This window comes from Myotis nattereri, assembly GCF_964212035.1.
Source record: "Myotis nattereri genome assembly, chromosome: 9".
In the NCBI taxonomy this organism is placed as follows: domain Eukaryota; kingdom Metazoa; phylum Chordata; class Mammalia; order Chiroptera; family Vespertilionidae; genus Myotis; species Myotis nattereri.
The window spans coordinates 76,861,536-76,985,126 of NC_138084.1; the positions used below are offsets into that span (position 1 = coordinate 76,861,536).

The window sequence follows — 123,591 nt, forward strand, 5'->3', positions numbered from 1 at the left end:
CTTTGGACTCTAGTTCTGCAGATTGCAAGATAATAAATTTATAATGTTTAAACCACTAACTTTGTAGTAATTTGTTGCAGCAGCAATATCAAACCAATGAATAGCTCTCTTCGCTTTATAGTACTTTTTTAAGTTTCCAAAATATTAAATATAAAAATTAAAACAGAAGTCCTGAGACAGGCCAGGTGTAATGCTCTTCAACAATAAGACACTTTTCATATGAAACGAATCTCATATATACGAGATTTAATTCTGACAGTGGGGAATGATAGGGGAAGGATGTACAGTAAGAATAGAATCACAGTTGATTAATAACTATTCCCTATATTAAATATAGATAAGAGATTTTCTTACCCTGGGAAACTATGGGGATGTGTTGTAAGAAGAAAAACAGAATCATAAAGACAAATCGACCTTGAAGTCCAGGTGGCTTCATCACTCAGAAAGAAGGTAAATTTTGAAAGCAAATCAAGGACAGGGCACACCTGAAGGGAGACAAGTGTCTGGGGCTACCCTGTATGAGGACAACGATGGAAAACAGACCACTGAAACTCAAGTAGTTTTGGAGTCTTCCCACCCTCTAACCCTATCCAATGGCTGGCTTGAGATGAGATGTTAGGGTGGTGTTTCGGGGTTCTCTCGGATTGCTGGCATCTGGATAAAAGCAGCTCAAAGATTCAACTTTGTTTCTACTTATCGACTCTGGCCCGTCACACTGTTTTCAAATTTTGGTGACTCTGTGTGGAGAACAGCAGGACTGTGGGGTAAGTGATTGGTAACAGTGGGAGTTCCGGTGGCTGCCTGGACTGGGGAAGGGGCGGAGGGGCGGGGCAGAATTGGAGTTCTTTCTTGCAGGCTGCCAGGAATTTCTCCTGCAGAACTCCCCTCTTGGCTGTGATGCTCCCTCCCCTCCCCCCTGGCCTTGCTAAGAGTTGAATTGGTGCATTAAGGGGTTTTATTTGTTTGTTTGTTTTTCTCTCTGAAATCTGAAAGTCCTGGGCTGAGGCTAATTGGCCCAGGTCAAAAACGCTTTTCTGGTTGCAGGGGCCTGTTCAGTTTAGAGAGGGCACACGAGCCGAGAACTCCATCTCTGGTTGCACACAGCATATTGCTCTAGGCTTCTATATTTCCGCTACACTGTAACATTGCTTATAGATATACTAGAGGCCCAGTGCACAAAATTCATGCACAGGTAGGGTCCCTAGGCCTGGCCGGTGATTAGGGCTGATTGGGGCCTTCCTTCATTTTGCGCCGCCCCTGGTGGTCAGCACATGTCATAGTGAGCAATTGAGCTCCCGGTTTCCTGGTCAAACTCCTGAGGGGACCCTTTGCATATTAGCTTTTTGTATATAGAGATATGTATAATGTTTCTGTCTGTTTTGCTAGTTACTAAGGGAAATTAATAAGATAGGGGCAAACACCTCAGTTCCTGAGAATAGTCCCTTGGGATGGATTTTATCTGAATGGACTCAATATGCTTGTCCTCCCATGACTAAGAGGATGATGGTATTTTATTGTAAGAGCCTGGGCTGGGGGGCCCAGCTGCTCCTGGAAGGCTGAATCCATCACAGGGATTTCAGGGATTTCCCAGCAGCTGCCCAGAGGTCTTTATCTCAGGGACTCTCCCTGCTCTCCCTCTCAATACATCAGCCATCTAAAATGTTTAGCTGATTAAAGGAAAACTGTGAAGCGCTTTTAAATCCAAGCACAGAGCCTGATATTTCCCCTGCCTGCTCTCCAGCCTCCTAAAAATGGCGAAGCACCCTAGATGATTAAACAGCTCACTTTTAAGTACATTGAAGGGATGCAATAATCACCAGGAATCCAAGTGGGCCATTTAAGTTTAATTGATGTCCTTTAAGTTATTGACATAAAATATAAATTTGTTTGCCTGGATTTGCAAGAATAAATTAATGTTATTTATCTCTGTTAAAAAATGTGTCAGGGTAATAATTGGCTTTAAAATTTCATAAAGTTAAGAACTAATAAGTGGATGTAACTAAAATGAAGGGGTTTAATAAAGCTTTTCAGTAATAATTATCTATACCTAAACATAGTTTCCCAAAGTCTTTGATAACTTGGAACTTTGGTGTTTTACTGGGTTAAGTGATGAAGATCGTTGAATATCTAGATATCTTAAAATAACAGATAACCGAAATATTAATCCAAGTTTGCCTACTTTTGGCTTATTGCAGAGAACCTGGAGGATGGATTTAGATCTGTTAATGAATGTATCTTGTATTTTATTTTAAATATGTTTCTTGAAAACGTGAGTGTATTTGCCAATGAAAGAACCTGTTTCTGGAAGTTCTATAATGTATTTGCCAATCTGAGGAATGTTAATTACTTACTTATCACTAAAAAGATAAACATTTCTAAGAATTAAGAATTCTAATTAAGCTGGGAATTGCTTCAATGTTCGGTGAGGAATGCAGATGACTCTAGGATGGCTCAATGGTTATGACTGGGATTAGAGTGTACGATTACAACACAAATCACAGCAACTTTGTAATAGTGTGTCTTCATCCTGCTTCACCCATGTGTTTAAAGGGGTGGATAAACTTTTTTCATTTTATATTGACAATTTTTTTCACTCAAAAATACTTTTTGTCTAATTACTAAGTGCTAGCGCTTTCCAGGTGTTTGAGTGCCACAGCAGTGAAACAATATTGTCTAGTCAGTGGTCGGCAAACTGCGGCTCGCGAGCCACATGCGGCTCTTTGGCCCCTTGAGTGTGGCTCTTCCTAAGCCTTAGGAATGCCCTAATTAAGTTAATAACAATGTACCTACCTATATAGTTTAAGTTTAAAAAATTTGGCTCTCAAAAGAAATTTCAATCGTTGTACTGTTGATATTTGGCTCTGTTGACTAATGAGTTTGCCGACCACTGGTCTAGGTCATGGGCATCTTTGGGTTTTAATCTGAATCAGTGTTAGAGAAATTGAGATGATGTTGTCTGTAAATCATTCAGTCAAACTCATGAAGTACAGGCATTAGTACAGAACTCTGAAATTAAAAACAAGAACTTTGCTAGAAATATACATATATAATTCATTACAGTTTCTGAATGCTATTGTAATGACATTTGTGGATTAGTTCTCCAAGAGAAATAATGATAAAGCAGGTAGAATAATAGTAGCACATAGTAAACACCACAGAAGGATCTGCAAAGTAGTTAAAATAATTACTGGACTGTGAGTTGTTGGCTTAGGCAAGAGATCTGGGATACTGTGTCCTCTCCCCATCCCCTTCCTTGCAAGTTCAACGCCCCTGCACTCTCCAGACTCCACCCCATCCTAAAGCACAGCCCATACCTTGTGTGGAGACCCATTCACCCTGGTGTCCAGTTTTAGAGCTGTGGCTTCCTGGATGTATCCTGGGAGGGCTGGTGCCCGCGATCATCTTCCTCGGGGTGGAAGAGCAGCAAGAGAATAATACAAGTCTCTTGTGGAAGACTTCCCTGTGCATTTTTTTAAATGTTGAAAAATCATTATTGTTGCAGAAACCGGTTTGGCTCAGTGGATAGAGCGTTGGCCTGTGGACTGAAGGGTCCCAGGTTCGATTCCGGTCAAGGGCATGTACCTGGGTTGCGGGCACATCCCCAGTGGGAAGTGTGCAGGAGGCAGCTGGTCGATGTTTCTCTCATCAATGTTTCTAACTATCTCTCTCCTTTCCTCTCTGTAAAAACTCAATAAAATGTATTTTTTTTAAAAAATCATTATTGTTGAGAGTATTACAGATGTCCTCCACATTCCCCCCCCACCACCACCACCGTTTGCCCCTTCCACCAGGATCCTGCCCCACCCCAGACCTTCACCTTCCTATTATTGTCTGTGTCTATGGCTAATGCATGTATGCATGTAATAAGTTCTTTGGTTAATCTCTCCCCCCAACCCCCCACCCCCGCCCCGCGCCTTCCCTCTGATATTCGTCAGTCTGTTCCACACTTCCATGCCTCTGTCTCCATTTTATTCACCAGTTTATTTTGTTCATTAGACTCCTTGTTCATTTATTTTGATTTTTAGATTCAATTGTTGATGATATGCATTTACTGCCATTTTCTTGTTCATATTTTTTATCTTTTATTTTTTCTTCTTCTTCTTAAAGAAAACCCATCTAATACTTCTTAAAGAAAACTCATCTAATACTGGTTTGATGGTGATGAACTCCTTCGGCTTTTTCTAGCGTGAAGCTCACTCAGTTCTATAATAGCTTTGCTGGGTAAAGTGATCTTGGTTGTAGGTCCTTGATTTTCATCATTTGAATTTTTTTTTTAAATATATTTTATTGATTTTTTACAGAGAGGAAGGGAGAGAGATAGAGAGTTAGAAACATGGATGAGAGAGAAACATCGACCAGCTGCCTCCTGCACATCCCCCACTGGGGATGTGCCCGCAACCCAGGTACATGCCCCCGACCGGAATCGAACCCGGGACCTTCCAGTCCGCAGGCCGACGCCCTATCCACTGAGCCAAACCGGTCTCGGCCATTTGAATATTTCTTGCCATGCCCTTCTGGCCTGCAAAATTTCTGTCAGGATATGGGCTCTCCCTTGCAGGTAACTGCTTTTCTCTTGCTGTTTTTAAGATTCTCTCTTTGCCTTTAACCTTTTGCATTTTAACTATGATGTGTCTTGGTGTGGGCCTTTTTGGGTTCCTCTTGTTTGGAACTCTGTCCTTCTTGGACTTATATGTCTATCTCTTTTACCAGGTAAGGAAAGTTTTCTGTCATTATTCCAAATATGTTTTCAATTTCTTGCTCCCTCTCTTCTTCTTCTGGCACCCCCATGATATGAAAGCCAATATGCTTGAAGTTGTCCCAGAGGCTCCTTACACTATCTTCATATTTTTGAATTCTTTGTTCATTTTGCTGTTCTGATTGGGTGTGTTTTGTTGTTGTTGTTGTTGCTTTTGCTTCCTCATATTCCAAATCGCTGATTTGATTCTCAGCATTCTCTACTCTACTGTTGATTCTCTGTAAATTATTCTTCATTTGAGTTAGTGAATTCTTCATTTCTGACTGGTCCTTTTTTATGTCATTAAAGTCCTCACTAAGTTCCTTGAAGTTCTCATAAGTTCCTTGAGCATCCTTATAACCATTGTTTTGAACTCTGTATCTGGTAGTATTTTTGCTTTCATTTCACTTAGTGTTTTTGTTTTTGTTTTTCTGGAGATTTCTTCTGTTCTTTTATTGGCAACATGTTTCTTTCTTAGGCTGATTCCCTGTGTTTGTTCTATGTATTAGGTAGAGCTGCTATGTCTCCTGGAATTGGTAGAGTGGCCTTGTGTAGTAGGTGTCCTGTAGGACTCAGTGGCTCAGCCTCCCAAGTCACCTGAGCTGGGCACTCTAGGTACAACCCTGTGTGTGTTGTGTGCATTGTCCTATTGTAGGTGAGCTTTGATTTCTGTGAGGACCAGCTGTGACTACATCAGAAGAGCTGCTGTGCAAGAGACACCACAGTGGAGATGGACTTGCTTCAGTGGGGCTTTGGTGCTCAAGGAGTCCACCCCTTGAATGTGTTAATCATAGATGTGGTAGGTTGTAATCTGGGTTAGTCTGAAGCTGACCACTGGGTGCACTGGCTCTGGGGCCTCCTGGAAGGTGCAAAGTCAGCTACTGCCTGTGTCCTGCCTGGGGAATGAGCTACAGAGCAATCTGCAGATGGCTGCAACTTGTGTTGGGCTTGGAGTTGCCCAGCAGAGGCAAAGCTATGTGCCAAATCAAGCTGCTGCTAGTGCTAGGCCTAGGACCACTTCTAGAGAGGTATGGGGCACGCTGAGGCCAGTTGCTGCTTGTTTGAGAGATTTAGGAAACTCTGAAGCCTGAGCCAGGAGAAAAAGCCACTGCAAAAAGTTGGGTGGAGCTGCAGGTGGGGTGGGGTCTCAGGGAATCACCAGGGCAGGGTGAACAATGTGGGGTAGGTTGATGGAGATTCAGATATGGGAAAGGCCTGTAGGTACTGTGGCAGGGAGGTATCATTAAAGGAACAATGAACTCTGCCAGCACTTTTGTCTGGGAGAAAGCTGCCCCCAGGCCTTGCCCTGATGCCAAGCAATTTAGTTCCTCCCCATATGTCCCTGGATCCTTTCAAGCTGCTGCCCCAGTGCTGGAGCTCAGAGGGAGTGAGTCCAACTAAGTCCATGCATAGGCCGTTTAAGAGGAACTGCCTGGGACTCCAGCAACCTCCATCTCACTCAGCCACAAACCCCACTGATTTTTACAGCCCAAAGTTATGGGGATTTCTCTTCCTGGCTCTGAAACCCTGGCCTGAGGGGTCTGGTATGTGGCTAGGGCCCTTTGATCCTCACTGGGACTTCTGCAGCCAAGATATCCCTCTGATTAAAAACACATATGTGGGTGTTGGACCAGCCCATCCCACGCCTCTACCCCTTCTACCAGTCTCAATGTAGCTTCTTCTTTAATTCTCCTAGTTGTAGGATGTCTAGTCAGCCAGATTTCAGGTGGTTTTGAAGATAGTTGTTCTATAGTTTAGTTGTAATTTTGGTGTGGTTGTGGGAGGAGGTGAGTGCTGCATTTACCTACACCACCATCTTGACACTCCCTACCACTTTCCTGTGAACTTGTATTTATGGATCCTGCCTCTTCAGAGTGAAGATAAGGGCAAGTGAAGAGGGTTATGGAGACTGGCCTCCATGTTGGGAAGTGACATGTGATGAGAAAGAAAAAACCTGGTGCCTTCAGGCCCCAGATAGAGTGTGTGAAGGGTGTGAATGCCCTCTGACCGTCTGCTCACTGGTGCAGATTAGCCACCTATGGCCCCAAACACATAATTATCTAAATGCTGGGAGGAGCACAGGACGACTTTATGATGAGGTCACCTGCAGCACAATAGGGAGCCCTGGGGGATGAGAAGCCCCTTCTGTGTGGGGTGCGCAGTGTGTCAGGCAGGGCTGAGGACCAGAGTCTCACTCTCTTCCTGCTCAGCTGCTACACATCCATTCCATCAAAGTGCATCTGGGGGAGGGGGTGGGGTGACTGGATAAAGGAGGTGAAGAACATATATGCAGACCCCATGGGCACGGACAACAGAGTGGTGAAGGCCAAGGGAGGGGGACAAGGGGGAGGTCTGGAGGGGGTAAAGGCGGGTAAAGTGGAACACCTGCACTAATGTCAACATGAATTTTTTTAATTAAAAAGAAAGAAAGCACAGGTTTTAAAAAACGTGCATCTGGAGATGAGATGAGACAGCAGGGGGCACTGTGGGCCTATCCCTGAGGGCCTGTGAGGGCCTTCAACTGGGAAACCAGGGCAGGATCCCTGCCTTGGGCTCTGCTCTGTGCTCACTGGGGACCGGCTGCTGTGATGTCCCACCGCCCCAGGAGCGGCTCCCCAGCCACACCCACACGCAGCTTCCACCAAATTTAGGCCCAGGGACACCAGGAGGAGGGAACATTTTGCATGAAGGCTTCCTCGGTCCTCCCAGGGGAGGGGAAGAGAGATTACACAGCTCTCCCACTTGTGAGGCTCATCTCCCCCTGGTTACCTCCTCCTCACCCCCTCCCTCGCTGCTCAGGTGCCTGGCAGTGGAAAGCAGGAGAAGTGATTATGGGGGACACTTGGGGAACATGCTGCAATAAACGATTCCAGGCTCACCTCTCTGAGTCTCCACTCCTCTGTGGTAGGGTCCTGGGCACAGTCTGGGCTGTGCAGAAAGCCTGTGTCAGAGAGTCTTGGGGCAGAAATTCACCCTCTTCTGCACTGGAAACAGCAAAAATGTTGGAAGCTATGGTGCCGGCTGGTCCATGTTCCTGGTGCGGCCCCCGAAACTGTGATGCTCGGAAGTTCTCAGTCCTCGGGGATCCCAGGTCAGAGCTCCGTCCCTGAGTCCGGTCACAAAGCCGATTTGAAGATCATCGGCCTCAGTGGAGGACAAGGCTGACTATTACTGCCCTGCTTTTGACAGTAGCTCCTACGGTAACACAATGTTCCAAGTCCATGAGAAACTGAGACCTAAACCTGCCCCCGTTCCCCTGGTAACCCTATGGCTGCCTGTGACAGACAAGGAGGGGGTCTCAGGGGCACCCCAGAGGGTCTGAGGTCCTAACTCTCCTGGCACAGATCAACTTCAAAGTGTCAGTGACCATTGCTGCCTCTCATGCTGTTCCTTTGCGTAGTAGCTTGGGATACAAGCCACATGTCATAAAGGCCGCCCACTTAGAGTGAGCAACTCATTGCTGTGCAGTGTGTTTACAGAGTTGTAAAGCCATCGCTATAACCTGTTGTAAAGCATTCCTAGCCCCTCTCAATGTAGGTGATCCTTTCATGTAAATGTAACCAGAAAATACATGGCCCTTTGTTACTATTCCACTGCATTCTTAGTTGTGTGTGCGGTCCATCCATGCTGTGGCAGGGATCAGCCAGCCAGCCATTTCTTCACTAGCAAGTCACACCCATTGCATCGACATACCAGGTGCCGCTGCTCCATTCATCCCTCAATGGACCTTAGGGTTCGTTTTCACCTTGTGTGTGTTATGCATGACTCTGCGAGGGTCGTTGGTGTAAATGTTTTTGTTTTTGTAGGTGCGTGTTTTCATTTTGGGAGGCAGCGTGGGATGTAATTGCTGAGTCATACGGAAACGTTAGGCAGTGTTATTTGGGGCGTTGTCAGGTGCTTTCCAATATGGCTGCACCGGTTTCATTTCTGCAACGATGTATGAGGCCCCAAGTTCTCCTCATCTCCCCAGACAAGAGTTGTTCTCTCCCGTTTGTGTCACAGCCCTCCCAGTCGGGGTGAAGCTGTGCCCCATTGCAGTTTTGACCTGCAGTTCCCTGTAGATCAATGACGCTGAGCTTCTCTGCGTTGCTGTATCGTTTTTCTCGAGCTGTCAGCAGCCAAGCCGTGAGCACTGTCATCACTGACGTGAACAAACTGCTGAAATGGCACCTTCAAGCCGCACACCTGTGCACAGCACAGTGTCCTTGTTCGGGAACAGAGTTGCTCTCAGAGACAGTGAAATGGACAGCATGAAGCCAGCCTGGCCACGTGAGGACCGTAAGACAGGGACGTCCCATGGAATCGGCCCGCGACAGGGGCTGCAGCCTCAGGCTCACACGTTCATTCCAGGATGGTTGTACAGTCTCCTCTCGAGCATGTCTCTACTTCAGTCACCACTTTTCACCATCCCAGGCCTAGCCTGTGTCTTCTGATGCCTCCGCCCAGGCAGTGCCCCTGGGAACCGGGACTCCGATGGAGCCTGACCGTGGCCCTTCACCTCCCTCCCCACCCCACAGAGGGCACCCTCATGGACCTCACAGCCACGTGGCCTCCAGACAACCACATGGCAAAGCGTGCCAGTGGACATTTTAGGACAGAATAAAATCCCTACAAAGGGAAAAAAAACAGACCCAAATTAATGTAGAAATAGATGTGTTGATGTAAAAGATTAATATCCAAAAAAGCATGAAAATTTTGCTTATCTATATTAAAAATTTGTTTTAACAAACACCAGTCAGAATTTTTGGAAAATGTGACACTTTTTTCTAACATTTAAATGGAAAAATTTAAGTCTACGAATACTGTTTGCAAATACATTTTGCAAATGAACAAAAAGGAGGTGAAAACACATAATATATTGAGATATCTTTTAAAACAAAAACAAATTAAAGATGTTGAAGCTGTTGCAAAAACAAAGCAGAACAAACAACCAAAAATCAACAGACAGTGACTGAGAATCACAGTATCGAGGAGTCAGACCATGGGTGAGGGAGTGGAGACAGCGTCCTGCTGAGCAGCAGAAAGCAGCTGGGCTCCCAGGGCCTAGGGCCGTGGTCGGCAAACTCATCAGTCAACAGAGCCAAATATCAACAGTACAACGATTGAAATTTCTTTTGAGAGACAAATTTTTAAAACTTAAACTATATAGGTAGGTACATTGTAATTAACTTAATTAGGGGACTCCTAAGCTGGCCTTTGCTAAAAACGTCCTCAATCTGATTGAGGTACGTTCACTGAGGTCGACCCCTTCCAACTCTCCCATCCACACTCGTCTTGTATACTTGTTTCATCTATCTCCTTCCGTTCATCCTCTCTATACGTCCAATCCATCTCAACATACCTTTCTCAATCCTTGACCCAACATCTTCTTTCACTTCACAACGTTCCCTAAAATTAACTTAATAAACTTAAAGTTTTAAGTCAACTTCGCACTGTACGTGCGCACCTGCACGTGGTATTTTGTGGGAGAGCCACACTCAAGGGGCCAAAGAGCCGCATGTGGCTTGCAAGCCACGGTGTGCCGACCACTGGCCTAGGGCCATGGGGAAGTCTGTGTCCTGTGACCACCAGGGGGCACTGTGAGATCATCTTTCAGTGAGGATGTTCCTTGGAAGGAGCCTGGGTCTGGGGGCTGAGCCAGGGGCTCACAGGTGAGGACCCAGTTGGAAGTGTTCTTCCTTCCACAACTCTCCCAAGGGGTAAAGCTAGCCATCTCCCTCAGTCTGGGGTGTGAGCTTAGCTCCGGCACTAGGGCTCAGGGAGGGGCCGGGCAGTCGGTGGATGGACTGTCTCTCCTCTGGCAGAGACTGGAGAAAAACAGGAGGCCCAGGCAGCCCAGCCCCAGTGTGCGGCTCGGGGTCTGTGTGCACCAGGTTCTGGTCCCCGCTGCACCTCATGGCCTCCCTCACTGCACAGGTAGGGAAGGCCTCAGGGACAAGGTCTTCATTCTCAGTTTATTCCTTACATGCTTCGTTTCCTAAGAAACTTGACCCTGGTTCCTGCCGCATCGCTGGCAAGTGTCTGTGTTGGCAGGTGTCCCCTTTCGGTCTGTGCTGACTCGGCCATCCTTCCTCTCTGCACCTACAGGAAAAACAGCCAGACTCACATGCACCCTGAGCACTGGCTTTGCTGTCAGGTGATTGAAGCAGGAGCCTGGGAGCCCTTCCCAGGATCTCCTGTTGTTTAAATCAGACTCAGATAAGCACCAGGTTTTCAGGGTCCCTAGCCAATTCTCTGGATCCAAAGATGCCTCAACGAACTCAGACGTTCTGCACATCCCTGGGCTGCAGCCTGAAGATAAGGCTGAGTAGTATTATGATAGATGGATTGGCAACTCTAAGACGTACACAGGAAAAGTGAGACAAAAACCCCCTCTCTGCTCTCCATTTCTTGTGCAGTCATGCACTCATGGCTCTGACCAAGTCAAGCTCAGCAGTGACTTGTGTTGTCAGATCTTCATTCAGCACCTGCTTGTCCTTGGACCAGTAGCTCTGACAATGACATGGTTTTACTTTTTAAAAAATACGTTTTTATTGATTTCAGAAAGAAGAAGGGCGAGGGAGCGAGAAATAGAAACATCGATGAGAGAGAACTATTGATCAACTGCCTCCTGCACAGACGCACTGCTTTAGTTCAACTTTTAGGTTGATTTATTGCTTATATATTCTCACTTTGTTCATGTTTGCACAAGCAACATTTTCTTGCTCAAAGATAAAAAAAAAATTCCAATGTAGATATTTGAGATCAAATCAGCTTGATCCAAGCCATGCCCACTTTTATTGTTCAGATTATTACAGTTGTTCCTCTTTTTCCACCCAGAGCTCCCCTCCACCCAGTTCCCACACCATCCCCTGCCCTTACCCCCCCACACCTTCCTCATCCATAGGTGTACGATTTTTGTCCAGTCTCTTCCCACACCCTCCACACCCCCATCACCCTGAGAATTGTCAGTCCACTCCCTTTCTATGCCCCTGATTCTATTCTATTCACCAGTTTATTCTGTTCATCAGATTTTTTATTCATTTGATTTTTAGATTCACTTGTTGATAGATATGTATTTGTTGTCACTTTGTGGTTCACAATTTTCATCTTAACCTTTTTCTTCTTCTTCCTCTTCTTAAAGAATACCCTTCAGCATTTCATATAATACTGGTCTGGCAGTGATGAACTCCTTTAGCTTTTCCTTATCTGTGAAGCTCTTTATCTGACCTTCAATTCTGAATGATAGCTTTGCTGGGTAGAGTAATCTTGGTTGTAGGTTCTTGCTAGTCGTCACTTTGAATATTTCTTGCCACTCCCTCCTGGACTGCAAAGTTTCTGTTGAGAAATCAGCTGACAGTCCTATGGGTACTCCCTTGTAGGTAACTGTTTTTCCTCTTGCTGCTTTTAATATTCTCTCTTTGTCTTTTGCCCTTGGCATTTTAATTATGATGAGTCTTGGTGTGGTCCTCTTTGGATTCCTTTTGTTTGGGGTTCTCTGTGCTTCCTGGACTTGTAAGTCTATTTCTTTCACCAGGTAGGGGAAGTTTTCTGTCATTGTTTCTTCAAATAAGTTTTCAATATCTTGCTCTCTCTCTTCTTCTGGCATCCCTATAATTCGGATGTTGGTACGCTTGAAGTTGTCCCAGAGGCTCCTTGCACTGTCTTTATATTTTTGTATTCTTTTTTCCCTTTGCTTTTCTGGTTGGGTGTTTTTCTTCTTCATATTTCAAATCTTTGACTTGATTCTTGGGATCCTCTTGTCTGCTATTGGATCTCTGTATATTATTCTTTATTTCAGTCAGTGTATGCTTAATTTCTAGTTGGTCCTTTTTCATATTCTCGAGGGTCTCACTATATTTCTTGGAGGTTTCTAGAAGATTCTTGAGTAACCTTATAACCGTGGTTTTGAACTCTATATTCAGTAGTTTGTTTTCCTCTATTTCTGTCATTTGTGTCCTGTTTCTTTGTCTCTGCATTTTGGCTGCTTCCCTGTGTTGATAGAGTGGCTTTGTGTGCTAGGTGTCCTATAGCGCCCAGTGGCTCAGCCTCCCCAATTACCTGAGGTGGACACTCTTAGTACACCCCTTTGTGGGCTGTGTGCACAGCCTTGTTGTAGTTAAGCCTTGATTGCTGTTGGTATCACTGGGAGGAATTGACCTCCAGGCCAATTGGCTGTGAGGACCAGTTGTGTCCACAATGGGAGAACTTCTGTGCTGGAGACACCCTTATGGGGCAGGGCTTGTTTCAGTAGGGCTTTGGTGCTCACTGAGTCTGCTCCCTGAGTGTGTCTCTTATGGATGTGAAGAGTTTTAATCTGGATGGTCTCACTCTGATCACTGGGTACACTGGCTCTTGGATCTCCAAGGAGGTGCAAAGTCAGCCACTGCTTGAGGCCACCCAGCAGGAGCTACAGAGAGATCTGCAGATTCCTCCTCTTTGTTTGGAGTTTGGAGGTGCCCAGATGAGGCACAGCTGTGAAGCAATGCAGGCTGCTGATGAGCCTTGGGCCTTCTTTCGGAAGCTCTGGGGTTGTCTGACCCAGCGCAGTTTGACAAGTTTTTAGGTGGAGAGAGGCCAGGCCATTCATATGCAAAAGCCTCTGCACACAGCTTGGGTGGGGTTGTAAATTGGGTAGGGCGGGTTCTCAAGGAATCACAGGGCAATGCAAACAGCAATGGTTGCCCAACGGTCCTGCCCTGGATAGGTCCCTGGGTCTCTGTGTCCTGCGGCCCTGTGCAGGAACAATGACTGCTACAAGCACCTCTGAGAGAAAGCCGCCCTCACATTCTGGCCCTATGCCAGACAGTCCAGTTTCTCTCTGTATGAGTCTGGGTCCCCAGATTCTCATCCGGAACTGGAGTTCAGAGGAGTCAGGAGCTTGTATCTCCCTCCTGATTGAAAAAGACAACAGCATACCCAGCTGCCAGTCCCTTTTACGCATGCCTCTGTACCTCCGCACTTCCACACCTCTGCACCTCCTACCGGACTCAATGTGCTTTTCTCTTTCCTTCTAGTTGTAGAATTTCCACTCAGCCAGCCTTCCCGTGGTTCTGGATGATATTTGTTTTGTCTTTTAGTTGTAGTTTTAATGTGGTTGTGTGTGGCAGCAAGTTCAGGTATTTACCAATGCCGCCATCTTGGTTGTCCCTCCCCACTCTAATTTTTATTATTTCCTTCCTCCTACTCACTTTGGGCTTTATTTGTTCTTTTTCTAGATCCATTAGGTATAAGGTTAGATTGTTTGAGATGTGGTTTATTCTGGAAAATGTTCTGTGTGCACTTGCAAAGAATGTATATTCTGCTGATTTGGGTGAAATGCTCTAAAAACATCAATTAAATCCATCTGGTCTAATATTTCATTTAAGGCCATTGTTTCCCTATTGATTTTCTGTCTGGGAGATCTATCCATTGATATTAATGGGGTATTAAAGTCCACTACTATGACTGTAATACTGTTGATCTCTCCCTTTATGTCCATCAACATTTGCTTCATAAATTTAGGAGTATTGGATATTAAATGTTTACCAGGCTTATATCCTCTTGTTGGATTGATCCCTTTATCATTATGTAATGCTCTTCCTTGTCTCTTATTATATAGCCTTTGTTTTAAAGTCTATTTTGTCTGATATAAGTATTGCTACCAGTTTTACATTGACTCACAGTACCGTCCAGGTTTTAAGCGTACAACTCCACAAAACATCATCTGTGACTGCATTGTGTCCATCACACAAAGCAAAGTCTCTTCCCATTCCCTTATTTCCTTTGCCCCACTTCCACCTACTCCCATCCTCCTTTCCCTCTGGCTATCACCATACTGTTGTCTGTGTGTACATGGCATATATATGTGGGTTGTTGTTTTTTTTGTTTGTGGTTTATTTTTGTTATTTTTTTGCTTAAATCCTTCACCTTCATTCATCCAGCCCCCTTCTCCCAACCTGTTCCATGTATCCATGCCTATTTCTATCTTGTTCATCAATTTAGTTTGTTCATTAGATTGCACATATAAGTGAGATCATATATTTGTCTTTCTCTGACTGGCTTCCTTTTGACCCAGTGATCTCACTACTGGGAATATATCCAAAGAAACCCAAACCACGAATTTGAAATAATATATTCATGAACTATCTTTTCCCATCCCTTTACTTTCAGTCTACCAGTATGTGTCTTTTACTCTGAAGTGGGTCTCTTGTAGTTAGCATATGTATGGGTGTTGTTTTCTTATCCATTTAGCTACCCTGTCTTTTGATTGGAGCATTTAATACATTTACATTTAAAGTGATTATTGATAGGTATGTAGTTATTGCCATTTTATTATCCATATTTACATTCTTTGCTTTCTTAAAGAAATCCCTCTAGCATTTGTTATAATACTGCTTTGTTGGTGATAAATTCCTTTAGCTTTTTCTTATATGGGAAGATGTTTATCTTTCTTTCAATTTTAAATGATAGCCTTGCTGGGTAAAGTAGTCTTGGTTGTAGATTCTTGCTTTTCATTACTTTGATAGTTTGTGTCAATCCCTTCAGGCCTGCAAAAGCTTCTGTTGAAAAATCAGCTGACAGTCTTATAGACACTCCCTTAAAGGGAACTACTTTTCTCTTGCTGCTCTTATGAATCTCTTTAACCTTTGCCATTTTAATTATGATGTGTCTTGGTGTGGGCCTCTTTGAGTTAATCTTTTTTGGGACTCTCTGTGCTTATTGGACTTTTATGTCTATTTCCTTTGCCAGGTTATGAGAGTTTTCTTCAAATAGGTTCTCAATCTCTTACTCTTTCTACTCCTTCTGGTACCCCAATGATGTGAATGGTGTTACACTTGATGTTGTCCCAGAGGTTTCTAAACTATCCTCATTAGTGGTGGTGAACACCTTTTCATGTCTATTGGCCATCTGTATATCCTCTTTGGAGAAGTGTCTATTCAAGTACTCTGCCCATTTTTTAATTATATTGTTTGTCCTTTTGGTGTTGAGTTGTTTTTTTTTTTTTTTAATATATTTATTTTTTATTTTTTATTTTTTTTTAAATATATTTTATTGATTTTTTACAGAGAGGAAGGGAGAGAGATAGAGAGTTAGAAACATCGATGGGAGAGAAACATCGATCAGCCACCTCCTGCACATCTCCCACCGGGGATGTGCCCGCAACCCAGGTACATGCCCCTGACCGGAACCGAACCCGGGACCCCTCAGTCCGCAGGCCGACGCTCTATCCACTGAGCCAAACCGGTTTCGGCAATATATTTTTTATTGATTAAGATATTACATCTGTGTCCTTATCCCCACGTTATCCCCTACCTCCACCCCCCGCTTATGCCCTCCCCCCCCCCCACCATTGTCCATGTCCATTGGTTAGGCCTATATGCTTGCATATAAGTCCTTTGGTTTGATCTCTTCCCCTTACCCCCACCCTCTCCTACCTTCCCTCCAGGGTCCGACAGTCCAATCAATGCCTCTCCGTCTCTGGATCAGTCCTTGTTCATCCGTTTATGTTGTTAATTATATTCCACAAATGAGTGAGATCATGTGGTATTTATCCCTTAAAGAATATCCTTCAGCATTTCATATAATCCTGGTTTGGTGGTGATGAACTCCTTTAGCTTTTCCTTATCTGTGAAGCTCTTTATCTGACCTTTAATTCTGAATGATAGCTTTCCTGGATAAAGTAATCTTGGTTGTAGGTTCTTGGCATTCATCACTTTTAATATTTCTTGCCACTCCCTTCTGGTCTGCATGGTTTCTGTTGAGAAATCAGCTGACAGTCGTATGGGTACTCCCTTGTAGGTAACTGACTGTCTTTCTCTTGCTGCTTTTAAGATTTTCTCTTTGTCTTTTGCTCTTGGCATTTTAATTATGATGTGTCTTGGTGTGGTCCTCTTTGGATTCCTTTTGTTTGGGGTTCTCTGAGCTTCCTGGACTTGTAAGTCTATTTCTTTCACCAGGTAGGGGAAGTTTTCTGTCATTATATCTTCAAATAGGTTTTAAATATCTTGCTCTCTCTCTTCTTCTGGCACCCCGATAATTCGGATGTTGGTATGTTTGGAGTTGTCCCAGAGGCTCCTTACACTATCTTCATATTTTTGGATTCTTTTTTCGTTTTGCTTTTCCGGATAGGCGTTTTTGCTTCTTTGTATTTCAGATCTTTGACTTGATTCTTGGGATCCTCTCATCTGCTGTTGGATCTCTGTATATTATTCTTTATTTCAGTCAGTGTATGTTTAATTTCTGACTGGTCCTTTTCCATTTTTTTGGCATTCTCATTAAGATCCTTGAAGGTCTAAGTTCCTTGGAGGTTTGTAGAAGATTCTTGAGTAACCTTATAACTGTGGCTCTGAACTCTATGTCCTCCATTAGTTTGCTTTCCTCCATTTCTTTCATTTGTGACATGTTTCTTTGTCTTCGCATATGGGGCTGACTGCGAGGAGCCACTGTCTGTGCTAGAGACAACCTTATGTGTGTGGGTCCACCCAGCAGGGGCTACAGCAGTATCAACAGATTTCTCCTCTTTGTTTGGAGTTTGGAAGTTTTGGAGCTCTCTGATTCACTGCAGTTAGGCTGCAAAAGCGCAGGTGCCTTCTCTGTGCGCCGAGCACAGCTTGGGAGGGGATGTAGTGGGGCGGGGTCTCAGAGAGTTCCCAGGGCGGGGAAAACAGCAATGGTGTCGTCAGTGACCCGGGACTCCGACTCCGCGCCCAACAGCCCTGCGAGCAGCTCTGTGAGAGAGTCACCCTCGCTTTCCGACCCACCGCAAGACAGTCCCGTTTCTCCCCCGTAGGAGCCCGGGACCCCAGCGTCTCGCCATAAATGAGTTCAGTGCGTTCGAGAGCTTGCCTCCTTCGGATTGAAAAAAACCTTTCACCCAGGTGCATCAGCCTCGCGCGCGCCCCCTACCTCTGTTCTTGGCGCCTGTCCCCTCCTACTCGGTTTCAATGCACTTTTTTCTGTCCTTCTAGATGTAGAACTTCCACTCAGACAGCTTTCCCGTAGTTCTGGATGATAGCTGTTTTGTCTTATAGCTGTGGTTTTAATGTTGTTGTGGGGGGCAGCACGTACAGGTTTGTACCTTATGCCGTCATCTTGGTTCCTGTCTGGTGTTGAGTTTTATGAGTTATAAATTTTGGAAATTAACCCCTTATTGAATGTATCATTGACAAATATCTTCTCCCAATAAGTAGGTTGTCTTTGCATTTTGTTGATAATTCAGGGAAAAGTAATGTTAATGACTGAACAGCTGAGAAGTTGAGCTGTGAGCAAACTTTAGGAAACTGATGTGTTTATGGAAATTAAAGGGTAGTTTAATTATACAAAAAAATTATTTTTCTGTACTTCATTGAAGTTGATTTTATCATGAGGAATGTGCCAAAGATAAAACATTAATTCAGAGAGCATGAAAGTCTGTAAACTATTACTGAAAAGGTTCTACAGTCTTTTAATGAAGCCATAGAATTCAGTGAGTTGATGACAACGTAAAAGCCACTTTCTTAGTAACATAAAACTTCTGTGAAGTTGGTCTCAGCCATGACTGTACCAGAATCACCTGTGATGCTTTTTCTAAGCATGAAGGCATCAGGGGCCCAGTCCAAATCTAACAAGTTAGTATATATATGGTTGAGGCCTTGGCAACTGTTTTTGTTTTAAATTGATTTGAGAGAAAGAGGAATGGGGAAATAGGAGAGAGAAACATTAACTTGTTGTTCCACTTATTTATGCATTCCTTATATGTGCCCTGACCAGGGATCAAACACCTAACCTTGGCATATCGGGACAACGCTCTAACCAACTGAGCTACCTGGTCAGGGCCTTTGGCAGCTGTTTTTAAATGTGATATAGCTGATTCTGAATTGGTGGCCAAGGTTAAGAATTACTGAAGCAACCTTGCGAAAGAGATTAGCAAACATAAGTTCTTTGAAAACACCAAATAAAAGCATTCTTACAGAATACAAACAATTCTAGGCTTAGATGGTTTCAATGATGAATTCTCCTGGATATTAAGGAAGAAATAGTTCTACATTACTCAAACTCTTTCAGAGAATAGAAAATGGGAGAACATTTCCCAAGTCCATATAAGAAAAAAAAATTAAAGGCCAATATTTCATGAATATACATGTAAAAATTATACATATACTAGAGGCCCAGTGCATGAAATTCGTGCATGGGGGTGGGGAGTGTCCCCTCAGCCGGGCCTGCATCCTCTCGCAATCCAGGACCACTGGCTCCTAACCGCTTGCCTGCCTGCCTGCCTGATTGCCCCTAACCACTCGCCTGCCTGCCTGATTGCCCAACTGCTTGCCTGCCTGCCTGCCTGATCGCCCCTACCCACTCGCCTGCCTGCCTGATTGCCCCTAACCACCTCTGCCTCAGCCCCCACCACTGCAGCTTCATCTGGAAGGATGTCCGGAATGACGTCCAGAAGGTTGTTCAGCTGTCTGGTCTAATGAGCATATTACACTTTTATTATTTACTAGAGGCCTGTTGCACGAAGAGATTCATGCAATAGGCCTTCCCTTCCCTTGGCTGCTGGCACCGGTTTGCCTCTGGCCCCCAGGACCCAGGTCTTCGCTCTGGCCGGGCTCTGGCTGGAGCTGGCCCTGGAGCCGTCAGGCTTCACTGCTCAAAACTTTAAAACTCTTTGCAAACTAGGAATTGAAGGAATCAGTCTTTATACAATAAACAGAATTTACAAAAAAGTCTTTATCATACTTAATAGTAAAATATTGAAAACTTTTTACCCTGATATTATTATGGGAGGAGGAAGCCCACTATTGCCACTTCTATTCAGTGTTTTGTCAGAGGTCCTAGTGTGACCAGGTAAGAAAAATGAATGTTATAAGAACTTGAAATAAATAAATAAAAGTCATCATTCACAGATAGCATAATTGTGTACATGGAAAATCTAAAAAGAAACCAAACTACTGATAATCAATTTGGTTTTAGATACCAGCACAATAAAGAAAATTGGAATTTTAAGAATGACATTTACAATAGCTTGAACACACCCAGAAATAAATTTTATGGAAGGTGTGGAAGACTTTTATACAGAAAATAAAAACCTAAATAAATAGCCGAAACCGGTTTGGCTCAGTGGATAGAGCGTCGGCCTGCGGACTGGAAGGTCCCAGGTTCGATTCCGGTCAAGGGCATGTACCTGGGTTGCGGGCACATCCCCAGTGGGAGATGTGCAGGAGGCAGCTGATCGATGTTTCTCTCCCATCGATGTTTCTGACTCTCTGTCTCTCTCCCTTCCTCTCTGTAAAAAATCAATAAAATATATTTAAAAAAAAAACCTAAATAAATAGAACATACCATGTTCATAGATCAGAGGATATTCTCTCCAAATTATCTACAGTCACTATGAATCTAACCAGAACCCCTGGAGATTTGTGTGTGCATGTATGAAATTGACAAACTGATTCTAAAATTTATATGGAAATATAAAAGATCAAGACTAGCCAAGATGCTCTTGAAGAATTCAAAACTGGATTAATTAATTGTACTGAAAATCAAGATTTCTAAGTAGTTCAGACAGTGTGATGGTATAAGTAGACAAAACAGCCCAGAAACAGCCCCCTATGTAGACCCTTGATCAATGACAAAGGTACAGCACTGGGAAATAGAGTTTTCAATAAATGGTTTGAGTCAATAGCTAACTGTGAAATGTAAAATAGTTAAGATAACATGTATCTTTATGACCTTGGTAACAATTTCCTCAAATTGGCCATAGTAGGCATTAACTATGAAGGGAAAGACTGATAAATTGGAGTACATTAACATAAACGTATTTTAATTGAAAGATATCAAGAGTGCAAAACCAGAGTGGGAAAAGATATATGCAATGCATATAACCAAAAGCTTCCATAACTGGAATATTTTTTACTCGTATCTATATATTAGGGGCCCAGTACATGAATTCATGCACCTTGAAAGGAACTGTGAGTGTGAGGCTGCGATGGGCACAGGGTGGGTCTTGGCCCATCCTCTGCTCCCCCACCCAGCCCCTCCTGCTGGTCCCCGCATCCCGTCTGCTGGCAGCCCTGCTCTTGCCACCGCAGCTCTCACAAGCTGACAGCGCTGGCCCCGCTTGCACCCGCTGATGGTGCAGAGCGACTGGGGCCAGCGCTGTCAGCGGGTGCGAGCGCGGTGCATGGGTGCAAAGAATTTTCAGTAACCACCAGAGGCTCACCCTGAAGACAGAGACCAGCACCCTGCCTTGGTCTGGCACCCTGACTCACCTGCTCCACCATCCCGCCGCGGCCGACGCCCACCATGTTCTGTGCTCTGCCGGCTGCTGCCGATGCCCGCCTTGTTCCGCGCACACTCCCTGGTAGTTAGCACATGTCATAGTGACTGTTTGGTTGTTCGGTTTTTCCACTGTTTGGTCTATTTGCATACTAGTCTTTTATTGTATAGGATATAAAAGGCTAATATGCTAAGTGTCTGACAATCCGACCAGTCGCTATGATGCGCACTGATCACCAGGGGCCAGACGCTCAATGCAGGAGCTGCTGTGATGCGCACTGGCCACCTGGTGACGACAAAGCAATTCTCGGCTTCCCCCAAGTGGGACACAGGCTCCGCTACCACTCTGGGGTGACAGCCCACCAAATCACAGCCAATGCTGCCAAGACCCCAGGGCGCAAAATGCGGCCCACAGCCCAGCTCAGCCCGGAAACAGTAGCTGTGGGTGCCGGGTAATAACATCATGTAGCAACACCCAGCTTCCTCTCCTTATCGACAGGTCATTTAACAATAAACGGCACCGCAGACCTGGCGCCCACAAAGCAACACTCGGCTTCCCCCAAGTGGGACACAGGCTCCGCCACCACCCTGAAGTGACACTCAACTAAATTGCAGACGACGCTGTTGAGACCAGACCCCACAGCTCAAAATGAGGCTCACAGCCCAGCCAGCCCAGCAACTGTGGCTGTGGGCAACGAGTAATGACGTCACATAGCAACGCCTGGCTTCCTCTCCCTAGCAACTAGCCTCCTTGGAGTTTCTTCAGCCTGGGAACATGACTTGGATTATAGCCAGGTGGAAACATTTTACACTGTAACCAAATGTCTGTGAAGCATTTCCTGTGCCTCATCTCATTTGATCCTCATAGAAGTACTGGAGTAGGTAGATAGGAGACTCAGTGGGATCCTATTTTCTTTTTATTAACCAGAAAGTGGAGATTTAGAAAGTTTAGAAATGGTGGAACTTGAAAATGACTTCAGGTTTCTCACTGCGCAAAATATAGTCAAACACTGCTGCAGTTAAATATTTTACCCATTTTTCTCCCTGCATGATCTACAATAATCTGCTTCGTGTTGATATTTACTGCTGTGTTGCTGACAATTACCTGACAGAGAAGTTGGGGTGCTTCACCGGGTTGGAAAAAGTTTAGCTAAATCAGAAAACAGGTCTAATTAAGCAAGTTTATCTATACATATAAAGCTCTCACTGGCGCCAATTGCATAGGTGTGTTTCGATCTGTCATTGTTGATTGTGAATTTGGTTGACACTTCTATTATAGAGAAAGGGCGAATAGTGATATTCATATATTTCTTCTAATTAATTTCCTTTCAATGTGCACGAGTTCATACACTGGGCCACTCTAGTAAATCAATAAGTAAATGATAGTAAATTCAATAAAGTGGACCAAAGACTTAAATAGGTATTTCATAAAAGACTATAGACAAAGGCCACTAAGTATATAGAGATGCTCAACATTATTAGCACCTGAGAAATGCAAATTAAAACATCATCACACATCTATCAGAAAGGTGAATTAAAAAATATTGACAAAAGCAAATCTTGACAAGGATATAGGGCAACACTGAACTCTTATAAACTGCTAGTGGGAGTTTAAATTGGTGACAGTGCACTGGAAAACTGCTTGGCAGTACCCAATAAAGATTTATCTATTTCCATGACCCAATGATTTCACTTATAGTTACGTACCAACAGAAATGCACTCCTGTGTGCATCAAAAGACATACATTTAATGTTCCTGGTAGGAGTATGGGTAGTAGCCAGAAACTGGAAACGACTCAAATAAAATTAGGGAATAAATTAAAAGGTATTTAACCACCAAACAGTGAAAATGAATAATTTATAGCTACAATGAATTCCCCCTTCTGTCCTATCCCTGCTACATCCCAGGGCCACATTCAATACCAGACTCTAGTTTATTCATTATGTAAATTGTCCTATGTATCCACTTCACATCTATGAGCTTATATGCCTCATAGTTCTTTAAGGAGCTAACAATTCCAGACAGAGGAGGACTGCAATTCCAGATAGCCAGAAGCCTGAACCCAGTCTCACGGGGATTTATGCTGAGGTCAAGTAAGTACCCTGCCCGACTCCTGAATCATTTTAGCTAAGGGTCCCATAGGTTTCTTCCTCCTCCTCCCACCCTCCTCATTCTTTTTACACAACCCTTTAAACACATAAGTCATCCCTAGCTTGAGGCAGTTTGTGAACTCTAAGGAACCAGGCTGACCGAAGGCAGCCAGCTAATGTGAGGAAAAAGAAATTACTTCTCAGCACGCCCCCCCTGGTGGTGTGGGTCCCAAGCTTGCAAACTACTCAACACTGCACACTAAAGACAGCCATCTATTCCTTCCTTGGACAACTGTAGATTCCCAGGACCTGACCAGGAAATGACTAATGTGGAAAGGTTCAAAGCAAAAGATTTTACAAGACTACCCGGTACAGCTGAGCAGCTGTTAAAAGCACAGGCTGTGACGTGAGACCATTAAAGGTTAGTGTCCTGGCTCCACAGCTTATGACATCTGACCCATCATCAGCCCAGGTTATATGAAGTGAAATAATACAACTGTGCACAGTATTCAATAATGACAGGGATTTAAAAGTGAAAGGCAAATGGTTTATAATTTTAAACAGTAAAAGGTAATCAATAGGTAAGATAATTGATTGATTTCCCATGAAACAAATCTTTGCAGTAACCTTAAAGCACAGATACCTCTGAATATCTATAAAATATGACCAAACCATTAATTTAATAAAAACATTAAAAAATCAGCTAAAAACGTTTTTTTCCTTCTAAGTTTGACAAATACAAAGTGGATCACGTACGTGCAATACCAGTAAACGAGATGAAAAGTTACCAGTCACCACTAGGTGCTGCTCAAGAAGGCCTGTCGCGTGCTCTTATTTTATCCCCGTGAAGCTTCTTATCCCTTTAATCTACTTTTTTCTTTTAAAAAAGAAAAACTGACCCATGACAAATGCTTACCGAGTCCATCCATTTCCAAAATAGAAGACATATATTTAAATAAAGGCCTTACTGCACACCAAAGGTAAAACAAATGCTTTTATTGCACATTTATAAAATCTGCATAGTGGTATCAAGTGTTCTTCCCTCCCACAATTCCTTTAATTTGAAAATTCCGTTAAAACACAATATCCAAACTGGAGCCTTTTAAAAATGGTCAATAGGAGGAGATATTTCTCTAAATATACACATAGATTTTTTTTTTCTTTTTACAAACTCACATCCTTTATTTTTCCAAAACAAAAAGGGAGAGGGCATCAAAATGTTCTTTTGGGTCAGCAGCAGCCTTAGACATGTTTCTGACAATTTTCAGGCCCTCGAAAATTAAATGGTTAACAATCATAAAAATGCCATCTTTAATCATCAGTTTGATTTCTGTTTCTATGGGCCTGTTTTTGTTTTGTTTTGTTGGGGATGGTGGTACTGGGAGGGATGAGTGAAACAGGTAAAGGGAAATACAGCCAGTAATATTGTGTAAGTTTGCATGGTGACAGATGGTTACTAGACTTAGTACGATGATCACATCGTGGGCATATAAATGTCGAATCCCTATACTGTACACCTGAAACTAATATAATATTGTATACCAACTATACTTAAATTAAAAAAATAAAATAAAGGCTCCCTCACCAAAAAGAACAGGATCAACAGTAGGAAACACCCGAGAGTTTACATACATTCACTTTCCCATTTAAAAAAGAAAACCACACAAACCCACTACCGTTAGTCAAGTTTCACAATGTTATTCCATCTAAAGTCCTTAATGCTTTCCTTTCTGTCACTCAGGAGGTTTTCTGGTTTAATTAAAAATATAAATAAAAGAGAGAAGAAAGGAGAGGCAGCTTTCTTCTGACTTTTCCGCATCTTCTGGCCACATGACCTTGTATTCTACCCACACGTAAAAGGGCAGTGGTTTATCAGTAACCTGACTTGCCATCCTGCCAAGAGCCAGGCGAGGTTTCTATTTCTTATCTCTGGCAGTTAAGAATTTTCAAATGTCATTGTAATAAGGAGGAGCTGTTCATCTGGTTCAGGTTCCGATGACTCACCCTTCTATTCTACTGTCAAAAATATTGATGGCTGAAGGGCAATTTAAAAAGTGGCAGAGGCTTAGAAAAGCACACGCATTCCTGTGGGTAGAAGAGGCCCCCTCGGGTCTCCCGCATAATTCAACACTTCTCTCGCTGCCCCTGCCTCTTTCAGGAAAGCCGCGGCAGTGAGTCTGCTCCTGAAAAGGGCAGTTTTATTTCCAATCCTGTTACACACACAGCATGGTTGGGGTCTGGATCTGGATCTTCCTTTTCACCTAATTCCTCTCCCAAGGTAAACACTGGGCAACAGACTTCTGTTCAACGGGCAGGCAACCAAGACCAGGGCAGGCCCTGAACACATGACCGCTTACTTCACGGTCACAGCTGAAACCCCTTGAATCGACTCCATGACGGCTGCAAACCGGCTGCAAAGGTCATAGGGAGAATTGGGTCGAATAGTTGGAGGCTCCTTCAATACAATGATTTCTGCAGAAGGATCTAGAAGCCTGGGTAGAAATTCCCCTAAGCACAGCTGCAGATTCTCTGTGGAGAGAAAATGATGGTTACATATACAGCTAAGTAGAACTCTAGTGAAAACTAATTAAGTCTGAAACTCTATGGGAAGGCCCTTCAGACAGCCCACTGCCCAACCGCAGAGCATTGCTCTGGCCAACTAACAACAGATGGTGACGCCCTCAGGCCCAACCTGGAGCAAAGACCGACTTGTCAAGTACACCAGAGCTTTAGGCAGAGCTGCCCGCCACCTGGCATATGGAAGAGCCACACTGTGCTGACTTCGTTACTGACAGGACAGATCTTCCAATCACCCTTTTAAACTTTGAGAAAGCAGATGGAACACTCTGTACCATAAATATAAGGGTGCGATTGTCTTCAAATGATTAAAATACACAGTGTGTGCACAGCGCACTAAATACAGCCATATATCACACATGGCCCACACAGAAACTGAAGACATTAAAAGGAAAGTCACACCTACTAATTACAACAGAATTTTCAATGAATACTATAAACTTGGAGCACTTTTACAAGTCAATAGAATATAAATATATTTTTATTGATTTCAGAGAGGAAGGGAGAGGGAGAGAGATAGAAACATCTATGATGAGAGAATCCTGTACACCCCCTACTGGGGATCAAGCCCACAATCCAGCCCTTGACTGGAATCGAACCTGGGACCCTTCAGTCCGCAGGTTGGCGCTCTATTCATTGAGCCAAACCAGCTAGGGCAGTCAATAAAATATCTTTACATCAGTGAGAAACTAACAGAGAAGATTCATATTAGAATATACACCAACTTTCTAAGTCTATCAAACTCACCTAAAAATAACTAGGCTCACTCCCTAAAATACTTTGGACAAGCACATCAACTGGTTGCCTCCTGCATGCACCGGGGCCAGGGATAGAACCTACATCAGAGGTACGTGCCCTTTACCAGGAATTGAACCCTCAACCCCTCTGTCCACAGGCTGGTGCTCTAACCACTGAGCAACTGGCCAGGGCACAGCATGAATGGATTTTGATTTTTAAACTATGCAATTGGAGTCCAGATTTTGGCAACTGAAAAGTCACAGAGGTCAGACACTCCTGGAGAGCAGTGGCGTTTCACCCAGGGCTTCCTGGTCGTCTGGAGACGCCTCAGCACCGCAGAGGAGGCAGGGAGGTTAGAGGAGCAGAGGCCCTGCTTCCCCACCCCAGGAGCACAGGTCCACTTCTCACTCCCCAACCCCAGGGGCTCCCATAATCCTTTGACGAGGTTTGGCAACATGTGCTATAGAGTGAGCCCACTGTAATTTCTGTAATCCCAAGAGCCTTAGAGATTACGGGGAGTGCTAAAAGCAACACACCTGCAATATCTTGCCCCAGGTAAGAGCACCAGTGTTTTCTCATGACCTCAATGGCATCCAGGTCATCCTTGGAGATGTCATTATTGATGATGAGGTGAATGCAGGGAATGATCAACTCATTCATCATATTAATGCCCTCTGTTACCGAGTGGTCATCATTGGTTTCAAAGAGAGAAGCCGCTTTGGCATTCAGCTCCTACAGATAAAAGCATGAAAAAAAGTCTAAAAAGATAAATAAGAACTTTAGAAGATTCTAACAAGTGGCTGCCAAACTTTACTGCCATTGGAATTGTTGGGGGAATCTCTACAACAGCGGTTCTCAACCTGTGGGTCGTGACCCCTTTGGCGGCCGAACGACCCTTTCACAGGGGTCGCCTAAGACCATCCTGCATATGAGATATTTACATGACAATTCATAACAGTAGCAACATGACAGTGATGAAGTAGCAACGAAAATAATTTTATGGTTGGGTCACAACATGAGGAACTGTACTTAAAGGGCCAGAAGGCTGAGAACCACTGCTCTACAAACTATGTTGCTCCTCTTCCACCCATTAGCTGCTGCCATCGGTATGCTGGGCACTGGGACTTGATAAAAGCTCCCAAGGTGATTCTTAGGCAGCTAAGCCTCTGACCCAATGGCCTAAACTTCCAAGTCAAGATCGTGCCTAACACCTGCTTCCACTAAAAGTGGTTCTCAACCTTGGCTGCACATTAGAATCACCTGGGAATCTTTTTAAAATCCGGATTTCTAGGCCTCATCCTCCGGAAATTCTGTTTCTTTGTTACTAATGTTGTGGCCCCACCCCATAACAAAGAAACAGAATTTCCGGAGGATGAGGCCCAGAAATCCGGATTTAAAAAAAAGATTCCCAGGTGATTGTGATGTGCAGCCAGCTGGTCTATTCAATGGCCTCTGTCTCCACGGAGCATCAGAACCACCTGCAGAAGACAGGAGGCTGCGCAGGCCGCAGTCTGGCTGCCTGGGAGGGGCCTGTGTGTCTTCCTCGCGTGAAAGTTCCCCGGGTGATTGCGGCGCACACTGAAGGTGGAGAGCCAGCCGGGGAACCAGCCAATTCAACATTACTGCCTACCTGTGGCAGCTGAGCAGGACAGGCCAAATGTAACCTGCGTTTGGTGACTTAAAAAATAAAAGTGTAGCTCTAATAAAATTCAGATACACACAATCTACAAGCCTTTCTTCAGCTTCCAAATGCTCCGCCACACCCATAACCAGTACAGAAATCAAATATAAACCAGAGCAAGAAGCTCTTGAGGTCAGTGCATGTCATGACTTAACCTCCTCCACTTGGCAGTGACAGGGCTGTGGTGGAAAGGCCGCCTGACCCCCCGGCAGGGGGCGGGGCTCGGGAAAGATAAACACAGCACACAACCTGTGGGCAAGCCTCCCTGTGTAGTTTTCTGAAGGGCGAGCCCTGCTTTAAACCTGGGGTAGACGGAGGGGTGTCGGTCTGCCTTTCCTCGTGACTGCCAACTGTGAACAGGCCAGGAGGCCTTCCCTGGAGTGTGACAGCGACAACACCGGGAGGGCAGGCCAGCTCTTATGGCTCCTAACTTAACAACCTGGAGTCTCTTTAGAAGTCACTAGAACTCTTATCTACCAGCAAGGAACACTGCATTCCTTCAACACACATGTATTACATGTTTACTATGTTCCAGACAGAGAACACAGCTAAGAGAAAATCTGTGCCCACGGCCTCACAGGCTGGTAGGAAAGCAATGCAATGACATGCAGGTACACATGACGAGCACAGAGAAAGGGGTGATCCATTCTCACCCCTTATCTACCAGGGACTGAAGAAGAATGATATCCACTAAGCAATTTTAAATAATCTGTTCCAACGTTAAGCTCCTCTTGAGAGTTTGGGAAGATGTGAAACCCGTTGGAGACTAACTTCCTCCTGGCTTGCAGGACGGTGGTAAAGACAACGAGCAACAGAGATCTGAGGCGTCAGACAAACACACCAGAAGGCACTTCCTTCGGTATACAGCGATCACCGACTCCTTCACGCCGCGGCGGGGCCCCTTGGTCAGCAGAGTGGCGTTGCTCTGGTAGGCATACACCAGGTAGGAGAGGGCTTCTTGGTACCTGAGGAAATGGCAGATAACAACAGCTGAGTGTCCTCCAAAACCCAGGGCTTACACCTCCCTGCCCCTCAGACAAGGACTTCCGTGGCTGCATCATGGAGTCTGAAAGGAGGGGCGGCACCGGGGACTGGGAAAAGCCCGAGGGCCAAAGACGGCAGCCAGTCTCAGCTCCTCCACAAACTGGCCCAAAACCCAAGACCAATCCTGAAAGCTCCCTGGGCCCAGGCTTCCCGACAAAGACGTGGACTAGATGCTCACGGAGGGCGGCACCAGCTCGCAGGTTCACTGAGTTCACCTTCGTTTATCACAGAGGAAATCTGGCCACTACATCTCTTTACTAATAAATCTATCACGACGTGACGGATGAGCACAGTGTGACATTCGGAGCAACACTGAGGCAATACCGGGACAACAGAGGCAGGCTGCGCACGCGACAGGGTGGTGTATGCCCGTGACTCTCAGCATTCCTGGGTGGGGATCGATACATCACAGAGTCCCGACCAACAGTCTTAGCAACATGGAAGGCCAACTTACTTTTCTTTTTGATAGAGTTCCAGGCCTGTCAGGAGATACACAGACACCTTTCGAAACAAACTATAATCTTCATGCCACCTCTGAAAAGGGATGACTCGTGTTAATGATTACGACCACAAACGACTTCCACACGGCCCACCACGTAAGTTTTACACTCTGCACATGTGGCCAGGCACAAAAGCAACAAACACAAAGATTGTCACATAGAAACATATTCAACATTTAGAACAAGTCTACTTTGACCTTAATTTTTAATGCCCTTTTCCTTCCACGGTATTTCATACGAGCTTTAAAATTTACCATCTTAATTTGCAGCACCCATGTCAAAGTCACTCAGCTCTGGTTTCCTCTCTAGTTCTGAGGAAACCATCCAGATGTGAGGAAGATGAAAGGACAGGCCGCCCCGTCACAGGACAACACTCAAGCTCAGTGAGTGTGGTGGGCATACCTTAGCTGGTACATAACATTGTTTTACGTACAATACAAAGCTTTTTTAAAAAAAAAAAAAAACTTGTAGTTATATATGCACTTTAATGCACAGAAATTGAATATCCAATATAAAAATATTATTTCCAATATAGGAAACTATTATTTAAAACAAACCCAAACTGTGAGTTCAAGAATTATATGCCTAGAACAGGGCTAAAGCGTGTATTTAAGAAAAGGAAATGCTGACTCATCTGATGAAGATGGAATAAAGAAGCCTGCTCTGCTGAGGGTAAGAAAAGATCATTCATCCGTTCTTATTCAGGTGGTTTTTTTCAGGGGGGAGGACAAGTCACAGAATTGTAAGTTTTGCCTCAGGAATGAATGCTGGAGGCTTTGCAGTTGGAAGAAAAGACCTGACCTTGTACTCCTCCATATTCATGTCGTCTGGACCGATCTCCTTCAGCTTAGCTTGCGCCACCTTCATGATGCTGATGGACCTGTGTGGAACAAGGTTCAGGAAGCAGTGACAGCAGCCAGGGCACAGCTTCTCATCAGGGAAGGCAGCCACGCCAGGCCCAGAAGGAGGGGGTTCCCCTGAGTAGCCCCTTCTCACCTTTCATCATAGCTCAGATTTTTATCTGCAAACTGTTCCAGAAGGGTCCGCTCCACCACCCTTTTGGGTGCTTCATTCTGGAAGAAGTAGACGAGCACGTGCTGCAGCCGAGGGTCGCTGTGAGAGGAGGGCGCCTCCTTGGCCAGCTGGTAGAGCCTGGAGTACTCTTCGTGGAATGCCTAAGAAGACAGCTGGGAGTCAGAAAGGGTGCGCCGTGGGCTCTTGCACAGGCACTGATGCCTAAGGTGACAGCGGTTCCCTAACTCTGAGAAGACGCCTAAGAAACCCTCGCTGAGGAATTACAGAGGAACTTGGAGTCTGTAAGGCGTGTGCATTTCATAAGGGATGAAACTCTTCTAGCGTCCTGGCATCAAAGACATACCATATTCATAAGAGACAGTTTTTCATAAAGTTCTCAGAAAAAAACGTTTAGTTTTAATTATCTCAGGTATATCCTCGAGTCCCAGGGACCCAAATCTTAAATTCCACATAAATGCAATTTATTCACGTACCTTAAATTTTATTCAAGTACCTTAAAAAGCATGGCCCACTTTCTCATATGACAGCCCCTAAGTACAAAGGCAATGTCTCATTAGCTTTACTGCTAGACAGTCCCTAAGAACAACAGCAAGCCCTCCCGGCTGGGTGACAGATGGCACTGCTCACCACGGCGGCGTCAGTGCCAGGAGAGGAGGAGCGATCGGTCTGGTGGGCAGCTTATTCATTAGTTAGGCAGGAAAGAGAGTTTTATGCTTTACTTCAATGAAAGACATCTTTAATCCTATTGTTTACCAACTAATAGAATTACTGCCCCATTATTATAATACCTGTGGTATAAGGAGGAGAAATTAAAAAACGGAGATACCTTAATAAGCCCTGCTTCAGACCCATCTCGGTCAAAGGTCTGACGGGCTTTAGCTATGGCCAGGATGACCCCTTGCATGGCAGGGCTCAGCATCACCTACCACAAGAGGGCACAAAACAGACAAAAAGGAGAGAGGAAAGGTTCAAAAGAAGAGCATGAAAAGACAGGGGAGCAGCCTGCTGAAGAAAGCATGGCCTTGGTCAGCATCTACTGCTGGTCAGGTTCTACACCCATTCCTGTGCACATGGACAGCACTGCCCTCTACACAACGTCACGGTCCACACACTTACTCCTATGCACACGTACAGCCCAAGACAAGCTATTCCTGTGCACCCTCTGCAATGCACAGATGACTTCACATGCATGTCTACAACTCTCTGTTATGGCACTGCTCAAGGATCAGCTGAGTTAGAGCTCTCGGTGAGCAAGTGTCTCGGTGAGGAGGTGAGAATTCAATTTAGTTCTGTAGTTTGGGTGTATGTCCTAAACACACAAATATGTTAGACTTTTACTAGGATGAACAGGGCATTTAAAATAGTCTGGAAACTAGGGGATACACAAATGTGACTTTATAAAATGAAAACCTTTCAATAATTTAAAACTATATCTCATAGGAAAAAAAAATCTAAGGGGCAGGATTCATGATAGTTTATGCGCAGTGACAACTGTGAGGAGCACCTCAACCACGCGGGATTCTACAGCTTCTTCCTAAAGCTTTAGAATTTAAAACAACTCCAATGTACCTCTGTTTGGCTCACTATACCTCTGGAAATTTTACATGTGGAGGAAAAACAATTAATACTACCAAAGACAGACACTTAAAAAGCAGTTTTTTTCCTAATGCCAAACAAGGGACTAAATTCCATCTTTCTGAGCCTTCTGAACTCTGCAGTGGCCCCATAAGCATACACCTGGGTAGACATATACTGGGAGCAGTGCACAGTGGGAACAAGGCTATCGTTGTGAAAACAGTAACTAAGGTCAAACCAGATAGGCCTCGTGTCATCTGTTTCAATAAGAAAATGTTACTCATCGCCGAACGCCTTCAAGCACATGCAGTGACATGAGAGGGGGTAAGACTGACAACAAGCAGCTCAACCTGCCCTGGGCTCTGTACCTCCTCATCATATCCGTCTGCATCAGCTCTAACCAGAATCCTCCCCACACTGGGAATCTCGACTTCAGACACCTCAGAGTGAGGCGGGGCGGCAGAGTCCGCATCGCGAGCCTCTGGGGGCTGCTCTGACTGCTCTGCAAAGTCTGTTTCCGGGGGCAGGGGATTCTTGGGTTCAGCTTCCTTAAGCCACAGCAGCAGAATGGAGAGAATGAGTAGAAAAAAATGGAGAAATTAAGAGGGACTGGTTAAATGCAGCAGAAACAGAATCACAATCACAGAATGTGAGGGAACTGTGGAAATTACTGCGGAAAGCCGCCCTCTTGAATCGGGCTCCCTCGGTCATCCTCACCTCACTCAAGGCTGCCTCGACGCCACTCTTCTCGTAGGCATGCGCGGTGTTTGCAATGGCCTGGGCGGTCTGCTCCTTGACAATCACAGCGTGCTCGGACGACAGGCAGCGAACCCCGTGGGCAGAGGCTCCTGAAGGCTCTGATAAAGAGTTGGACACAGAAATTAGTGTCTGATGATATGTAATGTCTAGAACGCTCTGTGAAGGCAAGCAGGATGGACACAAAGTTGAATGTACAACCTTTCTAACAAACCTTTAAAAAAATCTATGCAAGTTTCCCCTAGAAACTGTGACTATAAGGAATGGCTCCTTCAGCAAAACCACACTGATGATCCTGTAAAATTTAATGTGCTCCTCCTGACTGGGTCAGAGTCCTTTACGCCAAGGTTTCCTACAAACAACATCTGTTAGGAAGATGGACTTTTTAAAAAATAAATTTATATATATATATTTTAAGTTCTTGAGCTTTGACACATTTACATTTGCATACAGCATTACAATTAATGCTGTTATAAATTTTTTTTAATTTATAGGCATAACATTGGCTAATAACATTATAAAATTTTAGGTGTATAAGATTATAATTCAACATCTGTGTAATCTATTGCATGTTCCCCACCCAAAATCTAGTTTCCTTTCATTACCATGTATTTGACCTGGTGGAAGGTCACCTTTGGATAATTGTTTTCATAAAATCCACCTACTAATCCTACCATAATTCCTCTTACAACCTGGGAAATAAGCAAAACTAAACAGAGTAATAGTACAGGTAGCTAGTCTTTCTGCTATTACTCCTACTCATCAGAAATCACGTTCTGAACCATAAGTTATCCCATCAGGTTGTGCAATATCAACTCTATTTGAAATGTATTGTGCACCACTCCATCAGCACAGGGCTGGCTGAAGGAGTGCAGTGTGAACACTATCGCTGGCACACTGCCCTTCTCGAATACCTTGTGGTGTAGAGAAATCCTGTGATGTGGAGCTGGTAGATTCCATTTGAGGAATTTTGCAAGACTGCTCTTCTTCCCACTCCTCTACTTCCTGTTCAAATCTCCAGTTATCTTCCTGAACGTAATGCTTAAGTTCAACAGATAAGGCTTCCAATTCTCCTAACATCTGATCTGATTCATTTGCGACTGCTTCTGAGAAAGAACAAAGATGGAGAAATCAAAAGGTCTTTCCTAATGAAAAATACATATACACATAATCCATCAGAAGTATTGACAATATACGGCCAACAGTCAGAGCACATCAATAACAGAGCCCGGCATATTAGTCGGTAGGCACATATTGAATTATCTGTTAAATGAAGGAACAAATGAATGTAAGGATTTGGAATAGAGGCCAATCACTGGTAAAATAGTAAGAATGGACCAAATATTTCCTGGAAATTCAGAAAAATCATTAGATCCACTGAAAATTTCAAACAAAATAATTTTATCAATATAACCACTGCATCTATTATTGATAAGAATATCTATCTAAAGATGGTTAGAGATGAATTCCAATGCATTTATGCTGTCTCGAGTTTCAGGCAATGAAGTGCTATCAGAAAGCAATTTGGTACAATAGTTAGATGGTCAATACTTGGGTCATTAAAAGCTATAATGAAAAATGGCGCCCTAACCGGTTTGGCTCAGTGGATAGAGCGTCAGCCTGTGGACTGAAAGGTCCCAGGTTCGATTCCAGCCAAGGGCACGTACCTTGGTTGCGGGCACATCCCCAGTAGGAGGTGTGAAAGAGGCAGCTGATCGATGTTTCTAACTCTCTATCCCTCTCTCTTCCTCTCTGTAAAAAAATCAATAAAATATATTTAAAAAAAAGAAAAATGGCAGGATAGCCCTAGCTGGTTGCTTAGTGGTTAGAGCACCATCCCACAAACTGAAGAGTCGCAGTTTTTGCAGTTATAAATTATTAGAGAAATAAAAATTGAAAGCATGCAGTAAGGAATAAAGCACCAATATATATTATAAGCATAACTGCTCTTAGCATCAATGTTGATATCTCTCTACCCCTCTCTCTTCCTCTCTCTCTAAAATCAATAAAAACATTTAAAAATGTATACAAAATGTTACTAAAAAAGGAAAAAACTAGAGAAAACTTAAAAGTCTTTCAATGGGAGATTGGTTTAATAAATTATATACATACATAATATACATATATTCCATGCAATGGAATGATTATGGGGTTAAAAAGAAAGAGCCCTGGTCGGGTGACTCGGCTGGAATGTCCTGTATGCCAAAAAAGGTTGCAGGTTTGATTCCCAGTGAGGGCACATATCCAGGTTGTGGGCATGTAACAGGAGGCAATCTACTGATGTTTCTCTCTCTCTCTCTCTCTCTCAAATCAAATCAAATCAAATCAATAAAAACATATTCTCAGGTGAGGATTAATTAAAATAAAATAATGAGTCAATTTTATTTATGAAAATATAGAGGTCACTAAGATACACAATTAATAAAAAGGAAGCAAAACAGAATGAAAAATATCCCATTTGGGGGAAAATGGGATGGAGGAGATGTCAATAAGTAAATGTAGTCGCTGCACAGAGCAGTTTCTGAACACAGCATAAGAAACCTGACAATGGATACCTGTTGGGCTCAAGAATAGAAGCCGGAGAGCAAACTTATTTTTCCTCTTTATTCTCGTTTGTATTTTTAAAAATGCATTATTACTTCATGATAAATTCTAGGTTAAAATTATTTTAAACTATAAAGAATGTTCCCCCTTCCCTGAGCAGTACAGATTTCCCCCATTTCTGGCTCCTGTGAAGATATTTTTACCTGCACTGAAGTGGGGTAGCTTATCGTTAATGTACATCAGACAGTAAGCACTGACATTTCTCAGGCCTCCGTAGGAATCTCTTTCAAGTTCTTCCCAGGAAGATTCGGTCACAGAGATGTCATTGTACTTGAGCCAGACCTGCCGGGGCTGATTGTAGATATAGGCCCAGTAGTGTCCAGCGTTTGCTTGTCCTTCATGAACAAGCACCGCATGCAAGCGATAAGGCACCTACAAACCAGAAAGCACATTTCTGAGTGAGATTCAGTAAAGTAATCTGACAAAGCTTAGGTTACTAAAATCCAAGATTATTCCCAACTACCAGACGTAAGAAAGGTATATATATATTTGTTCACATTGAGACATCTTGGTGATTCAAGATGAACTAACAAAACACAGCCTTGGTATCTACCAATTATGCTGCAGTTCCCAAATCTTTAAAATCAGACAACTGAACTAGATAACCTCCTCTGAGACCTCGTTCAACTCTAAACTCTTACGATTATAGATCTAAAACCAAAGATAGCCCAGACCTATTTATTCCCCAATTCCAAACACAGTTTATCTAAAAATAGAATCATCCTGACCGATATGCTGAGAAAATGCTTACCACGTTTGGGACCTACAGCTAGTTTAGCGGCCATCTTGTTCTCTGTCTATTGTAGTTGGCACCGACATTTGAATCAGTCATATGGTCCCTATATTTCCTCTTGTTCACCTAGGGTGAGACCCTTTTAACTACATACTTGTTAGTTTCCACACCTGAAAGGTGTTTCTTTTTACAATATGCAGAACATAAAGCAATGCTTGAGTGCCAAGTAACTACTGAAGGGAAAAGGTAAAGTTGGCCATAGACTCAAGTTAAACTTACATTTAATCAGTACCTTGACACGTTTTTTACTAGTGGAGAAATTTTTGAAATAATACAAAAGAAAAAATGGGGAAAAACCAAGATTTACATGATGCATTCCCGCCATGCAACAGAACCATGCCTCCATGCAACCCTGGAGACAGCTCTTCTCCTCCGGCCACTGACCCCGAAGCACTAAGAGGCCATGCCCCTGACTGGAACCTCTCTCCCCTCCATGCCAGAATGTCATTCTAAACAAAAAATTATGTGGACAATGAGAACTGCCCGCCTACCTCCCTTTTAGAGTCATAGGAGAAACCAACCTTGAAAGCATGCAGGTAAACAAAGGAGCACAGTACTGTGAAAAGGACAAGTAACTGGTCCCTAGTTCAGGTTTCCCCACTGTACTACCTAAATTACTAGGCGTGACAATTTTTATTAATATCAGATAGCAAGCCTTTCTAATATATCAAAAAGTAACACGTAGCAGAATCAAAACAAATATATTTTGCGTTCTACTGGTGGCAGAAGATATATTACTTTTTTCTTTACCTAAAATAAAAATAACAGAACACTACCAATTTCTTGCCTAAGTGTATTCCTGTATCTCAGGAGGTTCTCACTGAGTTGCAAAGAAAGCCATCCAGTTTCCTTTTTGTATCTGCCATTAGCACCACTAGAACATGCTCGACTACTTTCCCATCGATTCACTCTACCTGGCGAAGGAGAGGATCACAGTACATCTGCTCGATAGTCTGGGTAGTGCTTGCAATACAGTTCTTTAAATCTGTTAAAAGAGAAGACTTAGATAAGATGACTTCACTCCACATCACAGAGGCTGCTTCCACTAAGCAATGAGCAGTGCTTGTCTGTGCCAGGGTCCCGATGACTTCAACTCCACTTGATGGGCCACAAAGGAAGACAAGGAAGACAGTCTTAAAGCAGCCAGTGCTTCAGATTATGAAGACTTAGTTTAATATAATTACATTAAGATTTTAAAAATCATCTCTTCTAATTGGCACCAATATTTCCTGAAGAAGAAACAGCCTACTTGGAGAAAGACTTTAATGGGTCACTTGGGTGTAAATGTCCTAGAGATAAGCCCTGAAAGAAGGTGGCAGAGCAAGAGAGACTAAATTTCTGTGAATAAGAACCTGGAATGAATCTGAATTTTCATTTTTATTTTTTGCTCCCCAGATAAAAGGAGAAAGGGGAAGAAAAGTCTGAGCAACATGACCAGGAGGCCATATAGAAAAATCCCAACCAAAGGAGAGCTGCCCAGGAAGCCCAGAAATGTTGAGGAGGGGTCTTTCCACAGCTATATAATGCAAGTCTGTGGTCCAATCTTACAGGGAACTAAAGGAAGAAGTCACAATCCCCATGCCAAAATTTAACGGCATATACGGCAAAATTCAATTATACAGTGGGGCCTTGACTTACGAGTTTAATTCATTCCGTGACGGAGCTCGTAACTCAAATTACTCATATGTCAAATCACTGGCGTTCACTGTGACGTTCACTGAGCCAACTAGCGGTGGGGTATCTGAAGCTGGCTCATAACCCGAATTTTAGCTCGCAACTCAAAGCAAAAAATCAGCTGAGAGACGGCTCGTATCTCGAAAAACTCATTAGTCGGGACACTCATAAGTCAAGGCTCACTGTATAAGGCAATAGCAGCAAGAGTACCCAAGGTGCCAAACTACCAAATACTCAAACAAACAGAGAAGGCAAAGAATAGTTGTTTGACAAATTTAGAATAGCCAACCTTGTATATCCTGTTCAATCTCACTCCTCCACCTCTGAAGACAGGTCTTAACGAAGTTGATCTCCTCCTCTGTGACTGCTCGGGGAGCCGGGTGTGCAGGCATTGACACAGGAGACCGGGAAGATGCCAGTGGCGCTGTCACTGTCGTAGACTTGTGTAGACAGTCTCCAGAAAAGGTGCTTTCAACGTCCTGAGAAGAGCTTTCTTTACTTGTGCTGAAAGAAGACACATCATGCTCATACGATAACTTCCAAAACAGGCCTTGAAAGCAAGCTGCCATGTGGAAAAGTACCACTGCAAGTTGGTGAGTATTCACTCCGCACAGGTGCAGAGCTGAATCTTTCCTTTACATATATCGTCTCATTTAACACAGCTTGTTTATGAGACAGATATTATTACTATACAGATACTATCCCTATCAAGCAATTAAAACCTAAGGTTTGGAGAAATTCAGCAACTTGCCCAAGTTCACTCAGCTAGTAAGCGAGGGAGAGGTATTAAGCTCAGACCTGCCTGAGTCTATGGCTCATGCTCTCTCACCTCTTATTATACTGCATCCTCATGAAGAAGAGAGGAGAGAGAGCACGGAGAAGGAAAGACTGTGTCAGGAAGAATCGAAGAATCAACTATAGACTTCCCAAGATTAAACCAACTAAAGTGGGATGGATAGACAAGCTCAGGAACACAATATACAGAGCAAGAAAAATGAAATATCAGCTGAACATCCAAGTCACAGGAATACAAACTAGGTAACAGCCTGGAGAAGAATGGGGGCTGGACTCAAAGGCAGACAATCCCAGCTCTACCACTCTTTAAATACCCAGGTAAGCAATCTAACACTCAGCTCTAAATGTAAATGTTAACTTCTTCACACTATTGCCCTGAACTAGCTGAGAATAAAGTATGTAAAGTAAATGTTAATTTATCTACTAATTAACTAATGTCAAACTACACACAAACCAGCAGAAAAATAAACTAAACTTCTAAATTGTACTTAGGTTTCTACTTTACATCAAAACTGAAGAACATAAACTTCCTGTAACTCTGACTTAAAGAAACCCTCACTCCCAACTCTTCCCATCTGCTCTCTCACACACACAAAATAATGGAGAAAACCTCTTCCCCTAGGACACATATATATGGACAAATATTCCAATATAAGCAAGAGAGCAGATATCTCAATTTCAGAAGGGAGCACACACACAGAATAACTTTAAAATCTAATACACACAGCCCTAGCTGGTTTGGCTCAGTGGATGGAGTGTCAGCCTGTGGACTGGAGGGTCTGGGTTTGATTCTGGTCAAGGGCACATGCCTAGGTTGCAGGCTCGATCCCCAGTGGGGGGCGTGCAGGAAGCAGCGGATCTGTTATTCTCTATCATTGATGTCTCTCTCTCTCTCTCTCTCTCTCTCTCTCTCTCTCTCTCTCCTTCCTTTCTGAAATCAATAAAAATATATCTTAAAAAATTAAAAATAAATAAAATCTAATATGCACAGTAGGCAGTATTACTGTATGTGCTTAACCAAACTGCCCAACTGCTTTAAAAAATTAAAACAATTAGCCCTGACTGGTGTGGAACAGTGGATAGAGCGTCGGCGTGCGGACTGAAGGGTCCTGGGTTCGATTCCGGTCAAGGGCATGTACCTTGGTTGCGGGCACATCCCAAGTGGGGGGTGTGCAGGAGGCAGCTGATCGATGTTTCTCTCTCATTGATGTTTCTAATTCTCTATCCTTCTCCTTTCCTCTCTGTAAAAAATCAATAAAATATATTTAAAAAATAAAAATAAAAATAAATTAAAACAATTATTAAATAAAGAACATGAAACCATTCTAGAAAACGTCCAAACACACAGGTAGAGTATAAAAGGTAAAAACCACCTCCATCTCTTGACTTGTGCCACCCTGAGGGATACACACTTCTATGCATACAAGGATGAATAATTATTAATATGGGGGGAGTTGGGGAAATGGGTGGGATTTTTTTAAACATAAAAAAACCTAACCTTTTTTAGTCAGTAACCAGGAGGCCGCAGGGTCGGGTGGGAGCTTCTGGCTGCCGTGACCAGAGCCCCCCAACCCCCACGGCTCCCCTTGCAGGTGCATGAGGTTCTCCTTGGGAGGTGCTGCATGAGTGGAAAGGCTCTGTGGTGGAGAATGGACTGGACCCTGGGCTGCTACCCCAGTCATCAAGCAGCAGCTAGTGGGCACCATGAAGGCACTGCAGCAGCAGCAGATGTCCTGGGACACCATGTTCACTGGCAAAGAGATGCCAGCACCACCCCCAGCACCCCGGAGGGGTGGTTATCCACGGCCTGCACACCAAGCACTCTGAGCTGAATCCAGTGTGTGGGTGAGTGCCCACCAGAAGCCTCTGCCTCAGCCTGTCTTCTGGCCCCTCCTGAAAGCCGCCACCCACGGACAGAGCATCTCGGAACTGGAGCAGGGACGTGGGCAGCCGCTGGGCCTGGCTCGGCTAGCCCTCAACAATGGCCTGATGGAGTGCTTCCTGCAAGTGTGAATGCTACCAGCTCCCCCGCTGCCTGGAGACCCCGGGGAGGGTGAGTTCCTCAGCTTCCTGCAGGGACTAACACCCTTACCTTACAAGCCCACCACCTTAAGGGAGAGGACGCTCACCCACTCTCAGAGCTCGACCCTGCCACCACCTCTGGTACAGAGGAAGGAGTCTCTGGATTCCATTTCCCTTTCCTCAGGCTCAGAGGACATTGAAGGCCAGCACTTGGGCCATAAGATCTGATGGAACGGACAGCTCACTGCCTCCTTCCTCAGCCTGGACACACCAGTTCCTCCCAACTGTCCTGCAGCCTAGACTCCGATAGCTGCCTACTCCAAGAAAATGGCTCCAAGATCCCAGATCCTTCTGAGGAGCCCATGTCCTATGACTCAGACCTGGGAACAGTAAATGCTGATGATTCAAACTCATCTCTGCAAGAGGTGTTGTCGGAGTTCAACAAAGCCCAGGTAAACTCGGTGCCAACTAACGGACTGAGCCAAGAGACAGATTCCCATGCTGCAGGCCTCCCCCACCCTCCGCCGCTGCCTGACACCAACCAGCACACACCCGCACTTCGATGTGCCTGCAGAGCCCCGCCCTGCCCAAGCAGCCTCTCAAACTCAAGACGGTGGCCACAAGCAGGAGCCACTTTGCCAGGCACCTGGCATCCTGGGCCTGCAGCACCTGGGCACTGCACAAGCTGTCACTCGGAAGCACTTCAGACCCCAACCCTCTATCCTGTGAGCACAGGTGTCGAGGGAGGAGCCAGCAGGTGACAGAGCTGGGCTGAGCCTGGGGGCTTCCTCACTCATCAGTCCTGAAAGCAAAAACTGGATCTCACAGGATGACTCTCCAGGCCTCCCCAGGAACAACCCCAGGGGGTCCTTCAGATCGCTGCATAGCTTCTTCCAGGGGGTCCTTCAGATCACTGCATAGCCTCTTCCAGGGGGTCCTTCAGATCAGCTCCATAGCCTCTTCCAGGGGGTCCTTCAGATAGCTGCATAGCTTCTTCCAGGGGGTCCTTCAGATAGCTGCATAGCTTCTTCCAGGGGGTCCTTCAGATGGCTCCGTAGCCCAGGGGTCCTCAAACTACGGCCCGCGGGCCACATGCAAATACAAATATTGTATTTGTTCGCGTTTTGTTTTTTTACTTCAAAATGAGATACGTGCAGTGTGCATAGGAATTTGTTCATAGTTTTTTTTTTTTTAAACTATAGTCCGGCCCTCCAACGGTCTGAGGAACAGTGAACTGGCCCCGTTTAAAAAGTTTGAGAATCCCTGCCGTAGCCTCTTCCAGGGGGGTCCTTCAGATGGCTCCGTAGCCTCTTCCAAGAGGTCCTTCAGATGGCTCCGTAGCTTCTTCCAGGGGTCCTTCAGATGGCTCCATAGCTTCTTCCAGGGGTCCTTCAGATGGCTCCGTAGCCTCTTCCAGGGGTCCTTCAGATCGCTCTGTAGCTTCTCTAGGGTTTCCTTCGGATGGCTCCGTAGCCTCTTCCAGGGGTCCTTCAGATCGCTCTGTAGCTTCTCTAGGGTTTCCTTCGGATGGCTCCGTAGCCTCTTCCAGGGGTCCTTCAGATCGCTCTGTAGCTTCTCTAGGGTTTCCTTTGGATGGCTCCGTAGCCTCTTCCAGGGGGTCCTTCAGATGGCTCTGTAGCCTCTTCCAGGGGTCCTTCAGATCGCTCTGTAGCTTCTCTAGGGTTTCCTTCGGATGGCTCCGTAGCCTCTTCCAGGGGGTCCTTCAGATGGCTCCGTAGCTTCTTCCAGGGGTCCTTCAGATGGCTCCGTAGCTTCTTCCAGGGGTCCTTCAGATGGCTCCGTAGCCTCTTCCAAGAGGTCCTTCAGATCGCTCTGTAGCTTCTCTAGGGTTTCCTTCGGCTGGCTCCGTAGCCTCTTCCAGGGGGTCCTTCAGATGGTTCCATAGCTTCTTCCAGGGGGTCCTTCAGATCGCTCCATATCTTTTTCCAGAGGGTCCTTCAGATCTCTGCATAGCTTTATCCAGAGGGGCTTGGGAGTCCAGGCCTGGTCTCCTCAGGCATTTTCCTTAAGGCCCGAGAAGAAGCTCCATCAAGGGGGCCTCAGATAAAGCTGTGTGCCTTCTCCAGGAGGCAGGAAAAGCCGGTGGGAGCATCAGAACCCCAGGGGTGCACCTCAGGTGACGGGCAGGAGACTGCACGGTTCCAGCGTCTCTGAGGGCCTCTTCTCCATTACCCACTGGGTGCTGTCTTCTCACAAGGAAACCCTCATCCCGAAATGTAATAAGGAGCACCCTTGCTGAAAAGTTCTATATTCTCTCACACAATCTTAATAAAGTAATGCCCAAAACTGCCCAGAGTGCAAAAATACTGTTTCATATATTGAAATGGAAAATACTTTCCCTGAAACCTCCCCATAAATTTTTTTATACAGAACTCTTGATTCTGTCTGTGGCCCAGAGCAAGCCCTGCCTGTTGAAGGCCCGGTTTCGAGTGCTCCTTCCCAAGGCCTCTAGCTCCAATAGTGTATTCATCAGCTGTTTGTTTAGTGTCCACCGTGTGCTGTTTGCAGTGAAGCCAGCTTGATCTCCACCCCATCCCGACCTGGGGAAATCCAGACCAGGTTAAACAACCAGAACCTCATTTGTCTGTAATCCTCATAAATGGCTTCTTCAAACAAACAAAAAAGTGTGCCCCAGAATCAGTCTCTTTCTCTCATTTTCTGTTTGCAGTGACCCAGGCCAGCATTCTGGGCAGAGCCAGGTCTCCACGCTGGCTACTTCTGGGTGTTTCTGTCAGCTCGTGGATGGTGGGGTTACGCTGCGGAAGGTGTGCTTCGTGCCGGGGTCGCCAGGGTCCCTGAGGAGGAGTCAGGCCCTCTACAGTGGTTTGCAGTCCCCGAGGCTGGTCCAGGCTGGGAGACAGAACTGTGTGTCCTCTGGACCTCTAGTTGGTGGCAGACCCCCTGGAGCAGGGAGCATTGCGCAGTGAGTGGTACATGGGCACTCACTCACTCATTCGGCAAATATCTGTTGAACACCTGTGCTGTGCCAGGTGCTAGGGACACAGCAGGAAACAAAGCAGAGTCCCTGGCTTCATGGGACTTATATATTAAAGAGTAAGCATATGGCATGGGCAGATCCTAACTACTACAGAGAACAATAAAGCTGGGAGTGCTACGCTGGGGAGTATACTGCTTCACACAGGATGGCCAAGCGAGTCCCACAAACAAGGTGACATCTGATGTGAAGGAAGGGAGAGAGGAAGCCATGAGGCGAGCTCTGTGGTTCAAGAAGGAAGACAAAATGCAAAGACCCTGCCATGGGAACATCCCTGACGCACCAGGAAATAGCAGAGCCCAGAGGAGAGGAGAGGCGGCAGCCAGAAACAAGGTCAGAGGGGTGGAGGGGCTGTGGGCCACAGGAAGGGCGCTGGCTTTTGTGCTGAGGGAGATAGCAGCCCCTCCAAGGCTTTAGGCAGAGGGGCATGATCAGACCTATTTTAAAGGGGGGAGTCATCCTGGCTCACATGCTGAAGGACTACAGGGTGGGAGAGACCAATTAGGAGGCTACTGCCATAAGCCAAACGATGGATGTCGGTGGACTGAACCCATGAGGTGATGTAGGTGGTGAGAAGTGAAAGATCCTGGATATGCCAATGGATTTGATGTGTGGTGTGAAAGAAAGAAAATCAAAGATAACTCCTTATCCCCATCCTACCTGCCACATACACACACAGTGGCATTACTGCTCCACCGCAAACACAGCCTGATCGGAGCCTGAACTGCCGCAGATTCCTGAGTGGGCAGGAGCCTGGTCTGGGGTGGGCAGTGCTGCCTGAACCTGGCCTTGTTTCTTCAGCCCTGTGAATATATTCTATATTCCAGAAAGTGCCCCAGGAGATGGCAGGAGTGAGGCCTGGAGGCGCTCACTTCAGTCCACCTCATCCTTGCCCCCTTGCCCCCTGAGAATACCAGCATTAGAGCTGACCCTCTCCCCATCACCAAAAGTGCTGATGCTTTCAGATGAGCTGACTTATCCCTCTCCTCCAATGGAAAGCTGATGTGAACCTCAACAGTGGCCACACTACTTTTGAGATGTCACTTTATGAAATAAACTACGGTGTGGGGCCCTGGCCCTGAGAAGTACTTTGCAATGTACTGAAGGAACTGCTGCTGCGTGATGTTTGAATGATCTTGCAGTAAAGACCTGATCTTTCTTTTTAAAAAAATCTAGCCCGACTGGCGTGGCTCAGTGATTGAGCATTGACCTATGAACCAGGAGGTCACGGTTCAATTCCGGTCAGGGTACACGCCCATGTTGCGGGCTCCATCCACATTGTGGGGCGTGCAGGACACAACCAATCAATGATTCTCTCTCATTATTGATGTTTCTATCTCTCTCTCCATCTCCCTTCTGCTCTGAAATCAATAAAAAAATATTTAAAACAAACGAACAAAACAAAAAAATCTAACCTTTTTAAACAGGTTCTAGTGTTTTGTTTTATTAGTCAAGGCACACGTCAAGTTTACTCCGAGCTGACCCTAATGGTTCCTCCAGGTTACAAAGGTTGTTGCATGTGGCTGGGCCAGAGCAGAAGCAGAGGGCTCCTGAGCATTGATCTCCCCGTTTCCTTCCCTAGATAAGCCCTTCTAGGCTGTCCTCTTCAACTGCGAGCCAGTTCTTTTCACGTGTTAGTTTTCTATTTATGAATAAATCTCTTTCCTTAATGTTTACTTAGTCATGCATATTTTCAGAAGCAAGAATAAGATGTTTGGAAGAGCAGGGCTGAAGTTTCCTCTTAGAAAGACCGCTGGCAGCTAGCCCAAAACAAGTTCAGGAAGCTCTGAAATAACCCCAACCCTCCTATGGGCAGGTGAGTGCATTGGTGGGAATTAGGAACATTCTCTCAAGGGACAGTTGGCAAACTGTCCCTTCCCTTTAAGACAAAGAGTTCAAAACCTCAAGCTCATATGGGGTGAGCGTTAATCAGATGGAAAGAAGGTGCACAGTACAAATAAACCAAAAATATATATACATATACTAATAAAACTTTTTTTCATTACCTTTCCTTAGATGTCAGGTCAGATACCGGGCAATGCTCTGGAGAAAGTGGTGATGTCATGCTTGTGTCACTCTGAGACGTAGAGCTTTCTGAGGCAGGTTTTGTACTAGCAAATTCAATGACGTATTTCAACATGTCGGGGAGTGGGAACCGAGCTGGGCCCGAGCCATACTTCACATACCTAAGAGGCAAAGACAGTGGTACTCTATTGGCCTTGTCTGTCTTATATTTTGAGGCTTGCTGACAAAAGATCTGTTGTGGTGTGAAGAGTTCATGGAAAGGCTATTTCTAAACACTACACAATATTTAACCCATTATTCAAACAGTCCGTAGGGCAAAAATCTCTAACTACAAAAATAAAAATTCGTAACAATCTAAACTTTTATACCTGGCAGAAAATATTACAAATGGGCTTTTAACCAAAGTCATGCCAGTTATGTTTTTTCTTGATAATCATACCACATTTGGGCTCTGGACATAAAAGTAAATGCTGTTTCTTAAAGGAAAATAGAGATATTACCAGTACTCAAATCTGAAAATAATGCTGGTGAACTAGTACCCACGGGTTTTTTCTTTGCTGCCCTTTAGATCAACCACTCAGCAATTATTAGGAAAAAAATGAAAGAAAGCTGGAAATGGTAAGTAGGTATTTAGGTATTGATAAAGGTCAGAGTTTACGAAAACTAGCAAATCGTTTTTTGAGTGGAGTCCTAAGTACCCTATTATTCATACACTCAAAAACAGCATAGGCCAGGCATAAATTATTAAAGATTTCTTTGGGATAATTAATACCTGAAATATGTAACCAAAATAACAAATTATTTTAATAATACCCAATATTCTGCCATTACTAGTATATATTAGAGTCATTAAAGAAATTTACTTTAATGAATTCTACAGTTCACTATAGTAGACAAAGTTTAAATAGTAAAATAATTAAATTGACCGATTGATACAGGTAAGCTCTGTAATACTGGGATTCTATTTACAAAGGATAGAGTCACTTCACATTTTTCTATTCTGAATAAAATGAGAGGTAGGGGGAAGAAAGGGGTATAGAACTAGGAAGAAAGAAAATTGTTTCTATATTTAGAAGGACATTATGAAATGAAAACACTAGTGGAAAATATGTACAGAGCAATCAAAGTCAACCACATTAGAGGGTATGCAGTGTTGCCTCTTAGGAAAATTAATCACCTAGCAATAGAGTGGGTAGAGATGGGGTGGTGATAGCAGCAAAATTGTTAAGCAGATAAAAGGGGAAAGCCACTAACATTGTATGGGATTCTTTCTGAAATGCTAAATCAATAGGTTCTATCTTGACTAAAAAGAAATTACATTGACTCCCCCTTAGGAAGTAATAGGAGTGATTCCACAGAAATAATGTAAACAAACAAAAGGGACTGAATCCTCTATAAGACAAAGGACTTTGTCCGTGTCAGAAATATTAGCCCTTTTAATGTTAGCCCTACTCTAGGTAGAGCAGCATTGTTTTTTGTTTTCACCTTCCCCAGAGATTCAGAAACTGCTTCCCCAAGACCACGGGAGAGGAACACAACGACCTTACCTCTCTCGTGTTTGTGAAAAAGATGGCAAGGACAGTGGAAAAAAGTAAAGGGCTATAAAATCAAAATGTGGATCCTCTGAAATACACTGCCAAGAACTGTGCGGCTCAGGGTCACGTAAGTCCCCTGTTTGCCCATGGACTACTGTTTGCCCATGGATACTCTTAGCTCATCTTGAAAACTGCTTCACCCTTAGGGAAAAAATTCTCATTTTATAAAATACACTAGTTAATACTTAAAGTCTGAATTAATCTATCTACATCCTATATAATAAAAGGCTAATATGCAAATCAACTGAACGGCACCAGTTGTTATAATGCACACTGACCACCAGGAGGCAGGCGCTCAACACAGGAGCTGCCCCCTGGTAGTCAGTGGGCTGCTGGGGCCAACCAACCTTTCGCGGTCCCTCCCCCAGCTGGCTGGATGGTCAGTGCGCTCCCACAGCCAACTTCCCATGGCCAGCCAAACTCTTACAGTCCCTCCCCCGGGCTAGCTAGTCCCGATCAGGACTGGGCGAGACAACTCCAATCACCAGCCAGGCCAAGAGACCCCACCTGTGCATGAATTTGTGCACTGGGCCTCTAGTTTTTAAATACAAACAAATTATCTGATTTTAATGTTCTACTCTTATATTTATAAGCACAGAGTTATCCATAACTTACCTTTCCAGTTTTTGCTGCAGGACTTTCACTTCCTCCTTCAACTTTCGAATACTCTCTCTCTTACTTCGAATAAGCTCTTTGCTTCTGTACATGTATCTAAGCAAATAAGCCCAAAATCACAATTTATATTTAAGAACATTAATAACACAAAATCTCAGCAAACTAGGGACACAAGGAAACTTCCTCAATTTGACAAAGGGGATCTATGAAAACACACAGTTAACAACGCAACACTTAATGGTTAAGACTAGTGAAAGCATTACCTCTGGAGGCATAGCCTGGAGGCAATGAGGTAAAAGATACACAATTATAATAAAACTAGGGGCCCAGTGCACGAAATTCGTGCACTGGGTGTGTGTGTGTGGGGGGTGTCCCTCAGCCCAGCCTGCCCCCTCTCACATACTGGGAGCCCTCAGGCGTTGACCCCCATCACCCTCCAATCGCAGGATCGGCCCCTTGCCCAGGCCTGACGCCTCTGACAGAGGACCCTCATTTCCCCCCATCACTGGTTCTGCCCCCAGCCCAGGCCTGATGCCTCTGGCCCAGGCATCAGGCCTGGGCAGGGGACCCCCAGACCCCTCCGATTGCTGGCTCTGCCCCTTGCCCAGGCCTGATGCCTTGGCCAGAGGCGTAGACCCCATCACCCTCCAATCGCCTGATCGGCCCCTTGCCCAGGCCTGACGCCTCCGCCAGAGGTGTCAGGCTTGGACAGGGGAACACCATCTCCCCCCGATCACTGTCTCTGGCCCCCGCCCAGGCCTGAGGCCTCTGGCCCAGGAATCATGCCTGGGCAGGGGACCCCCATCTCCCTCTGATCGCTTGCTCCACCCCCCGCCCAAGCCTGACGCCTCTGACCCAGGCTTCAGGCCTGGGCAAGGGGACCATCATATCCCCCCAATCCCCGGCTCCGCCCCCCACCCAGGCCTGATGCCTCTGACCCAGGCATCAGGCCTGGGCAGGGGACCCCCAGCCCCCCGCCCAGGCCTGATGCCTCGGCCAGAGGAGTTGACCCTCATCACCCTCCGATCACCAATCACCGGATCGGCCCCTTGACCAGGCCTGAGGCCTCCGGCAGAGGTGTCAGGCCTGGGCAGGGGACCCCCAGCTCCCCGCGGTTGCAGGCTCTGCCCCTGCCCAGGCCTAACGCCTCTGGTTGAGGCGTCCGGCCCGGGCAGTGGGGACCTGCAGCTGCAGTGGCCCGGCGATCGTGGGCTTCGCTTTAGGCCCGGGCAAGGGACCCCTAGCTCCCGGGACTGCCAGCTTCGACCGTGCCCAGCTCCCATCGCTGGCTCCACCCCTACTTCCTGCTATCACTGGCCAGGGCGGAAAAGGTGCCTGATTCTCCGATCATGGCTGGGGGGCAGGGCCGCCCAGGGCCGCCTTTGCCCTGCCCCCCAGCTCTTAGCTCCCCCCTGGGTTTCCGATCACTGTCAGTGGCAGGGGGCTTCTTCCTGCTTTCCCTTTCGCCTCCCTGCATTGTGCCTACATATGCAAATTAGCCGCCATCTTGTTGGCAGTTAACTGCCAATCTTAGTTGGCAGTTAACTGCCAATCTTAGTTGGCAATTAACTGCCAATCTTAGTTGGCAGTTAACTGCCAATCTTAATTGGCAGTTAATTTGCATATAGCCCTGATTAGCCAATGAAAAGGGTAGCGCCGTACGCCAATTACCATTTTTCTCTTTTATTAGTGTAGATTAAACATGAATTTAGGGACAAACAATTAGATATGTGCAAGACCTGTACACTAAAAACTATGAAACACTGTTAAGAGAAATTCACACAAAAAATTAAACAAATGGAGCTATACTATGTTCATGGATTGAAGTACTAAGAATTGTTAAGTCAATTTCCCCAAACTGATCTATAGATTCAATACAATCTCAATCAAAATCCCAATCACTGACAAGCTGATTCTAATACTTATATAGAAATGCAAAGGATGCATAACTTGTGGACACAGACAATGGGTGGTGAGGGCCTGGGGGGGTAGGGGGGGTGGGATGAGGATGGGAGCGGGCTGGAAGAGGTTAATGGGAGGAAAAGAAGGGCCTATGTAATACTTTTAACAATAAAGATTAAAAGGAAAAAGAAAAAAAGAAAGAAATGCAGTTACCAGGATAACCAAAACAATTTGAAAAAAGAAAGTTTGAGAACTTATACTGAGGTCAAGATTTATATAATAAAACCACAGTAATCGAGACAATGTGGACCTGACATAAGATTAGGCAACAGACAGAACAGAGACTCCAAAAACAGACCCACCAATATAAATGTAATTAATTCTGACAGAGTATCAAGGTAGTTCAATGAGGGAAAGGAGTGTCTTTTCAACAAATGGTGCTAGAATAATTTGGACACCCATATGCCATCTTTCCCCTCTTATTAAAAAAAAAAAATCTTTCTCTCACACTATATACAAATATAAACTCTAAAAGAGTCATAAACATGAATTTAAGAGTTAAAATTACAAATTTTCAGAAAGGAAAAAAAAGAAAATCTTTGTGACCTTTGGTTTGGCAAAGATTTTTTAATTAAAACATAAAAAGCACAAACTATTAAAGAAAAACTGATACATTACACTTCATCAAAACTAAAACTCCTGCTCTTCTAAAAAGACTGGAAGAAAATGGAAGAGGCAAGGGGACGGGAAATATCTGGATTTGAATCTAAAATATATTTTTAAAAACCCTTAAAGTCAGTACGAACACAACAACTCAGTTAAGGAAGTGGACAAAAGGTTTGAACAGACACTTCACAAAAGAAAATATACAAATGACCATTAATTAAGTACATAAAAAGATGCTCAACATCATTAGTTATCAGGGAAATATAAATTTTAAATAATAAGATATCCCTAAAAACCCACTATAATGGCTAACTTTAATACACATATTGGTGTCTGCGAAACCCCGCTGCCACTGCCACGGGGTTGGCCAGTGCCTGCACAGAAACCAGGCCATCTTGAAGGGCAGAACTGCTTGCGACTAGGATCTGAGTCTCACCACCACCCAGTCTGGCCTCAGACGCAAACTGGGACCCTACAGCCACTTGGGACAAAGACCTGCTACCACAGCAGCAGACCCACAGACACCAAGACTACAGACATCCAGGCCACAGATTTCTGAGAGCCACAGAGCCCAATCCCCTCCCTGTCAGCTCACCGCAGCAGAACAGAACCTCCTAGACCCACGGTGCGCCAGCAAGCCTCCTGCCGACACAGGGCGGCTGTGCGACTTGACTTTGGCTCTGGGCACGTGCGCACACGGGAAATCTGTTTCCTGCAGCACGCAACCAGGCCTCCTGTCGATGCAGGGCAGCTGTGCTACCTGACTTTGACTCTGGGCGCAGGCACACGGGGAGTCTGTTTCCCACGGCGCACGACACATGGAGGCTGTGCAACCCAGCCCCCCAAGCAGACTGGGGACCCTGATTCTCGGCGCCAGAGGCCACACTGCACACCAGTGACTTGACTCTCGGTGTGCACACGCGGGGACTCTGTTTCTCACCGCATACACACGGGAACCCTAAATATCTTAGAAGAAGCCATAGGCAGCAAAATAGCAGACATGTCATAGCAATATCTTTACTGATACGGCTCCTAAGACAATGGAAACTAAGGAGAAAATAAACAAATGGGACTACATCAAAATAAAAAGCTTCTGCACAGTAAACGAAACCATCAACAAAACAACAATAAAGCCCACTGCATGGGAGAACATATTTGCCAATGTTCCCTCCAATAAGGGTTTAAACTCCAAAATTTACACCGAACTCATACAACTTAACAAAAGGAGGATAAACAATCCAATCAAAAAATGGGCAAAGAACCTAGACAGACACTTTTCAAAAGAGGACATACAGGAGGCCAAGAGACATATGAACACATGCTCAAAGTCACTAATCATCCAAGAGATGCAAATCAAAACAACAATGAGGTACCACCTCACACCTGCCAGAATGGCATCAACGAACAGACTAGTGCTGGAGAGGATGTGGAAAAAAAGGAACCCTCGTGTACTGCTGGTGGGAATGCAGACTGGTGCAGCTACTGTGGAAAACAGTATGATAGTTCCCTCAAAAAATTAAAGGGGAACTCCCATTTGACCCAGTGATCCCACTTCTAGGAATATATCCTAAGAAACCAGAAACACCAATCAGAAAGGCTATATGCACCCCTATGTTCATAGCAGCACAATTTACAATAGCTAAGATTTGGAAACAGCCTAAATGCCCATCGGCAGATGAGTGGATTAGAAAACTGTAGTACATCTACACAATGGAATAAATTTGTTATAGAGAAAGGGCTTTGAGCTAGAATTCATATAATAATAAAATTTGGGCTAAAAAATAACCTCAAGCAAAAAAAAAAACAAACCAAAAAAATTGTAGTACATCTACACAATGGAATACTACGCTGGTGTAAAAAAGAAGGAATTCTTACCATTTGCAACAGCATGGATGAAACTGGAGAGCATTATGCTAAGCAAAATAAGCCAGTCAGTGAAAGATAAATACCACATGACCTCACTCATTTGTGGAATATAGAGAACGTTACAAACTGATGAACAAAAATAGATACAGAGGCAAAGAAACATTGAACAGACTGTCAAACTACAGCGGGAAGGCAGGGGAGGGTTGCGGGGGAGGTAAGAGATCAACCGAAGGACTTGTGTGAATGCATATAAGCATAACCAATGGATGCAAGACACTGGGGGTAAGGGGGGAGTGTGAGGGCATGTGCCAGGGGTAGGTCAATGGGGAAAAAAGGAGACATATGTACTACTATTTATAAAACTTTAAAAAATAAAATTTTAAAAAATAGTTGAAAATTTTCTTATAAAGTTAAACATACACTTTTCATACAACCCAGCAATCTCACTCCTGAATATTTTTACACAGAAGCACTAAAACCCACACCAAGACTTTTAAGTAAATGTTCACAGCAACTTTATTCATAATATCCTAAAAATGGATACATCTGAAATGCCCATCAATTGCTGAATAGAAAAAATACAGTGGTACATCCTTACAATGAATGAAATACTACTCAGTAATATTTAGGGAACAAATCACTGACACATGCAAGGAGAATCCCAAAATCATAATCATAAACCAGAGACCAGAAGCACCCTTAGCACAGCCCTGAAAACTTCTTGGAAGTACAAACTCTTGGTTCCCAACCTAGATCACTAAATCCAAGCCTGCAGGTGATTCATATGCACAATATACTAGTATGGGCTCACTTCTGCTGCAATGTATCTTAAGACAATCAATCACAGAACTCACCTGTCCATATAAATAATCTGAGGAAACTCCAGCTTATTGTGAATTTTCTCTGGCTGACCAAGGGACTGATTGAACTCAAATCTTGAGAGTTCAAAGGTTAACACTGGAGGTAGTTTTGTAAACCAACACTATGTCAGGAGTAGAAATGTGAGAGAAACAAGTTATTTTCAGGAAATGGCAATAGCTAGATTTAAAATATCCCTCATAAATCTGTATTTTTGGTATAGAATTTATATTCAAATCAAGCTCATTCTACACTCGTGTTTAATCTCAAATCCTAAAGGAAATGACCACTTAGAAGCATGCCCTCATTGAAAATATGGTTAAACATTCCTCACTACTCCAGCTCAACTATTATCTCAGAAATAACCACCCTTAAATGTGTGGATGCACAAGCACCTATGTAATTTATTCATTAAGTCCTCAGTACTCAAAATAGATTCGAAACCTAAAGAAAATGGCAGCCTAACCAAAGAATTAGAAATTATAATCTAAGCAGCATATAAGGGGACAACTGTCTCCATGAATCAGCTAAAAAGACCAATATGTGTGGTCTATACAGTCTATTAACCATAACTTGAATCCCCTTTCTGTCTAGAAAGGAAACTTGAAGTAGCCTTATGATAATGAATTCTCAAATTCCTGAGAAAATCTCTCAATTCCAACAATTTAGACTTCTCCTAACATATGAACCTATAATGTTACCTTGAGTTTCAAGAAAAGAAAGCCCTGACTTTTAAATACGATCTCAACTGTCACTGACCATAGGTGAGGAAAAGCTAGAACAGGAAGGCCTTTCTGTTCAATTCCCCTGTAGGCCAGAGGTCTGCATGACAGCTTTAAAACATTCCCTTTACCAAAGGTACCAACAGCGGTTCCCTTCGCATGCCCTCGTCGGGCTGAGGTGAATCCACATAGCCTGTCTGACTACCTCAGGGCTAAATCTAAACAAGCATGATTTTCATATATATATATATATATATATATGGTTCCCATCCTTGAATAAAGGTCTCCAGAGGGCTAAGTAACTGGTGAGCACCCCCTCTCTTTTGAAAGCACACCATCAGCTCCATGCAGCTCCTCAATCATGAATTGGTAACTTCCTTGAAAAGCTAGGGAAGCAGTTCCTCTCTCCAGATCCTAGCCCTGCCCTACCGCTAATGCACTTTGACAAGGCTCATGCTATGTTCCCTATTTTAACTCAAGAAAGCTTTCCTTCCTCCTATAGTAATTATTGAGCTGGACTCATCATATAAGCCATAATTTTTTCTCAAAATGGATGATGAGAAGAGAATAATCCGAGCTGCGTGGTACTGACAATAATGCTACTGCAAATGCAACTCAGTAATTCTTAACCCAGCTGAAGTCTTGAGATATTAATTACCCTTGTTCTCCCTTTAATGTCCCATTTCTTTCCAACCCACAAAAATAAATAAATGCAAAATTAAAAAAAAATTAAAGTAAAGGCAGAAGTTACAATGGAAAACAGTAAATACTATAATAGGGAAAATATTCTAAATGGCATACCATAGGAGTTAATCACTGTACTTTTACCCTCCGAAAATATGGAGGCAGTGCGCTCTCCCTACTCAGGTACAGGTAGGCTTCAACAGAAAGAGAGAAACTTGATCACACTTGAAATATCAGCAGCAGCATACAACCTTAAATGAGTAACTCAGACTCCAAATTCATACTTTCAGTAAAGAATTTATTTATCCAATAGTAAGACTCACCAACTCATATCAACTCATGAGAGATCTCAGGCAAGTTTAAGTTTTGTTACATGTAAAGCTATGTGATGGGAAAACGACTGGCCAAAAAGCTCAGTCCTATTTAACTGGCTTTGTGGTTGGTGCACCAAATAAAATACCCAACTCACCTCTTGTCCATACTTCACTGAATGGTCGGAAGGAAGCAGCTCAATGTCACCCTCCACCATGGCCCCTTCCAAACATTCGTCTAAGTTGTGATAGCCATTTACCTGAAGGGGATACTGGCCGAAGGTCTCATTGTTACAAAAGGGCTTTCCTAGACAAAGAAACAGATTGATTTTTAAAAGACATAACTAGCATAGCATAATCTAAAGCCCTTTTTTCTGGAACCAGAGACAATGTCTTCTTAATTCAGCAACATCCTGACAACTGATCTGTAGTGCATTTAAGCCTGTGTGGCAACCGCTAATGAACCAGGGAATCCAGGCCCAGACCACTGGCAACTGCTAACACGGCAAAAAGAAGCGCAAGCAGACAGCAAATGCCTCCTGGCCAAGACTATCCCACGGCCTATGTACTTGTCTCGCCTAAAAAAGCCTTACCCAGCCCGGCTGGTGTGGCTCAGTAGCTGAACATCGACCTATGAACCAGGAGGTCACGGTTCCATTCCCAGTCAGGGCACATGCCCAGGTTGCGGGCTCGATCCCTAGTAAGGGAAGTGCATGAGGCAGCCGACCAATGATTCTTTCTCATCACTGATGTTTCTATCCCTCTCTCCCTCTCCCTTCCTCTCTGAAATAAACAAAAATATATTTGGGGGGGGTGTGGGGGGGAACCTTACCTGAATCCAGTCAAAGTCTAGATCCAACTACTAATTTATATCATGGATATGCAAGCAGCAAAATTTCAGAGTGTGGGAAATACAAATACTAGAGAACAAACAGCCCGCTTTCTTAAAAACCAAAACAAAACAAAAAACATTTCAAGGAAAATAGATTGAAGAAGAAGAATCTACAGATTTTGAAAAGAGGCTTAAAAAACATATCAATGAATCATAAACGCACCACATTCGGATCCTAATTAAGAGAAACTGTACTAATAAAAATAAACACTCTTTGCGGCACATCCCCAGTAGGAGATGTGCAGGAGGCGGCTGATCGATGTTTCTCTCTCATCGATGTTTCTAACTCTCTATCTCTCTCCCTTCCTCTCTGTAAAAAATCAATAAAATATATTTAAAAAAAATAAAAATAAAAAAATAAACACTCTAGCTCTATATATAACTATACAAGTTAACAATTTGAACGCTGACTAGATATTTGATATAAGAAATGCTATTTTTTGGTGTGAAAGTGATATTGGATTGTTTTAAGAAGAATGTCAGAGAGATAAGAGTAGACAGGGGTTACATGGAGAATGATTGGCCATAGGCTAATGGTTGCTGAGTTTATGGAGGTTTTTATATTGGTCTATTTCTATGTGTTCAAAATTCTCTATAGTTGAAAAAAAGAAAAAAACCTCATGTAGCCAACATGAAGCTTCTATAGTAGACAAACATTTCTGGCAGTCTAACACAATAAAATCTTTTCAGATTAGATACTACATTTGCAAGAACAGAAAATTGAGTAGCATCACTGTGTATCTAAAATTAATACTAGATTTGGGTAGTACAAATATTACACAATTTAATATAACATCTCTGAGATAATGATCAGGCCCATCTTTTTAAATTTTTTACTAATTGACGAGAGAGAGAGAGAGAGAGAGAGAGAGAGAGAAAGAGAGAGAGAGAGAGAGATCAATTTGTTGTTCCACTTATTTATGCATTCATTAGTTGAGTCTTGTATATGCCCTGACCAGGGGTCAAACCAACAACCTTGGTGTATGGAGATGACATTCTAACCAACAGAGCTCCCTGACTGGGCCCATCTTACAGATGAAGACACCGAGGATCCAGGACCTCACATACTTTGTCCACAGTTATACAGCTTCTAAGAGGCAGAACCAACACTCAGACCTGCATCTGATTCCCAAGCCTTTCACTACACTGCCTCCCCAAATTGTCAAAGTCATATAGATTTGGTCACAGGACTAGCATTAACAGTTACCGCAGAGCATTTACCTTCACGAACCCCTTCAGTGAGGAAAGTACCGTAGAATAGCTGCACCATTGGATTTTCAGATTTGTTCTTGGGATTGCTGCTTTTAAAAAAAGGAGACAAGGTGGTATCATTTGGATCAGATAAGCACTACACTAAACCCAACCATCATTCAAAAGCAAAAACACTACCTTTTCGTTTAAACAAAGAGCCAGGTATGGTCTAAAATAACTAATAGATTATTTCAGTCCACACATTCATTGGACAAGTAGATGCTAAAACCTGAAAGCACAAGGACAGTAAGGCCTGATCCCTGGCTGAGAGCCTAATTAATACATGTATCTGTACATTCGATACATACATAAGAGATACAGATACAGCTCTCCCAAGGTTCACAGGGTATAAAAGTAGTACACAGATGAGAGTGAACCTTCTTGCGCAGTTCGGCAAATAAACAGAAAAAGCTTTCCCAGTGGCATGATAGTCAAGGAATGAAAACACAGTTGGCCCTTGAACAATGAGGACGTTAGGGACTAAGTTGAAAATCCATGTATAACTTTGACTCCCAAAACTTAACTACTTATAACCTACTGTTGACCTTAAGCTTTACCAGTAACATAAACAGTTGATTAACACACATTTTGTATGTTATGTATTACTTACTGTATTTTCATAATAACATAAGCTAAAGAAAAGAAAATGTTAAGAAAATTATAAAAGAAAATAATACACTATTTTCCACATTCATGACATACCTAAGTTTTTCTTAATTTTTTTTTTAATATATCTAGGCTATATGGTTCATCTCAAGCTTTTTCAAATTGTCGCCAATCTCCAAAAATGTTTTCTAGTATATTCATTGGAAAAAAATTCATGTATATTGGATATGCACAGTTCAAACCCATGTTGTTCTAAGGTCAACTGTAGTTTATATCTACAAGCCTACCTTAAATTGTTAATTATGTACATTTCCATTTGCAAAGCTGTTTAATGATATACATTTCTTCTACCCAAAGTTATGACAATTTAGAAAGCAAATTCCTCAGCATCTATATTGGGTGAGGGATACTTGTATTTTTGCCCTGAATTTCACTTCTGCCAATGACTGACATGACTAAAAGCTGTTCTCTAACAGTCTACACAGATTACACCAGTTGCCTTAGATCAAATTTAATGATCTATACTATTCCACCATGTTCACATCTACGATTTAACCTTTTAACACATTTTACAGCACAGGCTATGGCTGTAACAAAGTTAATAATTATGGCCCGTTTAGTAAAAAAATTGTGGGTTAATATGATTATCTATATCCTCAAAGAGAAAAACCAAAGGCAATGGGGATGCACAATGACAAATATGAGAAGCTACCCCATGAAGTTTGGTAAAAACCAGAATTTCTTTTCTTTTCTTTCTTTTTTTTTTTTTCTTTTTTTTTTTTCCTATTGATTTCAGAGAGGAAGAGAAAGGGAGACAGAAACATCAATGATGAGATAGAATCATTGATCGACTGCCTCCCACATGTCCCCTAGTGGGGACTGAGCCTGCCATCTGGGCCTATGCCCTGACCAGGAATCAAACCATGACCTCATGGTTCATAGGTCAACATTCAACCACTGAGCCACACCAGTTGGGCAAAACCAGCAATTTTTACTTAAGATGAGTATTGTTCCCCCTTATCATAATTCTCACTGGACCACTGTGAGCAGGAAGGATGTACAAACGGATCCTCGACACTCACTTAGCATTAACAGCGAGCTGGAATGCATCCTCCAGCCAATCCAGAAGCTTGTGTGTGAATTCACTCACATCTTGCTATAAGAAAGGTAACAAATTGCATAGGCGTTAGACCCCACACTATACTTAGGGAAACAAACATTTACTTTATCCCACCAATCACTATTACCATGCAAAGATTTCTATTTTAAGGCCACCTATCAAGAAGGTACTGGGACCAGCTACCAAAGGTGCAACAAAAGGCACCCTAGGCAGCCTCTAAGTTGTGGCTGGGAGGAAACTGGAACGCTGCCACTTCCAGCCACCTCCTTTTGTAACAAATAAACTAAATCTTCCAGTTAGGACTTTTTAAAAAGGTCCAAAGAACACATTGTAGTGCTTTAGAATTTATGAGATCTGAATGGAGAAAGAAAACTTTTGTAAAATGTTTCGAGATTTTGCAGAACTGTAGGACTTTTAGAGAAAAAAAAATACTTTTATGAGGAAGAAGCTGCACTAATAATGAGAGCTTTGTTTCCAAATAGGAGGTGGGGAAAAGAAGTTACTAATATCCAGAAGATTGCTCAGAGTTGCTGAACTCAGGGTTAAATGGTCTGCACCCCAGCAAACATGTAGACAAAGGACTTTGTTTTTCTCAGTGACTCTTTGCTAGCACTCACTGAGCTATTTTCCAATCTCCTACTTCAACAGCCTCTTTGTAATTGTTATTTCTACTACTACTTCTTCCTTTTAGAACTGCCAGCCTCCCCAGACAACACACCCTTTTTACCACCTGTTCCTTAGACATTATAAAGGGCAAAGGTAGGCACCCACAGGCCTGCTTACTCATGTTCACAGTTTATTACACGGTTAAAATAAACATGACTGTAATGTTAGGCATGATTTCAAACTCCAAGAGTTTGAGGGAAAACCTTGTACCTGCTGTTCCTCCGGTGATCGGAATGCTCCCTTTAAGAGATCGAGGGCTGCCGAAGGGTCTACAAATTTGCGATTTGATCCCATCATCAGAGCAAACAAATACTGAAGCTCTTGCATAAACATGATATTTCTCTTTTCCTGTAGAAAACACAGCAATGTGTATTCTTACAACCTCTTACTTGGAAAATTACAACATATAAAGTGTAAAGTTGCCGAAACCGGTTTGGCTCAGTGGATAGAGCGTCGGCCTGCGGACTGAAAGGTCCCAGGTTCGATTCCGGTCAAGGGCATGTACCTGGGTTGCGGGCATATCCCCAGCGGGGGATGTGCAGGAGGCAGCTGATCGATGTTTCTCTCTCATTGATGTTTCTAACTATCTCTCTCCCTTCCTCTCTGTAAAAAATCAATAAAATATATTAAAAAAAAAAAAAGAGAAAAGTTGTCAACGATCATTCCTTACATTTATATTTAACTAGACCTAGACCAGGGTCAGTCTCAAACTATGTTACAAGTACTCTGAAAGGTCTCTATAGGGGATTACCCTCAACTGAAAGAGTGTCTACGTAGAAGCAAGGGAGTTAATAGTGTAATTGTTTTCTGAAGCTGCCGTCCTCCCTCCTGTTAGGAAGATCTGTCTCCCAGGTGAAATCCTGGAAAGGGTCAGATCGCTGGCGAGAGGCTTCACCCTTCTCGTCTTCTTTGTTAATCCTCACCCAAGGATGTTTTTTTCATTTATTTTTAGAGAGAGAGTGGAAAGGAGGCAGGGAGGGGAGAAAGAGAAACATCGATGTGAGAGAGACACATCAATAGGTTGCCTCCTGCATCCACCCTGACTGGGGCCCAGGCTCGAACTTGCAACCCAGGTACTTGCCCTTGACCAGGAATTGAACCCTCGACCTTTGGGCTCAAGGGCCGATGCCCTAAACACGGAGCACACCAGCCAGGGCTAACGCCTCTTCTGAGCCCAGACCTCCAGCACCAGGTGGCCTCCTCTGCAGCACGAGGGCTGAGTGACTAATGCAGCTCACTGCTCACTGCCACAACAGAAGCGATTTCTGCATCCCCCGTGCTCAGGTCGGCAGGTAACTCACCACTTTCGTGGAACTGTTTATTCCTACTTAACTTTACATTTTTGCAAACCCTTATTTCTTGTCACAAAGAAGGAAAAAGAGCCATTTGGAAGTGAAAACAATATTAGTACAAATCAAAGAGCATCAAGTTATCAGCTTCAGCCAAAAAATTAAAAGCTTTTGGAATGAAAGGAACTAAACAGTGAAGATTCCTCAAAAGCAACAACTTACGGTGTGAGTGGGACAATTTTCAAGTACACTCTGTGGCAGGCTGTAGCTGAGAACAAGTCTTCGAAATGCAGGCAATTGAAAAAGAGACTGAAATGAGGAGAGAAATGGGTTGATAGCCTTTCTTTCAAAATAACTGCAACAAGAAAATACTGCTTTTATCTTAAAAGTATGTGTAACTGTCCACATAGTAATTCTACTTCCATTACGTTGAAGGAAATAATAATGACTATGTATAAAAATTGAGCTGAATGCTAATTCTTTTAGGAAAACAAACAAACAAACAAACAAAAGCTACCTGATGGCTAACAAGAGGAACAGATTAGATAAACCATAGTACATTTATACACTAGACTATTATGCAATCATTAAAATACTTTTGGAGAAAAATGTTTTCATAAAAATTGACTGCCACACAGCAGTGAAAATAAATGCTCAAGAGCCACATGAATTACCATAGATAAATCTCAGACATATGTTTTGAGTGAACAAAAGTTACAGAAAAATAAAGTGTTATATTGTTTATATTAAGTATAATCTATATATAAAGAGCCAGAATCGGGGCGGGCCAGCTGGCCAACCTCCCACCATCTCCTCCTCCCGACAGGCCTGGCCCCGATCCACCAAATTCATGCACTGGGCCTCTACTTATATATAATAATACTACAGGTTGTTTAGGATTCATACATATATGGCTATATTTGCAGGGAAGGGAGGAGCTGACAGGATGGGAACAACAGGGACTCAATAGCCGAGAGATTCATAACATTTATTTCTGAAGCTGGGTAGGAGAACAGCAGTGTTTACCATTCCCCACTCATCGTGGTATTATATTTAAAAAATTTTAACAACAGATGTCTCTGGCTGGCAGAGTTAGGATGAAGGATTCTTTTCATTGTTTTGTAAACCATACATTTTTCTACTATGAATATCTTTTGAAAGATAATGTTTTCCCAATCTGTCATGTGACTATAACTCCTCATCCCAACACGCTCCTCAAACAAAAGCCCCTGCAGTCTGCTCCCTGGACTCCTAAAGCCGCAACCTGGGTGGACAACAGGTCCCCACTCCCCTCCCTTGATCGCAGGCCTCCTGGGACTCACCGGCTAGGGCGGGAGCACAGCTGGGCTGGGAATATCAGCCCTCTGCCTCCTCCTTCCTTCCACTCCTACTGCCTCCCTCACACACCTCCATTCCTCCCAGTTTCACTTTTGCTCTGCTCACCACCCTGTAACCTTTTCCAGGGCTGCGGTTATACCACGATAAAATGGCTTTACATTTTCAGTCACATCACTCCACCTCCTCACCTTCACCGAAATCGGGCTTCACCCCATTGCTCTTAAAAACCACAAGAGGGCACTCCCATTTCCCAACACCTGCTTCTTCTGCATTCTTTGTACTACTTAATTACATCCTCCTCCTCCAGTTTAGAAATTCGGAATCATCTTAGAATCCTTTCCCTTTCTTAACCAGCCACATCTAACTCAGAAGAAGTGCCTGGACTGAGCCCCTGGGGTGCTGTATCCAACCACCTCCTCCAATCGCTGGCTGTGATCACACTCTCATCACTGCTCACCTGGATCACTGCACACAGCCTTCCTGCCTCCAGAATGTCCCCTGTACCAGTTCACCTGCCAGCAGGTTCTTCCATCTTTCTAAAATGACCAAAATTAAGCTCCCAACTCACCGAAGACTATTCTCTGGTAATAGTTCTTACAATCCCAAGTCCTGTCATCCTACTAGGTAACTTCAGTCAACATTCAACCCATGGGACCTCCTGTCAGCTCTCCCTCAGAATAAATCAGGAATCCAACCTCTTCTCTACTTCCACGGCCACCAGCCTGCTCCAGGCCCACCACCTCGCACGTGGATGACTGCAGTAGTCGCCATAGGTTTCTTCACTGGTTCTTGTCCACTCCATCCATTCTCACAGTAGCCAGAGTGAGCCTTTAAAACTCGGGTCAGAGTTCATCACCCCTCTGCTCAGAACCCTCAGTGGCTCCCATCTCACTCAGAATGAAAGACAAGTTACCTTTCCAATTTCATCCCCGAGGACTCCCCCTTCTGCCCCTGGCACTCCTGCCCCTCGGGACTCCAGGGTGTCCTGTGCACACAGCAACCCCATGAACACACTCCCACCTCAAGGCGTGCACCTTGGTTTCCCCGACCTGGAATACTCTCCCCCTCAGCTGCCTGGCTCACTCCCTTGGCATTTGCTCCAATCTCATCTCCTCAGCCTAACATCACCGTTTACACTGCAACCTGCTCGTCTCTCCTGCAGCAACTGCAATCTCCCTTCACCTGCTCTTTTCTCTGTCACACCAATCACAGTCTCACGTAGTATATAAATTTACTTACATCTTAATTCTATAAGGGCAGGGCTCAGTCCTGGCTGTGTTCACTCCTGCATCTCAAGGGCCCACAGCAGTTCTAGACGTACAGGAGGTGGGATGTTCAACTAGGATGTGCTGCGAGAACACATGCTCTTCCACTCAGCCCAGGGACCTGTCTCCTGACACATTCCTCCAGTCCATCTCTACACCCACTCCACGGCCACACCTGGGATATGCCAACACCTGAAAAGGTGCCAGATCACAAATGCAGAAAATCCCACTCTTAAACCATAGCCTGTCTCCTGGCTTATCTTTTCAACTACCTACAGGACATTTGTCTCTTGATTTCATCAGGAACCCAAGCAAACCGACGTCTTTCCTTTTCCCCTAATAATTAGTTCCTTCCTGTCTTCATTTTCCCCACTTTCTACCTTTAATTCCCTTCATTAAATTCTCAAATTGCTCTTTTGCCTTCACCAGACCCAGAAACTCCTACAACCTAAATGAATTTAACTTTCCAGTTTCAGAGTGCTGCTAAGAAGTTCCGATAAAAACAGGACATACTGATATCACCGTACTATTATATTCTGCTGCCAACTGGTTGCCCACTGTCTGCAACAACTCTTAAACTTTCGCTCCATTTAAAATCTGACTCTATCATTCCTCCGCCCAGTCTCAGAAAAAAGCTGCTTATTTCACAGAGGAAAAAACGACTAGTAGGAACTATATCAACTTTATTTTCAGTCATCATTTCTTCCTTGTTCTTTCCTATTAGTCTTCCCGTTTTCCTATTCCCTCCCTGTATGTGCCATAGCCTGTCCTCTCATGCTCTCAGAAACCGTTCTCAATTATCCCCTCTACCTGCTAGTTCTTTTCAACATCTCTCACAGGAGCGAAGGCTGAGGGGGTGTGGATACAGGGAGGGGCCCCAATCTCTCTAAGAACTGACTGGTGTGCTTAATTCTACACTACCTTCCTACATTCCGTTCTCAACACAGACTCCAGTAGTCCTCTTGAAATGGAAGTAGGATCCTATCACTTCTCTGCTCCATTCCCAATACTTGCCCACTTCATATACATCCCCTAAATCATCATCATGACACCATGCTCCTCACCCCACCTCCACCTTTCTGATCCCATCACTATCAGTCACCCTCTCCCCCATAACTCAGTTCTAGCCTTTTTCCTATTTCTCAACTCATTAAGCAAGCTTCTGAACCTGGGTCTTTTACTTGCTGTTTCCTCTGTCTACAATTACTAGAGGCCCATTGCACAAAATTCATGCGGGGTGGGGGGTGTCCCTCAGCCTGACCTGCACTCTCTCACACTCCGGGACCCCTCAGGGGATGTCCCACTGACGGCTTAGGCTTGCTCCCCTAAGCCAGTAGTCAGACATTCCTGGTGCTGCTGTGGAGGCTTTCGTCACCACGGCTGCACTGGCCAGCTGTGAGCCCGGCTTCTGGCTGAGCGGTGCTCCCCCTGTGGGAGCACACTGACCACCAGGGGGCAGCTCCTGCATTGAGTGTCTGCCCCCTGGTGGTCAGTGTGTGTCATAGCAACCAGTCCTTCCACCAGTCAATTTGCATATTAGCCTTTTATTATACAGAATATGGTTCATTCTCTCACCTAATGCAGGCCTCTACTCAGATGCCCACTTTATCAAAAAGGCCACACCTAACTACCTTACACAAACAGCAGCCTCTGTAGCTGCTTCCTTCCTGAGCCCCTTACCCTCATCCATTTGTCTCTATGGCACTTGTCACCACCTGACATTTTATTTACCGTCTGTCCCACCCTTTTCAAGGTAAACTCCATGGGCGTGAGGGCTGTTTATTCACGGCTGTTTCCCCAGTGCCCAACAGTGCCAGGCACAGGAGGCCATAGATTTTATGTGTGGAAAGGGAGGATCCCGTTTCTGGCTGAGCAGCTGGGTGGATGTCCAATGCTATGATGGAGGAGACTGCAGGCGTGGGGTCGAGTCAGCCCTGTGGCCATGTCCGGTGCAGATGCCTGAGACAACTCTAGGGCCGCTCTCTCTGGGGGTTCATCCAGTCCCTTGGCTTTACCTCCACCCATGCCACTGATCCCCAGAACGTACCTGCAGCCCAGATCTTTTTACTGAACTACAGATTCAGAGTTCATTGCCTACATACCCTCAAACTCAGCAAGTATAAAACTGAACTGATCTCAGAGGCCTACCTCACAAGAATCAGATTTGAGGTGCTGGATTGCCAGGAACACCCCCAATATCTGACTGGTTTTGTTAGAGGAGTTGGGCCACATGATTTTTTGGGACTGAAGGCCATGACCACCTCACAAACCGCATAGCTCCACTCTGTTGAGAAGGGGGTGGCTCCAAGGCTGTGATAGTGATGGTGGCAGATGGCAAGATGATGGCCCATTCAAGCACACTCAGCAGCCACGTTGTTAGCTAGCTTTTCACCGGGAATTGGAAGGACCAAAAGGTTGCTCTGTGGCTTCCTGCTGGGTTTAGGTTAAAGGTGGAAGCCCATTGATGAGTTAATCCTAAAAGCACTCCTGGATGATCACACAGAAGCATGAAGGTGGCAGAGGAATCCCTTTCTGTGAGATTTTAGTTGGAGATTCCTAGGGGGAAATCTGCACACGTGTCAGGGAAGACAGGAAGCCCAGTCACATCACTGAGAGAAAAACCCAGCAGCTAACCTGGGGACTTGCAGTGGGATGGGGCAGGCAAGGCCATCCGCCTGCACGGGCAGCAGCCCAGATGCTGTGTTCACATCACTCCAGTAAGAGGACAACGGGGTCACCTGAGGGACTACAAGGCCGTGATGGGGCCACAGTGAAGTCAGCCCTGGAGAGGTCAGGTGGCTTCCCAAGGCTTCCTCAACAACTCAACCCCTCTGTACCACACAGTGTGTTCCTTCACCCACTCAATTCACTGACTTATCTACTCAAGAAACCCTGAGAGGTGAATTATACACTGGTTTTGCCTTCAGGGAGCCCACTGTCTAGACCAGTGGTTCTCAACCTTGGCTGCACATTAGAATCACCTGGGAATCTTTTTAAAATCCGGATTTCTGGGCCTCATCCTCCAGAAATTCTGTTTCTTTGTTACTCATGTTGTGACCCCACCCCATAACAAAGAAACAGAATTTCTGGAGGATGAGGCCCAGAAATCCGGATTTTAAAAAGATTCCCAGGTGATTCTAATGTGCAGCCAAGGTTGAGAACCACTGGTCTAGAACATGGTGCTGTTGTTAAGTGTTTAGAAGTATTGTCATTGAAAAGTGCTATACATGGAATCAGAGAAGGTAAAAAGTTAAAATGAGGACTCTGTACTGGAATACAGTGGGGCCTTGACTTATGAGTGTCCCCACTAACGAGTTTTTTGAGGTACCAGCTGTCTCTCGGCCGATTTTTTGCATTGAGTTGATAGAGTAATTTGAGTTAATGAGCTCCTTAACGAGCTCGGTCTCCGAACAAATTAAACTCGTAAGTCAAGGCCCCACTGTACCTTAAAGGTTCCTCTCTCCTCCACAGTCCATGATTCTTTAAGTGTTGACCTATCCTATTTTTGTCACATATCTTGGTCTGCCACCTAACTATTGGGGGGAGGAGGGACTGAACAGAAATCCCACTCTTATACACCCAAATCAGCCCTCCTGAAGTGTCAAGAGTTATCATCCACCTGTATACCAACTAGAAACCTTGGGAGTCTTTCTCCGCTCTCTCCTGCAGAGAACCTGAATCTAGTCACTCCCCAAATCCTGTAGATCTGATCTCCTAACACCTCCCAAATGCTTTGCTTCTCTTCTCTGTGGCTTATGTCACTTCTCTGTTGCAGACCACCGTCATTACCTGCCTGCATGCATGACAGCCTCCAATTGGCTTCTCCTTAGTAACTCTTGCTCTGCTACAACACAGTAGTCACTGAATGCTGACCTAAAGCACCGACTCAACATATTTACAGCCAGAGAGGACCTTGTTTTTAGTACTGCCCAATGTAGACACCAGACCATATAAATCCAGAACACAAGAAAGCAACCAAACACGATGCTGTGGGGGAAACTCCCCAGTTTTATATATGTTTCCATTTTTTTAAAGCTATGTTCCTCACATTTTGGTCTAGTAAATTACAATATTGTTTCAAAATTACAAAATTACACAGTTTACTCTTTAAAAATATCATACCTGAATAACAGCACTAAACCAACATGTATTGCCAACATTTTTTAGCCCAACTGGCCAACCATCGACTCGCCTCCAGTCACTGGGATTGGGATTTTCTCCCCAGACTTCACAGCGTTTCCTCTTTGAGCGTTTAGTTTCTGCAGAGGTTGCCTCGTGCATCCTGCATGGTGCCAACATACCACACATCAGAAAAGGAAAAAGTTAAAGAACAACATGCTACATGGAGGATATTGGTAACCTTTCATAGGTAGTTCGAAACACCAACTATCTGCTGGGTAATCACTGGCTATATACTAATTATAAGATTATAACATAAGTGAAAAATAAGATTTAAACACATAGGTGTTAATCCTTCTATAATAGACAGTATTACTAATAAGGTGCTTCATGGAATTGAGTTGAGACTCAAGACTATTTATGGTAGTGTAGGAAAAGTTTTAGATTTCAGCAACAGTGCCCTCTCTCAGACCATGCCATTGAAAGAGGCAAGAGAGACACCCTGCTAAAGATAAGAGCCTCCGGCCCGGCCGGCATGGCTCAGTGGTTGAGTGTCCACCTATGAACCAAGTCAGGGCACAGGCCCAGGCTGCAGGTTCAATCCCCAGTGTGGGACGTGCAGGAGGCAGCCAATCAATGATTCCATCTCATCATTGATGTTTCTATCTCTCCCTCTCTTTTCCTCTCTGAAGTCAATAAAAATATATTTTTTAAAAAGAGCCTCCAAACTGTCTAGTACCCAAACCACAGCCCTGTGTTTCCCTGAAAGAATAACTCGACAGTACAAGGGAATAAACATATATGGAAACGGACAGGCCACCATGGGAACTGGATATTTGTGACAATTCCAGCCAGTCACCAAATTAGTACCAATTCAAATACTATCCCTGTTCACTTCTGAGACAGGGTAATTGAATCATTATTTCATTTTTAAAAATCAACATAACCCTCAAAGTTTACAAAGGCTCAATGATTATAAAGGGCATACATATTTATTGGATACTTACACTAGAATTCCCCCCGCCCCGCCCATAAATTAGCAATTATGAACTATATAACCTGCAGGCTTCTGCCCAAAGACCACAGGCTGCAATAAGACACTTATCATATTTGGCTTTTTCAAAAGTGAACCAGAGTAAGCTAAATTTAGTAAATTTTCCTTAAAAAATTTAATTCAGATGCAATTGAAGGAGCCTGAAAGAATAGTTCTTGAGTGGCACTCACAGAGCTATTGCCTTTGACCTACACACTAATGTAGGGAGCAAAGATTATAAATTAAATCAATTACCTGTTAAGATCTCTTCCATCAGTTTGAACTTTGGGGGACTCCAGTAGACTCAAAGCAATGGCAGCCTGAAGATCATCTTTGTTCTCATGAGTAAGGTCTATTACTTCTGCAAGATACATTGAACTTCAATTAGTCTACATGCAGGAAACACTGCCCTCCTGTCTGTATTGCAGGAAAAAAGTAAAAGCATTAACAAACCTAGATGTACTCAAACTCACACATGTTTACAAATGCCAAAAACCTGAACAAAACATTAGCAAACAGAATTCTGCTAATGTACAAAAAAAGATTCTATATTAAGACCAAGCTGAGTTCATTGTAGGAAACACTGAGTTAACATTAGAAAAGAGACCAGTAAAATTCACTATCTTAACATTTCAAGGAAGAAAATGATAATCTCAAAATACAGAAAAAGTAGTTAACATTCAACCTCTATTCAAGCATAAAAACTCTAAATTAACTAGAAAGAGAATATTCTTAGGCTGAGAAAGAGTATCCATGAAAAGCCCACAGCACACTTTGTACTTAATGGTGAAATGTCAAACACATTTCCTTTAAAACGAAGACTAAGATGTCTACTATCAAGGCTTTTTTGTTCACTATGGTTCTTAAAGTTCTGGTCAGTGCAATAAGAAAAGAAAAATTAAATTTTTTAAAAATAGGAGAATTGGAAAATAAGAAACAAAGCTGTCATAACTCATAGATAATGATCACCTACAAGAGAAGTCCAAAATAATCTATAGTCAATACCTGTAATTAATAAAATGTGGTTAGAAAAAAGTTAAGTAAATTTTGCCGAAACCGGTTTGGCTCAGTGGATAGAGCGTCGGCCTGCAGACTGAAAGGTCCCAGGTTCGATTCCGGTCAAGGGCATGTACCTGGGTTGCGTGCACATCCCCAGTGGGAGATGTGCAGGAGGCAGCTGATCGGTGTATCTCTCACATCGATGTTTCTAACTCTCTATCTCTCTCCCTTCCTCTCTGTAAAAAATCAATAAAATATATTTAAAAAAAAAAATTTCTATACATGGACAATGAAGAATATTTAATTTAAAAATAAAGAACCCACAAAATTGTAGTAATCAAGATTGTGGGCTACTGGCATAAAGACAAACATACAGATCAAGGGGACAGACTTCAGTGGAATAGAAACAAACCTCATATTTACGGTGAACTGCTTTTCATCACAGGTACAAAGATAATACAGTACAGAAAGACTATATTTTCAACAAATGGTACTGGAACAACTGCATATTCACACACAAAAGAATGACTTTAAACCCCTTCCTCACACCATTTAAAAACATGACCTTGTGACCGCATGATAACAGCTAAAACTGTAAAACTCTTAGAAGAAAACACTGTAATTCTTTGTGATACTGAATTAAGCAATGGCACCTCAGAGATGACATCCAAAGCACAAATAACCAAAGCAAAAAAAAATAGATAGATTTGACATCAATTTTTTTTTAATTTTTTCCCACATTTTTTAATAAATCTTTATTGTTCAGATTATTAGTTGTTCCTTTTTTCCACCTATAGCTCCCCTCCACCTAGTTCCCACCCCACTCTCTGCCCTTACACCCCACCCCACTGTCCTCATCCATACGATTTTTGTCCAGTCTCTTCCCACAGCCCCCATACCCCTTCCCCTGCCCCGCCCCGAGAATTGTCAGTCCACTCCCTTTCTATGCCCCTGATTCTATTATATTCACCAGTTTATTCTGTTCATCAGATTTTTTATTCACTTGATTTTTAGATTCACTTGTTGATAGATATGTATTTGTTGTTCATAATTTGTATCTTTACCTTTTTCTTCTACCTCTTCTTAAAGAATACCTTTCAGCATTTCATATCATACTGATTTGGTGGTGATGAACTCCTTTAGCTTTTTCTTATCTGTGAAGCTCTTTATCTGACCTTCAATTCTGAATGATAGCTTTGCTGGATAAAGTAATCTTGGTTGTAGGTTCTTGGCATTCATCACTTTCAATATTTCTTGCCACTCCCTTCTGGCCTGCAAAGTTTCTGTTGAGAAATCAGCTGACAATCATATGGGTACTCCCTTGTAGGTAACTGACTTTTTTTCTCTTGCTGCTTTTAAGAGTCTCCCTTTGTTTTTTGCCCTTGGCATTTTAATTATGATGAGTCTTGGTGTGGTCCTCTTTGGATTCCTTTTGTTTGGGGTTCTCTGCACTTCCTGGACTTGTAAGTCTATTTCTTTCACCAAATAGGGGAAGTTTTCTGTCATTATTTCTTCAAATAGGTTTTAAATATCTTGCTCTCTCTATTCTTCTGGCACCCCTATAATTCGGATGTTGGTACACTTGAAGTTGTCCCAGAGGCTCCTTACACTATCTTCGTATTTTTGGATTCTTTTTGCTTTTTGCTTTTCAGGTTGGGTGTTTTTTACTTCTTCGTATTTCAAATCTTTGACTTGATTCTTGGGAACCTCTTGTCTGCTGTTGGATCTCTGTGTATTATTCTTTATTTCAGTCAGTGTATGCTTAATTTCTAGTTGGTCCTTTTACATATCCTCAAGGGTCTCACTAAATTTATCAGCGGTTTCTAGAAAGTTCTTGAAAAACCTTCAAAGTGTGGTTTTGAACTCTATATCTAGTTGTTTGCTTTCCTCCATTTCTGTCATTTGTGATCTGTTTCTTTGTCTCCGCATTTTTTATGCTTCCCTGTGTTGATAGAGTGGCTTTCTGTGCTAGGTATCCTATAGGGCCCAGTGGCTCAGCCTCCCCAATGACCTGAGGTGGACACTCTTGGTGCACCCCCTTTGTGGGCTGTGTGCACAGTCTGGTTGTAGTTAAGTCTTGACTGTTGTAGATATCACTGGGAGGAATTGACCTCCAGGCCAATTGGCTGTGAGAATCAGCTGTGTCTACAGTGGGAGAACTTCTGTGCTGAAGACACCCTTATGAGGCAAGACTTGCTTCAGTGGGGCTTTGGTGCTCACTGAGTCTGCCCCCTGAGTGTGTCCCTTATGGATCTAAGAAGTTGTAATCTGGATGGTTCCACTCTGACCACTGGAGACACAGGCTCTTGGATCTCTAAGGAGGTGCTAATTTAGCCTCTGCCTGAGGCTATCCAGCAGGAGCTACTGAGAGATCTGCAGGTTCCTCTTCCTTGTTTGGGTTTTGGAGGTGCCAGATGAGGCCCAGCTGTGAAGCAATGCAAGCTGCTGTGGGATTTGGGCCTTCTTTTGGATGTTTTGGGTCTTTCTGACCCAGTTGCAGTTTGTTAGGTAATTTTAGATCTCAAAGGGTCAGCCCATTCATATGCAAAAGCCTCTGCACACAGCTTGGGTGGGGCGGGGTCTCAGGGAATCAACAGGGCGGAGCAAACAGCTATGCTGATCCTCAGTCCTGCCCTAACAGGTCCTGGGTCTCAGTGTCCTGGTAACCGCTGCAAGCACCTCTGAGAGAAAGCCGCCCTCGAGTTCCGCCCAGTGCCAGACAGTTCAGTTTCTCCCCGTGTGAGTCTGGGTCCCCAGAGACTCGCCCAGAACTGGAGTCAGGGCCGCCAGGAGCTTGTGCCTCCCTCCTGATTGCAAAAGACACTGGCGTCCTCCGTTGCCAGCCCCTTTCTGTGCACTCGAGCCTCCATACCTCTGCACTTTACTTCCGCACCTCGTCTGAGTCTCAGTATGCTTTTCTCTTTCCTTCTAGTTGTAGAATTTCCACTCAGCCAGCCTTCCTGTGGTTCTGGATGATGTCTGTTTTGTCTTTTAGTTGTATTTTTGAAGTGGTTGTTCGAGGCAACAATTTCAGGTGTTTACCTATGCCGTCATCTTGGTTTCTCCAGCTCAAAATTTTTAAAAACCCACAAACCTTGGGCTTCAGAGGACACCAGCAAGAATGTGAAAAGAAAACCCACAGAATGCAAGAAAATTTTTGTAAATCAGGTATCCAATAAGGTACCTATATACAGACTACCTAAATTATTCCCGCAACTAAATAATGAAAAAAACAAATGCCCAGTTTTTTAAATGGGCAAATAATTTGGATAGACATTTTTTTGAAGAAGATATACAAATGGCCAATAGCACATGAAAAGAAGTTCAACATCATTAGCCATGCACACGTTACATGAATCAAAATAGCTCATAGCAGCCTTGCTTATAATAGCAAAAAATGTGAACAAACCCCAAAGTCAATAAATACATAAACTGTAGTATATTCAGACCATGAAATACTACACACCAGTGAAAATACGTGAACTACAGTTATAACTTTCAACATGAATGGGTCTCCCAAAATATTGATTTAAAAAGATCACTATGTGCACCAGACATATATACATATAAATGTATATGTATACATATATACATACACACACACAAAGAATATTCATACCAGCATTATTCAGAATAGTTCAAAATTACAAATAGACCAAATATCCATTAACACCATCTGACCCAGCTGATGGTTCCTTTCCCTTGGAAGCCTCCTTGACTTCCACAGTACCACTCTCCTGGTTCTCTTGGTTTTCCTGATCTCCCCGGACATTCCTGATCTCCCCAGACCACCTTTCACTGCGAGTGCCGGCTTGTTTAGTCACTGAAACTTTTCTCTTTTCTATACTGACTCCCTTGATGAGTTCATCCAGTCCCATAACTTTACATACCATTTACAGGTTTATGATTCCAAGTTGTATATCTATCTCCAGCGGATCTTTCCCCTGAACTACACATGTGGATCCCTACTGCCTCTTTTTTTATATATCTATTTTTATTGATTTCAGGGAGAGAGAGAGATATACAAACAAGAACAATGAGAGAGAATCATCAATTGGCTGCTTCTTGAATGCCCCCTAATCCGGGCATGTGCTCTGACTAGGAATCAATCTGTGACCTCCTGGCTCATAGGTCAATACTCAACCACTGAGCCACATCAGCTGGGCTCCACTGCATTTTGACACTCCACCTGAATGTCTAACAGGCACCCAAACTTAATATTGTCAAAACCGATCGCTTCATCTTCCATCCCAAATTTGCCCCATCTACAGTTATTCCCCTGTTGGATAAGTGCAACTCCATCATTTCAGCTGCTTAGGAAAAAACCCTGGAGTCACCTTTAACTCCTCTCTCACACACCCCTTGTCTCCTCTGTAAGCAAAGCCCACATAGCAGCACTTCTCACTCCTTAACCACTACATCCCAGTTCACCCAACACCATCTGCTATAGCCTCCTCACTGGTCCTGGGCTCCCTGCTCCGACCCATGCTCACTACCCACTACCCAACAGAGCAGTCAGAGTGACCTTAGAAAATGGGAACAGTTTACATCGCTCTTCGGATCCAGATTCTCCAGTGGCTTCCATCTAATTCAGAGGAAAGCCAAGCACTTACGCAAGCTATGCATGATCTGCCTCCTGTTCTCTCTACGGCCTCATCTCGTATTGCCCTCCTCACTCACAAAGCCTCAGCTCTGGCCTCCTTGCTGCTCCTTAAGCAAACCAATGTATATTCCCCCCCCCTAAGGCCTCACATGACTTACCCATTCTCAAAAGGCTCATCCTATTTCAAATCTAATCCTCAAAACTTTTTTCATTCCATCCTTTACTTTTTCTCTATGGTACTTAGCATGTTCTGATATGCTATATAATTTGTTTGTTCGTCTCCCCTTGGAAAACTAAGCAACATGAAGGCAGGGATTCTTATTCATTTTGTTCATCTTGTTTATTTTGTTCATCAGTGCCTGAAACAGTGCTTGGCACATAGCAGGGGCTCATTAAATAAGTGTGAATGAATGAATCACAAAAGTGCTTACAATTGTGCCTGGCACATGGTAACGGTTTAATCATTAGCTATCATTACCATTCTTTCCGAAGGGCTGATGTGGCAGACAGAAAATTCACACACACTCATCTGTTATTTTTTGCGAGTTCAAGCAGGACTGAGACAGGATGTACTTACTTGCTAATACTTCTTTGTTGGCAGCACTCCGCTCTGCTTCAGATGGTTCTGTAGCAACAGGGTCCTGACTGGGCTCCTTCACCCTTTCATCTGTGAGAAGACTGACTGCCAGAGTGATGTCACCGTTACTGGCCTAAGGAGAGGGGAAAGACTTCACAAGTAAAGCATCACAGCATTTAAAATGAGTACGTTAATTTCTTGCTTGGTTATAACTCTTTACTACCTGGAGACACGGAGTAAGTCTAGGCATAAGTCTGGGGGCGGGGGAATATGGTGCAGGATAGTAAGGCACTGTGTTTAAAACATTCTGTAGTGGTGACCACACTTGTAATTGTTTCTAATATTTTATTAGGAAAACTGTCTAACATTTACAATAGTAGAGGGAATGTATAATTGAACCCATGTACCAAGGTGGTCGATCTTGTTTTATCTATTCTGCCAGTCTCTCCCGGATACTTTGAAGCAAATCTTAAGCATCGTATCAGTTTATCAGTCAACATTTCAGAATGTATCTTTTTAAAACTATAACCCCTTAACAGTAAGTATCAAGTTTTTAAGTAAATTACTTCAAAGTTCCCTGACTCAAATATCCTTTAGTTTGTTTGAGTCAGGATCCATACCAAGTTTATAGTGTGCAATTGGTTGATATGTTCATAAACCTCTTTTACCCTGTCGGGTTCCCTGCACTGCAAGCCTCCCCCATCCATTTACATGTTGAAGATACTGGGTTATTTGACCTGTAGAGCTCTGTCCCTACATATACTTTCATTTAGGCATTAAAATAGCTTGAACTGACATAACCACAATAGGGACAGCTGTTTTAAAGCCTCTTGACTAACAGAAGCCTTGAAACTAACCTTCAGAGCTTCTTGAAGGAAGGAAGGGTCCTGAATGCCCGTGATTTCTCTCAGCTGATTTAACAGCATTTGGCAGCTCTATGTTTGAGAAACAAACAAACAAAACCGCAGACAAATGTCAGTCAGAAAGTAAACCTGGATACATTTAAAGTGTATAAGCATCTTAACAGACCAGGACTCGCCTCCCAGCAACACGGTGTGACTGCTGTGGGGTCTAGTCTCTCAGAATGTGCCCGGCTGCCACGCAGGCTATTCTGAGCTGAAAACCATTACAGCCTAACAAAATAGGAATCCACCTTCTCCTTTCCCACCTAAAGAGATTCAGACGAAAGCCTGCTTCAGGAAGGGACCCGAGCATCATCCCCACACTCACGTCAGCGCATGTGAATTAAGTGCAACCCATTGTTTCTGAGTCCACCTAGCAAGAATTTGCTTGCCACTTGGTCATCGACCAGTGAATTGCCTATTTCCCCTCAGGAATCCCAGACTCTTCTCCAAACTGGCATATCTGCCTCATTTTGCCTCAGTCTTTGGAATGTTCATGCCTATGTGAATATTCTATGTGCACGTTATTAAAATTTGATCTTCTCTATTAATCTGCTGTACGTTGTCTGAATTACTCAATCAGCCAGAAGAACTAAAGGAGTAAGGAAAAGTGTCCCCAGCCCCAACACTGTCAAGACACATTCTGAAATGCCACATCTATTACTCTCTTCAAAGTTTACTCGAGGAAAATACCTACAGAAGAAATATGAGTAAACAGTAAAACTGGAAGTATATAAAACATTTAAGTGTAATATTCTCGCCTGCAGGGATGCTTGAAGCGCCTCTGTGAGCAGCACATAAGTAAGGAGGTCATACACGGAGTGCAGGGATTCTGCAGGGATGTGAAGATGTGCTATTTTAAGCTTCACTGCACATACCATTTGTATGTGTCATTTTTTTTTACTGACAATGTTTCTAATCATGTGATTAACAAATGATATCACCAACATCATATTTAAAACTTAGGTTTAATTGCTTAAATGAAGTATAAAGCTAGAATTTTCTGAATTACAAATAAAATTCCAGGGGGACTACACTATGAAATGTTTTCACTGATCTGAACCATGGAAAACCCTATCTTGTGGTAACTCCTGGCTACCTCAAGATCAGTTTATAACCCCTTTTCAGCCTTAACATCTTCACTGGAGCACTCTGTCCTGTTTTGTTCAGACAAAAGTTAACACCAAACAACGATTTACAAGTAAGCCCAATTTAAACAATACGCTGTCTAACTGAAGACAATGATCACTTAGATGAATATTGAAAACAAAACAGTTCCAATTTACTTCATTGAGAAGACATCTAATTTATACCATTCCTAAGGTTACCCCAGAGCTAAGCGGGGCCTCAGAACTTACTGCTTCACCACTGCCTGTCTCTCAGCTCGTAATACGCCTCAAGTGGCACTGCCCGTTCACTGCCGCGGTAACAGAAACAGCAGCCTGTGTTCCTCAACAGCTGCGGCCAGGACAACACCCACGGTCATGCGACTGGAAATAACTAAGTGCAGCACCCCTGTGGGCAGTCTTTCTGCTCAGTGCAGGTCGCAGTCATAGGCCAGAAATGGAACCGTCACTGCTGAGACCAGCAGCCTCTGAGGCGGTGAGTCTTGTCAAAGGAAGTCGCTGCCTGTGGACTGGGAGAGTGACTCTCAGGCTAGCAGGTGTCCAGATTTAGCCTTGGCAAATGCCGAAAACACAAAGCATGCGGTTTTTAGAAAAATAAAATGTTAAAACGTTTCCTCCAAACGAACTCTAATTCCATTTTATTTTATTGGGTAAAGGTATGTGAATCTATACATCTTAATCATACTCAGTTTTCTAAGAATCAAAATCAACATATCCCAAAAAGAGGGGGGGTAACTGGGAGGGAAATGAGTAGAGCATTAAACCTACATCACATCTTCACCTTAAATTACTCTGAACATCAACTGACACTTAGGATTCACAGAAAATAATCCCAACAAAAAGTAACAAGTAACAGACGCTGCTTACTTTTAGCCAGGTGTTCTTCTAAACACTTCACATGTATTAATTAATTTAACTCAGAGTGCCAATGTCAATCAGTGAAACATGGTATTAAATATTAAATAATTTACTAATCATTTTATTTGTCCATGGATTAAAGTCCCTTTTCCCTTTTCCCTTTCCCCTTTTCCCACTTTGTAACGAGTAACAGGGGACAGCAATACATCTAGAAAAATACACCCAGGAAAGGAAAATACTCTGTTTCCCTTTTTTTTATTATTTTTTAAAAATATGTTTTTATTGATTTTTAGAGAGAGAGGAAGGGAGAGGGATAAAGAGAAACATCGATGAGAGAGGAAGTCATCAATTGGCTGCCTTCTGCACAGCCCCCACTGGGGATCAAGCCCGCAACCCAGGCATGTGCTCTGACTGGGAATCAAACTAGCGACCTCTTGGTTCCTGGATCAATACTCAACCACTGAGCCATACCAACTGGACTTAGTTTCCTTTTTGTAAAGTTATTGGGCAGAGATGACAACTTTGTAAAATCATTTTGTACCGCTCTAAGAATGATGTTCTACATGTAAACTTAAATCTAAATTCCTCATCTTGCTAGTTTTCAAAGATTCTACCCTGCCCTACTTACTCAACCTTTTCTCCTACACCATCCCTTACCTCACAAACTCAATTGAAGTGTTTATATTATTTCTAGTAATACCTCCTACATTTGACTGACCATGGAATGTTAACCTACTGTCAATGGTTAGATTCATCTTTTTTTTTTAAAGTGTTTTTATTGATTTTACAGGAAGAGGAAGGGGGGGGGGGAGAGAAAGAGAAACACTGATGGGTTGCCTCCCACACACACCCCGACTAGGGACTGGGGATAGAACCTGCAACCCAGTTACATGCCCTTGATTAGGAATCGAACCCAGGACCCTTCGGTGCCTGGGCCGAGGCTCGAACCACTGTGAAACACCAGCCAGGGTGCATGACTCAATCTTAATAAACATTCACCTAAACCTAATTTCTTAAACAGTACACACAACTAAAATCCTATTAAGTACTATATACTAAATGTTGATTTTATAGTAACATTCCAACCAAGAGCACTAGGACCCTGCTGTATCACTAACTAATGGTTTCTCCTGGGACTGCACAGGAAGCTGATTTGAATATTAACTGCACCACCACCATGCTGCTATATATAGTACACACCCACGAGACAGGATAGAGCTTGTGCTCCAGTCGTGATCAAGTCAAATAACTGGCAAGAGTCAACAGGTCTGCATTTCCTTAGATGAATTCACATTATTTTCGTAAAACAAGAAATACTCTCGCCTCGGCCCAGGTGGCTCAGTGGTTGACGTCGACCTATGAACCAGGAGGTTACAGTTAGATCCTTAGTCGGGGGATATGTCCAAGCTGTGGGCTCAATCTCCGATCGTGCAGGAGGCAGCCGATCAATGATTCTTTCTCATCATTGATGTTTCTCTCTCTCCCTATCCCTTCCTCTCTGAAATCAATAAAGGTACATGTAAATAAAAAAAAAATAAAAAAAAGTACTCTCGCCCAGAGGCAGTGAAGAAAGAGGCACCGGAAAGAAGGAGCTCCCACTCTGGACCTGGGCTACTTGGCGGTTCTGTGTAACCCAGTCCACTCCTCAGGACTGAGGTCTGCTTACAGCAACACAGTAACTCATCCGTAACAGGCAGTAAATAGGATTAGCAGACAATAAAAACATTAAGCATCAAGTTGTTGTAATAAACAATAACTGGCCTAATCCTACAGCAAACTAATTGAAACTCTTTGTTCAGATGAGGCAAATTGGTGAGATCATTAATTAAGAATTTTATCTTAAAATGCCCAGTTTAGTATTGGGACAAGGAGCAGCGAGGGATGCTATTTCATTACTCTAATGCATGCATTTCCTGAACTCAATTGTCTATTCTTATAAAGACATTTCTATAAAGATAAACTAAAAAATAACACAAAGTGTTTCTATTGGTTGGAGCACCCTCACGTACACCAATGGGTGGTGGATTCGATCCCCCATTAAGGACCTGATTGATGTTTCTCATTTTGATGTTTCTCTCTTTCTCTCTCCAACTTCCTCTCTAAAATCAAATATAAAAAAACAACCCTAAGTACATATTGATAAATGTTCCTTTACTCCAAAGAACTTCTAAGGTGTGCCTAATAAAATTTCCTCCAAAATTAAAGATCTGGCTTTCTAATTTTAAAATAAAACTTAAGTACACAAGAAAAGCAAAATAATAATTTTAGGAGTTAAAGAAAATATATAGCAACAACTCCAGAAGTCCAGTATAGACAACAGGGTCTTAATGTATGCTGAGACTGCTGCTAATCTTTCCAACTTCCACAAAACAAGAAGTCCACAAAAGCCCTGGTGCTTTTTCCGTATTTCTTCCAGCAACAACTCTATGCTGGTCCAATTTACTGATAAAGCAGAAAGCTAACATACAAACAAGAAAATTCTGAGATGACCTAAATTAAAATCGTAGAGGACAGAGAAAGGGACAGAACAGTGGGCGGCTCATAACTGTGGACCAGCTTGGATTAACTAACGGCTGCTCACATTACAGTATATTTGCTGGAATTTAGGATTAATTTCCAGGTGGCTATAATCCACAGGATCGGACACTTCTTCCTTACAGACTCTGTTACACCTATCCCAGATCTAGCCTCTTACCTTCTCCCATCCCCTTTGTCTAGAGCAAATGTGTAAATCCTTTCAGAAGGGCTTAGAAATAGATCTTTCTCTCCCCACCCGCAGTGATGTATAAAAACATTGCAAAGTTCCAGGATGATGGATGGACATGCTGTCCCACGTGGCGATGCTGCTGTGGCTGGTTTACACTCCATGCCCCAAAACGGCCCTCTTTCTCTTTATTTACTTTTTCGGCTCACAATGACCTGATATACCCTTTTATTTAAAAAACACTTCAGCAGTACAAGTTAAAATTCTTTGTTTAACAGTGCCATAGGCAGGCTATGACTCTCTAAAAATGACAAATAGCAGTTTTTTGTGGACCCAACTAAATCCCCTGAAACAGGGTACTCTATAACTTATGTTAATAATGCAGAAAGTCATTTGAAAATGACTGTTTCAATTCATTAACTGGCTTTAAGGTTTTCAAAAGCTTTAAGAGTTTTTAAAATTTAGGTCTGGGGTGGGGGGTGGGTGCAGGCTAGAAGGGGTCAATGGGGATAAATAGGGGAAAATCTGTAATACTTTCAACAGTAAAGAAATTTAAAAAAATTTAGTCACTCATACAGTATAGAGGGGTTTAAGTTGGAATTAAAAGGAAAAAAAAGATTCTACAACTAGAAGGAAAGAGAAAAGCACACTGAGACTCAGAGGAGGTGCGGAAGTAAAGTGCAGAGGTACGAAGGTGCACACGGCAAGGGCCGGCAACTGAGGACGCGGCTATCTTTTTCAATCCGGAGGGAGTCTCAAGCCCCCGACTGCTCTGAACTCCAGTTCCGAGTGAGTCTCTGGGGACCCAGACTCATATAGGAAGAAACTGGACTGTCTGGCAGAAGGCAGAACTCGGAATTCGAGGGCAGCTTTCTCTCAGAGGTGCTTGCAGCTACTACTGGGACACTGAGACACGGGCCCCTTAGGGCAGGTCTGAGGATCAACCATAGCTTCTTGCTCCACCCTATTGATTCCAAGACCCCGCCCCACCCAAGCTGCTGCAGAGGCTTTTGCATATGAATGCCCTGACCCTTTACAATCTGAAAATTACCTAACAAACTGCAGCTGGGCCAGACAGACCCAGAACTTCCAAGAGAAGGGCCAAGGCCACACAGCAGCTTGCATTGCTTCACAGCTGGGCCTCATTTGGGCACCTCCAAACCCCAAACAAGGAAGGGGAATCTGCAGATCTCTTCGTAGCTCCTGCTGGGTAGCCTCAGGCAGAGGCTAAATTAGCACCTCCTTAGACCCAAGAGCCAGTGTACCCAGTGGTCAGAGTGGGACCATCCAATTACAACTCCTCAGATCCATAAGGGACACACTTAGGGGGCAGACTCAGTGAGCACCAAAGCCCCACTGAAGCAAGTCTTGCCTCATAAGGGTGTCTTCAGCACAGAAGTTCTCCCACTGTACACACAGTTGATTCTCACAGCCAATTGGCCTGGCGGTCAATTCCTCCCAGTGATATCTACAACAATCAAGGCTTAACTACAAGACTGTGCACACAGCCCACAAAGGAGTGCACCAAGAGTGTCCACCTCAGGTCATTGGGGAGGCTGAGCCACTGGGCCCTATAGGACACCTAGCACGGAAAGCCACTCTATCAACACAGGGAAGCATAAAAAATGCAGAGACAAAGAAACAGATCACAAATGACAGAAATGGAGGAAAGCAAACGACTGGATATAGAGTTCAAAACCACACTTTGAAGGTTTTTCAAGAACTTTCTAGAAACCACCGATAAATTTAGTAAGATCCTCAAAAAGACTGGTGAGACCGCCGATAAATGTAGTGAGACCCTCAAGAAATCTAGTGAGACCCTCGAGGTTATGAAAAAGGACCAACTAGAAATTAAGCATACACTGACTGAAATAAAGGATATTATGCAGAGTTCCAACAGCAGACTAGAGAATCGCAAGAATCAAGTCAAAGATTTGAAATACGAAGAAGCAAAAAACACCCAACCAGAAAAGCAAAATGAAAAAAGAATCCAAAAATACGAAGATAGTATAAGGAGCCTCTGGGACAGCTTCACGCGTACCAACATTCGAATTATAGGGGTGCCAGAAGAAGAGAGAGAGCAAGATATTGAAAACCTACTTGAAGAAATAATGACAGAAAACTTCCCCAATTTGGTGGAAGAAATAGACTTACAAGTCCAGGAAGTGCAGAGAACCCCAAACAAAAGGAATCCAAAGAGGACCACACCAAGACTCATCATAATTAAAATGCCAAGGGCAAAAGACAAAGAGAGAATCTTAAAAGCAGCAAGAGAAAGACAGACAGTTACCTACAAGGGAGTACCCATATGATTGTCAGCTGATTTCTCAACAGAAACTTTGCAGGCCAGAAGGGAGTGGCAAGACATATTCAAAGTGATGAATGCAAAGAACCTACAACCAAGATTACTCTATCCAGCAAAGCTATCATTCAGAATTGAAGGTCAGATAAAGAGCTTCACTGATAAGGAAAAGCTAAAGGAGTTCATCACCACCAAATCAGTATTATATGAAATGCTGAAAGGTATCCTTTAAGAAGAAGAAGAAGAAGAAGAAGGTAAAGATACAAATTATGAACAACAAATACACATCTATCAACAAGTGAATCTAAAAATCAAGTGAATAAATAATATAATGAACAGAATAAACTGGTGATTATAATAGAATCAGGGGCATAGAAAGGGAGTGGACTATTCTTGGGGGGGAAAGGGGTGTGGGGGGTGTGGGAAGAGACTGGACAAAAATCGTGCACCTATGGATGAGGACAGTAGGGGTGGGGGTTGAGGGCAGAGGGTGGGGTGGGAACCGGGTGGAGGGGAGCTATGGGGGGGAAAAAGAGGAAAAACTGTAATAATCTGAACAATAAAGATTTAATTTAAAAAAAAAAGAAAGAAAAAAAGGAGCCCAGCTGGTGTGGCTCAATGGTTGAGCATCAACCTATGAACCAGGAGGTCACAGTTCGATTTCCAGTCAAGGCACATGCCCAGGTTGTGAGCTTGATCCCTAGTAGAGGGCGTGCAGGAAGCAGCCGATCAATGATTTTCATCATTGATGTTTTCCTCTCCCTTCCTCTCTGAAATCAATACAAATATTTTTTAAAAAGAGGAACTAGTCATTTATTTTTAAATTTTCTCCTCTCTTTTTCTCAAATGCACTGAGTGAGGAATTCCAACAGTATAAAAAGATATAAAATGAATAGAAAATTTCCCTCTTCTTTTCATCCCATTCCCATCCCCCAGGAGTAACCATTACTAATAGTTTCTGATATATCTTTGCAGAAATGGTCTATGCCAGTGATGGCGATCCTATGACACGCGTGTCAGAGGTGACACGCAAACTCATTTTGGGTGACACGCATCGACAGAGACAAAAAATTGCATAATTCAAATATTTGTCTCTCGCAATGGCCAGAGTTGGGCATCACTCGAGTAATATTATTACGTTACTCATGATCAATAATGCAATTCTAAAACAGGATGTAAACATGTACATCGGTGTTGCGTAGCAAAGATACATAGTGAAAACATCGAAGATACATTGTTCCAATATTGACATTAATATAAAAAGGTTAAGAAAAACACTATAAAGAGATTAATCTTTACTCATGACATTTTATTTTTACTCGAGTGACAAAATGCCCAATTCTGGAAACGGCCTCGTTATTGTCAACATGTGCCTCGGGTAAGCTGCCTGTGCGTTCGGGTGCATTTGGCAAACGGATGTACTTGATCGCCATGTTCGTTAGGAGATAGGAGTGGGAGGGTTAGAAGAAAAAGATATACAGTGCAACAGTGCTCGACAAGACATTCTGCGTGTCGGATAATTGATTACAGCACCATATATTTGTTGGTTAAACATACTATCTTTGAATTGTTTTACACCAGGAGTCAGTGCAACAACACTGCAAAAAGTTAATAGGAAAGAAACCTATCAACCTTTTATAAAAAACGCTGTGATTTATATTTATTTATTTTTGCAGTCTTGTGATGGAGAATCAAAAAAATAAAAAGCAAGACTGAATGATAAAGGAAGTGGAAGTAGCAGTAGCTGACCCTTTCAAGACATATGGACCGAGATGTACGGGATTGTCGACAGAAACAACAGATCATTGTGCATACTGTGTAATGAAACGGTAGTAAGCAGAACGTGGAATTAAAGAGACATTTTGAAACTAATCATTGTCAGCTCTTGAAAAAAAGTATCAATGAAAGGAAGGAGCCAAAACCGGTTTGGCTCAGTGGATAGAACGTCGGCCTGCGGACTGAAAGGTCCCAGGTTCGATTCCGGTCAAGGGCATGTACCTGGGTTGCGGGCACATCCCCAGTAGGAGATGTGCAGGAGGCAGCTGATCGATGTTTCTCTCTCATCGATGTTTCTCTCTCATCGATGTTTCTAACTCTCTATCTCTCTCCCTTCCTCTCTGTAAAAAAATCAATAAAATATATTAAAAAAAAGAAAGAAAGGAAGGAATACATTTCTAGGCAGCTACACCTCTATAAAAGTCAATCAAATTCCATCATTAAATTTGTAAGATGCTCTACAAATTTAACATCAGCAAGTTACTGTATTGCTCACTCCATAGCTCAGCATGGAAAAGCCCTCAGTGACGGAGAATTTATTAAGGAAACATTTCTAAGATGTGCACCAGCTCTATTGCACGATATGAAAAATAAAGATGACTTTATTAAAAGAATTTCTGAGTTACCACTCAGTAGAAATACTATCAAAGACAGAATAATAGATCTTAACAAAAACGTACGTCAATTTAAAAAAGACTTAAATAGTTGTATTTTTCGATTTCTCTTGATGAAACTACTGATGTCACATCAAATGCTCGGTTGGCCATTATTGCTAGACATTCTGATGGTCTCACAATGAGAGAAGAGTTGATAAAGTTAGAATCAGTGCCAATAAGTACATAATGAAACGAAATATGTACAGTTGTTATAAAAACATTCAGTAACCTAAACATTGATATCTATAAAATTGTGTCAGTCACGACAGATGGAGCACCAAATATGGTGGGAAAATGTGGGATTCCTGAAATTGTTTATGGAAGCTATTAGACATCCACTTGTACCTTTTCATTGCATTATCCATCAGGAGGTGTTGTGTGCCAAATCGGGATTCTCAGAATTGAATGATTTAATGTCAGCTGTAACAAAAATTGTAAATTTTATAGCTTCTCGAACCCTTCACAAGTGAGAATTTTCTGCACTTTTATACAAAACCTACAGTGGACTACTGATGTTCAATAATGTGAGATGGCTGAGTCGAGGTAAAGTACTTGAGTGATTTGTGGAGTGCTTTGAAAAAATTATGGTATTTATTGAGAATAAGGATCTGGCAAACTTTCCTCAGATCAATGATCATAAGTGGGTCAGCAATTTGATGTTTTTTACAGATCTCTCTGTTTATATGAATGAACTGAACTTAAAATTACAAGGTTTTGGCAAAAGTATTGACATGTTTGGATACATCAAATCTTTTGAAAGTAAACTTAAAATTTTCAAGCGAGATATTGAAAGTAAAACTTATAAGTATTTTCCTGGGATAAAAAAGTATTTGGAGAAGGCCACTACAACAAGCGTAATGGAGTCCATACTTATGTACCAGAATGTAGTAAACTCGTTATTTGAACAGTTCAGCGAAAGATTCGACCAATTTAGAAGCCTAGAACAGACCATTAAAACAGTTAAGTATCCGGATGTAGTTGTTTACAGTACTTTGGAATTAAAGGATTTCCAATGGATGCAAATTGATGATTTAGAGATGCAACTTGCAGATTTTCAAGGTAGCATTTGGACTCATGTGTTTGTCAACTTAAGGTCGAAACTTGAAAATCTGGAACGAAATCATCTGAATAATGAAGAGTGCAACTACGAACAAGAAATTTTGAGTGCTTAGAACAGAGTACCTGACACTTTTAGCGACATAAAAAATCTAGCGATAAGCCGTAACCGGTTTGGCTGAGTCGATAGAGCATCAGCCTGCGGACTGAAAGGTCCCCGGTTCGATTCCGGTCAAGGGCATGTACCTGGGTTACGGGCACATCCCCAGTGGAGGGTGTGCAGGAGGCAGCTGATTGATGTTTCTCTCTCATGGATGTTTCTAACTCTCTGTCCCTCTCCTTTTCTCTCTGTAAAAAATCAATAAAATATATTTTTAAAAAAATCTAGCGATGGCTTTGTTAACAATTTTTTCATCAACATATTTTTGTGAGACTTTGTTCTCAGCATTAAATAATATTAAAACGAACAAAAGAAACCGGCTAACAGATGAAATTAGTGGCGCCTGCTTGGCCTTGAAGTGCACCAAGTATGAACCTGCAATAGAAGAATTAGCAGATAAACTTCAGCACCAAAAAAGTCATTAATTTCTAGTTTTCGTACCATTTGATTATCATTGTTTTTATGGGTTTTTTTCCTAAATGTACATTGTTTTTCTATTTGTTCATTTTATACATATTTTTTGTTGATTTTTCTTTGTTAAATGGCATTTAAATATATAAAATAAATATCAAAAATATATTGCCGAAACCGGTCTGGCTCAGTGGATAGAGCGTCGGCCTGCGGACTGAAGGGTCCCAGGTTCGATTCCAGTCAAGGGCATGTACCTTGGTTGTGGGCACATCCCCAGCAGGAGATGTGCAGGAGGCAGCTGATCGATGTTTCTCTCATCGATGTTTCTAACTATCCCTTCCCCTTCCTCTCTGTAAAAAAATCAATAAAATATATTTAAAATATATATATATATATAATTTTTTTTACTATGGTTGCAAATATCAAAAAAAAAATATGAATATTTCTATATGTGACGTGGCACCAGAGTTTAGGGTTTTTCAAAATTTTGACATACTGAGCTCAAAAGGTTCGCCATCACTGGTCTATGCACATGAATATATCTTCACACTATCCATCATGTCCTGCATCTTGCCTTTTTCTTACTTTAGAAGACATTAAGACAACATTTTTTCATTTCTTTGACCACATGACCAAACCAAATATAAATTAGGTTGGGAAGGTCATTTGAAATGGATCTTCAAAGATTATATTGCTAAGGTTAATTGAAAAACTAGAAAAGTATGAGGAAAGATTTAAGAAATCAAGTTTACATGCTTAGAGTTTTAGAAACCCAACGAGAGTGAAATTTTAAGTTATTATTAGGTGGCCCTCAGTGTGTTGTTTCTACTTTTGATAAATAACAGGGACCAGAGCAGTGATGTGGGATTAGATTAGAAAGGGCACTAAACGTCAGGATAAAATAAAAGCAGTAAGAAAACCAGCCAATGTAATATACCACACTAACAGAATGTAGGAGGGGAAAACACAAGATCATCTTGAATGATGCAGAAAAAGCATTTGACAAAAACCAACAGGAAACTAGGAATAGAAGGGAAGTTCATCAACATGATAAAGGGCCTTTACAAGTCACAAACAGAAATAACTCCCAGCTGACATTGCATCAATGGAGAAAGACTGAAAGTTTTCCCACTGAAATCAGGAACAAGACAAGAATGCCCACTTTCACCAATGCTATTTCAACACAGTGCTAGAAGTTCTAGCCAGAGCAATGAGGCAAGAAAAATAAAAGGCATCAAACTGAAAAGGAAACCGTAAAACTATCTCTATTCACAGATGACATAATATATAAAATCCAAAAGAACCCACACAAAAAAGTTACTAGAGCTAATAAACAAATTCAGTAATTTTGCAGGAAACAAGATCAACATGCGACAATTTTGTGTTTTTATAAAGCAGTAATGAACAATCTGAAAAGAAAATTAAGTAAACAATTCCATTTACAACTATCCAAAAGAATAAAATACCTAGGAATAAATTTAACCAACGAAGTAAAATACATTGAAAAGTACAAAACATTGAGACAGAAGTTAAAGGAAATCTAAATAAATGGACAGATATCCAGGTTCCTGGATTAGAAGACTGGATTAGTCAGATTTCTCCAGAGAAACAGAACCAATACGGGATGTGTGATATGTGTGTGTGTGTGTACAGGAACCCTGGATTCCCGGTTTCCTGTGTGTGGGGGTAAATTAAGGTAGTGTAAGGAAGTGGCTTTTGCAATTATGGAGGCTGAGAGGTGCCAAGATCTGCAGTTAGCAAGCTGGGGACCTCGGAGGGAGAGTGAGTGGTGTCATTTCCAAGTCAGAGAGCCTGAGAACCAGGAAAACTGATGGTGTAAGTTCCAGTGCGAGAGCAGAAGAAAACTGATGTCCTAGCTCAGTAGTCAAGTGAAGTTCCTCTTAATCAGTCTTTTTGTTATTCAGGTCTTCAATTGATGGATGAGGCCCATAGACATTTGGGAGGGCAACTGATTCAAATGTTAATCTCACCCAGAAGCACCCTTACATACAAAATAATGTTTGACCAAATGTCTGGGCACCTCACAGCTCAGTTAAGTGGACACATCCAAGTAATCATCACAAAGACTTAATATTGTTAAGACAGCAATACTACCCAAAGTGATCTACAAATTCAAGGCAATTCTTATCCAAATTTCCAACCGCCTTTTCTTCAGAAATGGCAAAGCTGATCCTCAAATTCATATGAAATTTCAATGGACTCTGTAAAAACAATATTGAAAGAAGAATAAAGTTGAGGTCTCACATTTCTTGATTTCAAATATTACTACAAAGCTACAATCATCATGACAGTGTAGTACTGGCATAAAGAAAGACATACAGACCACTGAATTCAATTAAGAGTTCCAACAAACCCCATACATCTGGTCAACTGATTTTTGACAAGGGTCCCAAGACCATTTAATGGGGAAAAATAGTCCCTTCAAAAATGGTGCATAGGACAAGTAGACATCCACATGCAAAAGAATGAAATTAGACCCCCTAACTTACACAAAAACTAATTTAAAATGGATCAACAACCTAAATATAAGAGGTAATCCTATAAAACTCTTAGAAGAAAACATAAAGGTCTGTCTTCATGATCTTCGATTTGGCTATAGATTCTTAGATATGGAACCAAAAGTTTGAGCTACAAAAGAAAAAAACAGGTAAGCAGGACTTCATCAAAATTAAAAACTTGTGCCTTAAAGGATATTACTAAGGAAGTGAAATGGCAACCTATAGGATGGGAGAAAATATTTTCAAATCATAAATCTGGTAAGGGTCTAGTACCCAGATTATATTTAAAAACTCTGATAATTCAGCCCTAACCGGTTTGGCTCAGTGGATAGTGTCGGCCTGTGGACTGAAGGGTCCCAGGTTCGATTCCGGTCAAGGGCATGTACCTTGGTTGCGGGCACATCCCCAGTTGGGGGTATGCAGGAGGCAGCTGATCGATGTTTCTCTCTCATCAATGTTTCTAACTCTCTATCCCTCTTCCTTCCTCTCTGTAAAAAATCAATAAAATATATGTATATTTTTTAAAACCTCTCATAATTCAAACAACCAAGAACAAACAAACCCAATTCAAAAATGGGCAAAGGAATGCTCTTCTGCCACAGCAGCCATGGTTCTGCCCTACTACCCCAGGGCTGTTGGCCTCAACAAGGGCCACAGGTGAACAAGAACATGAGCAAGCTGAGGCACGGCCACCACTGCAGGTGCCTCACCAAGCACACCAGGTTCCTATGGAACATGACCCGAGAGGTATGTGGCTTTGCCCCCTATGAGCAGCGTGCCACAGAGACACAAGCGCACCCCAACGTTCATCAAGAAAAGGCTATGGCCTGGCCAGTGTTGTTCAGCGGGGCGCATACAGAAGGCAACCAATCAATGTGACTCTCTCACATCAATGTTTTTCTCTCTGTCTCTCTCTCCCACTTCACTCCCTCTCTTCTACTCTCTCTAAAAATCACTGGAAAAATATCCTCCAGTGAGGATTAACAACAACAACAACAACAAAAGACAAGGATGCAGACACACATTCACACCGAGAGGAAGAGAGAGGAACTGAAGAATGTCCTTTCGTCCATGAGGAATGCAGCAGCTAAGAAGGTCTGAGTCCCATCCCCTATGTGTGTAATAAAACCTGTTCAGAAACCTGGGCTTCCAATGGTGGCGCTGGGAATGGAGGTGGCATCTGGTCCATCATCTGCTTGAGACTCCCTCCTGGAGCAGTGATGTGGGGCATGATGGTGGCACAGAAAGAAGCAACAGACTGGCAGTACTGACAATGGTTTTAAATCATAATTCAGTAAGTTCGTGTGTGCCAGAAAAAAAAATGGCATAGGATTTGAATAGACATTTTTCCAAAGAAGATATACAAATGGCCAATAACCATATGAAAAGATACTTAACATTATTAGCCATTAGGAAAATGCAAATCAAAACTACAATGAGCCCTGGCCAGTCTGACTCAGTGATTAGAGCAGTGGTTCTCAACCTTCCTAATGCCGCGACCCTTTAATACAGTTCCTCATATTGTGGTGGCCCCCAACCATAAAATTATTTTCATTGCTGCTTCATAACTGTAATTTTGCTACTGTTATGAATCGTAATGTAAATATCTGATATGCAGGATGTATTTTCATTGTTACAAATTGAACATAATTAAAGCATAGTGATGAATCACAAAAACAATACGTAATTATATATGTGTTTTCCGATGGTCTTAGGCGACCCCTGTGAAAGGGTCGTTCGACTCCCAAAGGGGTCGCGACCCACAGGTTGAGAACCGCTGGATTAGAGCGTAGGCCTACAGACAGAGGGGTTGCAGTTTCAATTCCCAGTCAAATGCAGGTACCTCAGTTGTAGGTTCAATCCCCAGCCCAGTCCAATCTGTCAGGCCATGTGGGGGAGGCAACCAGTCTATGTGTTTCTCTCACATCAATGTTTCTTTCTTTCTCTCTCTCTCTCTCTCTCTCTCCTTCCCTCCCTCCCTCCACCCTCTCTCTCTTCCACTCTCTCTCTAAAGGTCAATGGAAAAATATATTGTGAGGATTAAAAAAAACAAAAAAAAACGAGATACCACTTCACACACAGGAGAATGGCCATTATAAGACAAACAAAGAACAAAAATGGAAAATAAGTGTTGGGTGAGGATGTGGAGAAACTGGAACCCTTGTGTATTCTGGTGGGAATATAAAATGGTGCAGCTGCTGTGGAAAATAGTTTGGCAGTTCCTGGGGCAAAAAGTTAAACATAAAGTTACTAAATAACCCAGCAACTTCTTTATGTCTAGGCATATACCCAAAAGAATTGGAAACAGATACTCAAAAACTTGTACATGAATGTTCATAGCAGCACTATTCATAACAGCCAAAAGGTTGGCAATAACTCAAATGTCCACCAGTGGAAAACTGGATAAAATGGAGTACACAGAGTAGACTATTACTCAGTCGTTAAAAGAAATGAAGTACTGATAGATGCTATAACTTAGATGAATCTTGAAAACATTATACTAAGTAAAAACAGCCAGACACGAAAGGTCACATATTGTATGATCCCATTTATATGAAATATCCAGAGCAGGTAAAAGCAGAAACAGAAAGCAGACTGGCATTGCCAAGGGCTGGGGAGTGGGGAGTGACTGCTTAGTGATATGAGTTTTCTTTTGGGGTGATGAAATGTGTTGGAACTAAATAGAAGTGGTGCTGCACAATATTGTGAATATACTAAATGTCACTGAGTTATACATTTCAGTTAATTTTATATGTGTTTCACCTAAACTGAATAAAAATCAAGAGATTCGTGTTCGCTCATGTACATGCACATGCTACACACACACACACACACACACACACACACACACACACACAGAAAAAGAACACCAGGAAAGTACTAAGTTGGGCAGTAATGTTGAAAAAAGAAAACATTTGTTTAGGACATCTCAAGTTTAAACTGACTACCAGCCATCACGTAGCATGTTGCCAGCACCTATTCACACAGATCTTTGATATGGCTTTGTATGTCCAGTACTCTGACCTCCCCTTTTATTTAGAAATAGCATATGTAACCCAGATTCCAGCACACACTAGCCTCAGAGCAACTCTCAATTTTTCTAAGCATCAATTTCCACATCTGTAAAATAAAGTATAGCATCAGCTTTAACAGACCCAGTGTGACTATCAAATTAAATAACACATATAGGAATTGTTAATAAAATTTAAAATGATACATAAATATAAAATTTTGTGACCTGCCCATCCAATGAAACTCATCCAAAGATTGGAGGGAAAATACTGATATCCTAGGAGAAAATTACCTGTGAGTAATTACCAATTACTTTTGGTTTTAAGTATTAGCTGTGTCAGTTTGCAAGCTCTACTTCCCAGTCACACTAACTTTTACTTCACGGGGTTGCTATATAGGTTCAATGACAACAGATGTTGAAGTGCTTCATACATTGTCAAGTGGCAGTCAAAACGCTTGGCTTTAGAAAGGCACTAATGGCAGTGGGGGAAGTCAGTGGCTTTAAGTCCCAGCTCTGCTACTTAGAATTGAATCTTGAGTAAGAGTAAGACACATTTTTTTTTAAATATATTTTATTGATTTTTTACAGAGAGGAAGGGAGAGAGATAAAGAGTTAGAAACATCGATGAGAGAGAAACATCGATCAGCTGCCTCCTGCACATCTACTGGGGATATGCCCACAACCCAGGTACATGCCCTTGACCGGAATCGAACCTGGGACCCTTCAGTCCGCAGGCCGACGCTCTATCCACTGAGCCAAACCGGTTTCGGCAAGACACATTTTTTATCTGCGATATGGAGGCAAACAGACTTCAGTTTAAAATCTCATATTAGGCCCTCATTAGCTATATTAATATCTGAGTTTGAGTTTCCTCATCAGTAATAAGATACAATAATTCATACCTTGCAGGGTTTTTGTAAATATTAGAAATGTACAGAAAGTGCTTAAGGCAGTAACTGGCAAATGGCCGATGCTATTACTACAAGTATATCCCCTTACCTATTACAATAAGTGTAGGAAAGTAGCTATTCAGCAAATACTTATCGCCAAGAAAGCTGACGTACGAGCTTAAATCTTCAACAAGCATTTCCAAAAAGAGGGGTAGAAGAGTACAAAGGCAGACAGGGAAGCAGTTAATAAAAGGACAGTAACAACCAAGAAAGCAAACAGGTTAGCCCATAGCAGAGAAGATGAAAGAACATACAGGGCCAAAAGAAGAGCGCTCAGGAAGTAAGGCAGCCTAAAATCAAATGCCAAAATAAGTAACAACAAACAAGTGGCAATAAGGAATCATTGCAAATGAAAGCATGAGAATGAGGGGTACTTGAATAACCAAAGGAAAAAATGGTAATAGGAATTACTACTAAAAGACCACTGATTTGACCAGAAGGTGGTCAGTCACTGGTTACTTCCCACAGGTCTGTTTCATTTGCTAATGACAAATACTAAAAGCCTACTACTGGCAAGGCTCTGGTTGGGCAGCCTGGGGCATGCTGATAACATAAAACTACTCATTGCCCTACAATCTAACCCGTCTGCTGCGGGCCTCGCTGCAGGCCTGTGGGCAATCACCCTCTTCTTGCTGGAGCCTAGAGTGGTCCCCACAGCCAGGTCCTAACTGGGCTTCTGCACAACCTGTTGCTGCTACCTCACTGTGGAATCTGGTAACCAATGTGCCTCAGCCTCAGGGCTGTGCCTCTTATCAGCCAAGACCTAATCTTGTTGGGTCTGTGTTTTCCAATTTTTCTACAGTGAATTGGAATTACACTGTAATTGGAAAAATACTTTAAAAAAGAAACAGGGAGATTTAAAACCTGTTCAAAAAGTAAACAAAAGGGGGGGGGGGGGGAAAAGGAGGTAGGCAAGGCAATAGCTGGACAGGGCAGAAGAGAATTTTGTTGTTCTTATTTTAATTGAGGATTGGGGATATGTGTTCATAACTGAATGGACCATGGGAATTCTGTGTAGGACCGAGCTTCCCAAAGTTTATCACCCAGGAATCTTGTCAAAAGGTAGTTTCTGATTCACTAGGTGTAGGGTGGAGGCCCAAACAGTGGTGTGATGATTCGAAGAGCTTGTGCATCTCCTTGGTAACAATACTCCCACTGTGGCAATTTCAAGCTAGCAACAGGAGGTCACCAAGCAGCTTGGGAAGAGATGTACACAGTCAGGTGGAGACCAGTAAAAGCTGGCTCCAGCACGTCCACATTACTGCATTTCTAACAGACGCCCAGGTGATACAAACGCTGCTGGTCCGTGGACCATATTTTGAGTCGAAAGGAAGAAGATAACAGTAAAGGGATTAGGCTAGGACCATGGTCGGCAAACCGCGGTCTGTGAGCCACATGCGGCTCTTTGGCCCCTTGAGCGTGGCTCTTCCACCAAATACCACCTGCGGGCGCACACGTACAGCGGGATTGAAACTTTGTGGCCCATGCGCAGAAGTCGGTTTTCGAGTCTATTTTGAAGAAGTGGCGTTAGAAGAAGTGGGGGGTGTCAGTAGGTCAGTTGGGCGACGGGAGACAGGAGACGCAGAGCAGGGGGGCCGCGGGATACGCAGTGCAGGGGAGGTGCCAAATATCAACAGTACTTAAACTATATAGGTAGGTTAATAACAATGTACCTACCTATATAGTTTAAATTTAAAAAATTTGGCTCTCAAAAGGAATTTCAATCGTTGTACTGTTGATATTTGGCTCTGTTGACTAGTGAGTTTGCCGACCGCTGGGCTAGGATAAAGGAGACGTGAGATGATTTGGGACAGTAGGGAGAGACATCATCTAGATGAGGGTTTCTCAAGCTCAGCATTACTGACATTTTGGGCCAGATAAGGCCCGTACAATGTTGGATGTTTAGCCGAATTCCTGGCTTTCACCCACTAGATGCCAGCATCCTCCTCATCCAATAGTCACAATCAAAAAGGTCTCTGGACACCAGTGATCTAGATTCATCTCTAACAAATGAAGGAGAAGGAATGGGTACCTCTTCTGCTGAGAAAAAAGACATTAAAGAGGAATTGGTGGAACACAAAACCATGAGACAATGAGCTCTCTAGATGTAAGCAAGCTCAATCAAGTAGGAAAAAAAGGTTATCTGTTTAGAAAGAGTGCAAGGAGGATTGAAAGTTTAAAAGATCAGAAAAGTCCTAGAGAGTAACAGAAAGGTTCTGAACCAAGACAATGGGTCCAACAACAAAGAAGTAGAATCAGGGATATCTTTGGCTCTTGGGAGTCAGAATTGCCTGGGTTCAACTCTGGCTGTACCACTTACCAGCTGGGTGACCTTGAGCAAATTATTTAACAAGTATAAGCCTCCTCATAAGAAAACTTCATAGAGTAGTCATAATAATGCATGTTAAGTTCTGAGCACAAAGTTTGGTACACAGTACATGCTCAATGTTAACTACTATTATCAACATTGTTATTTTCCTTGAAAAATATCTGCTTCATTTGGCTACTGCTTTAAACTTCTCTGATGAAACAAAACACATGGACAGACCTGAGGCATTATTTGCTGATGTGCTTTATAAACACTGTACTCATTGTGGAAACAGAAACTTTGTAGCTGAGGAGGCATGAGAGTTGTAGAAGCCAACCAGCACTCATTACTGACGCTCCCAAAATCACAATGAATGAGACAAGGTAAAAGGGAATGAAAAGCCAATAAATCCAGGGAAAACAAAAAGTTAAATTTTACCTGCAGCTGGCAGGTTTTCATAGGACTCCAGTTAGCACAGAGAATGTGTGATGAACCCTAGTACAGCCGCCATAGAGGGCAGGTTTATAAGAACCAACCTGACTTCAAGTTGTTCATCCTACAATAACAGTTGCTGTTGCTGCTGGGTTTTGATCTAAGTCAAGAACTGATTAAAAACACAGAATCTAAAGTTATCCCTTTCAGCGGTTCTCAACCTGTGGGTCGCGACCCCTTTGGCGGTCAAACGACCCTCTCACAGGGGTCACCTAAGACCATCCTGCATATCAGATATTTACATTACGATTCATAACAGTAGCAACATGACAGTGATGAAGTAGCAACGAAAATAATTTTATGGTTGGGTCACAACATGAGGAACTGTATTTAAAGGGCCAGAAGGTTGAGAACCACTGCTTTAGATACTCAAATAACAGTCTACAGCATGGAGGATTTAGAATCATCACAGTGTTCTCTTCTAGGTTTGAGTAGGTACTGAACACCTATTTCAAGAATACGACATTTTCCCTCTACTAAAATTCTTGGGAGGTCATGGAGGGTTCTGTCTGTCCCATGTACAACTGACCAACGAGGGATGGGAAGCACGCCGGGTTCAAGAAGCTCCTCAGTGTCTGTGCAGGAAAGCTCTTCCCGACTAGAACAATTAAAGATCCTCCAAGAGAAATGTAGAACACTACAGAGAATTCAAAAATAAAGTCCATTCTAACATGAAACTTATCAAGATGAGGATATAAGATCCCCATATAAGACTCCTTCAACCTAGCCTGCTGACTTCAAGCATTTTACATCAACAAAAGAACAAGAGCCAAAAGGGCAAACATTATCACGCATACCGAGCTTATCAGCTGTCTGTATGGGGGCTAAACACCGGGAAGAACAGTTGATGTCACCACCGTGCAGGTGGCCAGGAACCAGGGTCCTCAGCCAACCACAGCCACCGGATTCCCAAGCTTCCAAAAATAGCTATGACTTACACACAAGCGCTCGGCCAGCACCTCCCTCCCAGACGACAGTCTCATAGACGGTGATGAGATGGGGGTCACTTCTCCAACGGTGGCCAAGGGACGTGAAGATGCCCATGATTAACAGGCACGTGGTCTCAACTAACAGGAGTCCCGAGAAATGTACAGAACTTGCTCTCCCTGAAAACAGTCTCTTCTCTACATCAACGCCACTGTCTCAAAACTAAGATTTATTCCCACCTGTTTCCAGTCCCTGCCCTAAAAACGGATAGAACCGATCTCCGAAAGCAGAGAAAACGCTGACTCGGGTGCCGGCAGGCACTGGGAGCACCTAACAAAGCCATTTCCATTAGAAAGCGGCATACTCTCATTTCCAGGTCTCTTTCACTCCCGAAGTTCTAAGAGGAAGTAAGCGTGCCCACCTTCTACACTACCGGCCTCCCGAGTGCCAGGAGAGGGTAAAAAGGTACCAAAGCTCTCGCGCGCGAAGGCCTCTGACAGCTCTGTGTTGCAGATGTGCCTGAAATCCCTCGCTTCCAAACTCGCGTGTGAACACCCGGCCCACGCTCCCCGGTTTGCTCGCCGGAGGGGCGATGGGGAAGCGCGAGCGGTGACATGCCGGAGTCGCAGGGAAGACAGTCTCACACTGCCCGCTTCCAGGTTCCCTCACACCGACGTCAGCCTCGGGTTTCCTCCCAAAGCGCGTTCCTTTCCTCGCGCCACCGGAGCCCAGAGACCCTGGTGCGGCTCGGGGTCCTCGCAGACACCGGGACAGGCACACGCCCCCGCCTCGGCGCGACGCCCCCTCCCTAAACCCCGGCGACCAGCGCGCCCCTGCGGGCGCTGCGGGGAGGCGGGCGGCTCTAGGGAGCGTGGCCGGCGGCGAGGGCGCAGGGGGGTCGCCAGGACCCGGCCTCTCCCCGGTGCTGGTAATGCCGGCTTTCGGTTAACTTCTCCCGGGGTGAGACTCTCTCAAGCGGATTTTAAAATAGAAACAAAGCGCCAAGACCACCAAAGCCGCCTCTGGAAGTTCCTCGGCCCCGGGCGCGGCCCGGAGCGCTCTCCCCAGACACCGCGGTGCAGACACCCCGCGCCCGCCTTCCGGCTTCGTTTCCCAAAACATCTGATGCCCCCCGTTCCGCGACCGAACCGAAGTCTAGGAAAGACTCCAGCCTCCTCCCGAGCCCCTTCCCCGCGCTCGCCCACGCCCCGCGGTGGCCCCTCGCAGCCCCCGCCCCGCCCGCAGGCCGCGCCCGCGCGGCTCCCGCCCTAGCCCCCCCACCCCTCCTCTCTCCAATCCGGAGCCCGCCCCGCCGCTCCCCGCACCCCGCGCCGCCACGGAGCCCACCGAGCCGTGGCCATCGGCTGTTCCGGCCGCGTCGTCCTGCTGAAGCTCCGCAGTCATGGCCGGGTCACCGGCCTCCCGCCACCGCCGCCAGCGCTGCCTCGCAGGAGGAGGAGGAGGCGGAGACCCTGCCACCGCCACCGCCTCTGCCCCAGCGCGCGCCGGAGGCTCCGCCCACACGCCCGCCATCACCGCCCATCATCCCGCTCCGGCCCTGCCTCCGCCCAGCGAGCGCCGGAGGCTCCGCCCACACGCCCGCCACCACCCGCCCATCATCCCGCTCCGGCCCCGCCTCCGCCCCCGCCCCCGCCCCAGCACGCGCCGGAGGCTCCGCCCACACGCCCCGCCCCGCCCCGCCCCCGCGGAGGGCCGCGGTGCTCTGCGTGCCCGCGCACCCGGCTTGACCCCGGCGTCGGCCACGTGACCCCCGCCCCGCCCACAGCTAGCGGTCGGCATCGCCACTCGGGGAGGTGACGTTCTCGGCGGGGTGCCCAGGGCACGGTTTTCCGGCGGCGGGCTCTGCGTCCCGCGCCCCTTCTCCGTTCTCTGCTTCCAAGATATGCTCATGTCTATGACCCGCCGCCCGCTCAGCCTTCCCCTCCGAGGAGTGAAAGCTGCTCCCCAATTTGGGACCCGGTCTAGGGACAGCGTAAATAAAGGGCTTCCCACCTGGTCACGTGGTCATTCCTAAGTCCAGCGACACGAAAAATTATTAATCATCTTTTAACAAAGGAGAGAAGGTGGATGAGTGGCCTTCCGAAACTTAACGAAACCTCTTCACTGCTGCCCAGCGTGGTGCCTCACACTGGCGTGGGCATGGGCAGTATGGACAGTAGCCACTGTGTTTTGCCACCAACAAGGACGGGGTGGAGGGAGAAGGGGTTGCAACTCTGTCCTTGCAGACCGGCCAGCCACGTGCACACGCTGCACTGCTGCCGGGATGGAGAGGAACTTCGCGGAGGGGAAGAAGTTAAGGAGAGGCACAACCACAGAGCCTGATGTAAGCAGGGCTCTTTCTGCAGGGTTCCCCAACAGCCCGGCTGGAGAACTGCCCCCGGGAGCGCTAGTTCCAACCACGGCCACTCCCACCGATCTTGTTACTTTAAAGCAGTGGTTCTCAACCTTCCTAATGCTGCGACCCTTTAATACAGTTCCTTATGTTGTGGTGACCCCCAACCACAAAATTATTTTCGTTGCTATTTCATAACTAATTTTGCTACTGTTATGAATCGTCATGTAAATAGCTGATATGCAGGATGTATTTTCATTGTTAAAAATGGAACATAATGAAAGCATAGTGATTAATCACAAAAACAATATGTAATTATGTGTTTTCCGATGGTCTTAGGCGACCCCAGTGAAAGGGTCCTTCGACCCCCAAGGGGTCTCGACCCACAGGTTGAGAACCGCTGCTTTAAAGTCTTAGTCCAGATATGTATCAGGAGCAAGTGCACAAAAACCCTACCAAGACCAAAGCCGTAAGTCTAGCGTTTATGTTTTTTTCCATGTCTCGTGAGCTTCAGGTCTTCTATTCAAGTCTTTAATACTTTTTGAGTTAATTTTTGTGTATGGTGTCAGTGGCTTCCCATTTTCTCAACACCATTGTACTAGTATAGTTTGAAGTCAGGGAGTGTGATACCTCCAGCTTTGTCCTTTTTTTCTCAGGATTGCTTTGGCTTATTGGGGTCTTTTGTGGTTCTATATAAATTTTAGGAGTATTTGTACTAGTTCTGTGGAAAATGCCACTGGGATTTTGATGGGGTTTGCATTAAATCTGTATATGCAGTGGTTCTCAACCTTCTGGCCCTTTAAATACAGTTCCTCATGTTGTGACCCAACCGTAAAATTATTTTCGTTGCTACTTCATCACTGTAATGTTGCTACTGTTATGAGTCGTCATGTAAATATCTGATATGCAGGATGGTCTTAGGCGACCCCTGTGAAAGGGTCGTTCGACCGCCAAAGGGGTCGCGCAACCCACAGGTTGAGAACCGCTGCATTGCTTTGGGCAATGTGGCTATTTTAACAATGGTAATTATTTCAGTCCATCAACATGGACTGTTTTGAGAGTATTATGTTAAGTGAAATAAGCCAGACAAAAAGAACAAGAACCGTATGGTTACACCTATATGTGGGAAATAAAACAAAAAACAACAAATGAACAAATAAATTTGAAACCTAGATACAGCAGAATGGTGGTTACCAGAGGGGAAGGGGGGTGGGGAAAGGACAAGGGGCAAAGAGGGCCCAACACATGTCAGAAGGAGACTTGTTTCAGGTGGTGCGCACATGATACAGTGTACAAATGTTGCAGGAGGAGGCTTTACACCTGTAATTTGACGGTTGCCATTTTACCCCAATAAATATAAAAACAGACTAAAATAGAAAAAAAATTCTTAAGTTGTCCCATTTTAGATTTTCTGGAGTTCAAACTGAAGTATTGTAGTATTTTGTTAAGTTTGAGCAGATGCTTATGATAGCATGTTGAAGCTAAGGTGCCCTCCGTTGAGTTGTATTTTGAACAATTTGGTGGATATTGTAACTACTGACCATGTTTCACATTTACATGTATCACGAGGGCACGCTTTGGCTCTCCAAAATCGATGCTCAGGCTGGGTGTAAAAGCGCCTTTTTGAGGGGTTACTGCTTTTACCATTGCCCTGGTCCTAGCCCTCGGGAAGCACCCTTGGTGTGAATTTTTTATGGATAGTGGCCTTTCCTGTGCTCCCGGCATTGTTGTTCGTGCGACTGTGATGTTTCACCGGCAGGTTTTTCTAGTCTGCATGTGCCCACGACTTGTGGTCTAAGGACACGGTGAAGCTCCCATGGGAGACCTGATTATTCTCAGGAGCCTGAACTAGGACTAGGGATAGATACTTCTTTTGCCCAGAGATACAGGGGCCCCCTATCCCTGGCAGGTAACTTTTGAAGAGATCAGAATCTTCCACATTCAACAGGCTGTGTTTATGTCTAATGGTTATAAGACTATTTTTTTGTGTGGCTTTACCCCCTCCCCCTTTTTAAAAAAATATATTTTATTGATTTTTTACAGAGAGGAAGGGAAAGGGATAGAGAGTTAGAAACATCGATGAGAGAGAAATATCAATCAGCCGCCTCCTGCACACCCCCACTGGGTATGTGCCCGCAACCAAGGTACATGCCCTTGACCGGAATTGAACCCTGGACCCTTCAGTCTGCAGGCTGACGCTCCATCCACTGAGCCAAACCAGTCAGGGTTCCCCCCTTTTTTTAAATGAGTAATCAAACCTGTGTTCATGGCCTCAACCCTGGAGGTCAGAGCAAAACAAGTTGATTTCTTAGCTTAGTTTATTTGATTGCATACTTGTACGTTGCTAGAGAGCTCTATTTTTGTGTGTCTTTAGCATGTCTCTGGAGCCACTCTTGTTTCATCTTTGCACATTTGTCATAGGAAATTGCTTATTTATTGTGTGTAAGTGGGTGGAGACCTATTATGCTTAATTACGAAAATTTCCTTGAAAGACCAGCAAAGACTGTTTATATTCATGTCTCTGAAAGAGGTATGTACAGACCATTCGGTAAATATTGGCCCCTGAGTTTTGATTAAGCCGCTTTCTGCTATGTGGTTCTAAACAAGACTCCATATTAATAAATTTGACCTAATCAATTTGAGGGCTATAGCCCCATGGGTTTAACTACCAGCTGGTCCTGGACATGGTAATCAGATAGAGATACCCAGTCCAACCAGCGTATTTAATGAACACTCTACGTCAGTGCTCAGCCATCAGTTGGCAAGCTTCATGGTGATCAAATAACAAAAGTGGGTATCATGGAACATATGCTGTCACCTCAGAAAATCCCCTCTCATTCCTCTTTAAAACCCATACATGCAGGCTTCACAATAATTATGTTATTAGTCGATAATCATTTCAAGAGTATTCAGGAAAAATAATATTAATATGGAGCAATAAATAGGTGACCTATTAAAAAGGGAGCATAGTTTTCAGAGTATTTTCCCAAAGAAGAAATTGAATTATTTTTTCCTTTCTCAGAAAACTTTTTGTCCCAAGGCTCAGTAATTTTCCGAGTTAGTGTATTTATAGTTCTGCTTCTGATTTATCCCAAACTCCAAATATAGTTTGTATTATAATAAAATGATCCTATTTCAATGTTATTGAATGCTTCTATCAAACTTTGTGGGGTAAGTGAGAAGGGAGGGAAGGAGTTAGGAAAAGAAAAAAGAAAAAGGGAAAGAAAAAATGTATACTTGCATTTCATTTGGGCTTCACTCTATAAATAGTTTTTGCCACTGGCTTCAGACCAACTGGAGTTGAAAACTGATGGCTGAGGCTGATTGACAGGAGTAGCTGTTCTTTGAGCCATAGGATCTTTTCCAGGGATGATCTAGACAGAAATATCCTTAAGGGCCAGCTTCTCGGCAGTTACAAAAAGGGCCTTTCTTACTACAGAGGAAAGAAGGAGGACAGATTAAAGATTTAGATGATGTGTAAGTGTTGAGGTTAAATTATAGGTGTTGTTTTTGCTAGTTGAAAAATCAGTTCCAACCTTCCTGAAATTTGTATGATGTCGGATGGATGCTGGATTTATTGGGGTGATCACTTTATAGGTTATATAAATGGCCACTTACTGAGTTAGACACCTGAAACTAATATAACATTGTACATCAACTATAATTGAAAAATAAAAAAGTATTTTTTAAAAGGTATAATAAAATAGAGAGCGAGAAGTAAAGCTATTTCTGCAATCTTTATTTTTTTTAAATATGTTTCTATTGATTTCAGAAAGGAAGGGAATGGAGAGAGAGATAGAAATATCAATGATGAGAGAGAATCATCGACTGGCTTCCTCCTGCACACCCACTACTGGGGATTGAGCCCACAACCTGGGCATGAGCCAAGCCAGCCAGGCTGCAATCTTGATTTTTAATAGACCAGCATCAAAGACCAGAGAAAATAGGATGGGCTTTTAATAAATGGTGCTCAGACTGATAGTTATCCATATAAAATTTAATTTTGGACTCTTACCTTACATCATAAACAGAAATCAATTTAACAAAAACAAAGTTAAAAACTTGTGAAACACCTTTAGAGAATCCTATGCTTTGGGGATAAGAGATCCTTCTTAAATCAGGTACAAAAAGCCCAACTCATAAAAGAATAGATCGATAACTTCGATTATGTTAAAACAAGGAATTTCTCTCCATTAAAAGATACCATGAGAAAAATGAAAACATTCAGAAACTGGGAGAAAATGTTTTTAACACATATACCTGATAACATTAGTATCTAGATTACAGTGGTTCTCAACCTTCTGGTCCTTTAAATACAGTTCCTCATGTTGTGACCCAACCATCAAATTATTTTCGTTGCTACTTCATAACTGTAATGCTGCTACTGTTATGAATTGTAATGTAAGTATCTGATATGCAGTATGGTCTTAGGCGACCCCTGTGAAAGGGTCGTTTGACCGCCAAAGGGGTCACGACCCACAGCTTGAGAACCGCTGATCTAGAACAAGGTTTCCCAACTTTGGCACTATTAACATATTGGACCAGATAATTTTCCGTTGTGGTGGCTGTCCTGTGCATTGTAGGTTGCTTTAGCATCATCGCTGGCCTTTACCTTCTAGTTGCCAGTAGCTCTCCCATATCCATTAAAAATGTTTCCAGCCCTGACTGGTTTGGCTCAGTGGATGGAGCGTCGGCCTGCGGACTGAAGGGTCCCGGGTTCGATTCTGGTCAGGGGCATATACCTTTGTTGTGGGCACATCCCCAGTAGGAGGCGTGCAGGAGGCAGCTGAACAATGTTTCTCTCTCATCGATGTTTCTAACTCTCTATCCCTCTCCCTTCCTTTCTGTAAAAAAAAAAAAATCAATTAAAAAAAAATGTTTCCAGACATTGCCAAATATTTTCAACATTTGTATCTCCTAAAGGGCAACATCTCCTCAGAACCACTGGTCCAAACTAGATAAAAAAAACTCTTACAAATTAGAAGAAAAAGACAATGCAATAGAAAGGACAAAAGGCTTAAGCAGGCACTTCACAGAAAAGAATCCCAAGTGTATGAAAAGATGCTAAACTTACTAGTCATTAGGAACACATGAATTAAAGCCATAAAGATACCATTTTATGCATACAATTGGCAACATTTTTTAAATACCACAATAACATGTTGCTGGGAATGTGGAGTGATGGGAGGACCTTACACTGGTAGTATAAATTAGCACAACTACTTTGGAAAGCAATTAATATCAACTACTAAAATTTGTAGTTGTGCATCCTCACGGCCAACAATTCCTCCCTCAAATATTATTCTAGCAAAAAATTTTTACCAGGATGTATGTATACAAATATAACACTTTTAACAGCAGACAAAACAGGAAACAACCTAAATCTATCAACAGTAAAATTGATCAATTTTTGTATAGTCATTTAATGAAACATATAGCAGAAAAATGAGAGAACTACAGCTGTGCTATTAATATCCTGGTTGATTCTCAGGAACACGGTATTGTGGGGTGAAAAGCAAATCACAGAAGATACATACAACATGATTCTATTTATGCAAATTACAAAAGCAATATCTCTCTATATAAAAACCTAAGTGACCGGCTGACCGTTCAACCATCTGACCAGTAGCTATGATGCGCACTGACCACCAGGGAGCAGATGGCTCAATGTAGGAGCTGCCGAGCTGCGGTGACTTGGCAGCTGCGGTTCTCGGGTGATGCACCCAGAACCAGAGAGGAGGGAGCCCAATTCCGGGGTGTGTCACCCGAGAACCACCCTCTCATAGTCTGGAATCCCTCAGGGGATGTCGGAGAGCCGTTTTTGGCCCAGTCGCCACAGGCCAGGCTGAGGGACCCCATTGGTGCACAAATCCGTACACTGGGTCTCTAGTTAAATAATAATTGTCTAGGGAGATAAAGTACAAATAAAAGCAAGTACATTGTAAACACAAAATTCTGAGGGAAGGGAAAAGAAGGGAAGAAATAGGGGAAAAGCATATAGGGGATTTCACAGATATCGGTAATATTCTATTTTCATAAGTCAGGTGGTAGGTAGATACATGAGGGTTCATTATATCATTTTACATAGATTTTATAATTACTTAATAAAACAAGAGATCAAAAGAACACTATTCTAATAATAAAGATTAAAAACATACCATCCTCATTCTCTAATAATATTTTTGTGTCCACCAAAAATACTGAGAAATATAAAGTTTCTTCAGTTTACAGACTATAATTCTTTTATGCTGGCTGGGGCATGAGGAAAACATTTTACATTCTCTCCTATTCAGTAAAAATTATGGTTTAACTGTTTTTAAGAAAATAAATGAATAATGTTACCATTCCATTTTATGCAAAAGTGTGCAAAAAAATCCAGATTTTTGATGATAATCCAAGGAGTTTTTGAAGTCTATTTTGCAAAATATTTTCTCTTTTAGCTCCCAAAATTTAGGGGAAGAATTATTTAGAAGCTGACTGCAGAAACCAAAAACATGACTTAGAATGAAAAACAGAAAGCTACCCAGAAAAAGCAAATAGAAACTTGTGTGATGCTTCAAGTGTTGGGACATAAATTGGGACACCAGGTGACTGAATTTTTTCATCCAGGACACCACTGAAGTAAAAATACCCTCCTTCTCAAAATTTGAAAGAATAGCTGAGGCAAAATGTGAAAGCATAGATGAGGCAAAAAAACCCCACAAAACCTGCCTTTAGAAATGCAAATGTTTTTATTGAAGTTTTATAGATTCTGATACTTGAATCTAGAAAAAAAAAGAACATTTTTAGAGAAAGTAAGAGCTAACTTTACCCAGCACTTGGCAGCTAGGTAGTGTTCTAAGTCCTTTCCATGTGTGAACTCATTCTATCCTCATAATAACCAATGAAATGATAAAATCTTCATTTGGACATAATCAATTGGAGGGACTGTAGATGAAGCTCTTGCACCCTATGTCCTAGAAAAGCCTTAAGTCTTCCTTGACTCTATGTTCACAACAGAACTCTATAGTGTGGCAGCCCCTTAGCAACAGATGAATGGATTACTCTGACACGTTTCTGTGAAAGAGAGGGCTAAGGGGCTGCTTGGCTATAGGAACCAAAACAGTCCCATTCGCCTGCCTCCTTAGGCTTTTATTGTAACAACAGCTTGAACTAAAAGATACTATCAGCAGGGTAAGCATTCTTGAGAAGACACATACATCTGTAGTATTCTTTAAGCAAGAATGTTTTGAAGTCTAAATATAAAGATTCCCATGAAATACCTGGGGGCTCAGACTTGTTTGGAAAAGTCAAGGCAGGGGCTGCCACCTTCGGCAAGGTCCCCTGATCTTTCAGAGATTCCTCCTTACAGACTTTCCAACCAAGTCCTGTGCTTCCCTACAACTTCCTCTTCCCCTGGATAAAGTACCTCCTTTATCTGGGTATGAAGCTCCACAAAGTTCTCCAGGGCTGTAGGCACTGCACTGGATTGCAATCTTTTCTAGTTCCTGAATAACTTCTTTTTGGTAATGCAGTACCTAATCAATTCAGTCTTATGGTCAACAAAAGTAAATGCTGTTATTATAAATACTAGAGGCCCAGTGCACAATATTCATGTGCGGGTACGGTCCCTAGACCTGGCCTGCATTCAGGGCCATCTTCCCTGGCTGCCTGCAGACAGCCCCACCCGCTGCTGCTACCCACCCCTTGTTCCCCATTCACCATCAGGTGATCGGAGCCTGCTGGCCAGGGGAAGGAACCAAGAGGCCGGCCATTTCACCTGCTTGCCAGCCCCACCCTCCTCCCGCCACCCACCCTGGTTCCCCATTCACCATCGGGCAATTGGAGCCTGACAGCCAGGGTAAGGGACCGAGAGGTTGGCCGTTCTCACATGCTCACCGGCCCCGCCCCCACCACGGGTTGCCCTCTGTGTGGGGGGCGACTGGTGGCGCAGGGGCCTTGGCCTAGCTCTGCCCGTGTCCCCTGCCACTCACCCCTGTTCTCCATTTGCCATTAGGTGATCAGAGCCTGCCGGCCAGGGAAAGGGACTGAGAGGTGGTCAGTGCCCCTCATAGTGACTGGTCAAGTGGTCGTTCTAGTCATTCCACTGTTAGGGTCAACTTGCATATTACCCTTTTATTAGATAGGATGTGCTTTACAAATGAGTAAACGACCACAGGCAGGTTAAGTAATTTGCCCTTGGTCTTTCTACTAATAAAGGTAGAGCCAGGTTTCTAACCAAGCAGTCTAGCTTTTTCTATGGTGTGGGGTAAAAGATAAGAAGATTTTGGTTTAGGAAAACTCCCACTGGGAAAGATGAGTAATTAAAGAAGCAGCAGCCTGTAAAGACTGTTCTGAGTGCCACCTGGGCTGAGGTGAGAGGCAGGGAAAGCCGGTGTGGTTGGGGTGATCACAAGGCCCACCTTGCCTGGGACTATTCTTGTTTATCCCTGTTTTCCCAGCATGATTGTCAGTAGCTCCTCCTTTCTCAAACTTCCAGGTAGGGACGATAAATTACAGGGTCACCCTACTTACAGAGCAGCTCATCTTGAATTTAAGCAATGGTCCTGGAGACTCCTAGCATAGAATTTCCCAGTCTTTCAAATACAGCTAAAATGCAGATCCCTGGCCAAATCTGATAAGCACGTATCATTAACAAAACTGGGCTAATCTGTTTCTAAAAAAACATAGCCAGAGGCAATAGGAGGAACCCCAATGAAAGTGTGTGGATCACTACCTGGAGTCCTGTGCCCTTAAGGATTGCAACTTTTCCAATTTTGTAAGCCAACTTCAATCATCATTTGGGGCCAAAGTGTCCTCAGGGCAATCGTCAAAGAGCTGGAGACCAAGTGGAGTTAAAAGGAGGGAAGATAGTGGATGGTCTCCGCCAGAGAAGTAGAAACTAAAGCCAGAGATGAATGGGGCTTTCAGTCCCCACTGGAGAAGAGAGTTTAGAATTTCAGGTCTGGAATGGCAAAGGTACAGACTCTGAAGTCCTGAAACAATTATTTTTTTGTAGTACTTACTGTCTCTAATACTTCTCCAGCGTAACCCATAACATGAAACTTACAACCAAAGAAACGGGTGCTGAATCGAGTGTCTGGACTCCAGCCATTTTTGTGAAGAGCTGTAACCCTGTAGAGTGGGTGTTGGTGCTTTAAGGAATGCATGTCAAGAATGGAATTCCTTTATGTATTTATTTTTTTTTAATATGGAATGCTTCACGAATTTGAGTGGAATTCCTGGGGCCAGCAGATTGGAGAGTTCACTTACTCCAATCAAGGAGCTCCAGTGCCTAGGAGAAAAAGCTTCAGGAAAGTATTTCAGCTTAACATTGCTAGTCATGTTATTTGAAAGTAGTGGATTCTCAACTTACGTTTCCTCAGCTTTACAAAAAGATGAGCAGTGACCTGAACAACTGTTGTTTTATGCTAAATCTCATTATTCCATTGGCAAGAGAAAAAGAATGGGATGAAGGCAAAACCAATGCAATCACTTGATCATGCTGTGTAGGTCTTTTGGTGTCCGATCTGGTTATAAGATTATCTGAAGAACATGAAAATATTTTGAACATTTTGCAGTGATACTTGAATAAGCTTTGATTTTTACAAAAACTAAGTATGCATTGCTCAAACTGGATAAGATAAAGAGCCTCTTTTCCATCACTTTGTGGACATTATCAGATAAGCCAAGCCATTCAGAGCAGATTCTAGAGATTGCTTGAGGGAGGTTACTTAAAACAAGGGTATAAAACAAAAAATGTTTCTTTATTTTCATGGCTAGGAATTCGTTCTCAGTGTTTATCCATACTAGAAACGCTAAGATATATCTTTTGCCTTTTCGACTCGTTTCAAGTTTGGTGTTGGCAAAGGATATGCCGGTGGTTCTCTCCTCCAAGGAAATTTTTCCTGCAGGAGACATTTGGTAATGTGTGGAGACATTTTTGGTTGTCACATTGAGGGAATAAGTACTAATGAGCAGAGGTCAGGGATGCTGCTAAATATCCTATAATGCTCAGGAAAGCTCCCACAACAAAGAATTATTTGGCCCAAAATGTCAATAGTGCTGAAGTTGAGAAACCTTATGATAGACAAACATATCAATGCAGCAGAATAGAGAGTCCAGAAATAAATTCAGAGTCAAGTGATTTTCAGAAAAGATGCTGATTCAATTCAGTGGGGAAAGTAAAGTCTTTTCAATAAATGGTGATAAGATACTTGTATGGGAAAAAATGAAACAACTTCAATCATACATCATATATAACAACTCATTCAAGATGGCCATATATATAAATTTTAAACTAAAATTTTAATGCTTCTAGAGAGAAGACAACATGAGATTACCTTCTCTACCTGGATATAGCAGATTAACTTGACTTGACATAAAGTACACTAAACATAATAAAAGAAGAAATTGATAAACTGGATTAATCAAAATAAAAAATGTATGCTCCACAAAAGACTGTTAATAAAATCAAAAGGTAAACCATAGACTGGGAGAAAATATAATACATATTCTGAGAAAATTATTCATAACCAGATGTATAAAGAACTCCTACAAATCATTAAGAAAAATACAGTTTGGTTTAAAAATGGGCAAAAGCATCTCGGAGGGAAAGATGGGGAGGGTGGGTGGGTGTTAAGTAATCAACCAAAGACGTTGTATGCATATATGCATAACCCATGGTGAAGGCAATAGGGTGGTGAAGGCCTGGGGTGGGGAGCAGGGGCGGGCTGGAGGGGGTCAATGGGGGAAAATGGGGGGCCTATGTAATACTTTCAACAATAAAGATTTAAAAATAAATTTAAAAATAAAAATGGGCAAACAACTTTAACAGATGCTTTACAAAGTAAGATACATATATAAATGGTCAATATAGCATTAGTCATCAGGGAATTACAAATTAAAACTATAATGTACTATTACTACACACCAATTAGAGTGACTAAAATTTAAAAGACTTTTTAAAAAGTTTTAAAAATTGATTTGAGAGAGAGAGAGAGAGAGAGAGAGAGAGAGAGAGAAACATCGATTGGTTGCCTCCCACACATGCCCCTGATCAGGGATCGAAGCCATCACCCTTTGGTATATGGGACAATGCTCCAACAACTGAGCCACCTGCCCAGGCTAAAAGACTTTATAAAGTGTTAGGAAGGATGTGGAGCAATCCAAACTCACATACATTACTAGTAGGATTATAAAATGGTAAAACTACTTCGGAAAACTTTTAGTTGCTTTTTTTTTTTTAAATATATATTTTATTGATTTTTTACAGAGAGGAAGGGAGAGGGATAGAGAGTTAGAAACATCAATCAGCTGCCTCCTGCACACCCCCTACTGGAGATGTGCCTGCAACCAAGGTACATGCCCTTGACCGGAATCGAACCTGGGACCCCTGAGTCCCCAGGCTGACGCTCTATCCAGTGAGCCAAACCAGCTAGGGCTCTTTTAGTTTCTTAAAAGTTAAACATTCACATCTTGTATCCAGCAATCCATTCCTGGGTTTTTACCCAGGAGAAATGAAAGTGTGGATCCACGAAAAGACCTGCTCCAAAATGTCCATAGTATCTTTCTTTATAACAGTCCCAGGTTTTAATGACCCAAATATCTGTCTATAGGTAATTAGATAAACAAATTGTATAATATCCACATGATAAAATATCATTCAGCAATGAAAATCAAAGAATTATTGATATACATAACAACATATGGGAATTTCAAGAACATTGAGAGGAAGAACCCTGACACAAAGGGTACATACTGTATATGATTCTAATTATAGAAAATTGTAAAATAGGCAAAGAACATAAAGGAACTTTTTGGAAATGTACCATATCTTGATAGGGATGTTGATTAGAAGAATGTATACATTTTTCAAAACTCATAACACTGCACATTGAAGACCTGTGCACTTTAAATTATTACCTCCTTTGAACAGTAACACAACAAAGCACAAAAAGGAAGGAAAGAAAAAGAAGTAAAATAATTAAAAAATGAGTTGGTCAAACCGAGGGTGAAAACTACAATAAAAGCCTTTAAAAAACTGTTTCCAAAAGTCACATGATCATATCAATAGATGCAGAAAAGGCATTTGACAAAATTTAACATTTGTTCATCATAAAAACTGTCAATATACTAGGAATAGAGGGGAACTCCTTCAACTTGATAAAAACATATCTACAAAGCCTACAGTTAACATTATACATAATAGTGAGGAACTCTAAGCTTTTCCACTAAGGCAATTTTTTTTTAAAAACCTGTATCCATGCTAATTTTGTTAATAAAACTGTGTGCTGGGAACTTACCCATTTTTCCGAAGTTTGTAGCCTTAGATTTCCTCCAAGAGTTAATCACGTAATTTGGAGAAATTCAATCTATAAGATGCTTTGAAAGTTACAAACTGACACTATGAAGGAGCTGGCACATTTAGCATTGATTAAAGGCTTTGGTTTGGAGGATCACACTAGGCCTGTTTCATTGCGATCCACAAAAGTGTCTGGAGTAAATAAATGAGTGAACATACATTGTTATGGGCTGAATTGTGTCCCCTGCAAATTCTCATGAAGCCCTAACCCCCAGTACCTCAGAATGTGACTGTACCTGCAGGCAGAGCCTTTCAAGAGGTGATTAAGTTAAAATGGGGTGTTAGGGTGGCCCTTAGTCCAATATGAGTGGGGTCCTTACCAGGAGAGATTAGACCAAGGGGCGACCACATGAAGACACGGCAAGAAGATGGCCAAGTGCAGGCCCAGGAGTGAGGCCTCGGGAGAAACCAACCCTGCTGACACCTTCATGAAAAAATAACTTTCTGTTGTTTAAACCACCCCATCTGCCGTGCTTGGCTATGGCAGCCCTCGCACACTAATACATACGTATTCTTTGACAAGCCTAATATTTGAGTTCAACAACTACTGATGGGACCTCCACCACACCACTGTACGTGCGGGGTGATGGCTGGTTGATGACGTGACCTCTGGGGAGGCGGGCAGACATGGTGGCCAGGAATGTCTACACAGGCGCAGAGCGTATACCCACTATCGCTTACATGCCCCTACACATTTTACCTAACAAAGATATTTTTGGCACAAACTTAGGACCTGGCCAAAGTATCATTGTTTTAACAAAGGCTTTTTAGTTGCAAGTAACAGAAACCAGCACAAAGCAGCTCTCATACATGGAGGGAGGGTGACTTCTTTAGAGGCCACATAGCAATCTCGTGGGAGTCAGCTGGGCTGCAAAGCTGGGATGGTTCTCAAAGAATCACCAGGATTCAAAATGACTCCTCTCCGACGGCCGGCCCGGGTGGTTTCTCATCCTCACCTCTCTGCCCAGCATTCTGTGCTGCTCTGTGGAAGTGGTGGAAATTGCCATCGCTCCAGCCTTGGGTCCACAATACTTCCCCAGCCCCAGCACCACTGCCCACTGGCTTCCAGTTCTAGGAGGGAGTCTAGAGGTCCACTTGTCCAGATGTCCAGCCCTTGTCCTCCTGGCTTTGGTCAGAGAGGGTGAGCTAACGGGACACATATGGCTTCTGGAAATGGAGGAAAAAGGCAATTCTCCGAGAAGGGCGTGTAGGCAGGGCAGATATCCCAACAGTTTCCTTTTATAAGCATCAACGTGGAACTCAGTAATAACTGAATGAAGGGAAATGTATCCCGTGCATCTGCAAGAGCGTCTATTTGCGTTGGTTTAAACGTGTGTTTTTTAGATCCGGCTGCACATCAGCGTCACCTGTGCAGTTTCAGAAACCCGCCGGCGCCTGGTCCCCACCTTGTTCTGTCACATCAGCATCGCTGGAGGTGGAGCCCAGGTAATTTTTTAAAAGTTTTTAAACACTCCAGCTGATCCTAATGTTCTGTCAGGGCTGCAAACTACTTGTTTAGAATTCACATCAGTATAACTTAAGACTTCAGATTTTATGTTTTCATATCTTATTCTTTTTAAAATTAATCCTCACCTGAGGATATGTTTAAAGAGAGGAAGGGAGAGAGAAACATCGATCGGTCGCCTCCTATAGGAGCCCCGGCCAGGAATTGAACCCAAGCCTTTTGGTGCTCGGACGACGACGCTCCAACCAGCCAAGTCACCCGGCCAGGGCCCCTATCTGATTCTTTAAAAACGTGATCAAGTTAGGAACCACGTGCCTCTGCAGTTTATGGTAAAAACATCACTGAGTATCTTGAGGAGAGAGAGCTTCCTTCAGGAGGAAGAGTATGAGTTTGACAATAGCTAATATGTTTTTTTCTGTATGATTAGGCTCTGAGAAAGTGGATCACCAGGTTCCTTAGAAAGGAACTGTCTTTGGGGAGATGAGCAGCGTCTCTCCGAAATCTCCGCTGTCCCTACTGGTTTTCCCAGACCTTCCTATGTCCCTGTCACGGTCCCTGTGCTCCCTCTCGCGGCTTCTGGGTGCTATTGCTCCCAAAGGCCCACACCTAGAATTCTTTGCCTGGCTACTCAGTATTTTGCTTGCCCAGGAAAAGAGCAGAAAGCGCCTGGGAGTTCACCACCTGCCACCCCGCCCCCTGGCAGGTGTGAGTGAGTGCCAGCCAGGCTCCCTTACTAAGGAACAAACTCTTAGTGTCGTTTTCACCGTCAAGTTGCCCTGCAGGGCCAGGCTAACCCCACCTTTTTTCCTTAGCTGTTTCTTTTGTGAGTCCTTCCGTAACAAACACGCGTACACAAATCCTTATCAGTTATGCTTCAGAAAAACCCAGTCTAAGTCAACTTTCTGGAATTTTACCCTTTCTATCAATATTGAAATTCTAGCCCTATCCAGTTTGGTTCCATGGCCATCGGAATGAAAGGTCGTGGGTTCGATTCTGGTCAAGGGTACAGACCTCAGTTGCAGGCTCAATCCCCTGCCCCAGTCAGGGCACATGTGAGAGAACCAATCGATGTGCTTCTCTCTGTCTCTCCCCCTCCCTTCCACTCTCTCTAAAAATCAATGGGAAAATGTCCTCAGGTGAGGATTAACAAAAAAAATCGATATGACTTTTTAAAAAATATTGATTTCAGAGAGGAAGGGAGAGGGAGAGAGAGAGAGAAACATCAATAATGAGAGAATCATTGATTGGCTGCCTCCTGCACGCCCCCTACTGGGGACCAAGCCCACAACCCGGGGATGTGCCCCAACAGGGAATAGAACCGTGACTTCTTGGTTCATGGATGGAACCACTGAGTGACACCAGCCAGGCTCTATATGACTTTTAATAACATTGTTTATAACTTTTCAGAGGCAGACAACCAAAGCTTTATTTATTCTACTGTTAGGAAGAGAGTAGAGAAGTTACTCCTTGAGAAGTCGCTGTCTTACTGGGAAACTTGAGAGCTCATAGGTCTAAAACGTTTGGAGGCACGAGAGTAAGAAAGTAAGCAGGGAGGAGTCCATTGACAGTTGTGAGCTGAGTAGAAATAAATTGCATAGTTGGTGTGAGTTGGTGTTGGGGAACCTGAGGCAGGATACTTAGAGCAAAGAGAAAGAGTGGTGGCATGAATAGAGCATGACATGACTTTCAAGTCACCTAAAAGCGCACAGATAATACAACGATGTCCAACCTCTTTCACCCCCCCACCCCCTCTGGCACATATAAATTCTGCAGCACACCAAAGATATATATATTTTTCGGATATGACAAAAAAAATCCTATATAATAAAAGCCTAATATTCAAATTGTCCCTTTGGGCAGTCGTTTGATGTTTGCGATGATGTGCGCTGACCACCGGGGGTGATGTGGAATATGCTGTGACCTCTCACCGGCTACCTGGGAGTGGGGGTGAAGGGGACGAAGGTGCAGTGAGAATGTGGGGTGTCCACCGAGTTTGCTCTCACTCCCCCTGCTACCCTCCCCCCAGGGCTTGCATGGCCAGGGAAGCCCCCAAGCTCAAATGCCGGGTGCCCGTGAGGAGCCCACCCCGCACCCGTGCGGCCTCTTCTGGGTGAGCCAGGCTGCAGCTGCCAGGACTGCAGGGGCTGGTCAGGCTCCTAGTGGGTTTGCACAGAAGCCGGTCTGTGAGGCCACAAGCACGCTGCCTGCCTGGCTTCCGTGTAGCGCTGCTGGGAGGCCCAGAGGCCCACGCTGTGCCCTGGCTTGCAGCGTCTGGTCACGCTCACTGCATCTCTGTGTGGGGACTCGGGCACCATGACTCAGGCGGAGGGGGGTACACAGGTGTCCATGGGCCCAGGTGCTGCCCAGGGCCCAGCGGTCTGCTGGGACCTGCCCTTCCATGCCAGATGCTCGTGCTTCAATCACCAGCCAGGCCTAGACACTGCACCCATGCATGTATTTTGTGCACTGGGCCGCTAATAGGTATAACATTGATTTCTTCACACTGGACAGCTATTGCTGTTTTGGCTGTTGTCATTTATTTTATCTAAAAATCTAAGGAAAGAGAGGTCAGTGTTGCTGACTAAATAGTCAGGTATTGCATGTGGGACACCAGTTGAAAATCACAGATATAATCCTATAATAAAAGCCTAATATGCAAATTGTCCCCTCAGGCGGTGGTTTGACTGGGAGTTTGACCGGGAGACCAGGAGTTCTACTGCTTGCTATGATGTGCACTGACCACCAGGGGGTGGTGCAGAACATGGTGGGCATTGGTGACACAGTGCCGGTAGCAGACGGCAGTGCAGGCGCTGCTGGCCCTGATGAGAGTGGGCCTGCAGTGGGATGGCGGAGCAGGTGAGCGGGCGGCACCAGGCCAAGGTGGGTGCAAGCGGAGGCCCGATTACCCCACAGACAGTGATCAGCAGCAGTGGGGGGCGGGGCTGCCTCCCGGCTCCCAGGCATTGAGAGAGAAAGGACAAATAGTACTATTAAAATAGCAAATAGCATATTAATATTTCTTCTAATTATTTCCCTTTCAGTGTGCACAAATCCGTGCACCAGGCCACTAGTAAAATATAAAATACATTGTTTTCTTGGGCTGCAGACATGACAGCTGCCACAAGGCGGCGCTCTGACTACATTCACTTTGTTTCCACCGAGCTTTCCACTTCCCCACTCTGCTTGCAGTCATTAAGGGCTCTAACTAGAGGTCTGTCACCCTTCAGCCATAGTCAGCCAACCTGTTATTAGTGCCAAGCCTTCCTCCTGGAGCAATGACAGTGTGAATCTCAGCAATGGCAGGAAGGGGACAAATACAGCTGCTGTGCATTTGGGAGTAATTGCTGCAGGCCATTGGGGGACAGCTTTATAATCACAGCACTTATACAGACACAGACAGTATTTCACTTTTCTATTTATTTCCCTCAACACTTGGTAACATGAACTTGTTAAGCCACTCAACTCATGTTCATCTGGAGTTACCTGCTCCCCTGACCCCCCAATTTTCCAAAGTGAGGCTTGCCAGCCTCCTGGAGGTGCTCTCTTCTCACCATCCTGCCTTTTCACGCTATTCCTGCTGCCAGAGCTCCCCTCTCCCTCTCCTCACCTCGGGTCTCTCTTTACCAAGCGCAGAAGCTTCCCCTCACCCACCCCAAGCCTGGGCTCATTTTCTTTTACCCTCATCTTCCCCGGGTCACTCACCCACTGGCATTTGCCTCACTGTGTTCTAAGCATTTCCTATCCGTCACCTCCGCCCCCAGCTCCTTAAGCTTTCTTATCTTTACATATCCCCAGTGTCTACCACAATGCCCCACACAGTGAGCGGGTGAATGAATAAATAAATGCAACAAGCTCGAAAGGACCAAAGACCACGCCCCATCTTAAGTCCACAGCTGAGATGGAAATATCCAGAACTGCAGACCTGGACCAGAATATCTTATTGGCTGCTGTGGTTGACAGTATCCAGGCCTCTCCAGGGACAACTCCTCAATGGGCCAGTGGGAAAGCCCCGGGCCCTGCAGTGCCCACTGAGATGGACAAGCCCCAGCGCTGGCACAGCAAGGCCTGCAGGCCTGCGATCGGTGCAGGGGCCTGAGCAGCACAGTTCACTGGGTAAGGCCGGCTGCCTCCGGTTGCAGCCTAAGCACTTTGCTGAACGGATACCGTGGGAGGCATAAACAGAAGCAGCCAGCCCACGGTCCCTGTTCCTCAGGCTTTAGCGGGGACATCTCACTCCAGGCAGCTATGAGATCGGCACCCTCGGAGAGAACCAGAGAGGCAGGAACTGCTGGTACCTGTGCCCCATGTTTGTCCTTTGCACTGCTCGCTGGCCACCTGTGCAGCAACCCACACAAGAGCGGTCTGGCTCTGAACCCAGGCTGTCACGCTCACCCAGCCTTTGGGAGAGCGGTGGTGAAAGGAAGGCGTGTTGGATGTGGCCGTGGGAAAGCTAGACCCTTCACTCAGCGGTCATCTTTCGTGCATAAACCAAAGTTCCTTTCTGCCCGTTTAATGATTCCATCCCTCCCTTCCTTCTATGCTTCTCAAACATTCAGTGGGCACTCACCAGGTACCGAGCTCCGGGCTGCAGATACGAAGATGAGTAAGATACAGTGCTCTGCCTTCAAGGAATTCACATGGCAGAGCTGGGAAAGTAAACACAGTCACAATGCACTCGAATGCGTGCCATAATGGGGGTGCCCCCAGACCTGGTGCTTTCCAGGAGTGACCAAGGGGCGCTGCAGACGGTTAGTGAGCAGGGGCTGGAGCGGCCCGAGGCGTACTGCTTTCCGATTTCCGTGTGCCACGTACTCCCATCATGGCTGACTCCAAGCTGCCCCCCTGTTGTCCCTGAGCACACTCAGGAAGGGTGGGCGCCGCTGGCGCCAGCTCACCACGTGGCTTCTGCCTCCGGAGATCGCACAGAGTCCCACCCGTGCTGTGCCTGGGCTCGGGCCCTCAGAACGGGGAGCTGATGCTGGAGTTCAGCTGCTAGGAGTGTGGCAACTCATTATGCAGCCACAGAGAACGAGCCAGAGCCCGTGGTACTCTTTTTACAGGTGTGAAAACCAAAGCTTAGACACAGTAAGCAATTTGACCAAAGCCATGAGCATCTACCAGTGAGCTGGGAGGGAACACCAAGTGTGTCTGACTTTAAAGCCTGGGACCCCAGCTCCTGTGTCCTGGGACCTCCCCCAGAACGTGTGTCATGTAGACCCCGAGGGCCAGAGTCACGGGGGCTCTATTTGTGCATTTATTTTTACTTTTTTAGGGACAAAAAATGTGCATTATTATTATTAATGAAATTCTGAGCCAGAAGAAAATCAAATATTGAGCGTGGCTTTGGGCTTGAAGTGCTGCCTGTGGTTACCTCAGTATTTATTTCAGAAGACAATGCTATGGAGGAAAAGGAATTTCACATGGGCTCTCCTCATTAGCTATCTGAGTTTGGCGAGAGCGTCCGTGTCTGCCTTTCTCCTCTGGCCTGACCAGATGTGCTCAGAAAATCTGGTTCCCTCCAAGTACGTACATCTGTCAAAATCTCTGTCACTTTGAGCAGGGCTGCCAAGGGAGCAGACAAAGAGAGCTGGCGATTAACTTCAAAGAACTTTGTTGGAGAGGGATAGAGATATTTAAAGACCTATTTTATGAACTAATTGCATTTGCATATTTATAGGATTTACTGATATAGCAGTAATTAAAAACTATTTAGTAGTCTTAAAGGACACATAACTCAGTTGCTGTTTGCATAATAAACACTTCCTTATTATATTTGCATAATAAACCCTCTTCCCCTGCTTCCTCCAAAAGACACTGCTCCATCTAAGGCAGCGGTTCTCAACCTGTGGGTCCCGACCCCTTTGGCGGTCAAACGACCCTCTCACAGGGGTCGCCTAAGACCATCCTGCGTATCAGATATTTACATTACGATTCATAACAGTAGCAACATTACAGTGATGAAGTAGCAACGAAAATAATTTTATGGTTGGATCACAACATGAGGAACTGTATTTAAAGGGCCAGAAGGTTGAGAACCACTGATCTAAGGGGTGCCATATCTCACTTGAAAGCGATGGAGAGCGCTAGCCGGTTTGGCTTAGTGGATAGAGCTTCGGACTGCGGACCAAAGGGTCCTGGGTTCGATCCCAGTCAGGGGCACGTGCCTCAGCTGCAGGCTCCTCCCTGGCCAGGCCCTGGTCGGGGGCACTTGTGGGAGGTAACCAATCGATGTGTCTCTCTGTCTTTCCCTCTCTCTTCTACTTTCTCTAAAAATCAATGGAAAAATATCCTCGGGTGAGAATTAACAACAACAACAAAAAGAAAGAGTGCATAGGCTCACAGGTGTGTGTGTGTGAGGCAGGGGGAGGGAGGGGAGAGACCGCAGAAAGAAGTTCGTACCAGGTACTCTCCTAATGACAGGCCTGTCCTGAACCACGGTCAGAGAAGGGCAGATCCAAACCTCAGATTAAGAAGTCTTTCTTTCTCCCTGGTGACAATTCTAGTTGTTTATTTATTTAAACACTAATCTGCTTGAAGGACTCGAATGGAATTTCCCGCAACCCCAATATTCATGCTTCCTAAGGAGATGTATAGGGGGTGTGTGTGTGTGTGTGTGTGTGTGTGTGTGTGTGTGTGAAATCTTTGACTAAGGGAGTATAAGAAACAGTGCGAGTTAAAAGTGCCGTATTTAAGGAGTGAGAAACAACAATTTTCATGGAAAAGTGTAGGTTGAGCAGAGGAGAGATACCAAATTGAAAGGCACCCAGTAAACCAGCCACATGCAGACAGAATCGTAAGCTGGAAAAGGAAGACCTAAGCCTCGTTGTGCGGGGCAGGGCAGCTGAGGAAGGACCAGGAAGCATCTGTATACAAAGTACTTTGAAGACAAGCTGCTCACACAAAGCCTTTCCCCTCTTGGCAGAATAATCAGTCAGTAAGGCGCTAGAATGGGCAGGAGCACCAGACTGTTGTTAAATTAGCTAATGAAGGTCGTAATGTACCTGTAGTACACATCATTAGCAAAGGCCTTCCCGTAACAGATGGGTGTGCGGGGAAGTGAGGAGAAATGGGAGGGTTTGATTTAGAGTAGTTCTTAACTGGCGAGAGCGTAGTGTCCATCATCGTCTCAATGAAACCTCTGCGCAAAAGGCAAGCTTCTGTGCTTTCCCGTGGTGCTGCCCGCCCAGAAATGCTGCCTGCAGCTTGCCTTCCTCTGGTCCAGATTCATCTCATAGGTAGAAGCCAACAGTTTGAGAACTGATGGGAAGTGCTGGGACTTTGAGGCCAGATCAATCCCTGGTGATCTTACCTCTTTTTTTTTTTTTAATTTAGTTTTATTGCTTAAAATATTACAAAGAGTGGTACATATGTCTCCTTCCCCCCCCCCCCCGACCTTCTCCCAGCCTCCCCTACCCTCCAGTGTCTTGTGTCCATTAGTTAAGCTTATATGCATGCATACAAGTTCTTTGGTTGATCTCTTACCTCGCCCCCTCAACCCTCCCTGACCTTCCTGCTGTAGTTTGACAGTCTGTCTGTTCAATGCTGCTCTGCCTCTGTATCTATTTTTGTTCATCAGTTTATAATGGTCTTTATTATCCACTAGAGGCCCGGTGCACAAAAATTTGTGCACTCGGGGGGGAGGGTCTCCTCAGCCCAGCCTGTGCCCTCTCACAGTCTGGGACCCCTCAGGGGATGACCACCTGCTGGCTTAGGCCTGCTCCCTGGGGGATTGGGCCTAAGCTGGCAATCAGACATCCCTCTGGCAGCCCGGCAGCCCTCGGGGGATGTCCACTTGCCAGCAGGGAGCAGGCTTAAGCTGCAGTCAGACATCCTTAGCGCTGATGAGGAGGCAGGAGAGGCTCCCCCCACCACCGCTGTACTGGCAGCCATCAGCCTGGCTTGTGGCTGAGCAGAGGTCCCCCATGTGGGAACGCACTGACCACCAGAGGGCATTAAGCGTCTGCCCCCTGGTGGTCAGTGTGCGTATTACCCTTTTACTATATAGGATAGAGGCCTGGTGCATGGGTGGGGGCCGGCTGGTTTGCCCTGAAGGGTGTCCCGGATCAGGGTGGGGGTCCCACTTGGGTGCCTGGCCATCCTGGGTGAGGGGCTCATGGCTGTTTGCAGCTGGTCACACCCCCTTCAGGGTGGGGGTACCCACTGGGGTGCCTGGCCAGTCTGGGTGAGGGGCTGAGTGCTGTTTTCAGGCTGGCCAGCAACTGAAGCTCCCAGCCTCTCCTTTTTTTCTTTTTTCTTTTTTCTTCTGAGATTTATTTACCTTCTATAATTGAAACTTTGTTGCCGTCCTGCTCGCTCCCAGCTCTGAGGTTGTGGCTGGCTAAAAGCAGGTATCTGGGGTTTGTTTGGCTTCTATAATTGAAACTTTGTTGCTTTCGGAGCTCAGAGCTGGGCCACGGCAGGTGGGGAACCTTGGCTTCCTCCATCACTCGAGCAAGCAGCCTCCTGCTCGCTTCAGCTGCCTGGCTGCCGGCCGCCATCTTGGTTGGGTTAACTTGCATATCTCGCTGATTAGCCTATGGGAAGCATAGGGGAGGTACAGTTAATTACCCTTTTGTCTTTTATTAGATAGGATAAATGAGTGAGATCATGCGGTATTTTTCTTTCATTGATTGGCTTATTTCACTTAGCATAATGCTCTCCAGTTCCATCCATGCAGTTACAAATGGTAAGAATTCCTTCTTTTTTACAGCAGTGTAGTATTCCATTGTGTAGATGTACCACAATTTTCTAATCCATTCATCTGTTGATGGGCACTTAAGCTGTTTCCAAATCTTAGCTATGGTAAATTGTGCTGCTATGAACATAGGGATGCATATATCCTTTCTGATTGGTGTTTCTGGTTTCTTGGGATATATTCCTAGAAGTGGGATCACAGGGTCAAATGGGAGTTCCATTTTTAACTTTTTGAGGAAACTCCATTCTGTCTTCCATAATGGCTGCACCAGTCTGCATTCCCACCAGCAGTGCACGAGGGTTCCTTTTTCTCCGCACCCTCTCCAGCACTTGTCTTTTGTTTGATCTTACCTCTTGATGAAGCCCCATTTATCTGGTCACCAGATGAATAAATCTAGAGATAAATATCTCTGATGAGTATTTCTCCAATAAACTTTCTATAACTTTGTATCAAAATTCCTCTACCAGGTAACATTTCATTTTGTTTCCTTCGGAAATACCTTCAAATGCACAGAACATTGGAAGAATAGTACACACCCCCACCTCCATCACCACCAACCACTTGAGAGTAAGTTGCCATCTGATGCCTTTTTGCCTGTTGCTTAGCGTTTTATTCTTACAGGCAAGAATATTTTTATATACTCTCAATATAATCAAAATCAGACTGTCATTACTGTTATCTCACCCACAGATTCCATTTGAGTTTCACCAATTTCCCCCCAAATGTTCTTTATAATAACAGGATCCAGTTCAGAGTCACACATTGCATTGAGTTGTCATGTACTTTTTGTTTTTTAAGGGAAAGTGAGTCATGATGGTTTTTTTAAAAATATGTTTTATTGATTTCAGAGAGAGGAAGGGAGAGAGATTCAGAAACATTGATGAGAGAGAAACATCCCCCTACTGGGGATCAGGCCACAACCCAGGCCTGTGCCTTGACTGGGAATTGAACCAGTGACATGGTTCAACACAGACAATGCCCAGCCAACCAAGCACACACACATGGGCCTGGCTGTCTTGTATCTTTAACCTGCTTTTGTTTGATGCGGTTTCTTAGTCTTTCCTCGACTTTCATAACTTAGGTTCTTTTGAAAATTACATTCCTGCTGCTTTGTAGTGTGTCCCACATCATGGGGTGTCTGGCGTTTCCTCCTGAGTAGACTCAAGTTTATGAATTTTTAGCAGGAGAACGGAAGTGTAGCTGTGTCTTCTCCATTCCTCCTACCTCATGGCACACCATTCCCATGACTGGTGAAGTTCATTTTCATCACTTGATTAAAGTACTGCCTGCCAGATTTCTCCACTGGAAGGTCCCCCCCCCCACCCCCCCAATCTTTGTAATTACTGTCTTGGGTAAATGTTCTGTTCCTCATCAAACTTTCCCCGACTAGTTTTTATCATTGGTGTTTCTTGAGTGAATTATTACTATGAAGATCCATCATTCCTTCTACGCTTATTAGTTGGCATTCTAATTTAAGGAGAATCCTTCCTTTCTTTCCATTTACTTATTTACTTAAATCAGTGTAGACTTGTGGATTATTACTTGTTTAGCGCATTATGATTTTTCACCATCATTATTGATTTTGATGCTTGAAATGTCCCAGACTTGGCAATTGGGAGCCCCTTCAAGTTGGCGCCTATGTCCTTTTATCATGCCCCCATCATTCTTTTAGCATTTCTTTACTTTATGATACAACAAAATATTCTAGGCTCTTCTACCATCCC

At 43.8% G+C, this 123,591-nt stretch overlaps 1 protein-coding gene across 3 annotated transcripts; it reads right to left on the reverse strand.

The window, feature by feature from the left end:
* Window positions 1-24,020: 24,020 nt before the first annotated feature.
* On the reverse strand, window positions 24,021-98,560 carry USP28 (ubiquitin specific peptidase 28; the record flags this gene model as incomplete). 3 transcript variants are annotated; one of them, XM_081100155.1, is made up of 26 exons in its annotated part: window positions 98,359-98,560; window positions 75,708-75,785; window positions 74,851-74,983; window positions 68,927-69,032; window positions 67,642-67,801; window positions 61,139-61,225; window positions 59,838-59,975; window positions 58,924-58,997; window positions 57,206-57,285; window positions 55,251-55,399; window positions 53,372-53,499; window positions 48,084-48,179; window positions 45,855-46,034; window positions 38,305-38,519; window positions 37,256-37,326; window positions 35,692-35,920; window positions 33,859-34,050; window positions 32,906-33,045; window positions 32,557-32,736; window positions 31,440-31,535; window positions 30,575-30,753; window positions 30,380-30,458; window positions 29,533-29,612; window positions 28,876-28,999; window positions 26,890-27,085; window positions 24,021-25,567 (listed from the first exon to the last, which is right to left on the reverse strand). In XM_081100155.1, exons 1-26 carry the CDS (start codon window positions 98,542-98,544, stop codon window positions 25,392-25,394), a joined length of 3,552 nt encoding a protein of 1,183 aa, XP_080956281.1. In that variant the 5' UTR covers window positions 98,545-98,560. The 3 variants fall into 3 exon arrangements, with proteins under 3 accessions (XP_080956281.1, XP_080956282.1, XP_080956283.1); XM_081100156.1 differs by lacking the exons at window positions 31,440-31,535; window positions 32,557-32,736; XM_081100157.1 differs by lacking the exons at window positions 24,021-25,567; window positions 26,890-27,085; window positions 28,876-28,999; ... (6 more) ...; window positions 33,859-34,050; window positions 35,692-35,920 and having other exon boundaries at window positions 37,247-37,326; window positions 57,206-57,282.
* Window positions 98,561-123,591: the final 25,031 nt, after the last annotated feature.